Here is a 143,402-nt window from a genome sequence, read left to right as displayed (position 1 = left end):
GTATTTAGGGGCCTGGAAGTGCAAATAGATGCCTAAAATCCCACTGACAGCACAGGTAGTTAGGTGCTGAACTGGCTTAGATGCTTTTGGAACTTCCCATCCCACAGCAAATTTCTGCCGAGCTCCTCGCTGTATCTTCAGGGATGAAACAGCCTTGGGAGTTTGACCCGTGAGTGTGCACACCACGCATACGTGCTTTGCTGAATTAGAGCCTGGGGGTGTAAGCCTTTGAAATGCTTTCCCTCAATTTGAGAAGACAACGATTAATGACTGATTTTTGCCATATCCCAGTCCTTCTCACTATTATCCTGAAAGTATAATAGCAGTATGCATGATTTTGATGATGATGATGATTTATAATACCTATAAATGCTGCTACTATTGCAGCTAAACCCTGCACCACCACCCCCCATTGCAAGTGATGCTGTTATTATGGATATATAAAATGCACATGGCAAGCACGACTCGGTGATTCCAGGAGCCCAGACCCCCCACACTCCAGCGTGACGGCGCTGCCCATTGTGCCAGGTGGAGGAGGGACGAAGGATTGCCAATGGAGGCTTTATATCATCTTGGGGCTGCCCCCGTGCTGCAGCTGGCAGGGGACCAGTGCAGCTCCTGGCATCCTTTCTCACCGTTTCAGGGCGGCTCTGATTTATTCCTGGCTCTTGTGGTCCTCCAAGGGCTGTCCCAGCCAGGGCACCAGGCGCTTCCCGTATTTCCTGGCCATCTCCCATGATTTCCACCCCAAGCCTAGTTTTGGGCAGAGAAGCAAGTACTGCTGTGCTTATGCTTGGTATATCTTGAGATCCCAGCTATACAGGAGGCTATAATCTTTATGGCAGACAAATATTTGTTTGAAATGTGAATTAATCAATAAACCCACTTTTTGGTGGTGGAACTGAGCATGTATTTCCCTGGCACGTGAGAATGGGCATTCCCAGCCCCTGAAGCTTACAAAATAAAATACCACTGAAAATTTAATGCCGAACTGTGAAACGACAACCAGAAGAAAGGCTTTTGTTTTCCCTCGCCTTTTTTCTTGAACCGAACAGTACCTAACTGTTTAACTTGCGGCTAGGGATTATTTATATATGGCTCTTGTGTAGGTAAAGCACCATGTCCTTGGCCCTCTGCCCACGTAGCACAGCGCAGGATCTCTCGTTACAAATTGCAGCTGTATAACATAGCAGGAAACGTGGGGCTTTAAGTTATTCCACTGGAAAGATTAATTATTTGGAAAATAGTTATGCAGCAGCTTTGTGTATTTTTGGAGCAAAGGTGACCAGCACCATATTAAATTTAAAGAAAGAAAGTCTCTAGGAAAGAAGAAATAGAGGCACTTTAGAGAGTGGAAGTGTTGTGGGACAATTTTACTAATTTTTTTAAAATAATGTTTGAATCGTCTGCTGTCATGGAAGGAACAAAGCTGAGCTCCATGAAGGGCAGCCCTGGCAGGGTGAGGGTAGTGGAGGAACAGGAGTTGCTGGATTCAACTGGACCTTGACCCTTCCCATCCAAAATCCCATCCACCTGCTTGAGGGAAAGATGCAGGAGTCCTGCCAATGGGGGAGGCAGATGAGAAGCAAGATTGGAGGCACAGGCTCAACGCAACTGGTTGTGGTCTCCTCAAAGTATGCTGCGGACAGTCCACGGGAAGACACCAGATCCTGGGGAGCCTCTTCCCTTGAGTTAAACATTCTTGAAAAGGCAAATGCGGTGTTGGGAGGGGATCTTTTCCCATGGGGCAGAGGATGGGGTGGCAAGTGATACCTCCCATTCATGTCAGTCCATCCAGCCTTGTCCGCCTAGCTGTGAGTTTCTTTATACTGCCAAGTTCGTGGGATTTTAATTTGCTCCTCTGCATGCGAGCGATCACCCCAATTAAAGGAAACCACTAAAACAGCAAACTAGCTGCTGCAGTGTGTAGGCATGGGTGACGGCCAAGTTCGCCCATCGCCTCTGTGGATGCTTCCCAGTGACTTCAGAGAGGCCTGCAGCCAAAGCAAAATGTCTCACTGATTAGGATTCCTCTTAGCATCCAAATGTGCTTAAATACTGGAGCTCTCCGGAGGGATGTGGTTTGGATAAAGAAGTGGTAGTTATTTTTAGGCAGCACAATGCACCTCAGTAAAGTTTTTCCACTCAGACAGTTAAGCCGCGGCCATTTCACGAAGGCAGCTATCCCACACCTAACTTTACGCTAACCTGGTCTCCCAGGGCTTTCGCCCACTGCTGTGATAAGGACCTGGTGGTCCCTCTCTGTTTGCTCAGCTAGAGCTCCTGAAATGAAAGCCCCGAGGGAGAAACCCTCTTGCGTGAGCATCTCGGTGAGTTTTGGGAGGAACCTAGTGAAGACCATGACTTGTGGCCTGGCAGTCGTGCTGTTGGACTCCTCCCCTGCAGACAGGAGGAACAGGCAGGAGGTGCCCCAGGAGCAACAAGATGTGGATCCCAAACCATATCCAGCACCTCTCCTTCCATCAATGCCCAAGGGAAGCCTGTTTTCAAAGCAGCCCGGTTTTCCCTGTCTGTACTGGGAAAAGGATGATTAATAATAGATTAATAATAGCAATAGGCTACATTCAAGGTATAAACATCTAATAATTGATGCAGGATGGTCCACTATTTTTAATTTTTACATTCCAGGTCCTGGCAAAGAACAACATCAGATTAAGCAGGGGTGTAAAGAAAGTTTCTTATAAAATCAAGAATGCCTTCTATGTAAGTAGCGAACTGAACAGAGAGAGCAGTCTCTTAACTTTCCAAGTTTTTTATTTCTGCCTCATTTGCTGCTACCTCAGACTAACCAAAACTCCATGTTTGTCTAATATAAAAAAACTATTTTTGCAAAACTCTTCAAGCCACAGTAGTTTAGCTCTACCACAATAATTCACCACTCTACTATAGCAAATGTTAATACATGAAAAAACTTGCTGGGTATGAAAAAAAAAAAAAGAGGAGGAAATTATTTCATTTAATGCCTCTACATTTCAGTGCATTTGATAGAAGACAGAAGGCATATTTTTCATTAGCCAGAAAATAACATTAGCGGAAGGCTACTTTCTTCACTGCATTGCACCTCATGTGGCTGTTGGCTCTTTTATACCCATAGTGCGTCCCCAAAGCAGATATCCACAAAATCCTTCTGGTTTGGGACCCAAAGAATCCTACCCTGCCCCATAGCCCAGATCTTAGCCCAGATACCTGTGTGATGCCTGGCTGAGGTCTGGAAAAAGCATCTCTGGTATCATCATAACACAAGTGAATTACAAGTTAGCTAACTGCATATGACTAAGCTGTCTAAGATAGGACCATGGTCATTCAAGGCTCCACCTAGACTCAGTGGAAAGAGAGACCCTCTAGAAGACAATCCTGCCTAGCTATAATTACTGCTGGGAGAAATACCTCTTGTGTCTTCTGGGCCGTTGACTACAGGGGCAATCCAGGATGACAAACCTCCTTACTTAGGTTTTTCAGAGAACTGCTTGAAGTTGGGTGAGGAAAACAGAAGACAAAAGTGAGGTGTGTGCGGAAAAGGTCAGCAAATCTTGATGCAGTACATAAAATAAACCTTTTACAAGGAAAGAAGAGGCCACTGTAAATAGCAAAAGGGTTGTTAGGTCTGAGGCTAGCAAAAAGGTTCAGCTGAGAAACAAGGACGGCATAGATAAGCTGAGAAGCTTTCAAGAAACCAGGTCTTTCAGGCAAAGCAACACATCTTCTACATTCAAAAGTCACCTGAAGACAGAAGGTGCCTGGAAGAGCAAGATTTTATTGCCAGCCCACATACAACCTCATTGTACAACTAAAAGCGACACAGGAGAGGTTGGTAGGCATGATGGTCTTTTGAGTTTGCCAGAGGCAGATGTTCCTTGCCACGGGGAAATTATCTTCCACACCTTGGCATCTGGTTCCTGTAGCTGCCAGTAGAAGAATGGGACAGGCACATTGTGCGGAGGGGCAGGTGGCACATTGCAACGGCTTTTTCAAATAATTACCAAGAAGTATTACAACAATTTTTGGCTGAAGTGATATAGATAAACAGTGTGAACAAGCTCTGTGAATGTGGCTCCAGGAATCACTGGAATTAGCATTCATCTCTTGATATTTCAGAGTCCTGGGCTAGAGGATTTCAAGAATGAAGGATTATTTGGCAATAAAACCCTTTTCCTGGTGCTATGCCCATCAGCGAGCAAAACCTTAAGTGAGCGGCCAGGCAGGCAGGCTGTGAGTTGCTGTGTGCCCACTTGCACCAAATTGTACTCTAAGGGGTGAACACTAAGCCCTCGCTAACCTTCCTGCAGGGTTGGATATTTTGGAAACTAATCTGAGAGCAAGCAAAGGGCTTGAAAAATAAGACAGAAAAATAGCAATTCTCTTTATGCTCCATTCAAGGAATGAACAAAGTTCTTTAGAGGCTTTTGCAAATGTGGCATCTCAGTTATCTGCTGGGGGCAAACTATTGCCTTCATAAAGCTCTGTGAGGTCCGTCCCTTGAAGAGGGCATTTTCCCAGTGAGAAAAGCAGTATGAGCACAGGAACAACGGCTCCAAGAACAAATCCCCTGCTCATGGGAGAGGGTATCCCTTGCAGATCCCAACAGGGCAGAAGTTACACCAGCCTCAGTGCTCCCCATCCTGGGTTGGAGGGCCTCCAGCCAGTCCCTCCTACCTATCCCTGGCCGCCGCTCCACCACCATCCCACTTTGGTCCTTGCCAATCTCCATGAGGTTAAAAAAATGTAATGGGAAGGTCTTAAGAAGAGAAGTCTGGAAAAATCAGGAATGCTTCCTAAAACCCTGGCTTGTGTGACATCCATCTGCTCAGAGCACACATTAACTGGTTGTTTCTTCTAAATTAAAAGCTGTGATAAACTCAGCTGCTCTCAGCTCCATCACTATCTTTATCCTTTGGAGTGAATTTGCTGAGATGAAAGGGACTATTCCCACCTCCTAGATAACTACTGGCCCGAGTTGCCTGCATGCTGGGGCAGACCTCTGCATCCCACCATAACAGCCTGTGGGTCTTTTTGATTTTCCTGGAGCTGCCAGCGAAGCAGGGTAGGGGCATGAGTGGCACCGAACATCCTCGGAATGCAGCTTGGACCATGCGCAGTGGACCTGCTTGGCTCCTGAGTGCCGTCGCCGTAATCACGGTGGAGCCTGGCAGACGCCTGAGCCACCGACACTAGCAATTAAGTGTAATTATCTAAGGGGGGGGGGTGTTATATGGAAACACAGCCCTGCCGTGAGTGCTGATGTTCAGAGGTAAACACAAAGCTGAGTGGAGAAATAATAGTCAACTCTCTTGAATTTTTTTTTTGTTTTTACAGACCTGCTCACTGTTACAGAGCTGAGCCTTAGGTGTTTTTTTTTTACAGAGACCCTGTTCAAGTGGATGAGGGACACCCCACCCTCCCACAAATGCCATAGAGGGATGAGGATCTGACCACATCCTCTGTGCTGAATTACCCCAGCAAATCCTACCCACAGGGGGATCGGTGAGACATTGCCACGTGGGACCAAGTAATCTTGTGAGCTCTCGATGTGGTGGGAAATAGGATAGAGAAGGTGAGGTGGGCATCCAAAGGATGGGTGAAGATGGACCCCACAAACTGGGAGCTCCCGGTGTTATGGTTTATATGTGCCTTTGGGTTACCTTGAGCAGGGCTGAGCAGGAAAGGTAAAACAATGACCCAGATAACATTCCTGGGCAAAACAAAGGAGAAGATGTTTATTGAGGAGTAGGTCCTGGCCGGCTCCAGCTGGGCAGCGAAGAGTTTACTCTTCTCAAGGCTAAATCCGAGATCAAAAGGAAGACCTCAAACCTTAGAGGACCCCAGGGCCCAGCCAAGGCTTGGGGAGGAGGGGCATGGAGAGACTGTGGAGCTGTGCCCACTGATGGCAGCCGAGGAGAGCAGCCACATTTTTGAAATAAATAAAAATGGCTTTACTTGGATGGGGCTGGTTTGATGTTGATCAACCAGCTGGCTGGGCTCACGTACCTCCAGATCAAAGGCACTGCCAGGCATGAAATCCCAGACAGATGTGCCGTAGCCACCTGGGATGGCTGTCCCTCTGCCTTGGGGGACCACTGGACCACTTCACTTTCGCTTTCATGTGTTTGACTGCATACCACATCTCAAAAAGATGCTAACATCTCCCCCCTGCACTAAAAAAGGAGCTCCTGAAAAAAAAAAAAAAAAGATAAAGTATTGCAAGGAAAAAACAACTTTGCAAAATATCTTTCTTTGGGCTAAGGAACTTCGGGTAGTATCAGGCAAGATTTTCAAAAGTGGCTTATAATTATAAAACAAGAAGCCATGGATTTGTGCCAAAGTCTCCTGAAGCTATGGGGGAGTGTGTGTGTGTGTGTGTGTGATCTTGAATCTGGACAATGGGAATTGAAGAGGATAGTACCTTATATCCCCTCAACTTTAAATTACAAATGCCTCAGGGCAGCAGTGTTTTTACATATCAAGTGGAGTACTTGGTAAGAGGCTTTGAGGTAGGAATGGCAGCCCTTTATTTTTCTGAGCATCCCAGAAATGTATCAAGGCCGTAGGGAATGTTAATATATTTTATTGGACAAGCCGCTAGAGCTGGAAACAGCTTGTCAGCTGTTGGGCACACAAACATTTCCAGAAAAAAAGCAAAAAAAACTTAAAAGCTTTAAAAAAAGTGCCCAGAAAGACTTCACTCGTGCCAACAACACCTTAAACCATCAAAAGTAGCCAGACAAAAACTAGAAATATCCCCAGAAACCAAAGAAGTTCTATGAGTGTGGATCAGCTTTGTGCAAATTACAGCTGTTTTGCTTGAAAGGCAAAACTTTTCCCTACAAAATTTTCCTTGAGTGTGAACTCAATCCTCCTTTCTTTTCTATCAAAACTTGAAAAATTAATGAAAAGATTGATTGAAAACCAGCCAGGCTTGATACAGATGGAACGCTGGCCTAAGCAGGTTTTTTTTAATTTGAAATTCTAAATTTTTTGTAAAAATAGTGCTATAGGAAATCCCTGTTGATTGGCAGGGTATTCTTGTGGTTGGTGGGAGAGTCTGAGCAGCTCAGGCATCTTGAATGAACAAGACCTGATGGCAGAAGAAATATTAATGTTATGAATTAACCCAAACTGGAGAATTCCAGCTCTGGAGCCTCGTCCCGTTTTGTGTTCAATCCTATTCAGTGTCCAGGACCAGACAGCTCATGAGTCTGAAGGTCTCCCAGTCACTGGAGTAGTTCAAAATTTGGATTTCTAAGAAACTTGGTTGAAAAGACAAGACAAAAGTCAAGGCAAAATAGAGTATTTCGCGTTCTCTGTATTCTTTCATGCTTCTTGCTTTCTTACTTCTCTTGTTTTATGAGTTGTAAGGAAGATTAGACAATTTGCTGTGAACCTGTACAGCCAAAGAGTTATTTAATCACTTATTACCCAAGCACTTGCTACCTGCTTTGCCTATCTAGAAGGCATTAAAAAATAAAATAAAATGTTTTTGCTGAAGTAAGAGCCTGGATATTGCTTTGACATTACTTATTCATATTCAAAATTTGTCATGTTGGGTCAAGCTGTGGAGTTTATCCCTCCATTCCCTCTCACTCTGAGTACTTCTCCATCCGAAAAAAGGGAGAGTGTTACAAGCAAAGTCCACAGGGCATGTTTCTTCTATTGCTATGCAAAAGGAACTTCAAGCAAGGTTGATATCAAAGCGCTACCGTAAGCACCAAGCATAATAAGCGCCAAAGAAGGACTGCCACAATTCGTACATCAGGAGAGAAACAGAGACAGCAGAACAGTATTTCCCTCTCTTTGGGCTCCTTATTGTGGTGAGGTTCTTGTCAAAGGCACAAAAATCCCAGCCCCTTGCAATATCAGACATTTGTTTAAGTCATGGTGGCTGCCAGAAGATAATAGCCGTCAGTGTAAAATTACAAATCATTCTGCATAATGCTGTGCTGATTACCATGAAAGCAATGGCAGTATTTGAATTTTACTGCTTTTTTTTTTTTTTTTGCCTGTCTTTGTTGCCATGCTTAGCTGAAGAGCTCAACGTGGCAGCCTCACTAAGGCAGTGTTTTATACTCAGATCTGCATGGCTAGCCCGATGTCGCTTGTGCATTGCTCATTTGCTGCTCAACAAAAAGGTTCAGCAGGTACCTTAGGGCAGGTGGACGATCCCACTACACAGCATCCTTGTGGAAAGCCTTTGTGGGCTCCAGCTTGTGTCCCCTTCAGCAGCAGCATCGTATGGCTCTCCTGTGATGGGGGAAGTGATTTTCGCCTTCCTTTCAAGTCTGAGGAAGGGAAGCAGAAAAGCCTGAAGTCAGTTGCCTGTGTTCACAATGCAAGTGGCAAAAATGGGTTTTGCACGTGAATTTCTGGAGTCACGAGGAATGACATACCCAGCCACTTGCCCAGGCATCTTTCAAGTGCCTCTAGCAGCACCAATACCATAATGCTGCCATGAAACTGAGCTCAGCCAAGATATTCCCCACCACCACCTTGAGTATTTACCCTGAATATTTCTCTGTAGTCGTGGCTATGCTTCCTGCAAAACCCAAGCTAGATTGTTTAAGATGAGCTCAGGTTAAACCATGACCAGTCTTATGGTATGAGGGATGAGGGAATGAGGGATGCTTGGGAAGGTACTATTTTGTGATGAGCAATTATCTAAAAGGAATCCTCTGCTGAGAGAGGAGAATGTTTTGTAGCCATGACAAAAGCTGGCACATAATTCTACTTGATGTGAAGGAAAAAAAGATCATCATCAACATTTCTCTGTGCTACAGGATGAGGGACTGCTTGAGTAAGGGACGTTGCTGTGGTGAGTCAACTGGATTAAAAAAATAATTAAAGGAGATGCAGGAACAAAGTATGACAAGGGGGATAATTGTGAAACAAGGAGCAGAAGGGCTGAAATTTTCACCTTAGCAATCAGGAAAGCCAGTCAGGACTGCTATTTGATCACAAACAAAATGTATTTCAATACCTCTGCTTGTCTGTACAGCCGGGGCTCCTGCGATCAACCCCCCCTGCAAAGCACACTCACAGGGGCAAAAAGCAAGAGGGCAGCACATCTGGGGCACCGGTGTAATGTTTGGACAGCCAGATGTGTCTATCAGCTTCACGCTGTGCCCCATCTTGGTCAGAAAGGATTTGCCAAAATGTTGTGGAGCTGCAGGTGCTGTGCTTGCCCAAATTAATTATATATGTGCTTTGCTTAATAAACATATAGATGACTCCTTCCTTCTGTCCTGTAGCAATTTAGCTGGTAAAAGTGCAATTCATGTGGCCTGTCCTTGAATATCTGGCTCTGCTGGACCCAGTGCTGCTTGTGGGGGGCTGTGTCTGAAGGGGGAGTGTCTAGATGGGTCTAGGGTGATGCTCAGGTGCTTTCCTGATCCCCACTCCCATCGCTTCTTCTCAAAGGAGTCTGAAGGTTCTTTGTGAAGAGCCTGAAGATGGGATTTTGGACTGTGGGATGGGTTATGGGTCACAAAAGCATCTGGAAAACATGCCAGGCCCTCTAAAGCATGGGATCCTGCAAAAAAAGAAGACGTAATGCCTCAAAGGAGCTGACATGTCCCCTTGCCATGCAGGACCCTGCTCCACGTACAGCTGAATCCACCTTTAGTTCACAGTCAGGCTTTCCAAAGCCCAAGAATTCACTGTAAATGAGGCTTTCTGCCTTTTAACCCACCCCTCAAAATGGTGTTTCCCCTCTTCCTGGCACCTCAAAGTTGCCAGCAGTGCTATTTCAGAGAGCAGAACTGAGCCGTTCATCTTCTTCTTTAACACCTTCAGTTTTTGCTTAGGTCAAGACGTGCTCATCTACCATTTTCTGGTGATTCACAATCCAGAAAAAGATCCTGGCTGCTTCAGAGGAGGGATGCACGAAGCCCTCAGTCACCGTGAGTCACTTCTCTGCCAAATGCTAATTTTGCATCAGAAGCATGTTTTACTTGTATTTTAAGAGTGACTTTTTTTCTTTTTTTTTCCTTCTCAGCTCTGTCATTTGAGGACACACCCTGCCTGGGAGGTGGTGAGCACCCAAAAATCCTGTGAAACTTGTGGGTGCCAGAGCCTCTTATTTGGGATTTGGGACTAGAGCTTCCTGGGGTGTTAATTAGCATAGACCTCCTGAAGGAGCAACTTAATCAGGTTTGTAATCAGTGTGGTGGTCTAAGCAGGCTGTTAAAAGATATTCAGAAACGTGAAGCTTCATATAGGCTCCTGCAAGGAGGAGGATTTCTTAGGGGGTCATTGAAAGCACATCTTTTTTCTCCTTCCTTGGTCTATTTGCTGGCATTCTACTTAAAAAACTTTCTCCCCCAGTGGCAGCAATAAGGCAGTCTGGTAGGTTTTATGGCATTTTCAAGAGTTTTCCTCTCTGGCAATCTGTATACTTGATCTTGATCTTTAGTTATGTCCTTCTCCCTTTCTCTTCCTTAATTTTATCAAGCTAAACCATGTGATTATTAGCTGCCATAGTAAATACATGTCGATGATCCTGAGTTAAGAGGAAATAGAGCAGTTGGTACCGTCGCAAACTTCCCTTCTCCTTGTAGATAAAACTTGGTAGGTCTTGTTGGATCCACACATGCTGTCATGTTTAAATGATTAAACACTGGCTCTCAGTGACCAAAGCTTCAGTATTATACAACAAAGATGAAGCTTTCAGAGGACATCCCTTCTTAGTAATGAAGTCAGTGAGGATGCCAGAGATTTAAGTCCCTGTTCCCCAGCAGACATGGTACAAGCTGCACCACAAGCAACCACACGGAATTTTCTCATCTTTCTTCCTTTTCCATCTAATTGAAGGTTAGAGGTTTCAACCTAATTGAATGTTAAGAGTGGAGGCTACAGGCAGATGACAACCCACAGAGCTCTACTGTGAGATGTCCTTGTTTGGCAGGGTAACATGGAGTAGCTCCACTGGGATGCAGAAACTGGGGCCAAGGTGGGAAGGGAGGCAGACAAGAAAAAGAAGAAAAAGAGGAAGCCGAAGCCAGAAAAGTCCTCTTCAACTCCCCTCCCACCACATGCGTGATCACTGTACGGTCACATGAACACTAAGTGCTGGTGAAACAGCCTGAAACACCAAACAAAACACAGGCTGTAGCCCCAGGGGCAGTAGAAAGAATGAAGAGAGCCAAATGTTATGCCTCCTCCAGGAGATGTGGGACATAACCCGGCACAGGGAAACCTGCTTCGCTTCTTGCGTGAAATACGCCCAAGCAACATCTTCAGCGCTTGGTCCCTGAATGAGGGCTTCTAATTATTTATTTATATCTGCAATTATCCACCCGATGCTCCCATATCTGTGTGTGCTGTTGAAGCTGGCTAGTGAGGGATGGGAAAGCCCTATTAAATCATTAAGCCTCTCCCCTGAAGTGCGGGCCCCGTACTCTCAAACTGATAGAAACCGATACTGCAGTTTATCTCTGTCAGAAGTGCTGTGAACACTTAGCATCTGTCTTTTAATCTCATTGTTTTCTTAAACGTCTGTTTAAGACGTTTAAGATGTTTCTGCTGTTATTTCAGCAGAAAAAGGAAAACGCGAAGGGGAGATCGTGCTTAACCAACCTGATTGCCTTCTGCAATGACGTGACTGGGTGGATGCCGGGGGAGTGGTGGATGTTGTTTACCTCGACTTTAGTAAGGCTTTTGACACTGTGTCCCATACCATCTCATAGACCACATGACAAAGTATAGGTTAGATGAGCGGATGGTGGGTTGGGTTGAAAACTAGCTGAATGGCTAGGTCCAAAGGGTTGTGGCTAGTGGCACAAAGTCCATTTGGGGGCAAGTGGTGCACCCCAGGGGTTGACATTGGGGCCAATGCTGTTCCACATCTTCATTAAGGACCTCAACGATGGAACAGGGTGCATCCACAGTGAATTTGCAGACAACATAAAACTAGGAGGAGTGGCTGATACACCAGATGGCTGTGCTGCCATCCAGAGGGACCTCAACAGGCTGGAGAACTGAGCTGTCATGAAGTTCAAGAAGAGGAAATGCAAAGTGTTGCCCCTGGGGAGGAATAACCCCAGGCACCACTACACACTGGGGCCTGACTGGCTGGAAAGCACCTATACGGAGGACAACCTAGGGGGGTCCTGGTGGACATCAAGTTGCACATGAGCCAGCAATGCATCTTTGTGCCAAAGAAGGCCAACAGATTGGGCTGGAGGAGGTGATCCTGCATCAGGAGGGGTGTTGCCAGCAGGTGGAGGGAGGTGATTCTTCCCTTATCAGCACTGGTGAGATCATGCTTGGAGTGCTGGGTCTGGTTCTGGGCTTCTCAGTACGAGAGAGACATGGACATACTGGAGAGAGCAAGGGGCCAATAAGATGATGAAGGGACTGGAGCATCTTTCACATGAGGAAGGGCTGAGATAGTTGGGACTATGCAGCCTGGAGAAGAGAACACTCAGTGTATAAATACTTGCAGGGAGGGTGGAAAGAAGACTGAACCAGGCTCTTCTCAGTGGTGCGCTGTGACAGGACCAGAGGCAGTGAGCATAAACTGAAACACAGGAGGTTCCCGAAGCGCTTTTTCACTGTGAGAGTGACCGAGCACCAACACAGGTTGCCCAGGGAGGTTGTGGAATCTCCATCCTTGGGGATACTCAAAAGCTGTCTGGACATGCTCCTGGACAACTGGTTCTAGGTGGCCCTGCTTGAGCAGGGGGGTTGGACCAGATGACCTCCAGAGGTCCCTTCACACCTCAACCATTCTTTGACTCTCCGATTCCCTTTCTGACTTTTTTTTCCAACTAAGGAATCCTTCTCTGCCTCACATTGCCTATATTTTTCTAGGCATCATCAGCCAAGATATTTGACATCATCAGCCAAGATTTCCAGTATGGGGAAACCGAATCCTATTCCTGGGGCTTCAAAGACAGATATTCAGCAACAACTGCTACCTTTCATCAGGTATTTCACCACTCTTCTCCAAAGGGACAGTATCATAATCATAATCTTCAGTGGGTATCAGTAACTATGAGATTTTTTTAATCCAGTAAACCAGCACTGTGATATTAGCAGAGTCTTCCTCCATTACATCTTGCCTGTAAGTTATATTTCAATAGGGGAAGCCATTCGTACCCTGCCATCTCCTGAGTTGGCCAAACATGCACAAGCCTATTGCTAATCTGCTTTCTCTAATGAAAGCATCAATTCCTAGCAGCGATAGTTGTCATTAAATCGATAAGACATGTAACCCATTCTTCTGGTGCCTCATACGAACACTTGAGCAGCTTGTTAACAAGATTTGCTAGCGCTGAGGTCCCACAGCCCAGAAGTTTCCCACCGATGCTGCAAAACATAATGGTATTTGGCTTACAGAAGAACTTTCCCAGTTTGCTTTGTTCTCCTAAATATTTTAACCCTGTTTTCCCTCTGATTTTTCAGTGTTTGAAACCTGTGGAGCAACTGTGCTCGGGTGGAGGTGTTTCAGGCTTGAATGAAGCACTGACAGCAAATGCCAGGCATCGTTTTCTGCAGGTAGTCAAACACTGCCACAGAGACAGTCAGTTCTTGGTTTGGCCAGCAATATATTTTCCCCCCGAGAAACACTAAACTAACTCCTAGTCATCCCCAAGGGGTTTCCTTCTTTCCCTGGGATCTATTCCTGATAATTTTTTTTAATCACTTGGAAGTAAAACTGTGGCCCCTTATAGTCTCCCAACACTCTTCTGGCTGGTAAAAACCCTGTTACTGGAAATCTGGAGGCTAGCTAATGTTTTAAGGATGAGGAGATGACCCCAAGGTTGGCAGCTTTGCCTCCAGAATATTTCCTGATGTTAAAGTGCAGCTGATGTGGCTTTTCTCTTGAGCACCAAGAGCAGCCTGTGCTGACAAGGGAGTGCTTCTGTGGTGTGAGCCAGACTTTTTTACTGGTTTTACAGGGTTTTGGTGGCTGGGTCTGACCATGTGCCTGAAAGACCTTCATCCTTTCTCTATGCACATTTGTGCACGCATTTACATAGTGGGATCAAGGGCTGCAAAAGTATGGATCATACTGCTGACCTGCTGGCTTGTAGACCATAATTAGTTTATGTCCGAAAAGCATGGCAGCAGCAAAATGTTTGATGTGTGTCTGGTCAGAAAGACAAGCAGGGAGATAAGGAGGGTGACGATGCTTGAGAAAGAAGAGGAGAAATATAAAAGGAGCGAACAAGCTGGCAAAGAGAAGGCAGACAGAGGTGCTCAAGGACGGAAACACAAGAAGTCAAGCTGATTATGGAGAAGAGGCTGTGCTTCAAAACATAAAGGGAAGCAGCACAGAGAGATGCGAAAGAGCAGTAATGACAGGGAGATGGATCGGATGGGCAAGCTGTGGATTGAAGGCAAAGGCACAAAAGGGCAAGGACAGATACATACAGCTTTGCAATTAGTGGCTGTGATTTATGTTTGCTTCTTCATCTTATCATCCTTCTCTCGCAGATGTCCTGCAAGCAGTGGCAGTCAGGGGGCTATTTGGGGAGGGGAGAGAGGGGGTTTTAAATAGTTGGACTAACTGTGATGTATGGAAGGGACTTTCTAGTAGTCTGTACAACCTACCCAGGCAATTCTCATTAGAAATATATTCTAAATTATGTAGTAGCTGACCTTCTTAAAATAATTTTAAGAGATCCCTTCTCCCTCTACCCCAGCATTTGTGCTTGTCTCAGCAGGTTTCTGTTCCTTTGGACAGAGCCTGAGCACTCAAAGCTGATTTGGGTTTCAGATGCTAGCTGGAGAGGAGCTGGGAGGAGGGAAGCAGGAACGAAGGTGGCACAGAGGAAAAACTTTCTTTGATGGGACAAATCTGCTGCACTGCTCCCTGATCCTTTGTCCTCATCCTGACCCTCCCCTTTGCTCTGTACACACACACACACAAGTTTCTATCCCATCCATTGGCCAAAGCGTGAAGCAATGTGATTTTGTGGCCATCACTTGACTACCTGCGAGGATGTGAGCCTAACTAAGAAGCTCGAAACTGTGGAGGGGGCTTTGATATTTAACTTTGATTTATTTTCAATGAGTTTTTTACACCTCTGCTGACATGACAAGATGAACACCATAAGTAGGGAGCAATGGGCTAATCTTAACCCAGGGCTGGCCCAGAGGGAGCTCCATCACCTCTGGTCCCCACCACGGAGGCGGGGGCACCTGAAGAAATAACTGGGCGTGCGTGGGAGGAGAAGCAGGAGGTAAACAGGGTGAATTTGGGAAAGGAGGAGTGCACTCCCTTGGGAGCAGAGGTCGGAGAGGCTCGGCTGTTCAGAAGGGGCCAGCTGCAGCCACGGCAAAGGCAAATGGTGGGGCAGGAGGGATGTGCAGGTGACCGCAAGCTCCTCTGCTGGGTGTCCCTCGGGGAGTGAGTCAGGACTTGTGGGCTCACCCTTTCCTATAATAGTTGGGGCTGAGAGTGTTTACCCTGTCTGCTCAGGCAGCCCGAGCACAGGCACCCTTTGTAGTCCTCCCAGGACTCCAGGCTGGTGGGCTTCGTGTCCTGGACACCTCAGGACTCATGTGTCTCAGGGGAATCAAGAACTAAAGCTCCTGGGATTGCCTGTGTTAATAACGAGACTATAGACCCATATATAAATGCAACTACATGAATATATTAACTTTGCTTCGCTGTTCAATAGCTCCAGGAAAGCTTATGTTTGGAGTGAGCACACCTCAGTATATCACTCCCAAACACCTAATTCGTTGCCTCAGCAGGGCTCACATCATGACAGCCTGGAAATGAGACTGTAAGTGCATTTTTTTTCTCCCTTGTTCTTCTTGGAATTTCTTTTGCTGTTTTTCTCTTATCTACAAGTCCTTTGGGTGAGTATCTGGTACCTGCTTGCCTAGCTTGGCTGCTTTTTCTTGATATCCCGGCCTCTTGCTGGTCTTCCTGGGAGGCTGTAGCAGTTCCCCTGCCCTTAGAGGAGCTCGGGAGGAGCCTTGCTCAGGAAATGGGGATTTGCTGCCTCTTAGGCCGAACAAGAGCACACACTCGTGGTAGTAAAGCATTAAATCTCCTCTGGCATTACGTGTAAGAGGCGCAAACCCCTGGTTTTCTCTCTGGTCTGGGGAATGGGCATCCCTGGTTTTCCTTTAAGGGAATCTGTGAACAGCAATGAAGAAACACAAGTCAGGTAAAATACAGGGATCCCCATTTCCACTGGCAACTTTAAGGGAGTCTGTGTGCCCTAAAAAGGCTGGAAAGAGCTGCAGGGGACAGTGTCCCCAGCTTGCTCCTGGCCAGAGGTCGTCCCTGTGCTTGGAGGTGACTTCTCCCAGCTGTCTCCTACTTCCCCCTGGAGCCAAGAGCCTGCAGCAGGCTCTTGCAAAAGGTACCTTGTTAAAGGTGGTTCAGTAGAGCATGTGTGGATCCCAAATTAAGAAATAAAACAAAAAAGTGGAATCCTTAAAGAAATGAATCCATTTTTATCCTAGAAAGCAAAGGTTACTGGCCCAGCCTGGCTCGGTGGGGTGCTTTAGGCTCTCTGGAGGAGAACTGGGGGTTGCCCCTTCCTTGGTTGGAGCAGCTTTGACTAGTTTGGGAGGGAGGGAGCAGTGGGAAAGGATGGGAATGAATAAAATAAAGCCGGGGGGAGAGAACGTTGTTATATTAATATTCACTTCCCTGTTTTAGAAAGGGAAAAAAAATGCTTGGTCGTTTGTTGCACTTCCAAAAACACATAGAAGTGAGAGTGCATAAATTAATTAAAGAAACAACATGCATTAAATAGTATTTACCCCTCAAAACTGAAAGGGGGGTGGGGAGGAAGAAGACATTAATTGGAAGGAGAGTGGAAAGTATTTTGATTGAAAAATGTCAACAAGCTCTCCTAGAAGCAGCAACAAGCAGCAGTGATTGTGTTTGTACAAAAAAAGCCCTTCTTCCCTATTGTCGTGGTTTAACCCCAGCTAGCAACTAAGCACCACGCAGCCGCTCACTCACTCCCCCCCCACCCAGTGGGATGGGGGAGAAAATCAGGAAAAGAAGTAAAACTCCTGGGTTGAGATAAGAACGGTTTAATAGAACAGAAAAGAAGAAACTAATAATGATAATGATAACACTAACAAAATGACAGCAGTAGTAATAAAAGGATTGAAATGTACAAATGATGCGCAGGGCAATTGCTCACCACCCGCCGACCGACACCCAGCCAGTCCCCAAGCGGCGAATCCCCGCCCCCCCCTTCCCAGTTCCTAAACTAGATGGGACGTCCCATGGTATGGAATACAGCGTTGGCCAGTTTGGGTCAGGTGCCCTGGCTGGGCATGAGAAGCTGAAAAATCCTTGACTATAGTCTAAACACTACTGAGCAACAACTGAAAACATCAGTGTTATCAGCATTCTTCACATACTGAACTCAAAACATAGCACTGTACCAGCTACTAGGAAGACAGTTAATTCTATCCCAGCTGAAACCAGGACACCTATGTAGAAGACTGGTTTTATTTTTCCAGTTTCAGATCACCTACCTTTCCCACAAGAAAGCCACACAAATCCTCCCAGACATCCCCAGTCCCCCCACCAAACTCTCCAGAAAACTTTGGGTAACAGAGAGGAGAAAAGAAGAAAAAAACCTCAGAAACAAAATACAACAGCAAGGTCCAGATCCTCAAAGGCCTAAAAATAGCTCTGAGGACTGGGCTCTGTGTTGGTGATGATGTTTCAGTGGAGAATTCTTCCTGCGCACCCTGGCTTCTAGCTCAAATCTGGGCATGGAGAGGGATTTTCTAGGCGTTTGGGTTGTTGTGGGTTTAGTGGCTCGCCGATGACTTCTAGGTTTTTTTATTCCCTAATCCTATGTGAGCATTGTAGGCTGAGAGACATAATCCAGGCTCCTTGAATGAATCTCACAGAGTTTTGTTCTTAGACAGAAAATGAATTAGGTTAAGCAGGGATTAGAGGAGACACACCACATGCCTGCTTGGCCCCATGCAATCCCAACTGTTTATGTGTGAGCTGGAAAAAAAATTGGTTTGGGAAAAAATAGTTGTAAAAAAAGTGAAAAAAAGTAAGAATAAAAAGGAACCTCAGAGGATTGGGGAGACTTTCTCAAAACGGCAATCCCATGGCACTGAACAGCCCTGGCAGTCCGGGGTAAAATATATCTAGGATGGAGCCAGCATCTGTGGAAAGATGGAGGTTCAGTGGCTGTGGATGGGTCTGAGAATATCAAGACAAAGCTTTGCTGAGCAAAGAAGGGCTGATAGGGAGAAGATACCTTTAGAACACAAAAATCATGAAGATTTGGGTGGTGTTTTAAAAACTGCAGTCACAGCAAGTGGGTGGTGTTGGCCCACGGGTTGTCCTCCTTAGCCCTGGTGTTCCTCCAGCCTCAAGAGGCCAGATCCTGCCCTGCCTGCTGTGCTGGATCTGGGCTTGCCGAGCATGGAGTGCGATGCCCGCTTTCTGGATTTTCTATTTTAAGCAGCTTCCGTCAGAGGTGAGGAGTTGAAAGTTGCCATGCCGACAGGGAAATTTCAGGCCCTAAAATAGTAAAAACTTGCTCCTGCATCATGCAAGCGTGCGTATGCTTCCTGCGAGGGAGGCGAGGACCAAGCTAGGAGGGTGCAGGGAGGCTGTAAGTATCCTTCCTGTGCAGGGGGGAAACAACCCCTTGACAAAACATCTATAGGATGCTTTCAGACTCCTTCCTTATAGGTATCTGGGTAAATTAAGCAGCAGTAGGCAACAGACAGCAACAGCAATGAGGGGATCCTAATGATCACAACATTTAAAAAACCTAATTATTCCTGGTTTTACTATTACTGTCACTACTAGAGATCATAGCCTCCAGACCCTCATAAGGAATCCAGTCCTCAGTGTGAGACATGGAGAGCAGAGAACAAGAAACTGGGTGGTTTAGGAGGGAATATGCATTTCTCAAGGAAGTCTTGCACTATGCTTGTGGGGCAATAGTGGTGAATCACAATGTAAAAGATTTGCAGCTACGTGTTGGAGATACCTGAGGGCTGCACCAAGCACCCAGCCATGTCCTGCTGATCATGCACCTGAAGCCTCCTGTCCTGCAGGAATAAATGGGCTTGGTTTTGCATTTTCCCACACTGTTCAATCCAATTTGATCAAAGATGCCAAAATGTGGATTTGTTGGGGTTTTTTTTGTTTTTTTTTTAAAGTTCTTTAAAACTGGGGTAGCCCCTGCAGAGATGCCCAAACCAATCAAGCCAGTGACACAGATCTGCCAGTGGGTAGGGGACAGTTGTGCCCCTTGCACATGCTCGGGTGAGGTTATTCTCCAGCCTCACAAAAGCACGAATGCAAATGCTGTTTAGCCATCCCTGACCAAGGAAAAAAATCAATTCACTTTACATGCGCAGAGCCAGCCATGCTTCTGACCCCAACGGGTGCTGAAGCATCTCTGCAGCCACCGGAAATGAACTCTGGCAGAGCCTGGGAGGCTCCTCACCACAGTGAGGCTCAACACGCGTTTCAGAAAGGGAAAATCACAGCTGACTTTTCATTTCGCGCATTCTGCCTTTTTTTGGTCTCTCCCTTGCTCCAATTGTTTTTTCCCTGCTCGCCCCTCCAGCCAGTTGTCGCTCCACAGTCCACGCTTACAAATGTAATTTCTTCTGATGTATGAATATTTCACAAGCACTCCCTCCCCCAGGGATGGTGTCTGCCTAAGAGGAGGCAGCCTCTGCGGGGATGGAAATGGTAGCAAATTACAATCTTAATGAAAGATCTCTTCTCCAAGGGCAGCTCTGCAGAAGAATACACCATCCTGCAAGAACTCCCAGCTCATCAGAGTGTGCCCTGCTCTCCAGCTGCTTGAGTTGCCTTTGGCCATGGGTGGTAGAGGTATAAAGAATTACAACTTGGTCTTTTCCCAGGATACACCATTTCATAGGTTTGGAGATGTGTTGGGATGCTCTGGTCTAAGCTCCTCATAAGACTGATGGAAATATCTTCCCTTCTGTAGACATACAATGGCATAACCCAGAGAGTGACATGATGTTTCAGGTGAATTTTTTTCACCTGATGTCCGGACAGAGGAACTTCATTACATAATTCCCTCCATCCTGATACACATAAGTAGGTGATAATCAAATCAAAGCGCATATCAAATCCAAACAACAAAGTAAGCATCTTCTCCAAAGAAATGTGCATGAGCCCATGTTGCCCCATACCTCTGTATCTCCATACCCTCTCAATCACCTTGCCCATCTCTTCTATATCTACAGGCCACCAAGAGGGGCTGGCACCCAACAGACATGTTTTCCCGGGTATTTGTGACCCCCAGACCCTCCCAAAGTTTTTCCAGTGAGGCCTTCCCCTCGCGCTGGATCTCCCTTGCTGTGCAGGATCTTTCTTTTCACACCCCATCCAGACTCAGGTTTATTGTGGGCACAAATATTCGCATCTGCCTGACCCCAGCAGTATGTATATAGCTATGTGTATGTATCTCACTGTATGTATAGAGCTGCCTTATAGATATTCTAGATGTCTTAGATATCTGAATGATGCGTCTTAGATACCTAAGTGATACGGCTTAGATACATCTTAGTTATCCAAATAGCAAGCGCAGCCCATGCCTGAGCAGCAGCCACGTTGCTGTCTCTCTCTCCGACAGTGGGTGGCACTATGAAATCAAAATAGCTTTGCTTCCCCTTTATTCATTTTTCAGCCTGGTGGGGTTTGAGCTGTGCAGTTTCGGAGGGGCAGGGAGCATGGTTTTCACACCGACAGCATCTCGAGGTCGAGGTTCATCGGAGGGGAACTCGTACAGCAAACTGCGGGCTGCCTGGAGGATGCTTCCCTAGGAAAATCAGAAATGGTGAAGTTACTCTGAAGGCTGAGCCTGGTTTGAGTTGTGCTCTTCACCACTTCTTTTTTGAATTTAAGGAACAAGAAGTGTTTATTAGGAAAAATTGAGTATGGTGACTACTTTGTTGCCCTTTTTTTCTTGTAAAACACAGAGAATAATTGCTGGTCTGCTTTTTCAGGATGGTGTTAATCTATGACACTCTCTCCTATAAATAACTTTAAAATATTGGGGCTCAGTGTTGTGACTCGCTCTCAATAGCATGAGATGTGGAACTTGATTTGCACATCTCAATAATTTTTCTTTGCATTTCTGTTCTGTTAGAGATGCAAGGGAGATACTCAGGTTTGGCTTTCATCTGCCCTAAGACTTTCTCATCAGCAGGCTTTCCCTAATTAGCTCTCATTGCAAAACTTCTGCTGCCAAATTGAACTAACTGCAAGTGAACAACAGCAACATGGTGCAGTCCACGAGTCCATGAGCGATGGTACAGTTAGGTTCATCATTGGGGAAAGGACACAGAAACATTTGCCTGGATTGCTAGGCTTGGCAGAAGCACAGAGTGCTCCAGCCTGTATGAAAATTATGTTCTCAAAGAAACTAATAAAGTTTCTGTGATGTTAGCAAACCCTGAGCTGTAAGGCAAACTGTGTTTAAAAGCTGAATGGATATTTTTTACCTAAACCACACCCTTGGCAGGGAAATGGTGGGATGCTAAAGCAATAATGAGAAAACAACAATGTATTCACGATAAAAATGCAGAATCGCCTGACACCTCAAAGGAAGGCCCAGTTTCAAGGTGCCCCATGCAACAGGGTAAAATCCAGTGTGTTGTGTTGGCTATATCCCAAATCAGAGTTTCTCAGGCAATGGCTGGTGAATCATTTCCAAGTGATACATCATAGCAGGAGATGTCAGTGTCTCCTGCCTCTGCTCTGTGTGCTTGTGAGGGGTTTAAGGTAGGACCTGCTTAGTGTTTGCAGTTGGGACTCATGCTGGTGCTAGGATCCATTTGATGGAAAGTTGCCCCCATTTTAAGCAGAGGAATGGGACCAGGTTGCAACAGCAGCGTGGTCCATAGAGCGAAGCAGCAGTGTTTAAAGAGGTCAGTAGGGAAATTACGACTTCTGTTTGGCTCTTCAAATAGGACAGGAGTATTTCCACATTTGTACAAGTCCTGGTTTCACCCTAAATGAAAACGACCCCTAAATAGGATGCTAGCTGCAAAACACTGTGCTCACACTTTACTCAGGCAGCCCAAGTAATGTGGTAGCCTGCTGAAGTCAGGGTGATAGAGGGTTTGTAAAACAACAATACATCATCTCCCTGGAGGGTATTTTATCCAAGGGTCCTCCACTCTGTGTCACATCTTGGCCAGTTCAACTTCCCTGAGGCAGATGAACACCCAAGTGAGGAAACTGGAACACAAACATCTTCAGAGCCAAAAGTGTTGTGTGACCCTGAGAGGTGCTGGTTGTGCCCCACAGCACCTCAGGCTCAGCTTAGAGGACAGGCCGTGCCCAGCCTGGCACACTGACTGTGTAGACACATCCATCAGCAAGGTTGTAAGACATGCCTGGGAAATAAAATGCAAACAAAGCAAGTCTGTGAACTGGAAGTGCTCAATGTCACGCCATGGGATCTGCACTGGTGCTGGCAACCAGGAGGGCTAGGGTGACCCTGCTTATGGTGGTGACGTTGAACCAGGCTTCCCTCCACAAAGAGAGCATCCCCAGGACCTCAGAAAGTTACAGTTTACCTTGGAGTTGTGCAGGAGCTAATCCTTCATTCTCTTAGATGTTTGGAGGAAGGTTTTGGGAGAATAACTGTGCTTCTTTTGCAGGCCCAGACAAGAGAAAAGGAGACTTTTACTGCACTCAAAAACCTGGTCCCTACACACAGGGAGAGCAGCAATAGACATCAAATCCCCCTGAAGTGCAGTGAGAGGCTGGGCAAGCAGTGGTGGACATGGTGGACACTCATTGCAGATCCCAAAAGAGCTACACCAGCAAAGGACACAACCATGCTAGGGGGAGTACTGCTTTTTCCACTTCCAGAGGAGACCTCTTTGGCAATTACAAAGCACACTCCACTTTTTCAGGCCAGAGCAGGTGACCAGTGTCTCCAGGTACCACTATGCCCACCTCAAGGGATGATGGCTCCTATGATGCTGGTCCATGAGCAATCCCAACCACCTTGTGCTAGCAGTGTGTGTCTGTGTGTGTCTTCTTTCACAGCTGTGTCACAATCATACCCTGCTCTTCTTTATTTTCAAGCAAATGACTCTGTGGATTTTATGCCAGCACTTCAGATTCTCTAGTGTTTATACATCAGTCTAGCTTCAGACACCAGTGGGTTTACATTAGTTCATGCTAGCTAGGGGCTGGCTTAGCCTGTTTGCTGACGGCGATGGCATATGTTTTAGTGTAACTCCAGTAAGGATCGTCTTGCTGGGACCAGATGGGAATACAAGGGGCTGTTGTGCTAGGGGAGATGTCTGGGTGTGAGAAAACACCAGTTTCCCCAAGGCATGCTGCCTTTGTGCACCTTGGCATCCGAACCAGCAAAGACCTCAACACTACATCAGCCTCCCTGCTCCCTTTTGCAGAGGCTTTGGGGTTCAGGGGTACCAACCACATGGGCCAAACTTCCCCCTCTCCTTCATAGCATCTGCTCTGCTCGTATGGACAGTGTTCAGTAGCAGGGGAGCACCAAGTGACAACATCTGTCACTGTGGGAGTTGCTGTTGGTGTGGTGTGTTTTTTATATATGCTGGTGGAAAAAGCCAAACTCTGCCCTTGCAGTGAAATCTGTGAGTTTTTATGGAAAATGAGGCAAGGCAACTGTGGTCCTGTCACCTCTGCCAGAGCCTGGGGGGCCAGTTTCTCCTAAGATCAGCCCCACCAGTCCCCCATCTTTCTTCCTCCAATGGGAGCAGAAGGTCATCACCCAAGGGTTGTCCCTGCCATTCCCTTCCCATACAGCATATGCCCCAGTTCCTCAGCCTTTGAGTGGCAAAATTAAATTTTACCTACGTGGCTGGGAAATGTCAAGCTTTGCCCAGACTTGTGCCTATCCAGTGCCCACTCAGGCTGCAACGCTCAGAAAGCCCCAAGGCTGAAGCCCTTGGCTTAGACTCGTTTACCCAGCTTTGCTCTCCATCACTGCTCTTCATGCCAAGCATGGACATTATGATTAATGTGAAGGATTCACAGCCCTGGCCTGAAGGACTTACTATCAACAAGATGTCCTTTATGAAATTATTTCTGCCAGGGTTGTTTAATGAGAAGTATTTTGCCATGTTTTATCTCAGTTGGATGCCTCAGTGGGACTGGCGGAAGGTTTGCTCCAGTGGGGCCAGAGTCTTGCCCATGAGCCAAAGGTTCTCAGAAGTGGCTTTGGCTTTTCTCAAATTAGGCTGCTTGTGACTCACAAACTTGTGTCTTGCTTTCAGATGAGAGAGAGAGATAGAAGAAAGATGGGTAAATAGGCAGACTGGTGCAGGTTTCATACCAGCCTCTGCAAATCGTTTTAGCTAAATCAGAGATGTTGCTAGTGGGCTTTTGACACGCAATTCCTGCCTGCTTCTCAGTTAACCCTTCCCTGGGAGCAGAAGATGAAGGGATTTAATTTCCTCACCAAGACCAAAGCACAGTGCTAGGAAGGTGAAATGACCCCTCCTGCTTGTGTGCCGTGAGGGCCTGAGAAGCAGCATGACCATGCGATGTGTACAGGGCTCCATGTGGCTGGGTGACCTCTGGGTTTGTCCAGAAACCCTTCACCAAAATCTGTAGCATATCCCAGTGGCCTTCCCATATGCCTGAGCTCTGGAGGAGGAAACTCTGCGCACAGTAACCAGCCTCAAGGAGGGCTAAGGAAGGAGCCAGCAACAAGAAGTTGGGTAAAGCTGTCCTGTGTCCCATTCATGCTGGATACCTGCTTCACACATGGTGGGTGATAAGCTCCCAGGAAATGATTTCTGAATATGCACAAGGCTAAAGTGGAATTGCTGTATTCCTGCTGGCTGCAAGAGAGCTGAGAGTACAGTTACACACCTGGTTGCAACAGTTTAATTATTAGAAACCTGAATTTCACTGAATGTATCTAGAAACAAAAGTGGCATTTGCCAGTGAGGTTTCTGATACAATGACAAGAGAAGCTCCGAAGATATTTGTGGGGTTTTCACTTTTGAAATTGGTTTATCTGGTGTTAATGAAAATCTAGGCGTATATTTAGAAGTTCCCCCACTGCCAGTCAGAATTGCTTTCCATAGAGCCCAGGTCCTGGGGAAGGGCTTGAGGCCCTGAATACAATATTTCCCTGTTTCAGAGTTGGACCTATGTACCTTAAGTGCGTGCATGTACCCTCATATGAACTAACACATCCCTTCTTGTTTATCTGGTTCAGCCTCTTTTGAAATACTTCTACCAGATTCTGTGCATTTTCAGCCCAATTGCTCTGAATGTAATTACCCAATCTTGCTAAAACTGTTTAAATGTGATTAGCCAATGCAATTATGCAATAATAGAGTTGGTCCAAAGATTCAAAGCAACAGAAAGAAAAAGAGGGGAAGAAAAAAGCAAATAGAGGCATTTGCATCAGATTTTTTTTGATTACTTTTCTTATTTGACAGTATGGAGGGAACAACTCTCCAAAGCTAGAAAAAGATTGGTTTCAAAGTGGGAAAAAACCAACCTGGCCTTATCATCAGAATTCATTCCTTGAAAAGAGTTTTCGACCTGAAAATACTGACCCAGGGAAGATTTTTTGCCATCTTCCCTGTGGTCCTCTTTAGTTGTCTGGAGGCACGTGAGAGATGGCGTCACCTGGTTCCACATGAGAGGCATCAATGGTGGTCAACGTCCTGTGAAGAAAAATGCATCCAGAACCTGCTGGAGGTGGTTGGTGATGCTGTCCTGCGAAAGATGCTAAGCCCTGGTGATCTCCTTGTGTTCCTGGGGAGATAATTTGGGGATGAAGTGGGAACCTTGCTCCAGGGCTGCAGGCAAATGCTGTCATGCACAGCAGCATCTCAAAGGTTTGCATCCTTCTTCACCCAAAAGAGTCCTTCCAAGAAGATCCTATGGTCACTGCCTCGGTCTTCGCTGAGAGGCCCTGAGGTCGAGGGCTATTGAACAGCTCAGTCCCTTTCTTTGCTGACTCTCCACCATTTTCTGCACCATGTGAACAGGCACATTAAACCTTCAGACACCAAATCAACAAAAGTTTCCCTGCTCAGTAATGGAGGCTTATAAGCCAGCTGAACAAGTCAAGGCTTACTTCTATGCATTCACTTTTCATTCTTCATTTGACTAATTAAGCAAGAAACCTGGGTCGTAAATTAATATGATTAAAACAAATGAAGCGGTGTAGAGTACACCCTTAACTGTGCAGATCATAGGTCACTCCATCTGTACTTGTTTGCTTAGCCCACTCCGGACAAAGTCCTAGCAGATTTTGAGCATTTAATTGTCAACTCTTCATTTTTTATGGTTCACTGCTTGCAAACCCACAGATTGTGAGAACATTGAGAGGCAAAGGGCCAAATCATGCCCCATCCTGCCCCACTGGGAATGAACTGAATCAACAAGATGAGCGAGCCCACGGGTGGGACATGGCTGTGCCCGGCCACTCATGCTGCACTTTGGATTGAGCAGAAATAGGAGGCAGCGGTGTTTTACCATGGAGGAATTTCCTACCTTGCAAGACCCACTGTACTGACCTCCTGTCCCCATTAGCTTTGCCTTTTCAGCTCAGACTGGATCTCGCAATTTGCCCTGAACCCTCTCCCTGGCTGTTTCCAGCTGGGGGCAAGGGGCAGCCTGTCTCCAGTCACGGGGCTCATGGCTGTAGCTCATCCTTGTGCAAGTCCTGGGGTACCCTGGCTGCTCCTCTTTCTTCCTGCTCAGCACCAGATCATTAGGGGACCGAGTACCACCCAGCCACCACTTGCATAAATGTGCTGCAGGACTGGAGGTATCTGTGTTCATCCTGGCAGTACACAAGGTCCCCTGGAGGACAACTGATAAGAACCTAATAATTAAATTTTGGGGAGGGAAACCAGGGAGATCATAGTGACCTGCACTCCTGTCTCAGCCGCATGTCTCCTGGCCATGCTGGAGTGCAAATGCCGTGAGGTTTTTGCAGGCAGATCTCTGACCCCTTTGTTAGCCAGGCCCAGCTGAACTTCTCCTTTCCTGCCTCGTTAGGAGCTGTGGCCCCTGCACAGGTAAGTCAGGATTTGGGATGGATGCAGAGAAGGGCAAACCTCCAAACACCAGTATTCTTCTGTGCCCCAAGGGCGTAGGTGAGACAGTGCATCTGCTGGCCTGAAGTGGATATTACTGGAATTTGGGATGCCTTCTGGATTAAGCATCACGCAGCGCTCACAAGGCTCCATTTAGCCAACATGTCTGAGCTCTGCCTGAAAATCTGTTTCCCTGTCATTACTTCTAAAGCTATCTTTGCCTCTCCTCCTTTCTTTTTTCATTCTTTTCATCCTGGCCAGTTGTAACATGTACCTCCCTGTTATGTTCTTCAGAGGTACTGCTCTGTTTTTACTTGAACTAAATAATTCTCTGTGCTCTTTTCTCCCCCTTTCCCAGTATTGGCCTTTTCCACAAATTCCTGGCGCAGGCAGTTTGTTTTCTATGGTTTTGCTTCAGCTGAGCTTGGTTATTGAATGTCCTTTCTTCTTTCCAGAGAGACTCCTGGTCCAGCCCCTGGGCTCTTTTTCCAACACATTAAGTGTTTCCATGTCTTTCCTCTCCTCCACTCTGAGAAGATTTAGTTGTGTCCTTTAAAAAAGTAGCAGTAACCTTTTATATCTCTACTTCTGGCCTGTTTTCTAAGGACACAAGGTGTATTTAATGGTGCTATGCATGGATATGTATATGTCTAGCTGTTGATTCCCTCATAACTTGAACCCATTAGACCAATTTAACGAAGGTGGACAGAGAGTTAGGGAGCTCAGAGACTTCAGGTTCTGAAAAGTCTCATGAATATGTGTGAGTGAGCAGACAAGGAAGATGCTCTGTGTTCCTTAACCAAAGGGCAGAATAAACACTGTGGTTTTGGGGGAAAAAACTCAAAAATATGACTGAGGGCTCCAGATCCAAAAGCAAATGAAAAACATGCACTTATTTTTCTTTTAAACCCCATGCTTTTAAACCATAAAGTCTCATGATTTTGGAGGGACCAGAATCATGACTTTAAGACCCTTGGATATGAAAGCAGTGATGTTGGAGTCTCCTTATAGCCAAGAGTAGTCAATAGACCCACGCAAACCCACGAGGGTACTGCTTCACCTCCTCCTTCTTGCTGGTTTCCTGCCAAGCCGTTCCTAGAGGCAGGAAAGAAACACTCCCAGCCTGGAGCTATGCTATTGCGTCTGAATACATGGTACAGGTCCAGGGAGGGTCAGCATGGGACAAAGCAGATCAAAGAGCTGGATGTACTGGGTAACCTTGGACAAGTCGGTTTACCTCCCTGTGCCTCTGCTTGTCTACTCACCCTGCAGAAATCCTTGCTGGTAGGACTTTTCTCTGCTGTGTCTGTACAGCACCTACCACTACAGGGTTCCCACCTGATTGTGCCCTGCAGGGAGGGACTGCATTGCGTCCTAAAAAGTAATAATTATGGGCACAGCAATCTCATTCAAGAGCCACGGGATCAGCATCACCGTAGAAAGCAAAGGGGATACCCTGGCTTGTAGGAGGCATTTCTCAGGGGCTTTGTCCTTGTATGGGTGCCCCTTGGCTAGGGTTTGTCTCAGGCACTCTTCCCAAAAGCTCCAACGAGATAAAAAACTGAGGTGGAGAAAGGGAAAGAACTGGAAGAGCAGGCAGGAAAGGAAGACAGAAACTGGGAGACAGAAAGCAGGAGACAGCTCTCTTGTCTGTCAGAACAGGTAGCTGCTGATTCAGGACAAAATATTCCCATGGGAAGACCGAAAAGCTTCCCTAGTCCCAGCCTCCTGCATGCACAGACCCCACACAAGCGGCCAACATGGAGAAGGTCGGCATTGCTCCCTGTTGAGGAGCACAGCTGAAAACAGCCACATTTTCTTCCTTTAGAAGTTCAAGTCACTCCCTGTAAGGTCTGATAATTCAAGGAGAGCTTCTCCAGGGTGTGCATTTGCCTTCCTTCCTAACTGTATTTGGATGTGATATGGGTGCTTTACCTACATTTCCCACACCAAGAAAGCCCTTTAGCTGTAACCCAGCTTCTCCCTCCCTGCAGACAGCTATTTACAGGATTTCAATGGGTAGGTCTGAAATGACTCCATGTCCAGAACCGCCACTGCCAAAGGAAGGAGATGGGGGTCTTTGCAAAGGGCTTTAATAATCTTCCTGTTGCTCTGGCTGGCAGCTTTCGGCATGCGTCCCACATTCTTCAGTAGCCCTTTCCTTAGCAATGAATAGGCTTTTAGCACGCTCTCATAATGGTTTCTTTTCCTGTGGCACTCAGAAAAAGCTTTCAGCCAGCTCCAGCTGCCGCCTCTGCTGCCTCTCCTTATCCACCAGAAAGATGCAGTGGCTCTGCTCAGCATATCCTTTGCCGCTAATAGAGCCACTATTTCACCTCTGAAAAGTGGCGTGTGAGCAAGGGGTGGAGGATGGCTTTGCCTCTGTTTATTTTTCTTAAAGCTCCTTTGCAAGCTGGGGGTTACAAGGCTGAGTTAGGACCTCTTCACCCCCCCAAGAAGCCCACGTGCCCTGTGGATCAGCAGCCCCGATGCAGGATCAGGGGGCTTCAGCCTGGAGCTGCCATCCTGCACTGTGGCAGCAGCGTGCCAGAGACTGAACTTGCAGTCCCCAATGCAGGAGGTCTTGGCTCTGATTTAAGGCAGGTGGAAAGTGCATGCTCCTCCTGCCTTGTTTTCCTTGTCTTAATTCCCAGCAGGGCTGTTACTCTAAAACCTGCAGTGACAGGACTCTTACACAGCCACGGTAGTGTGTAATCTACTCTGCATGAGTATGTTGTTGCTTGTTTTTTTCCTCCTGGATTTGATAATGATGCTGCTTAATTAGGGAGCAAAAATTGCTTTAGTTCAGGCTAATAAAAGGGCCTTTGGAGCTCCCAGCAGTTATCTCAGATACCTACATTAGCAGGTACCCTAGACAGTTTTGAAATTGTACAATAGGTAACGTAAGCTCAGATTCTCAAAGGCTTTGAGATCAATGAGAATTACAACCCCCAGAAAAACATTAGATTCCAATGTACTTTTCTAGGTCTGGCTAAGAAGTGCGTCTGAAACTGTGGACTTCAGCAGTAAAAAGCTCATTTTCCGTGATGCAAACATGATGGGAGGAAAAGGAGAGAGTAGCAATGCAACATGCTGCTGTGACTTCTCAAGAATTTGAGGTTATTTTCATACTAACCTGCAGTGTCATTACATGAGTTTCTGTGTTTCCTCTTTCTTTAAGAGGAGTTTTTTTATTTCGCCGCCCAGGAAAGCACTGAGTATGTGTTTACTATTTTCCTTATGTATATGTGACTCCCCCACATTTCCACAGGAAAGTGAACTCCTAAAGGAAGAAAATGTGGCTGTTTTCAGCTGTGCTCCTCAACACATGTATCTTTTCAGGATTAAAGAGAAAACCTACATCACATCTTTCTCCGCTATTAGGACAACTACTTTGTGATTCACATGGAGATTTGGGACAACTGTAGACACAAGGTAAGTTTTAGCCTGGTTCCTAAAAAATTGTACACTGGCACATGCACTGGGAGATGTGTCTCTATGTGGCTCCATCCATGCCTCATTAATAGCTCTTGATTCCAGCATGTAATTTCACTGAAAGGTGGAGATCTCACAGGAAGTGTATTTCTTTGAGTTTCATAAAAGTAGGCAGGTTGGCTGAAGAGAAACCCCCACTGAGGAGATGTCTGAGATTACCTCTGAGCAGAAATCCGAGGATTCACAGACTTGGAGACCTACAGCCTCGGAGACCTACAGCCTCTTTAGATGGGTTGGCCTTTGTCATCTCCTGGGCCTGAATGCCAAATTCCCTTCATCACAAAGGAGGGAATAGAACTCGGTGGCTGAACGGCAGCCTCGGAGAACAGAGGCAAAGAAGCCGTAACACTTTCCTAAATCTGTATTTCACAGATATAGCAAATACTGCAAGTTTTTAGTGGTTTGATACTTTACACAAGGGGTTAATACACCCACTTGGTGAATCAACCAGGTCAGAACACATTGCTGGCCAGATGCCATCTTCTGCAGTAGGTTAGATGCAGTCCTGGTAGCTACCTGCCTCTCACTGCCCTAAAAGAGATTTATACAGTCCTGGGGTCTTGGCATAAATGACCAAGTACTTCTTTTCTTCAACAGTCTCCACTTCTTATACCAATCAGGTATAAACCTAATTTTTTAGGGAGGAGGGGAGAGCTCTACATTCATCACTGACATAAACATTATCTCAGATACCCCCGATGATGAAGTATAGCTGTTATAGTAACACCGCCTCTGACAATCTCAGGCAAAGTGGTGAGGTGCTAAAAAAGCAGTCTGAAAAACGGAAGTACCTGCTTTCTCCTTGGCACTTTTACTCCCGTTACAGCATTACAGCAACACACGTGCGCGCGCACACACACACACACACACACACACGGAGCAATTGCTCTTTGCTCCAGGCTGGTTACTTTTCTGCCTAATCCATGCACAGCCATCGGGGCCTTGCAACTACTGGCCGTGCTTGAATCTGCAGCCACGGACCTTGGCAGCAGTGCGTGTAGCAGTGTTACTGCTGTAGCACTGTGTCAAGTAGAGAAACAACTTCTCTGGTCGTAACAGGCTGCCTTCATTAGCTCCTGCCTGCTGACTCTGCTGCCTTAGCTGTAGCTGGCAAGGGAGAGAGGAGTTTCCACCTATCATCAGTCCTTGACATGTTCTTGTGCTCTGGTCTGAAGGGGTATAGAAGAACCAGGAAAGGTGCAGAAGGTGACAAAAGCATGCAATGAGCACTGTATGGGACTAACAACATCTCTGGAAAGGAGATGACGGGGTTCAAAAAACCAGCAGGCAAATTTGCAGGAGGAAAATGCATGGAAGGCTTTTAAATCCAAAGGACTGCACCTGGAAACATCTGAGCTGCAGACTGTTAGATACTTGGAAAGTATTCTCAGAAAATATCACATGTTCTTGCTTTGCTTATTCTTATGTTCTTCCCTTCCAGTATGACTGTTCTTACAATACTTTGCTGCTCTTTTTGCATAGCCCCAAGGATCTCTAAAGCTGCAGTTACTTCTCAGAGACCTGTTTCGTCCACACTTTTTCTCCCACAGCCCCTTGGTGTGGCCACTGTCACAGTCCTGCAGTAAGCTGGGGGCATGGGAAGACATCCTCACAGGCCAGTGGGCAAAGGGCAGCTGCACAGTCCCCTACATTCCCTGGCAGAAGCTTTACTACTCCTGTTCGCTGTCATCCCAATTTACTGTCACCCGTAATCAGGGATACAGTATTCATTGTCATACTGTAATCAGGGATAAAATGTGTAAGAATAGAGATTCCCCTTGCTGCTTCTAGCCACTGAATCACAACCAACGTTCAGAGATCGCTCATGCTTTTTTATCTCCCTAACGTAGCTTTTTATAGCATATTCCATACAGCTGATGTAAATCAAGGCATGCTCTGCTTGTGTATTAATCCTTGAATGCCAGGCAAATCCTCAGCTGTCTAACTTACCTGCCTCCTGCCACCAGCAAGGCACTTTATCAACCCACAACCATGGGAGAAATCAGCAGGCACTTCTACCTGGAGCACTTGCAAGTTCTTCATTCAAGCATGTTTCCCATAGTTGAAACCCTCATATCATTTCCCTTGCTTCTTCGGTAGCAAAGCTTCACTGTGAGAGGAGATCACACAGCTTGTTTTCAGATAAGCCCAGCTTGTTTTGAAAAGCCTGAGCCTGCATTTCCCCCGCCAGCTAGAGGCAATGTCCCCTGCTAGGACAGGATGCCACACATCCAAGATCTTGAACATCTGCGCTCATTCTTGCCCTTTTTTCCATCTTTTCCCCATTTTACCCTTGAAAAATCTCAGGAAGACCCTACAAAGGAGAAAATGCCATTATTCTTGGGAGGCAAGTTGGAGCCCTTCTTTACCAGCACATACCAATTTGTTTTTCTTCATGTTTGTACATTATTATGGTTTTGAAAAAGGACACAACACACCCAGTTTTAAATTTACTCCTGTCTCAATTCGACTTTGTTTCCAGAGCCATTCAAAGGAGCCTTAGAGTAAACAAGAGGGGGGGGGTATTATTCTATATTTTTCATCTTCTTGCTAGTAAAACTTCATATGCCTTTGGAGAATAAAGTTAAATATTTACCCTAGGTCAACCATCCCTGTCTGCAGAGTTTATATTTTGTTGGAGTTTGGGCAAGCAAGTGGTATTTGCAAAATTCCTTGCCTGCCTCTGCTATTAGAAAATGCACTCACAAAGGCCTTTTTTCTTGATCCTCAGAATATTTTCAATCAGGCATGAGAACTTACCTAGCGTGGAGAGACAGTGAATCCACATGTGACACTGTGGTGGGATTGTGTTTGGGACTGGGATTGACCCCCATTGAGGGCCAGGGGGGTTTCTTTCCGTGGTTTTGGATGTCTTGAAATCAGGCTCATTCCAATAAGTCCAGGTGGCTGCATGTGGGTGGCTGGTCCCGCATCCAGCTTGCAATGGGGTGAGCTGGTCGGTGGCACTGGGAAGAGCCGAGGAGCACACTTCATGTTCCCCCCAGAGTCAGGCAGAGAGCATTTCTGTGATGGGGCTGGAGTCTGTCCAAATTGCTTAGCATCCCAGGCCCAACAAAGTCTTCTTGCCAAGCTGAAGTCTGCATACCAAGGAAGTGCTCTAGGCCTTCCTGCCTCAGCCAGCGTGCTGTGGCTCTTCTGAGGAACTTCATTTTGCCTGGTGGAAAACAAGCTCTCTCCCACATGCTTTTCATGTGTTCTCCTCAGAAAAAGGCCACTCTGTAATACAGCCCCTTGGGACACTGCAGGCTGCCCAGAACATCTCAGCTGGGATGTTTGGGAGCACCTTTACTCAAGCTTGTCTTGAAAAACACAAATATAAAACCCAATCCCTTCCTGCCTTTTTCCTTTCATCCTGCTCTCTCCTCCCCCCACCATGACTTTTAGGCATCAGACTACTTCATATCAAAGCAGTCACCGGAGATGGGCTGATTGATGATGTCTTTCTAAGCCTACAAAGTTTTCTGTTAGGTCTCCCAGGAACAGAGGGTAAACAGCAACCAGACCCTGAAAGCTGCAGACGACCTTGCCAGTCTTACAAAGAGGGAGATAGGGGCAGGAAGACAGGGGGAAGAGGAGGTGGCATGATGAGTTCTCACTGCACCCCTGCTACACACAGCTGGTATGTGGTTTTGTAGGAAACATGGCCCCAGGGCTATTCTAACCTGTGCCAAGAGGGCATGTACCAGGTGTGAAACTCAAGGACCTGCAAACAGCTCTTTGAAAGTCTTGTCCTCCTCTAGCAAAGAAACTCGTCTGATTTCTTTCAGACTTTGTCTTGATCTTCCTCAGGTCTGGAAAACCTTCTCCTCTGTTTCTTACGGGGGGCTTTTCCACCCTCTGAAAGCCCTGTCATTGCAGCACTTCTGTGCCAGTAACTTAATATGTGTTGATGTGACCCTATGACCGATGGAGAAAACACCCACCAGACAGCTTTATTATCCTCATAGATTATCAAAAGCTAAGGGTGTAGCAACTGCTACTTTATTTCATGGGCTTTGACCTTTCAGAAGTATTTGTTACGTATAGTCTTTTATGCTTGTGCTCCGAGGTAGTGCATAATAACACCTAACATATGCAGTAAGACTGATAGATACTATGTAGTAATGCAGTGTATTCCACTTTTTTCATTCCCCAAAACCAAAAATCACAAGTCAGAAGCTGTCTTTAATACCTTCATTTCTGGCTGAGGTGAGCAGCACTGCGCAGTTAATGGTCAAATCTGACTTTCTCCAGAGATCACAGCTGTTGCTATCCAGAGGTTTGATTTTATTACAGTGGCCACCATGAAGTTCAGAGCTAGCTCCAGATATGAACATCCTCAGGGCCAGGGTACATTTATATTTTGGGGGTCAGGGCAGAAAAAAAATAGGACACAGTTCATATGCCAGGTTAAATCTCCTCTGAAGAACAAAAGATCATCTTGAGTTTGTAATGTTGAGTGAATATACAGAAGTCACAGAGGGAGGAAAATAATGATTTTCTATGATATTGTTGTACAGTCTGTTTTTGGTGAGACCTGCGTTGTAAGCCAAGGGTGTCCCATGACAGAAATTACCTGAAACCTAGGTATCCTAAACAAATTGTCTAGGTCTTCTCCATACTCGGTGGAGCACAGCAGATGCCCCCATGGGAATTTGATTTCATCTGCCTCAGACACATCTTTTAAAAGGCGGTGACCTTCCCTATATCTCTATTGACTACAGAAAAAGTAAGAATTAGTCATTAAATTTCTAGGTGGCAACAGCTAGATTATATAGAACCCATCCTGAGTGTCCATACCATGGGTCTGCAGCAAGAGTGTGGTAAGGGTTAACCGTGGGAATGGATGAACAGTAGGAAAAAGGAACTATAAGCCTTTCCTCAGAGAGGTCTCGATATTAACTTCCCTTGACAAAGCAGGACCTTTTCTGAGGGAAACAGCTCAAAATAAGTCCTGTACTCTGCTTGCTTGGTGCTGAAAAATAGAGAGGAAGGACCTGATTCTTTTACACCCATGGAGATTTTTTCATTCCCTTCACTGAGGCTGGAATTTCAAATACCCACACCAAAAAATTCTATCAAGCAGAATTTGACTGGAAATCAGCAGGACCTCTTCCTTCCTGGGCCAGTGGTGAAAACTATGCTGGCTATCTCCTCACTGAAAGCAAAAGGAATTTTTTTATTTTATTTAAAAGGAACTGATTTTTTTTTCTGGTTTTTTTTTTTGTGTGTGGTTTTTTTTGTTGTTTTGTTTATTTGTTGTTGCCTGTTTATGATCCCTCTGCTGATTTCTGGAGGAAGCACTCTAGCCCTGTGCAGGTGAAAGCCATCCAAGACAAAAAAGTTCTTCAAGTCACAACAGGGAAAGTTGAAAATTCTAATTTAGAAGCACCAGCAGGGTGGACATTGGAAACATGCAGACTGACTCACTGGAAAGCTCCCAAGATCTACAAGCGCTCAAATGAAAACATGACACAATGGATCAGTCAACAGTTACTACTGAATAAGTCAGCGGGCTTCAGAGTTAATCACTGCAGCCATCCATGAACTCTCACAGGGTATGGAAAAACATTTAGCTTTGCCTAGAATGTCTTTGGGATGATGTCCATTCATATGGTGGGAGATTCACATGCTCTATTCCCTTCTTCTTGGCAAAAACCTTGTCATCTGAAGATATGTTAAGAGAAGAAAGATAACTGTTTGAATCAGTGTTTAAATCAGAAAATCAAGAGGGGAAAAAAAGGGAGGGGAAATTAGGAATCCGAATTCTCATGGTGTCATTGACCAGGAAGCTTGATGCAAGGGTTGGCTATCACCAACCAGCCTTAGCATGGGTTAAAAACCATGCAGTGGGATCTACAATTTTGGAGGAGTGTGTTCCTGCAGGTCACCCGGCTGTTCTTGTGGTACTGCTCTGAGCAAAGTCAACCCTGCAAGGACATGGGGAGATTATCCAGGAGAGAAGGAGCCGACTATTGATTCATATGGTGGAAAAGGCTCTATTTTAACTCTTGCACTGGTCTCATACATGTGCTGCTACAGATAAGTTTTCCTATTTATTATGTTCTTCTTGTTCACACTTCCCTGAATTTCTCCCCTTGCTTTTAAGTTTGCATATGGGAACAGCATTTTGGCTCATTGTTTGCTTTTAGAATCTTTTCTCAACTGAAACAGAGAATAAAGACTTCTATATTTTTATATTTATTTTATAATTTTCTGTTGTCCTTTCTTTTCCCCTCTTGTCTTCTGCTTTTCACGGATTAATGGAAAAAAAAAGGGTGAGACCAGGAGACAATGGCAGGGAAAAAAAGCAAGGGAAAAACAAAGCATGATGTTTTCATGAGGAATACTCTCAAAATACTAATTAAAAATCCATTTTATAAATGCTTCTGATGCGGAAAGAAACAATTATTTTAGAGAGTTAATTGTTTATTATTCACAAACATATTCACAAAAAGAATTCAAAACCAATTTTAAAGGACCCACGTAGCTTTTTGTTCCTTTTGAGGTTGGTGGAATTGAATGTCTTTGAAAGTGTTTGCAGATACTTGCTTTCCTGTTTAGTTTAGTCTCTGTTTTCTCTCTCTGCTTATCCTAATTTAGTAGAACATTTATTCCCAGACTTCCACAAACCAAGTGTTCCTCAAAGGGAAAGTTATCAGGAAAAAAATATAAAATCACTAAGAATATGCCTGGTATCCTGAGTCAAATTTTTATGCAAGATCAAGCTGCAGGTCAAGACTTTGCATTGAGCTCTGAGGTGGGTGGTGGTGGACACAGTTAGTCGTTGGTGGAGTTGTTGCCTATTTAGATGGAGACAATTCCCAGGAGCTCCAGCAATGGTGTAGGGATCTTCGGGTCTATCCACGAGGCTGGAAAGCAGAAAAGAGTCTTATTAAATCAGGATTATTTCAGTCTCTTTAATTAGTCCGGTCTACTCGAAAAGCAAATGTGTGGCTGGTTGTTTTCACAGCGTGTTTTCTGCTAGGCTGTGCTTTGCTGATGTCAAGGGAATGAACTGAAATGAAGCCCCTTCTAAAATCCAAACATCGGCTGAAGCTCGTGCAGCTGGGTCCGTGAGCAAACGTGACAGTACTGTACATCCGCGGCCCTTGCGGATTTGAAAGCCCCAGGTGTCCTTTATCAGCCCCTCGTGCTGTCAGAGACATCGTCCGCTCCTCAGAGAACCCACTCACGTGGTCAGATGTGAGTTTCAGCCTGGTTCCTCAAGGAAGCATGCTCGGAGCCCGTGTGTCCGTGCCACCCTGCCACCAATGAGCCTGCGGACCTGCTGGATGGCTTTGACCGTGGGGACGGGGGCACAGCCACAACCTGTCCTGGCGCAGAGGATGGCTCCTGCCTCTCCGAGAGGTTCCTGGAGAGAGAAGGGGGACACTGAGGGGACGTGCGTGAACCAGGGGACGCTGAGGAGACACGTGTGAGTGAGCTGTGGGGACACTGAGGGGGACGCTGAGGAGATGTGTGTGAGCTGTGGGGACACTGATGGGGATGTGTGTAAACCATGGGGACGCTGTGGGGACATACGTGGGCCACGGGGACGCTGAGGGGATGTGTATGAACTATAGGGACACGGAGGGTACGTCTGTGAGCCATGGGGACGCTGAGGAGACACGTGTGAGCTGCGGGGACAGCGAGGGGATGTGTATGAACTATAGGGACACGGAGGGTACGTCTGTGAGCCATGGGGACGCTGAGGAGACACGTGTGAGCTGCGGGCACACCGGTGGGGACGTGTGTGAACCATGGGCACGCTGAGGGGGCGTGTGTGAACCACGGGGACACTGAGGGGGACGCTAGGGAGACGCGTGTAAGCCACAGGGACACTGAGGGGGACGCTAGGGAGACGCGTGTAAGCCACAGGGACACTGAGGGGGACGCTGGGGAGACCGCCGAGGGGACACGTGTGAGCTCTGGGGCACGGAGGGGGACACCGAGGGGACGGACGCGTGTGAACCACGAGGACACGCGTGCGACCCGCGGGTACGCCGAGGGCCCGTGGGTAGCGCGCGGGCGGCTCCGCGGGGGCGCGGACAGGACGTGTGGGACCCGCGGGCGGCGGCGGCGCCGAGCAGACCCTCGCCGCCCACGGGCTCCGCGCGGCCGGGCCCGGCGCCGGCGGGGCGGGGCGGGGCGGGGCGGGGCGGGGCGGCGGGCCGGGGCCGCCTCCCCGCAGGCGTGGCCGGGCCGGGCTGGCGCCGGTCCCCGCGCGCGCACGTCGGGGGCGGGGCCTGCCGGCGGGGCCGGTCAGTCAGTGGGTCGCGCGGCGGGCGGCAGCGGGACGCGAGGTGCGCGCAGGCAGCCGGCGAGCCGGGAGGGCGCTGCTGCCGCTGCCGCCGCTGCCGCGCCGGGCAGCATGGAGGCGGCGGATGAGGAGAAGGCGGGCAACGGCCTCGCCGAGGGGCCGGCGGCGGCGGAGCAGCGGGGCGGCGGGGGTCGGCTGCGGGGCTGCTGGGGCTTCCTGCGGCGCAACGCGCTGGTGGTGCTGACGGTGTCGGGGGTGGTGGCCGGCGTGGCGCTGGGCGCCGCCGTGCGCGGTGCGGCGCTGAGCCCGGCGCGGGTGGCCTACCTGGCCTTCCCGGGGGAGCTGCTGCTGCGGATGCTGCGGATGGTGATCCTGCCGCTGGTGGTCTGCAGCCTGGTGTCGGGAGCCGCCAGCCTGGACACCCGCTCGCTCGGCCGCCTGGGAGGCATCGCCCTCGGCTATTTCCTAGGCACCACGCTGCTGGCCTCCGGCCTCGCCGTCGCCCTCGGCTTCATCGTCCGCCCCGGCGCCGGCGCCTCCGCCCTCAACGCTCCCGGCCTGGGGCTGCCGGGCGGCGTGCCCACCAGCAAGGAGACGGTGGACTCCTTCCTCGACCTCGTCAGGTGAGGCCGCCCCGCTGCCCCCCCACCTCCTCCCTCCTTCCCGCCCTCCCCGCCGCCGCCGGAGGATGATGACAGACCCGGCGGTGTTGCACGCTGCAGCCGGCGGCCGCCGAACCTTCCCCCCTCCTCCTTCTCCTCCTCCTTCTCCTCCTCCTCCTCCTTCTCCTCATCCTGGCTTCTCCAGAGGCACCACTTTCTGCCCAGGTACCTGCAGCCTGGTCAGGTGCAGGGCTGTATGGTGCTCTACCTCTCCCTCCTTTATTTTTAATTTTGGCTGGGTGGCTGCGAGGATGAGTCAAGGCTTGCTCGGAGCTCTGGGTGCCTGGACCCGTTTTGGTCCCACCTGGACGGAGAGCAGCTCCTGGATGCTTGCTGCAGGGCAGGCATAGCCTTGCCTGGCACCTTCCCCTGCCCCACTGCTTGTCATTGCCCATCTCCCACAGGCAGGGCAGGGCAGGGCAGCTCTCCCTATCCCTCACATGCACCTTTTTCTTTTATTCCCCCACCCTTTATTCAGTTTCCTCACACGAAGGCCAGCCTGCCTCTTGGAGGTGCAGGCATGGAAATGTAACCCCATGTTTCCATCGAGGATGTACCCTAAACATAGTCCAGCATGAGCAAGGACACCCTGTATGTTCATGAGCTTCCCATCCCACCTCTGCATCTTGCAAAGACAAGACTCACATTCCCCAAAACTACCTGGAAGCAAGGCTTCCACTTCTAACCAGATCAGTCTTTCTGTTTTATCCTTACTCCTCCTTGCAAAGTTGCAGACTTCACCTTTTTTTTCCCCCCCCAGAGCCCATGTTTTCTTGAGATCTGTCCAGCTCTTTAAATAAGACAGAAACAATTACACAAATGAGGCAAATATCTGGGCAGCTTTTTGAGTATCAGACTTCCCACTGCGGTCTCTTGTCCTTTGATGAATCTTGGTGCAGAACCCCAGATGAGAACAGACGGTGTGTTTTGTTACCCTGGGTCTGGCTCTGCCACACCTGAGTGGTGTTGGGCAGTCACAAGAAGGTATTACAGGTGCCAGAGTAAAGTGGAATAAAGGAAGACAGAGGAGTGTGGAGGTTTGCTGAAACATTGGAAGATAAATGGCTTTGGAGGTGGTAGATGTTGTTACCAAGACGCAAACAGAAGAGTTAAGGGAGGTGACCTGCATACCAGTGAAGTGGCTGGAGAGTTGTGCTTAGTGGATATCTTTGTAATTACGAAGTTGAATGGGGGATTTTTATTTAGATCGTTTGCTTTGCTTTTATGAGTTCAGTTTTTCATATGAGAGACTTTTTAGCTGTGTCTGGGTAAACAGATGTGGCAAAGAAGATAAAAAGAGTTTTTAAAAAAAACAAACCCAAAACAATCCCAGAACTGTCATTACAAATCCATGTTAATGTCATTTTCTCCCCCAGAGAGACGTATGTTCTGTTTGGACAGAAAGTACGTCTGGTTTGTCCCATTGGCAACCACGTACTTTGTGTCCTCAGCCCACCTCTCTGAAAGATCAACAATTAAGGACCTCTCTTAAGGATCAGCAATTCCTGACAGAGCATATTAAGAAGTAATAACAGGACAGTGCGAGTAGGTGGACTGGCTGTGAAGGTGATATGGAGTTGAATGGAAGTGTAGGCAGGTGAAGGAAAATTACAAAAAAAGGAGTTGGCCCAACCAGGAGAATTGGGAAGTGTAGCGGTGACAGCCCCGGGTGCATCCTGATGTGGTTGCTGTAGCTGGTGTTTCATTCTTGTGTCGCCACGCAGCACAGAGTAGGATACAGCTGAGAAACAGAGCAGGAATGCTCCAGCAAGCTTCAGGCTCTGGGTAACATCTGTGAAGTTGGGAGCAGAAAGCTGCTTCTTGCTCTGGTCTGTAAATGCAGGTGGAGAGTTATCTTTGAAGGGGTTGTAATGGTGGTGGGATTGAGTCCTTAACTCTAAAATAATGCTCATAACAATGAGACTTGGGTAAAGCATGTGGGTTGCAGAGGGTTTTCCTTCTGGGAAATGAGGGGCCAGGGGCTTTCCTCCAATGCATATACAGTGGGCTGTGAATTCAGCTTTTTCTGGGAAGGACTGTTGTAGCCACATTGTTGGGCAGTCCAGTTGTCACAGCAGCGACAGCAGAATCCAGTCCAGTAAAGATGTATTTGGACACGGCCGTCACTAAAACTCCCAGTCTTAGCACAAATCCCTGACAGACCCAGGGATGGAGTGAGTTATGTGATTTTCTGGAAATAATATCTCTCTCACTCTGCCTTTTTTTTTTTTTAACTGTTCTTGAAAATGTGGGTGTTCTGGTTTGAGCATTGATCTTAGTCCCTGCTGTGGTGGAAGGTACCACAGTAACCTCATCTTCAGTTAATAAGACCTTGAGTGTATAGGGCCTGGAGGGCTGAAACTGTTACCTTTAGTTTGGGTGGGTCTTGCAGCATCCTGCTCTTTGCTTTTCCTTTTCTCTCTCTTGGTCATGAAACTTTCTATTAGACACAAGAAAACTTTGTTTTCAATTGTGTCACAAGACTGGCTGTGTCCATCAAGGCTTCACTGCTCAGTTTCAGATAAAAGGTAAAAATGAGGCATGAATGGGTAAACTGAGTCCCCCTACAGCACTGAAAGCAGATGTAAAAGGTGGGCCAAGGTAAAAACAGCGAAGCAGAGATCACAGCTGTGAGTCAGTATTTGCCATGGCTTCTGCAGGGATGACATAGATTGTCCTTTCCCAGGATGCAGATCCTTTCTGCTTTTGGGAAGTGTATTAGTTAATGATCAAAGATGTTGCTTTCCATTGTTGCAGTGATGTCTGGAGGCCAGCTTAATTCTTGGTTGCGGTTTTCTGTCTCCAAGTCTAAAGCTTCCACACAAACATGCAACTGTGCATGTAGGCATGACCTCTGGAAAAGAGATTTTTCTTGGGCTTTGGTAGCAAATAAATGATGACTTGCTGGTGAACCAAAAGCCTGTCTCTGTTTCGTTTTGTCCATTGACCATAACCTCCAGGTCTAATTTGTCTGCCTTCCTTTGACTGGAGGTGCTGGAGCACCCTCTTGGTTTCCCTTCTGGCAAGTGCAGGAGGCAAGCCTTGAGCATGCCTGGCCAGGGCTTGGGCATGCTGTCCTCTGCCCCAGGATGCAGGTTGGGAACAGCAGAGCTGTCCTGAAGGTGCCTTTGTGCCCCACAGCAGGGATGCTGATGGCTCGGCTCATCTCATCTCATTTCATCTCATCTCAGGTCTGTCATGTGGGCAGCTTTTGGAGCTCCCTAAAAGATGAGCATTGCCAAAGGTAGGGAGAAACTGCAGCTCAGCTATCACAGCTGGGATCCAGCAAGAGTTAAGAGGTGCTTCTGCAAGGCTGATGGCTTAAAAAAAACAAAACAGAACAACAAACCACCCCAAAAGTGGGGTGTGCTCTGAACTCGAGAGGGGACCTTGGATTTTCTTAACTCTGTCCTATGGCAATGAAGAAAGACAGGCTTCTCCAGAGCATCTGGCATGTAGAGCAGCTCAGTTGTTCCAAATAGGTGAGTGCTGAGTGCCAGCAGAAGATGAGGAGAGTGAAGGAAAATTTTAGAATTTCTGGTTTCATCCCTTACTCATTTGTTTGGTGGAGAAGGCAAAATGGAGAACGAAGAGCTCTTGTCAGCTTGGCTATGAAGTGGGTAGCAGGTAGAGGAAGAGGCTAGCTGTGATACGGTGGGCTCTGGGGCTGAGTACCCACCTCAGTAGGAGACATGGCGGAGAGCCAGCTTGGCTTGGATCGTGCCAGGTGTCTAACCAGGGAGAAACAGGTGAGGAGGAGAGAGGTGGTGACAAGGAAGTGACTCCAGCCACCAGCTAACACAGCCAACCTATAGCTTGTTGGAAAGCAGTTGAAACAGCAGGATCAAGTGTTTTGCAAGAATCTATTGATTTAACACTTTTGACTGGCAATTGTCAAGACTGCAAGTTTCGATAAGGTCAGAGTTTTGTTTTAGCTCTGATTTATATTTGCTGATTCCACAAAATTAAACAGTTTCACAGGAACCTATTGATCCTGACAAAATTTCCAACAGTGGGTGATCCTGCCACTTCATTTCAGTGAGGTCAATGTTTTGCTGTAATTTTATACAAAAGACTTAAGTAGAAAATCTCACTCATCAAGAAGGAACATTTCAACAAAATGTTTTACAATATATTTTTAGTGGGGAAAAAAGGTCTGGAACAGGCTTTCTTTGCCCAATTTTGGGATGAAAACATGTTTTGAAACTGGAATTGGCTCTGGAAAGGGAATTCTGGTCTTAATCCAGCTCTAGCTGTAACAGTCTGGGGAGGGAAGGAGGTAGTAGCATCATCTGCTTTTTATAGGAGGGGTATGCAGAGGTCCATGTGTCTGCCCCGAGCGGTAAGGTCAGGGTTTCTCAGGCTGCCAGGCAAGTCTGCAAAAGCAGTTTAAATTTTTTTGTTCCTTACTGCCCTTTCTGTCTCTCTGCCAGAGGTTACCAGCTCTGCTGCCAAAGGGAGTACCCACGGTGCCGTCAGCAAGCCCACGCGTTGGCTCCAAGCACCGTTGGAGCCAGAGAGAACACAGACATGAGCTTGAGTGCAGGGAGAAGCATGGGTTATGTTTTGCTGGCTGGGCTGCAGAGCAGATGGCCAGGGTGGACCATGGGGTCCAGAGCACTCATGCAGTGACCCTTGCTCAGGCACCAGTTGCTCCGGTAGCATTTGTTTCTTATAGTCTTGCTCCTCCCAGTGAATCACCCAAAAGCAGCAACCATGAAGGTTGTCTCTGAAATCCCAGTGTGGAAAGAGAGCAAAACTTGACTGTTAGGAGAGGAGGGGGAGATGCCACCTTTGTAGTAATAAATAGAATAGGAAGTGGCCAGGGAACAGCTGCAGTTACAGCAACGTCAGGTCCCCAAGATAGGCTAGCCACTGGGTTTCATAGCTGGATGGCTAACTCTTAACTCTGGGGTACCCTCAGAAAAAAGGGAACTAGTAAATGTTACTGTCCACCTTTGCTTGTATTGTTTTCTGAGCCCAGACCCTCTCTTGAAGTATAGGGATTGCTGACTGATTTTTGTAGGAAGAACTCAACATTTTCATTCATGTGCCTGCACTGTCTGGTGGGGTTTTTTTAGGAAGCCTCTCAACATTTCTGCTCCTTTCTTTTGTTCTTTATATTCATTACCTTTTACTACTGACTCTCACCACTTATGTTTTATTTTCTAAGCAACGAAGATGCAGACTGGACCATTAAGGCAAAAAGTACCAAATACCTGCTATAAGTAAACACATTTTCAAGTTTCTCTCTGTTAAATGCACGCACTCATAAATATCTATATGTCCAGGGCATGTATTGTGCATCCACGTAAATGCAGATGAGAAAAATTGTTGTGTGATATTGAATGAAAATCTTGGGACAGAAATTAAAATAAAGGTATTGGAGCGATCCAAACTGGGCGCTGGCAGGTTGCCACAGATGGCAATAAAGTTGCTGTCTGTGGATTCCTACCATTGAAAACACTTCATTGAAAAAAAACAGCAGATAACGCAACACAGAATATTTTTTTTTCTAGGTTTCCTCACAAAAATATGTTTTCCAACAGCAAAGTTCTTGGCCTTGGAAGTGGAACTTTTTTGTAAGAAGCAATGCAAGGTGAATGTGTAGTATTTTAGGGTTTTGTTCTGCTTGCTGGGATTTCCCTTCATGCTTTTGCTGCCACAGCAAAGCTGTTTGCAGAGCTCTAGCAAAAGAATCATTTAGAAACAGTTAATAATAATCCCGTACAAATGCAATGAAGGCATTCCTGTGCCATCCTTATCCTGCTGGTGGAAAGATACAGGGTAAGGAAGAGACAAATTCACCTGCAATATCAAACTTGAGAAGGATGGAAGCTACAGCCCCTTTTTGCTCCCTTTACAGCTCCAGGTTTCCTTAGTTGTCTAGGATTTCCAGTAGCAGATGCTGCAGCTGAACTAAGATTTCTGTTACAGCAAAAATACAGTGAGACCTTCTTGCTAAATTCAGTTAGGGGAGTAATGGTCCCTTCTTGTCTGGTGGGAGTAGCTTTTCACTTGAGAAAAGGAAAAAGCTGCATTTAGCTGGCTCTGCATGAGGAGATGGTGGGATGAGTACAGGATTCAAACACAACGTATTCAGACCCTGAAACTCCTGCCCTGGTGCTGCTGCTTTCTGGTTCCTATTTTAAGAGGATCTGAGATGGGTGCTTTCTCACACTGTGTGTTGTGCAGGTATGTGGAGGTTTTCTGGCTCAGCCCAGCTGCCACTCCAGCCCCAGGACACAGCTGTCACCCTTGACAGCTGTCTGATGGATTTCTGATTTGGCGGGGGGGGGAGGCTGTCTGCACGACTTGCAACGGGCAGAGAGAGACTTTCCTGCCTGGTGCTTGGCAAGGGGAGTAAAGTCTCTCTGTACAACCTACTTTGCCTTTACACCACAAAGGCAGTTGGGTCCATGCATGGGTAATCCATCCCTCTCCATGGAGCAAGGTCCCGGCAGCAGTGGAGCATCAGGGGTGCGTGCAGCACATCTGTCCCCCTGCCATAATGTCATGCATTGCTGGCTCATCTCATTCTTGCCACATAAAGCAAGTTTCGTCTCTCTGAATCACAGGGCCAAGGGTGCCTGATCCCAGACCCCTGTGCTGGGCTCCTTATCACCTAGACTCAGGGTTTCCTCAGTGGCGTGCTCTTGTGATAGCCCACGCCTGCTTCAAAACGGTGATTGCATTCTCTGGCACAGGGCATGGCAGCAGCAGGGATGGGGCCATGAGAAACAGCACCAACAGTCAACAATCCAGCGATATAACCATGGTGATATCCTTAAACTCCATGTTCACATCTGGTACGGCCTTTCAAAGCAAAAAACCCTTCTCAATATTTCGTCTGCATGGAAAACCCACCTGGCAGATGCCCACATTTAATTCACATGCTCAATTACCCAGCTCATCAGCTTTCCTGTTTGCCGGTTCACCCGGACAGGAGGGGTGTTCATGCTTTCCCCTGTGACTCCTCCACTTGGGCTTGGGGACATGGCGACCGCTGGCTTGCAGGGACAGAGCTAGGTCTGGGTTTCTGTGGTGGGTGAACTTTGCCTTGCTGTGCACCATGAGTAAAGCCTGCAGGCTCAAGCACATGATGAGCCCAGGCAGGTCACCAGCCAGCTTTTGGCTCTCCCTGGAGCATGCAGCATCCTGACCTGTTTTTTTTAGGTGCTGCTGTGGTGTTCTTGCACAAATCCATCTTAAGGTAAAAAACTGCGGTCTGACCCACCCATAATTAAAGCTTAATTTAATTCGCATGCTGACTGATCTTAGGTGAGCAATGAGTGTAGTCTGTGCAGAACTCGTGCCTCTAAGGTAAGCCGTTTATTTGTTGGTTGCTTTTTATGACCCAACAGATTTTTTCTTAAACTTCAGGATCTGAAACAAAGAGGAGCAAAACATTATTTTACATGTTGTTGGGACTTTGCAGCCAGGTGTACTTAGAAGTTGGATTGAACAAAACACAGCTTCTTCTGAGCTGCTGAATTAAGATGCAAAATTTTTACTTGGTGGATTGTCAGAAATGCTGTTTGCTGTCCTCAGAGTCGAGTCCTGTGACCACTGCTCCAGGAATAAAGAAGAGAGACTGCTATATGCTCGTATTTGAATAGCTTTAGTGCTATTCACACTTGAAGCAAGAACCTGCCCCTTGCTTTGCTGTAGCAGGCATCACTCAAGTATGTGCTTTAAGTATATGCTTGGAGTTAAGTTAGTGTTTAATTACTGAGGCCCATGCCTGACATACTGTGTAAATTACGGAGAGTTTGGTTTCTTGGCCACATTTAAACATTGGAGAACTGTATTATTTAGGCTTTAGGATTGCTTCCCTTGGCTTTGTTTTGTCATGATGGAAAAGCTGATTTAAAAAAAAAAAAAAGAAGGTAATTTGATTTCTGGTTGGTTTTCAGTCTTTTTTCATCTCTCTGATTCTTCAAAATCTAGTCAGTTCTTTTTTTAAAAAAGTAATCATCTTGCTATGAAAAGTTGAAAAGAAATATCCTTATTTTCCCAACAGCATGTTTTCTTTTTTTTTTTCGTTAAAACTGTGCACTGAGCTGAGCCCATTTGTATATGTGATGTTTTACTCCTGATAAAATTAAATTTGCTTTTACTTTATATGAGGTTTTTATCTACTGGAGAGTTCCATCCGTGCAAGAATTGGTGGACGTTAGCTGTTCCATTGATTTTATTTGACTAATTCTTAAGCATCTTTGCAGAATTAGAGCTCGCTTTCCTACTTTCAGACAGACAGCTGTATTGTCAAATTTTAAGGAGAAAAAGTTGCTGTTTCTTTCATGCTCAGTGGAATGTAGACTCCAGAAGCCAAGTTATTCTTACATCAATTTGGCTTTTGCAACTGCCTCCTAATACACTTGCAATGCCACAGAGAGGCAGACTGAGGTAGCTCACAGCAGCCACTTGTTTGATGAAGGTCTGTGTACTTTACATTACTATCAAGGCTGTGGGAAAACCCTCACTGTGTGGCAGGATAATGGAGCTATGCAATGGAAAAGACCAGTATCCTTATCTGTGCCATTTTTTAATCTCCCTCTTGCTTTCAATGATTTGACTCTGCTCCTCCATTTCTTGCTGTGGTTCGGATTTGCACTTTCCATGACATTCATGGAATGATCACAACTGAAAGCCTGGTTTAAAATTATGTTTGCCAGGGTAACTATGGCAAGAACTGGGGGGAGGTTAGCAGGGCACAGCCTGGAGGTAGCTGCAGGTTCCTTGGAGCAGTGCAAGGAGCAAGGATGGGGAGCAGCTACCGAAGTGTGTTTTGGCGCAGTTAACTGGCTCTAGGTATGGTCTTTTGTTTCCTTACTGTAAGAGTTGCCATGCCTCCTTGATGCATTCAGCTGGCAGTGTTTTCAGTTAGTACCTAGACCCTTCCTGCCCTCACCAGCTAGGGTCCTGTCGTGACCCTAAAGATGAGCTTTTATTCCTATTTTGCTTTCTGACACAGCAAAAAAAGCTGCCATTTGGCTAGGGGAACACATGCTCTTTTCCCACCATAAGGGGGGAAAGAAGTGTAGCATTAAAAACAACTATAAAATACAAGAAGCAACTTTTTCCTTACGTGGTCCAGTTAACCATTTTTCCTGTCCTTGTCGCTTCATAGATGCATATATATACTGGATGCCCAGTAGAAGTGTATGTCACTTTGCATGCTATCCTCTCTGCTCAAACCTGGTGCTCTATTTGCATTTCTGTACGAAAGCACTACCAAATTCAGATGTTGCAACTTTCCATATGACTTGCCTCTGCTTTCATCTGTGCTGTTTAACTATTTAAGCCCTTGCAGACAACTCTGGCCTGTGACATTGTTCTGCTTTACCTTGGTGTTCAGGGAAGCTGACCTTGTTGTGTTGAAGGGTTAAGCTGTTCTCTTAAGTGGATTTTGCTAATTGGATTGTCCTTCATGTTGATGCTGTGAGCAAAGTGTAATCACATGAGTAATGTTAAAAATCTGCCTGACCCTGGAGGCCATAAGCTGTTGCTGCAGCTGGTGTGGCTAAGCCAGTTTCTGTAGCCACTGGCTGATGGGTGTATATAACTAACATCGTGTCTGATCGCCTCTGGAGTCACTGCCGAAATGGTTAGGTGTAGCAGACAAGCAGGGACCTTTTTATGTGAGCAAAAGAAGATGGTATTCACACCTTTGGAGACGTAGCAAGACATCTGCTCTGTGCTGCCATGGTGTCTTCTGTAGTATGTACCTCACTAATGCAAATACGCTTGCCTTTGCAAAACTAATTCGGTTTCTGAGAGTAAAACACCTTGGTGCCTTCATTTTAGAAGTTTTACAAAAACCATTTCATTTTCTTGTTTGTATTTTACAGAAACCTGTTTCCTGCAAATCTTGTTGCTGCAGCTTTCCGAACGGTAAGATGTGTGGACTTTGGATGTGAACTACAGCGCACAGACAAAGTGACTGCTCTTTTTGGAAAAAGGACTAGAAAGATGGTGTAGAAAATACCAAAAGTTAATTTACTTATAGCAGGTGGGATTTCTAAAAGCACCTGACATAATCAGATGTACAACTTCCATGGCAAATGGTTTGATTTTGAAAAATACTCCTCAAACAAAAGTATGTTCATAGCCTATGTTTTGTACCTCCACCAAAAATGTTCTTTAAACTTTTGTACTTTGGGTGCCACGTTGGGCAGCAATAGCAACTCTTAGTGCCAGGCTGCTTATCACTTTGCAGGGGCTAGTGAGGAAACCCTTGAGTACCTAGTTTGGAGCTGGGCTCAGAATAGACAAGGCTGAAGACTTTTAGGCTCCTCTGTGTAAGCATTACCTGTTGACTGATGCTTTTATTCAGTATTTTCTATTGTATCCCTTGCTGGATTAATTGCTCAGCCTGGCTTCTCTTCCAACAGAGGACCAAGTGTGGTAGGATGATAACTGGCACCACAACATAGTGTGGTTTAAACTGATGGACAGGAGCTGTGGGGCTCCAAGAAGATTTTGATTTAGTTCTTATTGCTAACTTTAGATGTCAGGATAGACACTGTTGAGAATATTGCTATGGGGCAGAGTGATTCTTTGTGATACAGGAGCAGAATAATAGTTTTTGCCTTTATGGTATTCTGTTGTTTGCTTTTGTATCAAAACCAAGGTCAAACTCTTAAAATCAAGTTCCTTTTTGAGTGTACATATAATACAGTACAAGTCAATATGCCATAAATAAAAAGAGGAGCAGTACAAAAATATCATGAAGAAAAAGATATTCTGTGATACCTCAAGTGTCAGGGTTCTGCATGTTCAGGGATGAAATAAAGAAGTCCTCCTTTCCTCTGTGCTGCTATTTTCACAGGTAATTGGCAAGTACATAAGCTTTTCTGTCCCCTATTTTATATCTAAAGAAAACAAGCCAAAGAAGTGCCCTGCTTTTGTGAGGCGTCTAGCTTATTTATCAAAGTAAACTGTTGCCCCAGATTTTAGATATTTTACTGACAATTTTAATGGCTGCCTCACCATTTCTAACAATGAAACAGCGCAAGTGCCACTTGCCTTCTGCAGGAGACAGTGCGACAGTGTGGTGCGTGAGCAACAGCAAGGTGGAGGAAAGGGGAATTCCTTGGCTGCTGCCCAAACCTGGGAGCTCAGGGGGTCACAGAGCACTTCTCAGCTGCCACGTGGGGAAGGAGCTGCGTATACTGTCAGTCCCTTTTCCTGCATAGGACAGGCTTATTAGTCTCCACAGCATGGTCTCCAGAAAAAGTCTTCCTAACAGTAATCTCCTTGTGAAATGCTAGATGATATGGTCATATTGATGATCTGATCGGCAAACATAGTGGTTTTGTTTGGGTTTTTTTCTTACCTGCAGTATGCGACAGAATACAAGATGCTGCTCAGAAACACTACCTCTGGAAATGTCACGTGGGAGAAGGTAAGGTCACTTATTATGTTATTATACAAACCTTTGTCAATTGTAATATTTGACTACTTTGCAGACTTTAATCCTTTCTAGCAGTCATTGGAAAGAAACAAATACTTGTCTTTGCCTGGAACTGACACACACAAGCCAGACGAGTTACCCACAGCCACATAAGAAAGCTATGATGGATAGGAAAGTTGGGCTTAATAGATCTGACCCTTGAGACCTTACTTTTAGGCCATGCTTTCTTAGACCTGGTCTCGCTTGATCTAAATTTTGATTAGTCACTCTGCCTAATGTTTCCAAATAACTTTCTGTAGACTAGAATTAAATAGCAATCAGGTTGGCTGAATATGTCCCTCAAACCTTACTCTTCATTAACAATTTGGAGACAATGAGGTTTTTTTCCACTACCCAAGGCTCCTAAAAAAATTTAAAAAAGAGGTTAGTTGAGAATTTTTTCTTGTTGCCATGCTGCTGAAATTTTGTTTGAAGCAGTAACAAGTGGTCTGAAGGAGTAAAAATTTTAGACAGAACATTACAAATAGGCTGCTATTGCAATGGTGTCAAAAAATAAACTAATTTGCAGGTGTAGCTGAGGTACAGAGTGTTCTCTTCCATATGGAGCTTGTAGAACTTCCAGAAATGTTCTATATCCTGTTGAGTGGCATCTCTCTTGCAGCATGGGACTATCAAACATCTTTATAATTGGCCAGAACCAACATGTTGCAAGTCCAGCAATAATTACTGTTGTCTTACAGGCAGCATCCTATGAAACAAACCCAGTATCCCAGCCTGCAATGTGTCACCTCACTCCAAATGAAGTATCTCATGTGCTTTCATGGGATTTTGGGGAGATGGGTCTGACACTGGAGATTACTTTCAGGGTTATTTTCTTTTTCTCGGGCTCATTCTGACTATCCGAGATCAGTATCGGATGTTGGGTTACTGTATCTTTAATATGATTTGAATGCCCCTAGGGCAAGAGACTTGTAATGTTTGTATTTGTCGTGGAAGGGCTCAGCTGAGGCTTGCCCACCAGTTTGTAAAACCATCGGGGGAAAAAGCAGTTTATGCATATCCAGAGGGACTCTGAAGTGTATCCCTGAGTGCAGGAAGTACTGGCCTCATTACTTTTTCCTCACCATGCATGGTGCGTGAGCAGGTGATGCAGAACAGTGTGTTTCTGAACTCTGCTTTCAGCTGATGGGCTGAACTTTCACCAGCCCTGGGGGCAGGGTGATAGGTGACTTGGATGGCACAAGAACTGAGCAGGGGAAAAGTCAGCCCTTGCCTAGAAGCCTGGCAAACCACAGTGAGTGGTTTCACTGGGGAAGAAGGCAGCTCCATCTGCCCAGGCCTACGAGATTTCATTAGCCCATATCTGCACTCACCCCATCTGACACGGATGCACAGCAGTAACTGCAGAAGGACCACGTGATCCTGAAAGAGCACTTTCTCTTCTCATGCCATTATATCCTTGAGCAGTACATGCCTGTGCAGCCTCGTGCTACTAAAACCCAAGTCCAATATGAAAGGCTGTAACAACATGCACTTAGACATGTGTGTTTGCTTACAGAGGGTAACATTATTCTTCATTTAAGCAGGGCTAAATAAAAGGTGAATAAGACTCTTCTTATTCAGCTTCAGTGTCAAGTTTGATAGGGGCTTCTTGGCAACCAAGCACGGATCAGGGCCAACCATACCCACTGGACATAGGCTTGGCTGTTGAATACTTCTTTAATGCTTGTTCAAATCCATTACTCTTCCTCAAGAGATAAGAATGCATCTTTTGACAATTTAAAATGTAAGATTCTTTTTCAGTTTTCTTCCTTCCTTTTCCCACTTATCAGACTCCTGTTTTATGCAATATCAGAAAAAATATTATGAATTTGTCACCAATGCCTGTTTTTGCCAGTGGTTATGATGTAATTTCTGGTATTACTTTTCCAAAACCTTTCTTCAGTTGTTGGGGTGGAACCAGAGCTGAACTTCTTTAATTCTAGAAGACGCCCTACTGCCTCTAGAGAAGAGCAGACCAAATAAAAAGAAAGCATCGTCTCAGTTTTGTTAGCTCAGTTTCAGTACTGATCTGGCCATATTATGTATTGATAGATGAGGACTAAGTTTGGAAAGGAAGAATATGATTTTTGGGTAATACGTAGTATAAATATCATAACGATAGAAGTTGGGTTCCAGGGAAACAAGATGATATCCCTATCAGATGTTTTCTTTCATCAGCAGAATATTTGATTGAAGAGGAGAAATGTTTTCCTTCTACTTTCCATATGAATAGTGTAGAGCGAACTTTTCCATTGATTTTATTTCCCCTCCCCCCACTGGTAAATAGGCTCTGTCTTCTCTTGATGATATGAATAGTGGGGCACGTAGATGTCTGCTCAGCCATGTCCTTTTTGTTGTTTCACATGCTCCCCTTATGTTTACCTAGCTTTTATGGCTATGTCCTTTCTGTCTCTTTGGCAGCGAGGCTTCCTGGGGCATGGACTATCTCAGTTCTCCATCTGCAGCACAGGGAGGCTGTGGGGGCTCTTGAGTTCCTCTTGTGGCAGCAGTAAAAATACACAAACGGGTGATTGCTCTTCTTCCTCACATCACGTGGCTACATTTTTTTTTCAGCCATCTACTACTGGGACAGCTCGATATCAGCAGTTGTTTCCTTGATAAGCATTTTGTTTCAAGAGCTTAAAAAACAACAGGATCTTCAGAGAGATTCAAGGACCAGAAGAGCTCCATGAATCTTCCTACCAGAACACGTAATTTCAAGCAAACAGTAACGCATCCCATAGTTTATCCAGGAACAAAGCTCTCATTAAAGCTGTTTTTGTTTGGTGTCCACAATGCTGCTTGGTTTGGCAGCTCCTTTGGGGTGATGCACTCTTCTGTTAGAGTACAAAAAGACTGTTCAGCATCTGCCAGTTTTAGAGGCTGGGATTGAGAGGATCTTCCGCTGAGGATTTACTGCTGGACTCTTTCCATATTGTGCTGCAAGGAGGTGAAATTCCCTGAACACTGCAGATTGTCCTCTTTATTTGCAGGGAGCAATTTCTTGCAGTAAGTTACTACTCTATGCAAATGATGGACCTTCTGCCTACATCTGTGGTGATGGGAGGCAATGGTCAATGTTGTGTATTGTAAAGCAATTGGCTCAAGAGGGAGAAAGAGAGAGCAAGATCTGAAAAGGGTGGCAGGATGACAGTGAATAGAGGGAAACAGCTAAGAAGTTTTTGGTGGCTGTGCACAGAGTCCTCCCTCCGGTCACCAAGAATTCAAGGGTCCCCAGATCACAAGACCTAAGCTTGAAGGACTAGTAAGTGTGAGCACTTGGAGAACAGCAGCAGCAGCAATCGCAGTGCCAGGAGCAACGTGGAGAGAGACATCTCTGAGGGTGAAGGAAGACTTAACTCCATGTATTATCATTCTGGAGAGTTATAGGGGAGTTCGAGGAGAACTGGCCAATTTATGCACAGTAGGCCACTGTGTAGGTTAAGATGAAAAGTGAGAAGCCACCTGTGTCCTGGCTGTAGCTAACTGGAGCTGCTGCTATCTCTTGCCCTCCTCTAGCTTCCCAAGAACAAAATTTGGCAAGCCTTTGGCACCCATGGCTCTGAAGAAGGTGGAGTGGCTGATGCTTGTGGGGATTGAATGACCTAGAAGAGCTCTGGACTTCTCTAGTCAGGGAAGTGACCTTCCAAATTAAGCTCTAGGCGCTCTGGCCCTTGTTTTCCTGAGTGCCTCCCAAGCTCTGCCCTGCTCTATGACCCTGTGTGCCCTATGCAGCTGGTGGAAGCTGAGCAATCCTCTTGCACGTTCAGTACACTTCTGCCTCGTTCCTGAGACTAGATCTCTGAGAAGCCCAAACGGTAGCAGGTTGCTGTGCTTTAGGTTCATACCACTGCATTTAACAAGTTGAGAAGCAAATCTCTGGTAGGAGGAGTTTAATGGGTGGAGATGCTTTGCAAAACATCAGTATAACGTAGTATAATGGAATTTCCTCCCAGTAACATACAGGTCAGGAGGCTGGGAACTTTCAGCAGCTTGAAACACTGAATTTCTGTTCCAAAGGAAAGATTGATACTATTTTTTTCTGAATGACAAGGAAAAAAAAAGAGCATTTAATGTTTTTAGGATTTTTGGTGTGTGTGGAAAAAGTTTAGGGTCATTATGATGAAATTTTGTTCCAAGCTGAACTTTTCATATTAGCCTTGTATCAAATTAACCCAGTATAAGATGGTATATTATAAAATAACAAGTTGAAAAAAACACAACAAGGTGAAAAGTCGTGTCAAAATGAAAAAGTGTTGCATTCACTCCATGTGAATGAAGAAGCGTTTCTTTTCTGGTGTAAAAATGTTCATGTTTGCCCAAGTTGACATTTCCCAGAGAAAGCTTTGGTTTTGATGGAATGGCATGGCAGCATTATTTTACTACAGATTTACTTTCTTCCTGCTAATAAATTAGTCATAAAATTTGAGACTTGTACATCAATTTGTACATTGTTACTGATAAATTGTCACTGAAATTTTGTTAGATTTTCTTCAGCCTTATGGTAACCCTTATCTCCTACCCTAGAGTTATGTTTTACCAACAGAAGTGAAAAATAGAAAAATGTGCACAGACAGTTTATTCAATTAATAGGAGGGTGTCTTTTTTTCTGTCTAACTTTTCTAACCACAGGAATGTTCAGGGCTTTCAGGCACACAAACAGAATACAGACAAAACTGTCCAGACAGAAAGGTGTTACTGTGTGTGGAGAAAACAGCACATTTCTTGAGACATCTCTGGAGATACAGTGCACCCCTTTCATAATATCATGTCCATGTTTTCAATTCTTTCAATCAGAAATCAAACAAATACTGACAACTTAGCCCTGAGCAAGCAGCTACCATAAAAAAATTGCAGATCCTATGTCTAATTATTTTGTAGCTAGCAAATATAAAAAGCCAGAACCTTCATTGTTTGTAAACACTTTTGTGTAGTTTAGCCTTCATGCTTTGTGTGTAATTTATGTTTTATCCCCTTCCCTGCAGTACTATGTTTCCACCTGCCACTAAGAGACAGTCCAGTTCAGCAGTATACTTCCAGGAAAAATATCATCTCAAGCAGGCTCGTTTTGTCAGATTTAGCAGATCAGTATCCCGAGTTCTTAGTCAATATTAATTTTAAGCTTTTAGCTCAGAATATATTTTTCTTTCCTAGTGTTGAGCTGGTGTCTACTTAAACTAGCCAGAAGGCCAAAACTTGTACACAAACCTAATCTGTTTTAGAAGCCCTTCCAAATAAAACAACAATTCTACATGTTGAGCTTGTACTGCCAAGTTGCAGAGGGGAAAAAAACCAGTTTGTCAAAACAATTATATTTTTACGTAGCCACAAGAACACTCATTCAATTCATATGATTGCCAAACTACATTGCCAAACAAGCTTAGCTCTCTTTGAGAAACAAACCATGAAGGACCAGCAGAGCAGACTTGTAAGTAGACTAGTTTTTGTCAATAGGTGGATCCTGTTTTTATCCTCTTGCTTTTACCATGCAGCCACATGATTTCTGAGAAGGGTAACAGGTATTTCTTCTGTTTTGTCTGTATCTCCCACAGCTGATGTGGACAGATGAATGAGTAGGTTTCCACAGTTTGCTACCCTTCTCTGCCCCTCTCCACTCTTTCTGATTCATAACATTGGTTGTTTTCTCATGGTTTTCACCTTGGTATAAATATCGCACTAAAGCAGTGGAGCTGGCATTTTCTGAGAGCAGATTCCTATCAGGGGTGTCAGGAAATAAGAACATGTTTGGGGCCAGACCGCTGCAAGCCTTTTGCAGGTATGATTTGTTTAGGTGGTAGAATATCATAGTGCCAACAGTGAATGATAATCAGAGCTAGGAAGTCAATATTGCCAGTATCTGCCATTTATGCCTGCGGTCTCTCCCACGCCCATCTTCCCTTACAGGGAAACAGGGAGAAAAGTTTCAGTCTTTTAACCGCACACGTGTGATTGGTGCCCATGCTGTTTCGCATCTGTAGTGGAGCTTGTCTTGAGTAAAGTGGGGAGGTTTCTTGTTCAGGTCACGGAGGGCTTGAGGGGAAGTAGTAGCAGGCCCTTTCCTTCTCCAGTGAATCCATGCCAGCTCCTAACTAGGGAGGTTTGTATCTGCACTGCATCCGGATCTTGTTTGGTTCCCTTCAACAAAATAGGTTCTTCCTTCCCAAAATAGGTTCTGTGTGTTGATTTCAGATCAGTCAGGCAGCAACAAAATGAGGTGACCCTTTTCTTGGGTTTTGTGCCAGTCTTGCATCTAACAAGCCTTCTTTTTTTGCCTCTACAGATCCCTGTTGGTACTGAGATTGAAGGGATGAATATCCTGGGACTGGTGCTGTTCGCTCTGGTTTTAGGAGTGGCGTTGAAAAAGCTTGGTCAGGAAGGGGAAGATCTGATTCGCTTCTTTAATTCATTCAATGAGGCAACCATGGTCTTGGTTTCCTGGATTATGTGGTAAGTGTGTGACTGCAGATAAATCTGCAGTACAATACTATGCTCAGTTCAGGAATCTCACCATTTATCCATCTCTCCAGCTTCTTCCTACCTGATCCCTCATCACAGCAAAAGTGAATGTCATGGTGTCACATAATGGGGTCTTTTCTTCTTGCTTGTGCCCTGTAATTACACAGTCATGCATAGCTTAAGGTATCAGTCTGGAACACTTCAGAGGGTTGCTTAAAAATCCTCTCCAGGACTCCTTTTTGATTAATTAGTGGAAAGAAGGCTCTCTATTTCAAAGCAGCATAAGCCCGTGGCTAGCTGCCATCATGTGCCTAAAGGCACTGGCCTTGAATGAATAAAGGAGATGTGAGCAAGTAAGGAATATGGTTGAGTGAAGGCCAGAGATGTTTGTGCTTGGAGTGCAATTGCAAATGCAGTGCATAACTAAAATCATACTTGTAGCTTCATGCCTTGATTTTTCTGTTGGTCAAAAGGTTACTTGTACTGATCTGAAAGATATCTGAGGAGATGAGAAGGTAGCCCACTCACTGGTATTGGTTTGGGAGAAACCCTGTGGAGTGCATGCATACAGAGCCCCATCTGTCTATTGCATCATAGGCTGATGGAGAACCTATGGCCCTTTGTATAGAAGGGAGGAACAGTCCCAGGGCTATGCTCTCCATCCTATTGAAACAGTAGTGCTAGCTACTGAGTGTTTTGTCGTTGTTATCAGCAGAGCCTGAGTTATACAGTGGATCTTTAAATCTCTGTTCCACTTCTAAGATCTCTTTCATTTTCTTGGGTGAAGCAGGAACTAATGTTACTAGACGAGCGATCAACTGTTTCTTTCTTGTTTGTACTTGCTTCTCCAGAGATGCTTCTCTTTTCTATTTCACATCGCTGAGAGTAAGTATTTCCTAAAGTTGATTGTTTATTTTGCCTCCTGCCTATTAATGAGCAAATCCATTATTTCACTTACCTCCCTGGAGTCCAGACATGTTTATGGGGTGGATGTTGCTCTGACTGATCTCACAAAGCTTTTGGCACAAAAAAAGGTCTATATGTTAGGAACTGGAGCGCACTGAACTTTCTCCAAGAAACCAGCATTGGAGGAGGCAGGCACCTCTAGAGAGCAGTTCAGGCCGCCTAAGCTGGGGTAGGACCAGCTTCCTGACTGGGTTTTCTGTCAGGTAGGCTGAATCTGGGTCTCAGAGCAGTATCATGGCTGTTCTTGTGCAGCTGGATGGGTGTAGGCTGCTCCTCTGAAACCAACAGTACTAATACCTCACATGCAAAAATAAAAACATTCATAAGGACAACTAGCTAGCAAATTAACAGTGGGACATTTCTTGCTCCCTTTCCAAAGCTGTTGGAAAAGCTATAAGCTTACCTTAGCAGAGGTATTTTTTCTCCTTTCATTCTGCATTTTTCATTCCTGCTATTTTTCTCCCTCTAAGAAGTAGAAACTTTTTAACGAAACACCTGATTTTACACAGGCAGATCTCTGTGTTAGTTGCTGTCATAAGGGATTGAAAAATTCACAGTCTCAAAGCAGCTTAAGTCTTTTACTCTTGAGTGTAATTCCTTGGACACTGAGTACTGATAAGAGGCAGTTCTTGTATTCAGCTGATTACAGTGCTAACACTTCAAGCCAATCAGTTGGTATATAATCGGATTATCGGGACCACAGCTGACTCTTAACACTGCAGTGCACCGTAGCCCTTACTTGTTCTCTTTCCTTCCTTCAGGCTCTTGTATTGTCCTGGTATTTATTCAAAATCTGTCAAGCTACACGTACTTCCCAAAGGATACTTTGGAATGGGCAAAATCATACTACAAGAGAAAAGGCAGCTTGAGCTCATATCTAGTCCCATTCAACAGCCACTCTCGTGTTTAGCAGCACTTTGGTCTCAACTTTCAGTTCCTTCCTCTCCAGCCTCCCTCTTCGAGGGAGGGATCCAGTCTCAGCTCTGAATCTAGTGTTCATGTTTGCAGAGCTTGTGCAGGACTGGGGCTCAGCTACATATAGCTAATCGGGGTGCTCAGAAAGGTAGTTCAACGACAGTACGTTGCAGAATTGGCAGAGGCTAAGCGGCGAAGGTTCAGCAGGACCCCTAGAGATTTGGCCAAGGGAGGGCAGAGAGAGGATGCTCACATTGATCTGGGACATAAGGAGGTGCTCTGTGGACAGAACAGAGGAGCTGCAGAAGCACTGAGGGTGAGGCAGGCTAGGAAGAAGTGAGTGATCTGGGCAACCTTAAGGCTTGCCCACCTTTCCAAACCTTTGCATGCTTAACCAAACCTTCTGAAGTTTGTCCTGACTCCACAGATCAGCTTCTCTGAACATGGGCATTGGATTGGAGGGGACAGTGGGAGAAAAAACTTTCTTTATTTCTGAGAAGTACAGGCAGATCTTTTGTAATCACGTGTGTGCCTGGGGCAGGGTATTGGAGAGCTGGGTGATCTTTTAGTATTTCTTAATCTTAGAAGCAGAAATTGATGGAGCATGGACAGCATCAGCAGAGGTACTCAGACACAGACATCCCAAGTAGAGCTTTGGAGGAACTGACCCTGGGCCTGAAGTGATTCCTGTAGTTCATTTAAGTAGCTGTTCTGCTGTAGGTGCAAGGGCAATTCTGTCTTTTCACAGCTGTTCCCACCTGCACAACTGGCACAAGAGGTGTGGTTGTGGCCCAAGGTGGCTCTTCCCCCTTCCAAGTGTTCCTGACAAAGGAAACCTCAAACAAATGCTGACGTCGTAAGACATGGCAAGTTGCTAGATAGGAGTCGTGGGAACGTACGTGTACATGGCTGTTGGCTTGAGGGAAGCTCTGGAATCCTGAACATTTAACTTAGTGTTTTGTAGGCAAATAGCAGTTAATTGCTATCTTTCACACATACATCAGCAGCCTTTAGCTGAGCTCTCTGGTAAGGGCATAGCTTTTTCTTTCCTACACTGAATATGTTGGCACCCAAGTATGACTACCATTTTAATGACCTAACTTCATACTTCTGCTGATAGTTACCACATGTGTAAGATTCTACTCTTCCACCCCTTTCTCTGCTCCAGTGACGTGGTACTGGTCCTTTTTTTCCTGCTGTCTGCCATCCCTTCAGCAGTGACTTTAGCTTTAGGTCTTTGCCTGCCTTCCTCCCCGATGGACTAAAAATCCACGCCAGTCTCTTGTCCTGATAGCTTCTGCCAGCATTTCTGCTTCCTGCTTGACTTCCCTTGGGCACTCTCCTAGCTGCCTCTTTGAGGGCCTAGGTTAACAGAGCTTTTTCAGTTTGACTGCTTGCCTTCCACCAAGCAAGAGTGTTAGAGAGGCGTTCCAAATTTGCTTAACCTGAGTGTATGGTGAATAAGGCACTACTCTTCAGTAGGAGCAGCATATTCTTTAGAAGAATGTTATCTCCAGGACAAAAAATATCATGTTTTTCAAGGCTTTTTGTTTGTACTTAATGACAGGCAATATTTCTTTACACAGGTATGTACCTATTGGCATTATGTTCCTTGTTGGGAGCAAGATTGTGGAAATGGAAGATATTGTTCTTCTGGTGACCAGTCTGGGAAAATACATCTTCGCCTCTATCCTGGGCCACGTCATCCATGGAGGAATCATTCTGCCACTTATTTATTTTGCATCCACACGCCAAAATCCATATCGTTTTCTCTTAGGACTTATCACACCACTTGCCACTGCTTTTGCCACTTGCTCCAGGTGGGTTTCTGTGCTTCTTTTGGGATTATAGCCTGGTTATATTTGTCAGTGTAAATTGGTTATATCCCAACACCAAATTGTGTTGAGTTTTAGGTATGAATATTGTTCCTGAGATTGCAAAAGTAGACTTCTAAGCATGGAGAGTCTCACTGCTGTCAGCAGCCTGCCACACAACACATATTGATAATGAGCTGTTGAAAACAATTCCTCAAAATATTGGGACTGTAGCATGATACTGAATTGGAAATTTTTTGGGGGAAAAGTGAAAGTATTTGCCTGCCAGCTGTTCTTTCAATTTTAAGTAAAGTAAGGGTTAGTAGTGAGGGACTTTGTCCTGGAAAGTTTAGTTCTCTAAGTTCAGAAGGATGTGGAACAAGTTTAGACTAATTTTGCAGGAGCAAAGGAGACTTATTAGCTAGTGTAAAGGGACATAACATTATTGATTTCAAAGATCTGGCCTGATCAGCTTTTATTTGTCATAACCCAACTATCAAGCATGTCATCTACACTTTTCTCAAGGTGCAAACACCTGATCAAATATTATAACTATATAAAATCATTTCAGATCACCTCCAAAAGTAGATGCATGTCTGTCACAGGAGCTGAAGTACATGAAGTACAAGAGGGTTTATGAATAAAACCATGTAACTTATAATGCAAGAAATAAATCCAACAGTGGTTTTTTTTTTATTAGTCTGTTCATTTGAGAAGGTACTAGTACAACATTAACAGAGATTCCTCTGTTGTGTTTATATTGGCATCTATTGGTGTATTTTTGTGGTTTGAGACTTGATCATTCCACAGCCCTGTTAGGCTACATACTGTGTTAAGTCATGAGTTCTTGCTTCTGGGAGATTAGAGTCCTTATCAGCTATTTCTGCATGGAAGCAGATTATTAAATACCGCTGCTTAAGACCAACAAGGACCCTCATTGCTGTCATTACAGAGAAGGACTATAAAATGGCATCATTGTCTTGACAGTCCTGTCCACAGCATGTTAGAAACATGAAAGCGATGACACAGTGACTTTCCATTCAGTGCACCCTGATGCTTTGTGTTTATTTTTCCTTATTCTCTGTTTCTAGCTCAGCCACTCTCCCGTCGATGATCAAGTGTATTGAGGAGAACAATGGAGTCGACAAGAGGATCAGCAGATTTATCCTTCCTATCGGGGCGACTGTAAACATGGATGGAGCTGCTATTTTTCAGTGCATGGCAGCTGTGTTTATCGCTCAACTGAACAATGTTGACCTCAACCCTGGGCAAATCTTCACAATTCTGTAAGTTGCTTGCTATCGCAACCACATCCTTCTGGGCCCCAAACACATTCAAGCCTGTGGTCTCTCTGTTAATAGCTAGCAGTTTGCATTCCACATCTCTGACCTAAAGCTTGCAAACTGCTATGAAACATAATTATAGGGTGATTAAAGGATGGAGTCTTTCAAGCTTTATAAGATTTGCCAGAATCTTGATTTAATAAAAGGTGGAACCTGGGAGGGGTAATTGAATTCTGAAACAGACTTTGAGCTGTTTAAAGCTGTTTCTCACATGAAATTCCTCTCCTTCCTTAAGCATCTCACTCCCCCACCCTCCACTCACCATTAAGCTGGGTAATTGAGGCATGCTGCTCTATGCAGAAAGCTATGCCTGATTCACTCCCTGGATGTCTTAGAAAATCCTCCTGCCAGCTCCTCAGTTCTTTATGTATCTATTTCATACTAAAGACTCTGCTCCTGCTTACCTCTGCCCTTCCTACCATCGCATCGCTGTCTTCCCAGGTCAGACCCATTATCATCCCCCTCCTGACTGCTTTGCTCCATTATTCCCTCCACCACCTCAGTCCTGCCTCCTTCTCTAGGACTCTCTCCCCTCCATGCCTGCAATATTCTCCCACTTCCCATATCCTATGAAGTGTCATTCTCTTCACTTGCCTCCTCAAAAGTCCTGAAGTGAGGATCCTACAAGGAGTTCTAGTCCCTCACTGTGCCAAGAAGCCATAGCTGTATCCACCAGATGCCTCCTTGGGCCAGTTCCTGGCATTTTTTTTACCCTCCCTGACAAGGTTTTATTTCCTTCCTTATTGCATTTCCCAGTATATTGTTTGTCTATTTAAGGCAGGGCTGGGGCATTATTTTCTTTGATGGTGACCAAATTAGCCTTTCAGGTACTCAGTGAATCAGGTGTTAACACAGGCCTGAGGATTATGTAGTGATAGCCCAAGGAAAACTCAGTTGTAGACTGCACACGAAAAGGTGTGTGGTCCATGTCTATAGCACATGCACCACAGGTTTCCAGCTCCTGATTTAGGGTCTGTGTTTGAATGCAAACAAGACACAGAGAAGGGACAGTACCCTGCATGGCAAGGTTTACCTTTATACGTTTGGGGCCAGGAGATGTAATGTACTTAGCATATTTGAACTGATACATGACTCGGAAATGGATATATTAGTAAGGCAGCGGGATATAGTTGTGTTGGGTTTTTTTCTGAAAAGGCAAACATGGTATTAAACACAGAGCCATTGCCTTGGTAGCTGCTACGGATGCCTGCTGAGCAACTGTGCTCTGTACCCTTTACTTTGTATCAGCAGGCAGGAAGGGGTTTGCCTGGGAAGCAAATGATCTGTGTCCCATGCTGTAGAGTTTGTTTACAGTTCCCATAGTGGGGAAATGTCTGACGTAAGTGTAGAAGAGGAGTGCTGCAGAGCTCATGCTAACCGGGTACGCAAATTGATTTGCAGTGTGACAGCTACCGCATCCAGTGTGGGTGCAGCTGGGGTCCCAGCCGGAGGAGTCCTCACCATCGCTATCATCTTGGAGGCCATTGGACTTCCAACCAACGATCTGTCCTTGATATTAGCAGTGGACTGGATTGTGTAAGTACTTTAGGCCACACATAGCTGTTATTGCATGACATGTAGCGTGTTCAGCTGAAACACGGGGCACAGTGGTCAAAGTGGCGCAGTATAAAATAAAACCCTACAAGCTATGGCTGCCTGCAGGACAGGTAACTCTTGAGAGATAATGGAAAAGGTGTTCCCTTCTCAATTAAAGCAGGCAGTATGCTAAAATCCCTCATCAACTTTTTTACTCAGCCTTTATTGAAATGTATTTCTTTCTGGTTTCAGTTCCCTTTAGAAGGATTGTTAAAAGTTTGTTCAAGAGGGTGTTGATACTGCTGGAAATTAGTTGAATGGTAGGAGGGAAGGGGGGAAAAAGGAAATTGAGTCTGAATAGTGGTGGAAAGCTTTCTTGGTCACATATGTGAAGCAGTTTCCATCAGAAGCTGTTGACAGCTATTGTTTGAACTATTTTCGTAGTTCAAGACTGGTCAAAGCACCAACGCAAGTGTCACAGAGAGGTGCTGTCCATTGGCAGGGCAGGGACACAGAGGGTTTGTGGCACTCATCACAACTGTGGCCAGCGTCATGGCTGGAAGATGCTGCTGGGAGTCACAAGTTTAGTACAGAGTATTACCACCTTTCCTTTCCATCTCGTGGGAAAGAGCTAAAAGGTCAGGCCTTTGCTCAGCTCCTTCTCTTCTTTTCCCCTCCTTGAAAATGAGAGATTATCTCCTTGCCCAGCTCTGTTTGGAAGAGCTTATCTCACCACTTAGCATAGTTATGTCCTTGTTAAGGCCTAAATTTACGTTCTGTAGTACCTAAATTAGATTAAGGAAAGCCTAGAAATTTTTTTTTGCTCTAAGTATTGGGGACCCAGCCACAAGTGCATGATAAGTATAAATGCCACATGCAGGTCATCTCTTGTAGCTTTGATGAGCCTTGTGGAAAAGGGTGTCTCTGCTTTTCCTCGAACAAGCATCTAAGCACTCATGGACTACAGTGTGCTTAGAGTTTAAATGCTAGTGAAGTAAGCATGATCTGATAATTTAAAAGTATAATCTGCTTTCAAGCCATCTGGTTGAAGCTGGGTAGTGGGCTGAAATCACTGGTCAGTATGGGTCAAGCGATCTGAATCCCATTGGGTTTCTTTTCCAGTTGACAGGTTTCTGGGCATTTCCTGGTTTAGACTGTACATAATCCCTCTGCATTGCTTTTTGGAAACACCAGCCTCTCTGTATAGATGGTGTATTTCCACAGCAGATGTGGAAATTAGGATGCCCAAAGACAGTCTTGAATTCTGGAGGCTGGGGAAGAAGGCAGCTGTATTATTTCCTTCCCTTCCCACACCACATGTGTCTGTGGAGCATAATCTTATTCCTGTGGCTTCATTAGGGCCATTGAACTCTTTCTTGCTGTCACCCCTTGGGGATCATCCCCCTTCAAAGGACAGGAGAGACAGGCAAAGCAGTGGCTAGCCCTTTGTATCCCATCTTCCTAAGGTATTACAGTAGTAGCTGTGTGTTCCACAAGCTGTACTTGCAAGTGCTTGGAAGCAAGTGTGAAAAGCTTGCCCTTCCTTTCACTCCGGGCTGCCCTTAGCCTGTGTCGTACTGGCTGTCTTCATTTCAAAATATGTAGCATCCCTCTGTGGTCAACACTGTTGTTCTAATCAAGGAACTCAGCCTTGTGGTAACAAAAGGGGGAAGGAAGGAGGGAAGAGTCCCGTGTCTTGTTTTAATGTCAGCCGTTTAATTACCAGAGAGAACCACAGTGGCAAGTTGAGCACATGTTGAAGTTAGGCTGCAGAATGACTAACAGAAGTCTTAAAAGGCATGTGAAGAAGTTCTTCTTTATGACCTATAAATCTCCATTAGACCCTGGGACACAGTAGTTTTGTGCTGTAGGACCAAAGATTAGGACAGGTGCTACTAGCAAAAAAATCCAGAGAGCACAGTCACTCTGCCTGCTTTTGGAAGGACCCCTTAAGTAGGTGTTTGGGTTAAGGTATGAGTCTCTATAGTTAAAAAGAGCTCTGAACTCGAATTTGAAAAATGCTAGCCTGGGGAAGGGGAAGAGGATGGAGGTGGGCTGGGAAAAGAAGGGTGCCTGAGAAAGAGTAGTACCATTGCTGCAGCCCACTGAGAGACCAGAACCAGTCAATAGTAATGGTTGGGCTGACCTTAAACCAACTGCAGTGCACATTTTTAGTTCTGAAATGGTGATGATACTTCTGTGGAAAATATCTATGGTAATAACACCTCCCTTGTCTAGCTCCACTGATGTTAGTGGATCAGCAGGGGTGAATCAGCTCCCCTTATTGTGTTGTAACTCTCTTAAGCTAAAAGCCTGCTGCTTTGGTTTTTGTTTCTTATCTTAACCAGGGACCGAACCACCACAGTTGTGAATGTGGAAGGGGATGCCCTAGGAGCGGGCATCCTTAATTACCTGAATGAAAAAGAAAAGAAAGACAAAGAGCAGGAGCTGAAGGAAGTCAAAGTAGAAGCAATTGCTAACAGCAAGTCTGAAGGGGAAACATCGCCTTTGGTAACCCACAAAACCCAAGTCTCCAACACAACCAGTACAGCAGACCCTGAATCCAAGGAATCAGTACTGTGAACTAGAGGCCATTCATCAACACACATCCTAGAGGTGGACCAGGGACTTGTTAACGCAAACCTAGACGTTTGCAGTGCTAACAAGGGCTGGATGGCTCTTGAAAGTTTTCCGTTCCAGTCTGTTTTGAAATACGCTGGCCTGGGGCAGGGGAGGGAGGTGGGGTGGGCAGAGAAGGGGTGTTGAGAAAGAACACTCACTTTATAGTAGCATTTTAATAATTCATATATATACATGCTTATGTGTTGCACATGCACACACATATACATGTATGTGAAAACAATGCCATTGAGACTTCTGGTTTAACAGGACTTCTGTTAGTAAAGGGTCATATGGGTTGGAGATGGGGAAGTAGACAAACCCAGTATGTGCGTATTGTAGGGAAAAGTTAGTAAGCTTATTGTGCTGCTGTTCAAACGGACATGCAGTCTAGAAACTCCAGAGTGGGTGAAAATGTTGCTTAAATTTAGTTTCTGTCCTGGAAACACTTACCGACAATTACAGACACGATATATGAAGCAACATTTTTCTCCCACTCCCCTTCCTCTCCTGTTCTCTGATCCCTTACAAATGTTAAATATATCCTGAAAACTAGCTTTTTCTTTTCTTTTTTTTTTTTAATTTTTTTTGTTTCATATCTGAATTAATAGATTATAGGGGTCCACCCCTTGTTCCATTCCCCCACTACACTGCAGCTCATAGCAGCTTTCCTACCTTTTGGTGAGTAACTCCCAAACTTTGGGACCAAACATAGAAGATCTTTGTGCAGATCAAAGACTGGTTTTCTTCTTTCCTCTAACCAAGCTGTTAAGGAAAAAATCCAGAGGAAACACAAATTTTGTTAAAGTAATCCCTTTGGGGCTGAAAAAAATGTAGAGTCTGTTCCAGCATAAATACATCTGAAAGAGGCTTGCCTGTGACAACATCAAGAAATCAAGAAGTCAGTTCCCTTCATGAAAACACGCATGCTCCTTTGCTAGCACGCCATGTCCTGCTCATGTTTGTTTAATGGGTCAGTCCAAACAAGTTAAGTCATATCCCTCTTCCAGCAAAATTGAACAGGGGAAGAAAAAAAATCTGAACACACATCATGTGGGAACTGACGGCAGGCAAGTCTGAGTGTTGGTTTGAAAGGGGAAGAGAAGAGTTGAGTTTATAATCCCGTGTAGTTCAGTGATCTCTGGGTGTTGGGACAGCTGCATACCTGTTCCTGCTACGAGTTTGGTCCTACTATAAACGTCCTTCTGGCAGCAGCTTACATTTAGTAATTCTGGGTGGTGCTGGGCCTGGGTAATGCTTACTGACAGATGGTAACCTTTGCTTGAGGCTGAGCCAAATGCTTCTGGATTCTGATTCTACCTTTCTTCCTTTACAACATACTTCCTGAATTTGCACCCCAAACCTGAACAAAGTCCGGCAAACTCATTGCAAAGATCCTGTTGACTTATCTTGGCTTTTTGGACAGCAAATAATTACAAAATTATGGCTGTGCATATGCCAAGATTTGCCTGGACTTGTGACGCTTTCCCTTGGCTACTTTAGCAAGATGATTGCATATGGTCAGTCTCCACACTTTTAATTCAGCAATATATATTTACACTTAGCTTTGATATAAAGTAATGCTAAGTCTCCCTTTTTCTTTCTCCTCTCTTGCTTCAGAGGAAGCTATCTTGGAAAGATATCCAGTTGCTGATGTGTATGTTCACGACACTAGGAAGTGGCAGCTCCAATTTCATAGCAGCAGCAGCCTTCATTTGCAAAGCATCCTTCCTGGTGAAGGGACACAATGAGTTTTGCAAAAAGACGCTCAGAATGAGATGTGGCTACCTCTGAGGGAAAACACAGTGAGTGCGTCATTACTGGCTGTTTAACCGTGTGCAGCAGAGCTATGCAAATAATCAAAGTAGGAAAGCATTAGTCAGCCCACTGAGAAACTGCAGGTGGAGTTTCTTTTTAACCAGTTTATTTATAACCATGTCCACAAAATTTGGTCATTCCTTGGCTTGTCTTCAAAATGGAAGGAGACAAACACAATTCTCTAGGGACATCCTTTGCCCTGTATTTATTATTTCATTTTTAGCAGATCAAGACCCACTGAAACTTTGCGTTTCCTCCCATTAGAATCATCCCAACTCCTTTCAACTCAGGAAGCCAAAAGCACACTTTGTAGCTGACAATGAAAGTCAACAAATAAGAGGTGTTTTGAAAAATGTTAGAGGTTTGAAAAAATGGTTCTCAACAAAACCTTTTTTCTTTTTTTAAACAAGTGTAAGTATTTCTTTGGAAAATCTGAATGCACCAGAACCCCAAATACTTTGATTTTGAAGCAGTTATATGGATGTCTCAAGGAAGCTGAAAATCATGACTGTTCCCTGTGAGCTGGGTTCTGTAGTTGCATTTTATCCTCCATCAGATGTTTGGCCCCCCTGGTGCTCTTCTTCACCATGACACATGCAGCTGGGATCAGGACATGAGAGCAGGCAGCATTCAAATGACAATTCCTGTGAACCATCACAGCAACCACAGGTAAAAGTACTCACCTGGGCAAGTCCAAAGGCTGGGCTTCCTTGCAGGCAGCACCTTGCCATTGCTGTATTGATCTTTCTTCCCTGTGGTGCTGCAGCTTGAATGCACCTTGTCCTTGTAGCAGCATGCCATAGGCTGTGGCACATTCTTTCTGACAGTAGATCCGATGAAATCATAGAATCATAGAATGGTTTGGGTTGGAAGGGACCTTAAAGATCATCTAGTTCCAACCCCCCTGCCATGGGCAGGGACACCTTCCACTAGACCAGGTTGCTCAAAGCCCTATCCAACGTGGCCTTGAACACTTCCAGGGATGGGGCATCCACAACCTCTCTGGGCAACCTGTTCCAGTGTCTCACCACCCTCACAGTAAAGAATACCTTCCTAATACCTAATCTAAATCTACCCTCTTTCAGTTTAAAACTGTTATCCCTTGTCCCATCACTGCACTCCCTGTTAAGGAGTCCCCCCAAACTTTCCTGTAGGCCCCCTTTAGGTACTGGGAGACTGCTATAAAGTCTCCCCGGAGCCTTCTCTTCTTCAGGCTGAACAGCCCCAACTCTCTCAGCCTGTCTTCATAGGAGAGGTGCTCCAGCCCCCTGATCATCTTCATGGCCCCCCTCTGGACCCGCTTGAGCAGGTCCATGTCTTTCTTATGTTGGGGGCCCCAGAGCTGAACACAGTACCCAAGGTGGGGTCTCATGAGAGTGGAGTAGAGGGGCAGAAACGCCTCCCTTGACCTGCTGGTCACATTTCTTTTGATGCAGCCCAGAACGCGACTGGCTTTCTGGGCTGTGAGTGCCCATTGCTGGCTCATGTTCAGTTTTTCATCCACTAATTCCCCCAAGTCCTTCTCCTCAGGCCTGCTCTCAATCCACTCATCGCCCAGCCTGTATTTGTGCTTAGGATTGCCCTGACCTACATGCAGGACCTTGCACTTGGCCTTCTTGAACTTCATGAAGTTCGCATGGGCCCACCTCTCAAGCCTGTCAAGGTCCCTGTGGATGGCATCCCTTCCCTCCAGGAAATGGTAAATTAAAGCCAATACCTCAGACTCTTCTTACTATTTTCCAATAGCAATGCAGAAGCTCAAAGTCTTTGCTAAAGAACTCCTCTCCCAGTCCCCACTAGTGGATTGCCACATTTTGCATCAATGTGAATGTCTAGTCCCATATAAAGCTTGTTAGAGCAGTAAAATTTAAGGTGGTCAAATCATTTTCATAGCAGGAATTTAACCAAGGAAATCTAACACTCCCTCTCCTGGAAACAGGTGCCATAGGGTTTATATGAACCATGAGTATTCAGGTCTTAACCTGCCAGAAATCTGTAATCTTACAGAAACCCTACTTTAGACTTACAAAGGTGCCAGTTCTTTTGTTGTTCATGCACAGCAAGAGGGATCCCAGAGTTTTCCATGGAGGGAGGAATGCTGGGTAACTACTGCTTGTCAGAACATCTTCTTCATCTTTTCTCTATCATCTGTGTCAGAAATGACATTTCTTGTTTTTCTGTGATGTTCCCATTCCTCACAATGGCCATGCTGCATCTTCTAGGGCTTTCCACCTGGATTCAGATTTTTTTCTTAAGGTACAAATGTAAAAGATCCAATATTACACTCTCTCAGACTGTAAAAAATTTGGCACATTCCAACAACTGCCCTTTTAACAATGTGAATCCTGATCGAAAGCCTGATGAGATAGAAGACTTGCCATTTGCGTCAAGTGGTCAAGGTCTTCAAGTAAGGCTACTGGGAGAAAAATGAAAGGGCTGTTGGAGGATGTGCATTTTAGATGCTGTCCTTGACCTTCAGTGCAATGTGTTACACTGGGAGTTTCCTATTTCAAGTCCCTGTGCAGCCTCACTCCAAGAGGCTGTGAGCTGAGAAGGTGCTCAGCAGCAGTGCAGGTGCAGCTGGTAGTACCTGCTCTGCTCTCACCCAGGCACTCCATGAATCTGCTGCTGGTGCAGTACTTAACTCCAGTGTTTCTTGAGTGGACATATGTTTCTGTTCTCCCAACATGACTGTAAACTGGAAACCTTTAGTCAGTTGCGTTTTTCTTTCAACAGGAAATAAATTCTAACTAGAAAACACTGTTTTTCTTTTTGGTTTTAGCCTTTTTTTGAAGGTACAAATTCTCTTCTTAAGAAGCCAGGCTACAAATAGCTCATGTCCTACCCTCTAGTACCGCGATTGCTTTTGGGGAGAAAGATACGGGAATATGGAAGAGAAGAGTCTGCAAGCCTTTGGCATATGCAACCGTGTTTTGTCTCTGATGCCATTTATTCTTCCACTTTTACCTTTTCTTTTTTCAGTGAAGTTTCTCTGACTGTTTTGGACCATCTTTTATTTCTTCTTCTCCAGGATTGGCTTTCCACTCCATGCTTTATCCGTCACTGCCTGATCTCACCCCATTTCCTGGAATGCCCTGTGCTGTTTTTATGTATCAGTGGCTCAGGTATAAATGGGAGAGTGGACAAAGTTTTGAGGGCTCCAGCTGGTCACTGGGAAAGTAGCTTGTATTCTGCCTTGCTCATGTCCTTAACTCACCAGAGGTTTGTGAGACAGTAATTTAAAGAGTTGCTCTGAGCGTGCAGAGCATTATCTGTCTGTCATCCTGAGAAAGGTGCTTATTCCATGCTGTGAGATGTGGCTATGGATGCCTGAAAAGCTGTAGTGAGCGATGAAGGATGCCAGCACTTGGCTGCTATTAGGATATTTTCAGTAAAGGCCCATTATTCCCAGTAACTGAGCTTTATCTCGGCTGGTGTGTTGGTAATTGCACTACAAGATTCAGTAATTGCAAAGGACTTTAAACCCTTCTGGGGATGTTTCTTGCAGTCAGGATGGTTTTTGTGTTGAGAACAGACTAGGGCCAAACCCAGGTCTTCCCTTGCAGGGATGTGACAAACAGGACTGTGTGCTTCGGATATAACAGAAATGTTGGAGTCAACCAAAGTACCAAATGAGTTGGTGAAACAACTTCTGCTTTGTCTTTTCTGGGCAGCCCTGTTACTGCCTGTAGAGGCAATGCCCTGAGCTGGAGGTGGTGAGAGGTTGAGGGGACAGTATGAGGGCAGTAAGTGCTTCCTCTGTTCCTATAGTCTTCCCTGAGCATTTGCTGTGGCCAGTGCCAGAGATGCACATGACATAGTGTCACCATTCTTAGACTTATTCTCCTGTGCTTCCTCCATATTTTACAGCAGGAATAATAAAAACTGAGGCATTTAGGCAGTTCCTCTTTCAGTCAAGTCAAGTGGCAGCTCATAATCACTCACTGTGATGGACTCACAGACCTGCCTGTAATGACTGATCCTGTGACTGATGAACAGCATCAAATTAGGCGGGTCACATAAATTCTCTGCCTGTGCTTCCTTTTCTGTAAATTAAGTTTACAGATGCTTACCACAGGCAATAGTGTGGAGGATAGTAAGTCACAGTGTTTGGAAAGCACTCTTAAGACATAGAGCATTAAATCTTAAGTAATAATGAACTTTGAAAAATCTGAAAGGAATCAAATAGTTAAAGTATGCATCATGAAGTCAGAGTTGCATCGTTGTAGAGTATGAATGACTGTGTGATGGAAATGAGATCCAGTGTATGCATTTGCTGGACTAACTCAGGGGAAGCGGAGGAGCTAGTGCCAGTGTGAGTTGCATTTCAAAAAGTGGATGTGATTTAGTCAAGGGGGACACAGTGCACTGTTACATCTGCCTCCTTCCGTGTCCACCTGGCATGCCATGAAAGCTTAGGTTCAGGTAAATGAACGGACTTCACCATGGATTCAACGTCTAAATTAGGAGTCTTGACAGCTTAGTTTCTGTCTCATTGCAATGGAAGAAAGAGCTTTTCAGCTAAAAGAACAACTTGTCTTGTTGGCAGTATGGGTGAAAAAGGTGGAGAAAAAGAAGGAAGAGCTGGAGGGTTGCAGAGGGAGCATCACAGAAGACAAGGTAAGCAAGTGGATAAAGAAGCTAAGACCTGAAGGAAGTATCTTTTCCTTGGTGTTTTGATACAGATAGCATCAAAAGACTGCAGGCATTTGTCCAGCATGTAGCAGAGACCGATGCAAATCCCTGCCCGCTGACTGGCCAGGATTTGCAGGGAGAGGCAGACGCCAAGTGCTGATGTTTCTGAAGCCCATCGTCACTGAGCAACAATGAAGCATGCAGTGTGCCAGCATGGAGCTCTGATAAGCTGCTCCTGGCTGCTAGCCATGACCACAGAGAAATAACAGTACAGTTCTGGATTAGGGATTGACCCACATTCCTCCTTGCAGGATAGCTAAGACAAATGCTCCTCAGATAAATGCATGGTAGCCATTATTCTCTGAGGACAAAGAAGACCTTGTTATCTATGCGAGCATATTGATGAAAGCCATGTTCACTTGCTGCTTCAGTTTCAGGGAGGAGGGAAAAGGGTATGACAAATAATCTGAAACTTTTTCCAGACATTGGGCAACACGTTGAGACAGTTGCCACTGAATATTTTAAGTCTGACAAGAAGTGATCAAGAGCCTTATTTGGCTTCTGTAGCTCTCTGTCTTGACATCTGAGCACCGGCTTGGGGAGTTAATGTTAACACAGTATTCATTCTCCGCATGGGGTCTTTGCAGACATTTGTGACCAGCAGGCACCATTTCACAGCTGCAGAAGTGAATGCATGCAGAAAAAGGTGAAAGAATGCTTTCTCGAGTCACGCAAAGAGTTGCCAAGCAGGCTAGGAGCAGATCTCGAATCCTGAAGCTAAGTTCATTGTTAGCTAACAACTATCACTTCCCTAAAAAAATTATCATCTGGGGGTTTATAAATATATTTGAGTATTGATACCATAGTAGTAATAGTATGTTACTGCAGGATGATCACTTCTCTTTTTGGAGGAATGGAAGGGGAGAAGTGTAGATGTAGGAAAGTTATCTTCCCTCTAGGATGGATTTTCTTAATAGAAAAGGAAAAAGGAAATCTCTTTCCTTCAAGAGTTCATGGTGTGGTTACTAACTAAATTCTATCTCAGTGTCAGCAGATATATCCTCAAGAGCTATGAAATCTCATTTGGATTTAACCATCTCACTGCCAGCAGGAGGTGAGGACTGTGGTCATTCGAGCAGGCCAACTGCTCTTACTTGGAAGTCCTGCTCAAGAAACATTTATACTTGTCTTTCTCAAGGCTACAGATGCTGTTTGCAAGGCAAGCAGGCCTACCGACAGGGACCAGTGTGAGGAAATTAATTTTGAGTCAACCCTGTTGTAATGTGAAGTTAATGGTGTGGTTTTAAGCCACAGAGACCAAGAAATTTGGTATTCAGATGTTCCTTAGGATAGCTTTCGCTTGCTCCTTCTGGTAACGACACTGAGAAAGTAATACCCTTGCTTTGCAAGCATGTATTTAAGTAACCAAAGCTAAACTGCATATGGCATGTCAGTGCAACTTAAGTTAATTGCAGTTACATGTTGCAGAAAGAAATTACCAAGGGAAATCTTCTCTGAAGGAAACTGTTTACACATGCCTGAATTCCCCTGGATTACATTCCCACAGAAAGAATTGTACTTAACCATAAAAAATACTCCAGATATTAACTGGTTTGGATTGTAGCTTTTTTAAGAACCAGAAAGAATGCCACAAAATGGACAGGCTAGGGCCTTCAGTGGTGTGTATTAATGTAATTTCCTGAGCTTTCAGTGGCCTGTGGACTTCTGATGGAGATGATACCTCCTTAGCAGCATAGGGGTTTGGTCTGGTCCTCTTAAGACAATCGTGTTCATTAAAGCAGCAGTAATGGAAGATTTTTTAAACTTGTTGGCTATAACTAGAGGCATTTTACGTGCTTGCAGTATTCTTATGACATGGTGCCTCCCACAAGAAAAAATGTGTTTTCTAGATGGTCAGTGTTGATGGAGAAGCTTCCTAGTTTTTTGATCAGTTTTCCTTCTCTGTATCTCTCTTGCAGAGTGTGCTGTGGTCCTTGGAGTCTCCCCAGACCCCATCAGGACCAGGCTCCTATGGTACATAGGTTAAACTTAAAGATATTCTAGTCCCATGTGAGGACACAGACTGTCTCACATTCTGTTATGAGGGGATGAAGATGTAGCTTCAACTTTGGAGGAGGGGCTGGGCTGAAGAAAACCCTTCTTCATTAAGGCAATACCTTAATGACATTTTACACTTAAGTCAAATAATTGTGACCAAGCTAGCCCAGCCCTGGCTGCCTCCCTGCTCTGCCCCACAATAGATGCTCTGTTGACATCACTTCCCTGTAATGTCTAGTGTGGAGGTAATGTGTTTGCCATCCCTGAATATTCCAATCTTTTACAAATATAGTCTTATTTAGACTTTTTCTGTTACTACCCTGACTACACTTTTGTAAGGTCATCCACAAACCACGTGCTCTATGGGATGGAGACCATGCGCAGCACTACTAATAGCTGAGCATACCTCTGCTAATGGGAGATGAGCCTTTTTTCCTGAATTGCTTCTTGGTTATAGCAAACTGAGACTGACTCACTCATGCTTTGTGAGGGTGAAGATATTGATTAGATTTTGATTAATCCCTTTAGATTCAGGGACAGCAGGACCACCCCTAAGACACAAGGAATCTCCTTCTGCAGCAGAAGTATGCAATCTGCCTTATTATCCTTGAAGGTGCCTTGTCCTGCTTTCCTTCAGGACAAATTCCAAGTTGCTGTTTGGCTTTTGAATATAACTATGCACCAAAGGTGAGAGACTCCATTATCTCTGGAGACAGGAGGGAGAACATGATGTCCTGGTGTGGGACAAGGAAAGTGAGTTTCTTTTCTTTTTCCTCTAAGGTCTCTGTCAGCAATCCTGCCTCTGATGTGTGTATGCGTGTGTGTGCTTTTACTTCTACATGAGCACAAATTGCTCTAATTAGGAGGGATGATTCTTGTATTTTTATATGCTAAGCCATTTGATTAATTACTTTAATAAAATGACAGACAGATGAACTCTGAAATTCACTGCCATCTGCTCCAGTACAATCCAGTATCACTGATACAAAGGTATCTGCCTTCAGATAAAACGTAGTGCTTAGAGTAACCACTCTGTTAAGTAAGTGCTTGTGCCATGTGCTTGTGTTGATCCTTGTGAACATCTGTAACTGTTCCTCTTTTAAAGCTATGGGTTTGATCCATGTGACTCTGTATCAGCCTTTTTGTTATCTACTAAGAACAGATGTACATGCACATATGCAAAAAAAAGACCATATTGCTGTGTCTGGCGGTGTGTGACCCTGGGGTAGCTATTACAGATGTTTGTTGTGTTGTGTACCCTTTGGCGTAAAAACTCTCCCTGCCTGCCTGGGGAGAAAACAGTCCTGTGGCTCAGGTTGAGATGGTTTGTTGTATTAGGAGGGTGACACAATAGGATTCTCTCTCTCTTTTTCCCTTCTCTCATGGAAATGTATATTTGTTCTCTCTTTGTGTAGCTTCTCAATCTGAAATAAAAATCACCCCAAATAGAATTCACGTTTCCATCTTTGTTTTGAGAATACCTAGCCTTTTAACTGGATCAACCTTGCATAAGCAACTGGGCATCTTGCGGGACCAGGCTCTGGGGCCCTGTCTCCCAAGCAAACTCTCTGTGACTCCTTTGGAAATGCCCCTGAATGAGAACTGTGTAACTTGGTATTCAGGTCCACTTTCCCAGACCATGCCCTTTGCCGGTCACTTCGTCACTGATTATCAGCATATCACTCCATTTAACCCCTTCTCCTGGAGCCCAGGGCAAGCCTACGCAGGGTAGAATTTCTCCAAGCCCTCTGCGCAGGTAGTCAGCTCTAAAAGGGCTTTGGGAGGGCCCAGATTAGTAGGTGTTTTTTATTGATGTGTGAGATTATGGAGTAGAAGGGCTGACAGACAGACCTGCTGCCTAGTCTGCCAAGCAAACAGACTTTATTCCCTGGAGGAGGATTGAGGAGTGGGAGAAATCATCTAGCAAATCCTTTGCAGTAGGCAACCAGACTGGTAAATTCAGAGTAATTTTGCATTTGACACATGCGTTCAGTCTCAGCAGTGTGCTAGTTCCAGAATTGAGGGCCTGGGTTTGCTATCAATCAAACTTTTCCATTAAATGCTCCTACACCTCTGTAGGGTAGATTTTATCCTGAGATGCACAATGCAGAACATAACAAATCCTGAAAAAAAATCTACTGTGTAAGTGTAGTTTGGTCAGTTTCAAGCATTAAATTCTAGTCCCAGAACTAATAAACATGGGTGCAAAATTTGCAAGAATTGCAAGCACCAGAAGAAAGAAATATAATTTGAAGGACCTGCCTGTTTATGACTTACAAATTGTGACTGGTATTGTGTCTTGGTATGTAAATTTTATTAAACCATCAATGTGATTGTTTCCAAAAAGCCTATCTGACCCCATGGTTGTGTCTTTGTCTTCTCGCTTCCTAGCTGAAACCCCGAGGAGATACCTGGAGGAATGCTAGACCAGTGAGCTAACAGAGACATCCTCTTGAACCTTATCCTCTAGCCATTCAAATGTCAGCTTTGGATACAATGATGGCTGCTGCCTAAAACAAGCAGGTTTTCTGAAACCTTCTGAGGTAAGTGGTGGTTGTCAGAGCTGTAGTGCCTTGCCATTTGAAACACATGAAGCTTTATGAGACCCATGGAAAAATGTGGAATGATTTATTGTCTTTAATGAGAACTGAGTCAAGCCTTAGACTGAGTCCCAGCTGACTCAAGCCAGACATTAGAGCTTGCTAGGGATTATTATAGATAAATAGATAAAGTTTCTTATGATATTTCAACAGAGAGATAAAAGTTGGAAGAAGTTCTAATTAAAGTTCAATTACTTTATTCTGTTTTTCTACCACCACCTACCAATCTGGCCACATGCTTTCCAATTTCTTAATTTCATCTTTTTTTAAGAGGAAGAGAGTTTTTGGGAAAATATTCCTCATTTCTGCCTTCTAAAAAGCTCAACAGGCAGGTGCCACACATTTGTCTAGTTCACATGAAGAAAAGCATTTAAAAATAAATTTATAACAAAAGCCGCTGCTGTTGTTGTAACTTAATATTTGCAGAGGAAATCCGATTACAGCCAAGGAGCAGATCAGTCCTTTTTTTTTTTTTTTTAATCCCCAGTTTGTCTGATTAAGATAGATATAATTACAGGGAAGTGCTTTGCAAGTTAGTTAAACGAAAGTCAACACCATTTTGTTCTGCTGTGAAATGAATCGTTTGAGTCGAACAGGTTGTGTGGTACAGCTGTGCTAACAGGTCATGTTTAAAATATGTAGATTGATGTTAGCTTGTTGAAAATCAAATCTGCTATCTCCCCATTTGAGCATTCAAGCAAACATACAAGTACCTTGTACCTCTCGGGGGGTCTTGTGAGATGTGATGTGCATGAAAATAGCTTGGCAAGTTTACAGCTAACTTGCTGTTCTTGCAAGTTCTTGCATCTTGGATGTTAAGAGTCAAGCCATCATGCTACGGAAGATACCGGTGGTTTTAAACTGGGCAGGAAGGGTAGCAGCTGGAATTTATTTCCACGTTTTGAAAGTTATCCTTATAATCATAAGGGTTGGGTTTGTCAAAATATATGCCAAGGACCAGACAAATTACAAACTCGCTCTGAAACCTAGGACCAGACATGCAATACAAAGCCACTCCACAGGCTTGGGTAACAAGACTTTGCCATCTCCACAGGATAGTGATCAGCAGTGCGATGTAAATTACTGTAATTATTGTGTCACCAAAACATGTACACAATCAGGCAGATCGGGATTCTCTTCATCATGTTGTGCTGGAGTATAATTAGATGGCGATGCCTACAGCTACTAGAGTTTGAGGGAGGCCTACAAACATTTGCAGCTCAAATCTCTCAAACCAAGTAGGTTCCAACCAACAGCAACCAAATCATCAAGATTAAGCTTCTTTGGTTCTGCGTTGATAATTGGCTCGAGTAATTTGACTCACTGACCATCCTGAAGGCACTGGGCTTTGTCCTTTTAGCAGTACCATTCTTGCTGAGGTAGGAAATGAGTGTGGCCAAACTCAGTATGAGATCTTACAGAAGCGGAATATGGTATTTATTTACATTTTAAGCTGATTTTACCTGCCCACACTCGTTCTCTTACAGATTTCATTCACTGATGCTCACAAGCAATGAGACATGGCTGTTCAAGTGGTCTGGCCCTGATCACTTGCATGCAACATACACAACAAGGGATGATGGCTGTCAAATCTTCATTAACTGTCCCAGTTTTGGGACAGTTCTTTAATAATCTTTAAGAATTGATAGTTGTTTTGTGGTGATCCTTTGCTGCAGTCTCTCTTCTTGCTAGGCTGCCAGGAGAAGGAATGGGAGATGTGATATGCTGCCATCCTCCTGTTATGATAGTTCTTCATGAATGAGTTGTGTGTGCAATGTGCTATGGTCTTATCGGTGTGCAGACCTGGGCTTGACAAAAACAACATAGTCTCAAATTTTTTTCTGGGAATGGTGTAATTTGTTATGAATACAAGCTGTTCTTAACTCCCCTGCTCTGCTATTTCTTCTGACGCTTACATAAACAGATTTTCATTCAGACCAATCCCAATATTTCTTTTACAAATCTGCACTGATGACTGGTTCCTGCAGATCCCAGCTCTGGTTTTGAAGAGCCTCTTGGTTCTGCTCAGGACAACGCACAAATGACAAAGGCCCAAGACATCCCAGCAATGAAAAGGAAATCCCCCATATTCCCTACTGAAAGCAGCAGTAAAATCTCACATTTAAAAGTAAAATTAATCCCAATTATTCATTGTCCATTCTAATTCACATGTATCAAAAGCTGCCACCACCTCCTGACCATCCGGCTCCTATTTATTTCACAGCAACGTGTCACCTTCATCCAACAAAAGGAAAGGCAAAGTGTCTGGACCACACCGACTCCATCTCATTCATCCCCCTCTGCACCGCGGCACCTAGCCCTGTTCAGCTGTTTGGGTGTTTCAGAACGCCTGGATAGAGGTAAGGAGATGTTTTGGGGGAATATGGAAACTTGAAACACCTGCCTTCATGGCTGGGTCTCCTGTTGCTGGCTGTCTGGCCAGGCCTTTCGTGGTGTGATGGGTACATCGTGTGGCAGAGAGCAGAAGTGCAATTTTTGTTTGACCTTTTTCTTGGGCTAAATTCTGCCACTCTGGCCAGCTGAGCAACCGAATGGTAAAGAACTGAAATTGCCCAGCTGCTAGCACTGCTCTGCACTTCTATGTTGACACTAAAATAGATGTCACTCTGGTTTTTCCTCTGTTCTTCATTAATCCTGCCTTACATGTTTCATGTGTCTGCTGCCTTGAGTGTGCTTAAGTCATATTTTCAGGTGCTTCTCCAAAATCAGGAAGAAAAAGAAGCAGCTACCTTTTGGGGGAGATATTTAGTAATAGTGCAGTAGCAGCTATGATGATCTTGAAGAGTGAGGCAAAATTTGCAGGCTGTTGATGAGTCTTCTCATGACTTTATAAAGAAGCTAAAGCAACATGGCTGAGTTTGAACCTGCTTCTTTAGACATTACTAGAGTGACTGTCCAGCTGAACAACTGGATTCCTCTGGGGCCTACTGTAGGTCCAGAACCATAAGTAGTTGATTAGTGATAAAAATGTTGGAACAGAGAAAATCTGCATGTCCCACCTGGAGGAGAAGGTCTGGGAACATGGAAAAGCACATGGCTGAAATTCATAGCAACATTGGAAAAATCGAGAGAGGCTCTGGTAAACAGAGGCTGCAAAGAGTTAATCTAGATGAGAGTAATTAACTGCACTAATACTGGTAGGAAATGGTAGATTAAGGATCAGGAACAGGAAGTTACAGGCAGTCAGAAGCATGAGTCAATGCCCTGCGCTGTGAATAAGGCAGATACTGTACCAGGGTGTGTAAACAGGAACGCAGCCTGGACTACCATACCAGTTCTGCCTAATCATAGCCAAGCCCGTGCTGGAGTTTTGGACCAGGTTTAGGTGTTGACCTTCAAAGAAACATGGCCCAAAGAGTAAGAATCCACAGGAGAACAAAGGGAACGGTCCAAGATGTGGAAATCCTGACCTCTGGGGAAAAGAAAAGGGTTGTTATCCTGAGAGAGAAGGACCTCTCCCTGCAAATACCTTTCAAAAAGAGGTTAGGCAGAGCAAGTGCACAGTGAGCAGAGTGCTGAGCAGTTTGTACGAAGACAGCTCCTGCCCAGAACCACGGGTAGGAGAGTTTGCCAGCCAGCCTGTCCTTGAGGAGCGAGGAATGCGGTGCTGTCAGGTTGCAACATAGGTATTTTTATAAATCAGTGCCTGAGCAATTTTAACACAGAAGAGGAATAATGTCAATCACTTTGATGTAGCCAACAGAAGCAAAGAAATCTTGTGGCAGCTCCTTCCCACCTCGATGATAAGTTAACACTGGAAGATGGCACGTGTATTATATGTAATATTAACTCTCTGGCTGTCTGAGGCACAGAATCAGAAATGGAATAATTTTCCAAATGCAGGCAAATCCTCCCCACAGATAATGCCATACTGGTGGCCAAAGGATGGCAAAGTGATTACAACCAGTTTTTCTTTTCACTCTAGAGCGGTACTCTATTAATATTGCTAGCAATGCTCTGGGAACAAATAGGTCAGGTCCAACCCCTGCATTTGCTGACATCTCATCCATCCCAAACATTTGCATTGTGAGACTGAAATTTGATGCCCAAGATAGTGCAGATGCTATGCAAGAGCATATGGGGCACATCCAGGCTTCAGGTTTCATCGCAGAGTGTTAACTGGCTTATAGTGTGAGACCATTCAATGTAGAAAGAAATTACAAATTGATGTGCCAAAAACTCTGGATTCCAGCACATCATTGTTTATGGGCATATTAAAACTCAGGACACATACAGCTGGTGCTCCTGATGGATCTAGTTCTGTACAAAAATATGGATACTCCCACCAAGAAGGTAGAAGTTTTTGAAGAAAATGGAGCCTTCATATCCCAGCTTCTCATATACTAGAAATGCACCACTTTCAAATCTGATCACTGTAAGTAAGCTCTACTTCATGTCATAGGTACGGGGATTACTGCTGAATTATTGCATACACAGATGTGGTGAAACTATTTGTCTTTGCTGCAGAACCTTCTTGCTGAAAAACACAAGTCTGAAAGAATCCCGAGGTCTCAAATCAGCAAGAAAATATCCATGTGAGTATTTCCCAGCCTTGAGTGACTTTGGGTCAGAGTTTGGCTGGGTTTGACCCTGTATTGTAGATTGAATAAGCCAGTTTCTCTTCAGCAAAGTTCTTAACAAAGAGGGCCAGATGTCAGTGGAAGAAATCGGTATCGTTTCCCTGAATTTCTTAAATAATCTCTCCTTTAGATCACCAGTTTATCCCCCACCCTTGTTTATTGACACCTTCTCAGCATGAGCCCAAGGAGATGGGAAAGATTTTGCAGCGCTGCGGCTGTTCTTGTAGACATCCTGGCACTCGTTTGATCGGAGGTGAAACAGGATGCGAACCTTTCCTGCTGGGGCTGAGACCACAGCCGAGTGCTATTCAGCTCCGAGAACAATGTCTGGCAGCTTGCAAGTAATTTAAACCAGCTAAAAACAGCCAAGCTTGGGTATGAATCATGACCCATCCGTGTTTGCTTCAGTCTTTTGACTTGCCTGAAATCATCATGGCCTCTACTGGCAGGCAACCGGCTCCCTGGAGAATAAGCAATAAACATTTTTAAAGCACTTTTCTTTCACAAGGGCTTTGCCTACATGAATTCTAACAAAAAGCTGACTCTGAGAAGCGTGCATCTGAGGCAGGGGGATGTGCTGCCCTCTGGAAGACCAGCTGTAACATTCATCAAAGAAGCCCCAAATATAGAAATATTATGCAGGAACAGAGGTGATGTGGGCTTTTTCTTGGCTGCGAGTTCTTCTGAGATCAGTGTACCATGCTATACCATGGCATTACAGCTCCACTTTTTGAAGCAGCCCTGGAAAAGATACTCGCACTCTGTTTCTCTAGAGAGAAAAAGCAAGATCCTCCAGGATGGTAAATGGGGCCGGTTCCACCGAGGTCAGTAGAATAAACCCAGGTCACAGCAGCTGGCAATCTGGACCATAACACACGGGGTGGCAGAGCTGGAACTCGCCGCAGGGCTGAAGAATGTGGCCAGTGGACCGAAGCACTAGCCAGGGACTTGGGATACCTGTGTTGTTCCCCTCACCCTGCCGCCCAACTGCTGAGCAAACCCGAAACGTCTCTTTGGTCCTTCACGGTCAAAAGCTGGCAGCAACATTGTTCATAAAGTGCTTTATCAAATAACTGACCTCCAGGAAATCTCAGCATTATCTAAGAAATAAAACTCCAGGAGCAGATGATGCAGACAAAAACCAGAATCAGCCTATGGACAGAAACAAGGGGAAAGGTTTGTATTTTCTACAGGACATGGGCACATGCTGGGACACAGCCGCTCCAGCCACCAAAGAAGGAAGGGTCTGGCCGGCTACAAACGCCGGAGCAGCCTGCTTCAAAGCCTGAAAGGCATGAGGATCGACCCAGAAAGTTGCCCGAAGGGCAGGGCACGACCAGCATCCGCCGGCCAGGCTCTGCACTCGCTGGCAGCCTGGTCTTGAACCAGGCCCCGCTCTGCTACATCGGAGGAAGGTCCTGCACCGGCACCTCCTCCGGTGGCCGAAGGGGCTTTGCGTCGTGCTCGTAGGATGCTAAAACCCATTTGCCATTACACGTGCAGTCATTGCTCATGCACTACCATTTTGAGATGGTTTTCCACCCCAGAAACAGCGCGGTAACGCCCGGGGAGGTGCGGGGGCTGCCAGCGCACAGCTCAGCCCCGGGAAGGTCAATCTATGGGATAAAAGGAAACGCCCTCAAGTCGCAACAAGCTCCTCAAGGGCACTGGAGGTGACGCTGCTCCAGCAACGGCAGCGCCCGACGGTCCCGGGCGGTAGGCGGCGAATTCGCCTTCCCCACCCCTGCTCGGCCAGGGGCCGGGGCGGGCCCGGAGCGGGGTCGCCGCTCCCCGCACAGCGGCGGGGGCGACGGGGGTGGAGTCACGGCCGCGCCGCGGGGCCCAGCGCCACGCTCCGCTCCCATTGGCTGCCGCGACGCAAGGGCGCCCCTGGTGACGCAGCGTCCGCCGCTCCCATTGGCTGGGACGCGGGACGGGGGGCGTGGCGGCGGGGGCGGCGGTGGTCGCCGCTGGGTAGGTGCGGGCCGGGGCGAGGCGGTGGCGGTCCCCGGGGGCGGGTGGGAGAACGGAACGGCGCGGAACGGAGGAGCAGCAGCTCCGGGTGCTGCCCGGGAGTCCCGGGGGGCGGGCGGGGAGGAAGCGGGCGGCTTTCCCTTTGGAAGCCCGTCCCCGTTACCCGTGGCGCGTTGCATCCGTGTCTGCAGCAGTTCAGCGCGGGCATCCCCAGGGTGCGGTGCCTCCTCGGCGTTATTGCCTTTCTTTCTTTTTTTTTTTTTTTTTTTGTTAATGTACCATTTTTTCAGCTGCGGAAAGGCTTTTCGGGTGGAAGCATGCAAGAAAAGGAAAAAAAACCCCAAAACTCACATTCCACAGGCCTGAAAGGCAAGAGCAGTGTGTTTTTTCCCCAAAACAACAACAAAAAGCTCCTCCCCAGCAAAACCAGGGCTGGTGGGAGACGGAAACTCCATCAGCGTCCGCTGCTCTTGTTGAAGTCCGCCAGCCAAGTGATAACTCTCGTTGGGACAGCTCTTCTTGTCTGCTGGGGTTTATGCAACTCTTTGGCAGGCAGCTTTGTTTTGACGACGTGAAAAAGTTCAGGGATTGCTTTAACTGAGAGGTCCCCGTGGACCTTCCCCCGTTGAAATGAATGAAACAGCCACTGCCTTCATCTGTTATCTAAAAAAACCAGTCACGGGTACTGCTTCTGAGCCGCCCCGTTGCTGGTGAGACAATTGAGGGCTCGGGTCTAGCTGGAATTTCTGGCAGTTTTCATGTTGTTTTAATGCCAGTGGAAAGTCTCCATCGTGCCTAAAGCTGTGGTCGTACGTCCCTCTGCAGAGCTGTGTCAGTCCTGCCTGAGGATTTGGGCTTGCTTCTCGTCGTGAGGGTTAATCTTGATGCGTCTCTACCGCTGGCAACCTGAGCTCTGAATTTTTGTGGTTTTGTTGGAAAATGGTGAGAAACCTTGTTTTTTAGCTGCTCTTGTAGTTGAGAGTTGCACTTTGTGGCATTAGCATTTTCATTCTGTTTTTAAATATGACTTCTTGCCTGACCATTCTGTGTACTGGATGTGTGTGACTTTCCCATCTAATTTGCATCCAAGTGTGGCTGGGTGTCCAGCTCTCCCTGAAATTAATTGAAATTAGCTGCCTGAATTAGAGGCTTTTGAAAAGGCAGTGAAATCTCTGGTGTCCATTTAAATATCCTTACAAATTCTGAAATAAGCAGATTTACTCTTACTCATGTGTATTGGCAGGTTTCCCAGTCTCTCTTTAGCTTCCAATTAGCTTCTGGAGATTTAATGAACCTGCGAACCAGCACTTGCTCTTTTTTTAAAGACTGATGGTGTTATAGAAATATATATCACTCCATGCTGTGTCCATAAGATCAACAAATAGTCTTGAAAGTTCAGAATAGTTCAGCCTTTGCGCTCCTGTGTAGTTACAAAAATAACAGATGGGTTGTGACCTATAATTTTTTTTTAAATGTTGCTTAACACATCCTTTTCAGATTTAAGGCCAAGCTTATATATGTTTTTTATAGTTGTTTTTGCTGGGCTGACTGACACACGACTCAAGCCGCTAAATCTGATGGAGAGAAAGATGTTCAACATCACTTTGAATTTAATGTGGCATCTTCTTAAAAATAAAGAGGTACCGAGGTCGATCGTTTATTACTGCACATTCAATTTAAAACTTTAAAGTCTGCAGTGGTGCCTTGTTAAACTTTTCTTTCTTCTACATATTTTTTAAAATCACTGCCCAACAACAGAACTGATTGTTGAGGCATTTATGTCCAAAGCTGTGGTGTCCAGCACTCCCCTCTCTGTTAAGACTTAAATCTACTGGATCATTTTTGGATGTACAGTGCTGCCAGTATGTGCAAGGAGGGATTAGAGCTGGTGAGATGCCTGTTCATGTCGTGATAATTAGTTATGTTCTCTGCTGAATCACCTGCTTCCTGTCATGGAGGAAAGCGCCCCAAATGGTGAATTTGAAGCAGGCTTTTAGGCTCTGAAACAGATCCTGGAATTTAATACGTGGTACCTTATGATTTGTCAGCCCGGCAGCTTTTTTCTCATGAGATTTTGGTTGGAAGAGGAGCAATCCAGCCAGCGAGCGAGCATCGTTTCTCCTTGTGGCCAAGGCCCTGGCTTTCAAAGCTGGTAAACAAATACATCTCAGGGGATTTTCTGGGCATTTAAATTACCTGTATGTTGGATTTGGCATTCGATTTGCTAATACTTGCTTGCCTGACTGTCTAAGCAAAACTAACTCAGGGGGACTGAATGGGAGTTGGTGAAGGCTGGCAGGTGACATGGAGCTGCCTCCTGGGGCTCAGGAGACCTCTGGCCCTAAAAACCTGTGATGGATACGTGAAGAAATCCCACACGTGCTATGTGGGAAACACACGTGGGTTCGTGAGTGGTTTGAGATATTCTTCTTGTTAGCATCAGAAATCTACCTTCTGTTAAACAAGATATATATGCTTACATATATTTTAATGATATATTGTTGTATAATATAGGGAATTTAGCAGGGGTACTTTTATCAATTACGTTTATTGCAATTACTATGCCATTTTGTTTGGATATACAACCTTTTTAGGGGGAAAAAGAGCGCAATACGGTCAATTTTAGGATGACGTGATGTGCGTAGGGTTGTATTCAGTAGTGACTTAAGCGATCAAGTGGGTAAGTCCAGGTGTCAGCAGAGGGACACGGCTTGCTTGGAGGGCTGGGACATCCCAGGCTTTACTTGCCCTCTATGCAGCTGCTGCTGTGCTGAATATAGCTGCCCGGCAGTTGTACAGGCTGCCAGCTCTCAGGGAGGGGGAAGGCAGCTGCAGTGCCTGCTGCGGGTTGTGCTGGGGATTTGGTCTCCCCTGGAGACCCAGCGCATCGCCCCGTTGCTCTTTGTTCACATGCATGGGCTCTGCCCGTGGGAAAACCCCTGTTGCCAGAGGGGTGGATCATAAAACGAGATCACGACAAAAAAGCTGACGGAGGGTATGAGTATCAACTTGCTTCCCACTTCTAAGTATTGTTTGGGAATACTTTCTTTCCTCCTTTTTTTTTTTTTTTTCTTTTTAACTTGAGTTTACTGTTGATGCTCCCTTGGCTAGACTCTCCATCGCTAGCCCGGCACTAGCTGGGTGAATACTGGCAAAACCATTCTACCAGTGTTTTCCTAATGCTGGCAACCTGCTTTGGGCTGGAGCTGCTGGAAGAGGCTTCAGTGTTGCTGGGGCTTTGAGGATGCCCACCTGTGACTGAGTGTCACAGAGCCTACATGTGGGGATTTTGGCAGTGCCTGTTTCGATGCTCTGTGGGGAGCCCGCAAAGTGTCATTTATGTTGAGAGTATTTTTGAGTCCTGCTAGCTTGGTGAACACAAGAGGTGCTTGGCTCTGACTGGTGTTCGCAAAACAAGATCTCCCGTGTGCTGTATTGGGTCTCCTTGATGTGGCTTATCAGTTGTCCTGCTGCAGCAGCGAGAGGGTGATGGTGGAGCACCTCCCTGTGTGGAGTACCCAGGGCTCAGGCTTCAAGAATAATACCTCATGTTAGAAGGATTTGCAGCAAGATGCGATGGGCTTGGCTCTACAGCACGCCTGAAAACGTATCATTGGCTGAGCAAGTATTTCCATTAATTAATTTCACAAAGAGTTAATTTCATGAATTGAGGTAGAAGCTGCAGAGCTAAGCACCAAGTTTGGGTTTTACAGCCTCCTACCTCTCCCTCTAATTTTTTATATATACTTCTCACTTCTGGGTGGCTTCCATTTCAAGGTTTTGAGTTTGTCTCTTAAAAACCCCTCAACTTTCCACCCCAACAGCCTTCAAGACTCAGTCGCACTAATAGGTGCTTTACATCCTAGTTAATGATGTCTCTTTTGGGCCCTGTAACCTCATGGTGCACAAACTGTTTGTGAAATTGGCCATTAATTCAGGAGACACTTGCACCATGCTGGCAAGGTATAAAGCACAGGTTTATTCTCAGTGTGGCCAGAGCTTTAATTAGATTTTCCCAGTGTGTCATGTCCTCGAAACCAGAAAACACTGCTGAGACATGAAGGTTTGCTCTTTCCTTTGTCCCACTTGACACATCAAGATGCGACTTCATGATTTTTGGGGTCTGACCCAGAACATGCTTAAGATCTTCATTATTAGACGTACTCAGTTTCTTTACTTGGCATGGAGACAAGGGGAGACGGTGAGTTGCCACTACTGTGTGTTGTGTATTTCAGAGCGTCCAAGGCTTGGCATCATCTTGCAGAAGTTCTGTCCCCATGGCCGTGGATGTGGGAAAATCACCTTCTGAAGCCTCATTGAGTGGGAAGGCTGAAGGCGATGGTAGGTGGGACTGCACAGAGGTGGAGACAGACTACCCGGAGCTAATGGACAGCCTGCACCAGCTTTTAGGGGCAGAGGAAGCCACACCCTGCTCACAGGGGATGGAGAGCATGGCAATGAGGGGACGCAGTCGCTTGGCCACCAGCGTTACCCAGGGAGGTTCGAGCTGTCGCCAAGAAGTGTCTTCAGCATCCACATCCAGATTTCCCAGAGAAAGAGCAAGCCTCTCAGAGACAGAGATGTTAATTTATAGAGCTGTCGACGGCGATGTGCCTCATCATGTTAGCCACCGGTTTCTTTCCCCAGAAGAGCAGCAGGTGAGAGTGTTGTATGTACAGGTGTTGCTGCATCACTGGGAGGTCCCAGGTGAGGTGGGGACTTGTTTGTCTGGGCTGTCGTAGCAGGGCTTTCTATCTCCTCCAGCCAGAGTGTGCCAACCCCAGCCCCGGGCTGAGCCGTACGGTGGGGAAGGGCTTGGGCTCTGACACCTGAGCCATTGCCTCCATTCCTGTATTGCCACCACGGAGCTGGAAAGTCGCTTGTGACGGGGCTCCCTAAATAAGTGCCTCTTGGGCTCCTTAAATAAGTGCTTCTTGCTGCCAAATGACTCGTGCAGCTTCTCAAGCCCTTGGGATGCCTTTACTTAAAAACAAGCCCCACTCTGGGCTTCGGGCAGCTGTGTGCTGTCCCGCAGACAGAACAGAGTTCCCCTTCCAGCCTCTCAGAGCAAGTCCAGGGCTGGGCTTTTATCTCCATGTCCCAGCACAGAGGAGCCTTTTGTCTGGATGCTGTGCTTCATTTTATGCATCCCTCTCTCCCGTTCCTTTGCGTCCCTCTCTCCCATTCCTTTTTCCCCCTGTCCTCAAGCAGGTGAAGGCATCAGGCTGTTGGGAGCCGGCATCCAGCCCTCCCAGCCAGCGCGGCTCTGCAGAGGAGAGCATCCTTGCTGGCAGCTGCCACGATGCCCATGCCGGCCAGTGGAACCGAAGGTTGGCAGCTCAATCACCATTATCCTCCACCCTAGAGGTTCTGCGGCCCCCGACCTCACCCAGCCCCGAGAGTGCCCTGCGGAGCCACTCTGCATCAAGCTTCTCCACTCTGTCTTCAGAAGAAAATGGCCTCTCTGAAGAGCCGGCCCAAAGCATGCCGGCCAGCGCAGATGTGTCTTCTCCTGCAGGCACTGCCACCCGGGACCTGTGCTGTTGGTGGGCTGCAGCAGAAGGCAGGGCACCGCGGGCACGCAAGCTTTTTAGTCCTCTGCTTGATGACCGCACCACCGTGGAGCGCATCAGGGAGATGTCATCATACCAAGCCAATTACTGGGCATGTGCCATACCAGATTCATTACCCCCATCTCCAGACCGTCGTTCACCCCACTGGAATCCCAATAAAGAGTACGAGGACTTGCTGGATTATGCCTATCCGCTGAAGCCAAGATACAAGCTGGGAAAGATGCCGGAGCCTTTCCTTCACGATTCAGGAATAGGTTTGGACAGCTTTTCTGTTTCCCCTGAGGGCACGTCAAGGTCCACCAGCATCTACGGCCGAGGTGGGCAGGCTCGGGGAAGTGGAGAAAATGGACGTTGGGGGTTCGTGGCCTCTGCAGACAGGTTCTCTGCCCCAGGGCCTGGAAAAAGAGGCCGCTCAGGAGCTGGCTCATACTATGAACCTTTACCTATTGCAAAAGCATCCTTTGCAAAGAGTGCTTCCTCTCGTCCTTCTAGAGATTCTGCTAAGGATGTAATGACAGAGTCAGCTAAGCCAGGTTCATCTGGCCGCCCTGCTGCAGATGGGAGAAGCTGGTGCACCAGAGGGAGCCCCTTTCCAAACTACAAAGGGCAGGCAAAAAGCACTAGTAGTTTTTTACCTACAACAGGAGTGCTCCCCCTGAGGAAAGAGTGGGAGGGTGATGAAGAATTTCTCTCCCTGCCTCCGAGACTGCAGGAGCTGGAAAGGCTGGCTCAGTTTTTGTCCAATCTTTCCTTAACTGTAAGAACGCCTGGGCACAACCACCGAAACCTTCCACATCACAGTGACGGCAGGCAGCCCCTTTCATCTGAGTTGGCTCCTTTTGGAGAAGTGGGTGGCAGGGACAAAAGAGGTAATATTGAGGATTATGCTGGGCTGTGGCACCCCTGCAGCTCTCGAAAGCCCAGCTGGGAAGACACTGAATCATGTGGCCGGATCTATAGGGATCCTCTGCAGGGGCTTCATGTACCAACCAGTCTCAGGGGCACATTGGATGGGACGTACCTAAATGAACCACGGGTCAAGGGGTATCTGAAGAAGAGCCAGGAGGGCGAGTCCCTTGCCCAGTGTGTTAAGGTACGCTGAGACAAGAAATAAAGTTTATTATGGGAAGATCTCACATAAAATGTTGCCTGTGTTTATGGCACAGTTAATTAAGGCTCCCCCTTCTGCATGATGTTTGCTGCCTGGCAGCTGGTAGTAATTTATGCAGGGGGGCTCACTGGAGCAGATAATTTCTTCTGAAGGAGCAAGAGCCCATCTCAGTTTTCCTGGGGCTCAGCATCACAGGGCTAGGTTCAGTGGAAATGGGGCACTTGGATTCCCCCAGCCCGCCCGTCCTGCAGCACCACTGCACTGGGAAGATGCGAGAGCCATGGTTGGGGCTAGACCGGCGTGAAGTCCTGTGTTCGCTGCCTGCCCCATCACTTCAGCTATTTAATGTGGTGTGGCTGGCCTTGCCCTTCATCCCAGGTTCTCTTGTCTTCCCCAAACTGGGTCCTACTTAAGGGTATAACAAGGCCAGGCAGAACTGGCAGGGTTTCTCTGAAGAGTTTCTGAATTATTTTGTGAATTTTTATTTTTTTGGGCAAGTGATGCCTCATGGCCATCCTGCCACCAGTGCTGTGCTCCCTGGCCAGTGGGGATTATTCCCCACTTTCCCCTCCATCTTCTTCCCCACTCCAGCCCCAGGCTGAATTTGGAAGCGATGCTGAGCTGTTTGCAAGAGAGTAATTATTATCGTGCACATAGCTACAAACACCAGTGCATTTCATCCCCTCCTCTTGCATGGGAATAAAAGGGTCTTTTCTACTGTCAGCATTAGGGTTTATCTGTCGCCCGAAATCACGGTGCCAGGGAGAAGCAGTTCAGCTTTATAGCAAAACCCCGAGGAGCAGGAGCAGGGCTGGACTCTGGTTTCAGTGAGAGCAGAGACCCCTGGGTTTTGTGCAGCATCTTACAAAAATAATCCCTTACTGAGACGCTTTAAAAATAAATGAAAGCACTTAATTGAACAAGATGAACCCTTGGGGAAGAGCAACTGCAAATTAACTGCATGGCTCTGGTGAGGAGGAGGGTGTCTCTCTGGCTGGGAGATGGTGGAGGCAAACCTCTTCCTTCAGCCTGGGTGCCGTTGGCTTCTGACACCTCCATAGCAGCAATTTCATGGTGACCCTCAATTCTTGCCACACAGTGGGTTTGGGGTGTGTTTAGGGGTTTTTGCCTTTTTTCTTTTTCTGTTGATCCTTGGTTTCCCAAGCTTAGGGATGTTTGTGTGCGGGGGGTGGGCAGGAGAGGAGCAAGGAGCAGGTGCTTTCTGAAACACCACTGGCTTACCTATTCCTGTCTCTGCTGTGTCTTTGTTGCCAAAATAGATCAGTAACCCCTTTTGTTATGCTTCGTTAAGTAGATGTTTTGCTGCCAGCTGGAAGAGCTAATTCGTTGGCTGTACAACGTCGCAGACATCACCGACAGCTGGGTCCCAGCCTCGCTGGATGCCGAGAGCATGAAGGCATCGCTGCACCGCTACTTGGTAGGTATTTCTCCGCACTCTTCGGTGCTGCGGGCAGCAAGTAGTGGGAAGCAAGGCACTGCTGGCATGGTCCAGGCAGGCGATGCAGGGTGCATCGAGTGTGCAAAGCCGAATCGGAGTACTGGGAACCTGCTTGGGGGAAACTGCTCCCTGGGTGACCTGCTGCAGGTGTCTCTCTTCCAAAAACGCTTCTAAGCAGCACTCCTCTTTCCCTTTCTTTCCCAGGAGTTCAGGAAAGATGTGGCCAACCACCGGAGCCTGACGGAGAGCGTGCTGGAGAGGGGAGAAGCTCTCCTTGACTGCATGGCATCGAATTCGCCAGGTGAGGAGGAGCGCTTCAGCAGGGCTGGTCGTGGACACAGCCAGTGATGCTGGCCGTAGCGTCTGCCCCCTGAAAGCCCTGGCCCCACATGAGTGTGGGTGTGGAAGTGGTGAGCAGAGTTTGCCATTTGGCAGCTGTATGGGAGTGAAAAGGGTTTTACACCTCCATTGCTGTCTGGAGACTTGGAGGTGAGGTGACTTGGAGGTTTGAAGCGATTACTTCTGAGCACTTTCAGCTGCACCACGCCTTGACCCTTGCCTTGCGCCGTGCCATCCATCATGGGTGATGAATAGGTTTCTGCCTCTTACAGGTCCCTTCTTAGGTTTTTATCTTAACTGCAGCATGGCCAGATCCCACTGGGCTGTGGGATGCTGTCAGCCTGCAGCTGGGAGGAGATGCTTTTGTCCAGCACAGGAGAAGGCAATTTTCACACCCTGCTTGCACTTGGTGCATCCCAGGATGGGTGTTGGCAGCCAGTTTGGGGAGACAGTCCAGCCTGGCTGGTGGCACAGCACACATCAGGCAGTCGCTCTGGTTATTTGGTGCATCCTGCACAAGGGATTTCTAAAGGACGGGCTGGGTCTGCAGTCACCAAAGGGGCTTTAGTGGTCAAGTGCTGCGTTATAGATGGGCTTTCTTACACAGTCCCAAAGGTTTCCTTTGGGAGCCCCTATTTCTGTATCTTCAGTTTTAACCTGCAGCCTCGTTGGTCACTTTCCACCCCCTCCAAGCTCTGCATCACAACTTGGGTGGGATGAAGATCAGTTTATTGATTTCTAACACTTGATTTCCTTCAAAAGTCTATCATCTGGGTGAGTGGAACTCTCTCTTACTGCTCTTACAGACATGAATTGTCACGTTACTACCACCTCCATCATATGTTTTGTTTTCCAGCTCTGAAAGACACGCTGGGTTTGATTGCAAAACAGTCAGAAGAGCTAGAAAGCCACGCGGAGCACTTGTACGAATCCGTTCTAGCTGCTGTGGGTCCCATGCAGGGTGAGAACGGGATGGAGGACAAGGGAGTGCAGCAGACAGCTGCTCAGTGGGTAAGCAGGGGGGCAAACCAGCCTTTCTGTGGTGGGAGGAGAGGGAGGGAAGTGTAGGAAGATAAAACACTTAAATTAGCTAACACTATACATCAGGCTTTATTACTTTTTCTTTTAATGTGACGTTTGGAAAGCCTAAAAGGAGAAGAAAGCAAGGGCGATCTCAAAATGGATGCCCCATCGTCTTTAAATGTGTGTCAGGGGAAGAGCAGTGTGATGAAACCCAAGATCAGGATGAGAGCGATGGCAGCTCCTCGGAGGGACCCAGGGAGCCGGCAGGCAGGTCGCTGTCAGTCAGGGTGGAGGGATCATCAGCAGTCTGCCCAGCACACACAGCTGCTCTACTGAAATCACTTGGACAGCAGAGGGAAGATGGGAAAGGGGTATTTTTTTGTTTGGTTGGTTGTTGTGTTTTTTGGTTTTTTTTTTCTCTCAGAGAAAAATGCTGCTTGCCCTGTCATAGAGGGAAAAAGATGCAAGTTAATTTGGGTGTAAAATACGGGCTAGAAAACTTGTTTGCTGATTTCTTGAACATCTTCCTTCAAATAAAACTGCAGAGACAAAAGTGTTTCAGGAGGGCATGGCTGGAGCATTAGCTTAAAGGGGCAGAGGGGTGCGTGGTGTTTGAGGGCAGAGGCACAGCAGTATCAATGGGGTCAGCTGCATGCTACCACAGCCCTCAGCCACTCACACTGTGATTGGGAAATCACTATAAAATCGTGTCTGTACAAAACAATCATCATGGGTGTTAGCAAGGTGCTGGGTCCAGAGACCAGGAAGGCTGTTAACGGCTTCTAAGCACCAAGCTGTAGGAATTTAGGATCTGCAGGATAACCTTGCCACCCCCACCCCACCCCCCCGCATTAGCTCAGAGCATTGATTTCCCCATGGCCGACTCCACGGCATGCCTTAAAATTTGGAGTTGCAAAGGCAAAAAAATATTTCCTGTACTTTAAAGGAGAGTAACAATAGCTTAAGTAGTTTGTGTTTTGTTTTCTTTTAAAAATTGCTAAATATACATTGACTATAACCTCTACACTACTGAGCATATGTGGAGTTGATTTAAGTATAGCATGGGGGTTTGGTTTGTTTGTTGGTTTGCAGCCAAAGCACAGTAGCAAACTTAATCCCTTTTATTTCAGGTGCTGCCTCTATCAGACCTGGGCTTTGTTAGCCAGTCTCGGGATGGCTGAGAAGAAATGCAGCAACCACCAAACCACCTCTTTCACCTCTTGCAGAGATGCCAAATACCTATGATCACTGTGTTTGGAGTCAGCCAGGCTGGGCTGATTTCAGTTTGTGGGGTTTTTTTTACTGTGGCTTGAGAAAGGCGAGCTGTACAGCAGTTATTTGGCTACTGGGATGTCTAGTTAATAGTGCTGACTACACTGGGAAGTTTTGTGAGGAATGTACAGCTGGCCTTTTTTTGGTTTGTTTTTTAACGTAGCTTTCCTTTTTTATTTAAGAAGTGGCTTGTTCCATGTGTTGGCAAAATGTCAGGAACGCGCTGTTTTTTTTAACCGAGTAATCCATAGTGTGCTGTGCAACTCACTTCTAAGTAAAGCCGTGTGATTTTAATAGCTGTGTTCTCATGTTTTGTTTATGCTCTTCAAAAATAGGTGCTAGAAGCCAAGAAGTAGCAACTCCTGGTTCTTGGGAGCAAACTGAACTCTCGGTTATAGTTACCACTCCCTGATGAAGCAGAGCCTATTTAACTTTCAGTTTCCTTATGCATGAACATGAAGAGCCAATATGCTGTATGAATCTTGATAAAATAGTAAGCAGGTGAGTACACTCAGGGAAGAACCAAGTTATCTATGAACTGCTGTCACCTGTTATTTGCAGTAGCTGTGTTAGTGCTGTGCTGGTTTCCCTGGGTGAAGAGTTGTGCCTCTCCCCTCTTACAGCTAGTGCAGTTCATCAGTGCTCAAAAAACATTCATAAAGGGTTTCCAAACACTTTCTGCAACAGAAAAGGGTATCTCTGAAGCAGCATAACAAGGTAAGTGGCCAAAAAGTTGCAGCCAACTACAGAATGTTAGTACTTGGCTTTAATTAACCTTTAAACTAAATAGCAATCATCATGTTCTTGTGCATCATTTCCTCCCATTCTTGTGAACGGAACAAAGTGAAGTTTCTGTACTGCACAAGTAGAAGGTGAAAGCATAGTTAAAACTGAAACAGTTATGAATGATAAATAATTCATTGGGTTTTGTGAGGTTTTTGATACTCTCCCATCTTCCAGCACCTCAGCTTAAAGGGCAATTTTTTTTATCGCCAAATTGCAGGTGACAATTCATAGATCAGCATAAGTTCAACAAAAAGGTTCAAGCAGCTACAGTGAGACTGGTCTTGCTGACTTTACCAACACCAGGTCCCTGTACCCATGGGCATTCAGGGAGATGCTTAAACAAAGCCTATATAAAGCAGGGCAGGGTAGGAGTTACATGCAAGGAAAGGCTACTGGTGCCTATGTGCTACCACTTGCAAATCTTAAGCCCAACCCATTATATCAAAGGTATTTAGTATTTTAGCTTACACGTGAGAGACTACAGTGCCCTTGCCCAGGATTTTTAGGCCTGCTCTACCCTCTTCCACACAACTCCTGCCTGACAAACACAGGCTCTAGCATTTAACAGCAGCAGCACAGTAACGACTTGGGGGGGGGGGGGAAATAACCACCAAACAACTGGTGTAGCCCAAGTTGGTTTTGCAATGCTTTTATTACTGTATATATTAACATTGTTTTGGATAGTATGTAGCAGGCATCTTGACATTTAAGTTCATTTGTGCACTTCTCTGAAGGGAAGATGTTATACCCTCAATACACCTCCTTCTGGTTCACTTCCTGATCTTAGCAGCACTCACTACTCCTACTGCTCCTGCTCTCAAGGAGGAGCAAGTCACATTATATAATGAATTATACCAACAAGCACATCTCTAATAGAAAGCACATCACTTTATTGTGAAGGTCTCAAGTGGAAGAGTTCAACTTAACCATGACAATACTTTATGTATTACAATTGCCTGTTGATTTATGCAACTATGTTGAAGAAAGCTGTTAGCCAAAGTCACCCCCCCCCCCAAAAAATCAGAGGATATTTGCACCAATTTTAGTTTATACCTCACAACATACCTAGGCTATATTTTTACTATCACAGGGTGTATTTACTACTAGGGGAATGTTACATGGTCTTTCAAACATGAGACTATTTACAGAATAGGCTGAACATTTGAGTTTAGATAAAGCTGAACAATTTTACATGTATAGGAAGTGTTATAGGCTAGCTTTCCTGTGGCTTTTAGCTAGACATCAGGCACTAATGATTTGATTAGCTCTGTACAAAGAATCACACTGTCCAAAACCTCTTGGCTGCTGGTTAATTCCAAATTGTTCAAGATAGCGCCTACTTTGAGCAACAGTCTGTTGTGGGGCCTTACTGTCCCTGTTTCATCCTTCCCATGCCTCTATGCCTAACAGAATAGAAGCTAAGCTGTTCCACTAAGTCAGAAGAGTATTGATTTAAAAGAGGATGGAACTAACAGTATATAGAAAGGACATAATATAGTGGTAGAAAGTTATACCACCTGAAGGTTACATTGAAGTCATTCATGTTAGGGAAATACTGTTGTTTCCCCTACTATGCACAGCAGACAGGAATTCCCTAAATAAGAGTCCTTGAGAAATAAATTAAGTTCCAAGACTAAGTTAGGGAACTGTTGTACATTCAGAGTGCATTATACCTCCATGAACATTGGCTGGGTGTTTCTGGTACAGCATATGTGCCTTAAGCACCATGACAACTCAGTCTTTTGGGCCATAGTCACTAGCTTTAGTTGCAGGGAAGGTCTCTGGTCTCCTAGAAGGTCTGAGAGCCATGGCTGCACACAGATATGTTTTGTGCACAATGCAAGCCTGATTTTCCCCTTAGCCATACAAATTAAGACAATATTTATCACCATACAGTTTGATATTACTTCCAATAAGTACAATATTTATTAAACATTTCTTCAGTTTTGTTACATATTGTGCAACAAATTACAATATTCTGCAGCCACAAATTATATGCAGAGTATGAAGAAACTATTAATCAGATAGTGTGATCTTTCCATTTATAATTCTACAAGAAGGAACTAGCAAATCAGATCTTACATATATCTTACTAAATTTTATGCATGGAAAGTGACAGACACTGTTGTGCTGTTTGATACAAAATGGCTAAACTTCATCTTCAGAAGACTAAACCTGACATCTAAACATGCCAATAGAAACATCAAAACAAAAATACATCCTAACCAACCACAGGAAACAGTCTGGTATCAGGAAAAGCAACAAGGATTACACATTTATAAACCAGCACACAAAGGTTTAAAACAATTCTGAAAATGAAGTTAGCTGTCTTGAGTCAAGGGAATAAAAAAAGTCAGTATTGACCATTTACAATCTCTGACCTTTGTGGAGACGGTAAGAATCTGTTGTAGTGCAGCTACATACAGTACAATTCAGGCAATTTTTTTTTCACTTGGGTTCAGATTGCAAATTCATTGTTGTGAGACAAAAGGGGGAGGCAAGTTTTAGCAGCAACCTCCACTAGACTGCTTGACTGGAGTGCTCTGAATTTTAACATTGGACTTCTCTGCACCACCAGCTGTCGCTCCCGGACCCATTCGTTTTTTAATCTCAGCAGCCATGGTCATGAAAGACTGTTCTACATTTGTGGCATTCTTTGCACTGGTTTCCAAAAATGGAATTCCAAGAGAATCTGCAAATTCCTGCAAATCAAGAAACAGCAAACAGTAAGCTCATACACTGGTTCATACCTCACCTTGTTTCCTGGTGCACCACTGGATAAACCCCAAGTTCATAGACCACCACCCCACTCCCAAACTCCAGTCTGATAATGACTTGCACCACAAGGCATCATTGACATGGCACCTTGACATCTGTGTACCAAGACATTTCCCTGCACTAGAACTCACTCAAGTGCATTGCAATCCAGACTAGGTGCTCAACCAAGCAAATACACATCAGTATCAACATACCTTTGCTGTTGTATAGTCTACTACTTTCTTTGTGGTCAGATCACATTTGTTCCCCACCAACAACTTGTTGACATTTTCACTGGCATAACGGTCTATCTCCTGCAGCCACTGTTTTACATTATTGAAAGACTCCTAGGAGATAAAAGAATTGTAAGCAAGACCCTTAACCAAGAGGAAAGCTCAGCACTATTCAGTGATGACTCGGAAAGGATATGAAGCACTATACTTAACCTATCAGTGTGATTCACAGCCACAAGAGAGAAAACTCTCTAATGCTACAGTACTCCCTTGATTGCCTCAGTATAGGTGAGTCAACACAGGGTCTATACAGCTCCTTAGTGCATGCTTCAAGCCCTACACAATCAGCCCTTCCTCCTTTGCTGCACTCTCCCATTATTTTTCCCTGCTCTGTATCTTGAATTGAATAGTCAACAACTTCTACCATCTGGAACTCTTCCTCCTCCTCCTGTAGCAGAGAAGACATGGCATACAGCTGAAACCAGAAGAATCCCAAGCATTTACAAAGCACCAGGTATTACATGCAAACCACACTGTTGTAGGTATGCTGGAACACCCTTTGACTCCAGAAATGCAGAACTGCTGTGCTGAACTGATATTCAAGTTAGTGATTGAACCCCATTGTTCTTTTTCTATTAATTTGGGAAACACTACACTTCATAAGAGCCCTTCAAACAGGACAACTGCACCAGTAATCTTCAGAGATTCTTTCACAGAAAACACTGGCTCAGCTGTATCCTGTACACATGCTGACAATTTTGTTTCAAATGCCAGTTTTTGTTGTAGACCAAAGTTTAAGTACATTCAGAAATCTTTCAACAACTTGCATCAGTAAGTCAGACCTCCTGCTACCAAAGGCAGGGTGAGAAGTATTCACATAGAACAATCAGCTACCTGCCCAGCAAGTTTTAGGTTAAGCTTAAGATACAATTGCTTTAGACCCACAGATCCCACTGCTCCTTTTATTTCTGTGTTTAGCTCCAAACCAAAGACTAACACATACATTAGCCTGATAAACCTTAACACAGCCTGAAGAACATGGTCACTGTCTCCTTAAGAAGCACCAAGTCATTAAATTCCCAGTTTTATTTACTTATCAGCCTAGTGTATTCCACCTGGAGAAACTCTCCAGGCACAGGTTTAACACTTACCTGATCTGTAACATCATACACAACTATGATGCCATGAGCACCTCTATAGTAACTGGAAGTGATAGTTCGAAACCTCTCCTGTCCTGCCGTGTCCCACTACAAGGCAAATAACAGGATCAGTTACTGCAATGTAGCTGTACCAGTGACACATTAGCTTCCAGAAATACAGCTCAGCTCATCAGCCATCCGACTACAAACAGATCCAAGTCACACCTACAAAAGTGACTGTGAAACTGTATGCATCAAACAGGATTTGATAAGATCAAGATATTTTAACTGAGAAGAATTACACTTCAGTAGGTGCTTTTCTAGAACTGCTCATTTGTGTAGTTTCAGACAAGTTGTAGTCCAGAGATCTCACTGAGGAAAACATTAAGCAGTTTTGACCCATGAAGAAGCCATGGTTCAGTGGCAGAAGAACAAACATAAGCCAGGGCTTGAAAACCTGTTAGAAATAAGGCCAGAGAGATGTGGGTCTTTAACATAACCACTCTGCTTCAACTTCCTTAGTACAAGAGCTGCAGCAAAGGTATTTAAAGGCAACATCCTCTTCAGAGGATGAATTGCAACAACTCAAACCAAACCTGGTTCCATTCTCCTGGTGGGAAAGTTAAGGAGGGACATTAGGTGCTTGACCTCTCCCCACACCAGGACAGGAACAGCACTCACCCAAACATTCCTCTCCCTGGAGCCATGTCAAGAATAGGGCTAGCTGCACATTAAAAATAGTGAGACTCGCAGACAGATTTCAGCAGCAACAGCATTCTTAGTGGGCTGCTCTGGACTCAGGACAGCTACATTAGAGTCCAGAGGCTCAGGCTTAGGCTTCTGGCCGTAAACTGGATGCCTGCTCCACAACACAACCTGGAATCCCTGAGTCACTGCCTTCAAGTCCCAAGAGCCTCTGCTTGAGCTGGAAGCAGTGGCTGACAAGGATTGCATGACCTTGCATAGATATTAGATTTCATTACACCAGTCACCCTTTCAGAGTGCTTCAAGATTAGAGGAAAGAACTGCCAAGTCTCTTCCCCTGCTTATTCCAAGTGAAAGGCCAAAAGCATAACCAGAAAACACTACCCAGTGCTAAGGCAGACAGGCCAGTTACAAGCAGTCGTGTCAGTTTTCCCATTCAGGTCAACAAAAGCAGAGTTCCCAGCACTAGACAGTGCAGTCTGCTATTAACAGCTGCTACAGAATTCAGGCATCTTTGACAACTGTGTGACATTCCTGCACTTACACAAATCCTTGCTACATACTGCAGAACTACACCAGTTTTGATACAGGAGCACTCCAGCACAGCATTCTACCCTTCTTCAGCTCACAGCCCATAGTGCCTTTTAAATACTTAAGCTTTCTTTTCTTCCCAGGAAAGTAAATTTATAACAGGTTATTTCCTCTTTCAGGCAAACAGCCTTGATAAGCATCCTTTGAGGACAGGTCATGGGAAGTCTTGTAATCCTGTAAAAACTGCCTAGCCTTCCTTCTAACAGGGAAGATACCACTTATATTTTAATGATTAAAGTACAAAGGTAACTAGCAATCCTTATGAATATAATTCTGTGCTTCAACAGATTAAAGTACCCAGGAGTTGAGAAATACTACTTACTATCTGAAGCTTGATTGTTTTCCCATCTAGTTCTATAGTTCTGATTTTGAAGTCCACACCAATCGTGCTGATGTAACTTTCTGTGTACGTGTCATCCTAGGAGAAAGAGTGAACATAAGTCAAGCCAGCTGCACCTCTTCTGCAGTCACCTACTTTATTATGCAACAGGTAGGCACCAGGCAAAGGTACTTACTTCCCTAGCAAAAACAGTCTGATTTTTCATGGCAAAGTCCAATAGGTAGCTAGGTATTTTCACTGAGTATTTACTTCTCCAAAATTCTGCAGTTTTTTTAAAAGCACCTCAAACAACAAGATTTATGTTCCAAAAACTAGTCAAAAAGCCTCTTTTCTGGAAATCCTGTAATGTTAAGTCCTTTTGAACTGTAGTTTAAAAAAACCAGTCTTTGCTCATGTTGGCAGACTGCAGAGCTACTTAGAAAAACCATTATAGTTATTAAAATGCCTCAGATTTTTATCTTCCTTTGATGGTTTTTCATCTGTTTTACACAGCAGCTACCTACAAGTCAGAGTCTTTGCCTCAGTCACACTCCATCTGAATTTCAGATCCTCTGCTGCCACAGCTGGTTGCCAAGGCAGTTTAGAGTTACAGCTTGGGTACTTGTGTTAAGTCCTCTGCTCTGCAGTCTGTGTAAATACAGGAAGGAAAACACAGCACTGGTTTAGCAGCTTGCATAGAGCTGACTGCAGAGTCTCCAGCAGGCCTTAAGATACACAGGAAGTGCTTGCATCAGTCTTTGCTACCTTCTAGTGATTGTTAGCTTGCCAGCATGAAGGAACTTTCTATTCCTAAAGTACCAGTAGGATAGAACTTCATGTAAAATATACCACAAAAGGCTTTATGCAACCAACAGCTATCAAAAAAGCAAGGGGTTTCTTTGAGTTGTGAATGGAAGGCACCTTAGGTAATACATCTGCCTGAGGGAACAGATGCAAGTAAGAATAAAGCATTAAGGCTTTTAGAATTACATGACATTTATTTCCTTCACATTTCAATACTCAGAAGGGTATGTTTGAAAAGCCTTATGCCTTTCAACCTATAGCAGGAAGAACACAGGTAAGTGAATGCTGTGGTAATTCCTTATGTCAGGGTAAAATAGCTTACTTAGTAGCTTTTTCCTTTAGAAACTTGACTTTCTTAGTTGAAGAAACACCAGATAACCAAGCACAAACTTAAGCTGGCTATCAAAAAAGAAAAGTTGGGATTATTCACATGAAGCCAAAATTTAATTCAGAAGTATCTGCAAGAGAAGCAGGCTAGACTGATCTGGGAGTACTGCTCCAGCCTTGGTGTCACTTCCAATCCACTGCCTCCACCAGTTCTGTGAGCAGAGCACGTTACATCTTCCTAGGGCCCATACTGTCTCCCTGTGCTAATACTGCACAAACAACAGTTTTAACAGCTTTAACTTAGGTGATGCTATTTGTACACACCAGAGCACCATTTCATATTAATAACATTAAACACAACAGGCTCTTTCCAGAGGTGCCCAGAGCAATTGTTTAGGCTGTGAAACTGCTGCCCTCATCTTGCAGTAGTATCAGACTCTAGTTTCTGAACTAATGCCCCACATTCTCCCTCCCTTCCTATCCTCCCATGGCAACATAAAGCTGCACTTTGGCATAGATATAGGTAAGGAGTTCACCGGATTCCAGCTTTTTCTACTCAGAGCTGTCAAAACCATTTTACCTTTTCCTGTTGACAAGAAAACTAGAGTTTCAGCCACAGAAGCTCACCAGCAATTTTAACACTTATTATACACTCATTCACTAAAGGAAGCATAAGGCCTTATTATTCCTAGAATATTATTTAAATTACTTCCCCCTCTGGCTAAGCAATTGGTAGGCCTTTTCAATGAAGATATCAAACTTCATTTGGCTGAAAATATTCAGATCAAGTAGTAACTGATCAAGGTCTTGCCCTGACACATTTGTACTCTTCATAATTGAAGGCACACCCCCCAGAATTCAAGTATGTTCTTCCATCTTCAGTGTTCTAACACTAGTGTCATGATGGACATTAAGATATCTTGTTCTCCAGTAACAGGAAAATGAGAATTAAACTTCACTGGACATATTCTTGATATTACTTCTTTCCATATTACTCAAATACACCAGCTAGAAACAAATGCAGAAGACAGGAGGGTTTTGCCATACTTTAATTATTCCTTGGTATACCAGACTTGACAGACATCAGTCCTTTCAAGTAGCTGTTGTAGCAGAGAAGTTCTTGCTAAGTACCTGGTAGCTTTTTTACATAAAGTTTTCAAGCACGATCACTTACTGCAAACCTAAGTAGAAGGCAAGATTTCCCAACACCGGAGTCTCCAATCAGAAGCAGCTTGAATAAATAGTCACTGCAGAAGAAAAAAAAAATTGTCACTTAATGAAAAACACTATCAAGAATCAAGTTCCTTATAGCTAGTATATTACCATGTTTGAGAAGGGTCAATTAACTCACTACTAGGGAAGTCACCTACAACTCCAAGCTTCTCTATCCAGTTTAGACACTCTCACAATTTACTTAATTTACTTGGTAAGGGAATTGTGATGTAGATGCTCTGAACACAGCATTTTTGTGCAGAACTGCTCTTTCCTAGGAAGTTACTCTGGGGTATTAAGTGTGACTATCACCTAGACTAACAGTCCTACTTCAGCCCTTTGTGGTCTAGCTAAGATGAAAATCATGCTTCACAATTAACTGCAAGCCTCATGGTTTGGTTGAGTGACTCAAGTAACGCGCAGATGGTAGTTAATAGCCTGCTGTCCACCAGAGCCATCATCCCCTATCATCTTTAAAGTCAAAGGTTTGATTCCACTGTCCAGCTTCACAAACACCATGTAGTTGGCCAAAAGCAACCAATTCTTTCCTCAATTTAAGTTACCCAAATTTAAGTTCCAGCAGAATCCAACAGCATAACATTCAATTTAAATATACAAACTATGAACTCTAAGTTTAGTTAGAGCTGTTAAAGCAGAATGAACATCCACCTTCCATGATAAGACTATTAAAAGCTGAGAGTGACCACATACTTCACTTGCCTTTCAGGAATTAAAACAAAGCTAAAGCCATTGCCAAATGAGGATACATTTGTTCTCTAGAAGATGTCAGGTGTGACACTAGGAATGCTCAAGTCACATTGGAAGAGGTAACAATTTTTTTTGCTTAATGTCAAGTCCTCCCAACATTGAGGGAACAAGCACAGTATCATCAGTGACCGAACTAGTCTTTTATTTCAAAGAGTAGCAAAGATTTCACTGTTGGCAAAGCATTAGATTTTGTGTTAGTCATAAGACCAATTGGGCAGTTTAATACTAGAGATCAAGTAGCAGAGAAAAAGCAACAAACCACCACTTACACAAGTTATTTTGCTTTGTAAGTACTAGACTACCCATTCTAGGTTTACAACTCTTCAGCCCTGTAGTGTCCAGGATTAAGTCCTGTTCTCATTTAACCACTAGAGTTTACAACAGACATATTTCTATGCCCACTTAGCCAAACTGAGAAGATAAAAATTATGCAAATGCCTGCAGTCAACTGTCCCCACCTATTATTCCCTACTAACACCGCCACTGACTCTGGCTGGCAGGAATCCAGACAGGAAACTGCATCCATCCCCAGCTAGTAACAGCCAAGCAGATGGTCAACTGCTCAGCTTTTCACCACTCCTCTGCTCAAGTGCCCAAATGACTGTCATCTTGGCTGGTCCCAGGCTTCAAGAACACACTCAACTGAAACGTTCATCAGTTTCCACAGGACTTCTCTCAAGGCTAGAGAGAAGTCAGAAGTGGTAAGTGTAGCAACTAATAAGCTGACACTTAAAAATGCAACCTTCCCCCACAGTGTAATCCTAAAAGCACTCAAGGTATTTAAAAAAAAAAATCAAAGTCAAAGGATATCTAGCAGTTTACAGTCACAGAACTGACTACTCCACCTGTCAAGTCATGTACTAATACAATGCAAGATGGTTTTAGTAGAATGACAGTTAACCCAAACTGTTTAGGGGACATAAGTTATATTGCATCACAACCCACATATCTTAACAGCTTCAAGACAGCTGAAGCATCATTACTGCTCATACTCTTACACTGGTGATAACAGACAAAATACATGTTTCTTGAAGTTCGGGCCTGCCCATAAGGCAACACCGAAACCCCCCCTCACCACCTGCAGTCCCAAGCACTGCCTCCCTGGGTGCTTCAAAAAGAACAGTTTTGTGTTTCCGGTGGCTCCACTTGCAGAAACTCCACCACAGCCACACTGACGAGCTAGTCGCTGAGGATGTACACTTGTGCTTTACCACAAAAAAATGTGGTTTAAGCCTAAGGATCACTGAAGTGGGACTGCATTGACCAGTGGTACAGTTACCCTCAGCTACCTGGCTCTGCTGCCTCTCAACCACCAACATCACCTAGGAACAGAGGCAAGGGGCTACCCTGTAGCAACTGTAGCAAGAGACATTTAAAACTTCTTACCCCCACTAATAATTTCATCCTCCAAGAGCAGAGAAACTCTATGTAACCTGGAGACCAAACTAAGGTACAATAGCTCTGAGACCCAGTCCACTGTTAAACCTATGCCTTCTTCCCCACGATTATGCATAAACTGAAGCCACAATTGCCTCAGCCTTCAAAAAGCTTCTTCCTACATCAGCAGGAAACTTTGGTCATTCAGTTCCCTGCAAAACCAGAATTTTCAGCAATCCTGAAGTTAAATTATTACTTACAGTAAGCACTGATACACTTGAAATTATTAGAGCTTGTAGCATGTTATAATCCCCTTAGGAATGGTAATACAGCAATATTACCACTACATTGTCTTCACTAAAATTAGTGGAAAAAAATAATTCCTTCCTGGTGTATGTAAGGCTTCAGCTATGAGTCTGAAAGATTCACTTCAGAGCCTCCCCTTGCTTCCAAGGGGAACTGAGGTCTCCCCAGCCCCCAAACATCAAGTAACTTGTCTTCCTCTGTTACTCTTAGTGCTAAGAGCAGCTCCCAACCAGATCTACCCTGCTATTAAATCTTTTCCTGTTCAGAAGCAAACAAGAACTATAATGGTTTATGCACAGCACTACTGCTAAGTTAACACAACAAGGACCCAGAAGGCTTAAATATTGGGTTTGACATCTTTGTTATTAAGACCTTCTGACACTTTGGGCTTTCCAGAAGCAAGTGACAAACACAGGCTCATACGGTGACTTAGGCCACCTGCCTCACCCCCACCAAAACCAGGGCCAGTCCTTTACTGAATTAGCTCTGTCTCTGACCTTAGAAATAGGTGCTGTCACAAAAACCTAGTTTTGCCAGGTAAGAAAGACTGATGCTTAGACCTGCATCAATTCAGAGATAATTTAAGTAGAATCTTGCTATTTAGGTTTTAAAAAATTAAAATAATTCCATATTTCAATTATATGGTGCCTTCCTTTCCATGTACAGTTGCGTTAGGACCTTTTAAAATACAGCAGGTGCCTATATAGGGGCCCTAGAACCAAATGAGCAGTCCCTTACACATGGTATGATGCTAGAGACAGCTCTCAAGAGTACAGCAACAGTTTAAATTGAAAATGAAAACAAGCCACAAAAATTTGCAGAGATCTATTTCTAGACTGAACTACACCGATAGAATATTTGTGCTAATGGGTTCAACTGTAGCAATGTGTCCAACAAGCCATGCAGGTTAATTGTGGTACTTGCTCCTGAAGAGCCACACAAGCATTTCTGAAGCCACTGAATTTTTGCTCTTCAAACCTGAAGGCCTAACTCATCAGCTCTCCCAGTTTAGGGAGCCTTCATAAAGCAGGCTAAGCTACGCAGCATAGCCTTCTCCACACTACTTGGAGAAAATGTGAATTCAGATTTATCATTCAACTATTTCTCACCATTTATATAAGCAAGTCATACTTAGCACCCCTAAGAGAGTGCACTGGAAGAATGTGCACAGCAAGGCAGGCAGGTACTGTCAGTAAGAGTGAGGCTTTCAAATGCTCCCCAGCAGGAAGAGGATATGGTAACTTCCTCTTGCCAAAGAGATAAAGGATATATATGTTAAGCTTAATTGCCTCTTGCCAAAAAAAAAAGGCACCTCCAAAATAGCCCTGTCAAATTTTTGAGCAGTGAAGCAGCATCCTCCTGTACAAGCATTTTCCACACAATAGTCAGCAAGTTCAGCAGAAGACCAGGAAGTCAAGTTTAGGACAGACCTGGCCAAAGCTGTGTGGAAGGGACCTGTGGGCCTCCAAGACACTGTTGTTTATACAGGTAGACATATGGGGATTTTTTTTTTTTTTTTTTTAAAATGCTGGGAAGCTTTTATGCCAAAACAGACAGGACTAGGTAGTCCTCCATCTCCAACAAGGAACTGCTGGAATCGGCTTTAATCCCTGATGTCAGCTGCAAGTTTACTGTAAACAGGTACTCACAGCAGCCTCAAATCCCTAGTCTTTGTTCTACCACCCAAGAAATTTTGAAGAGGAGCATGACTGTCACTCTGATTACACACTGCTTGTGTAAGTAAATAGAACCCAGAAGACATAATGCCAGTTTGCATCGCAGATTGCTGTTTGGGAAGGTTAGAACACAAACAATTTCAGATGATTCCAGCAACCCAGCAGCTGTCACTCGATTGTCATCTACTGAACACCATCACACAAGTCTGAAAACCCCTGCACAAGTACTCTCTAACACTTCTGAAGAACACAAAAACCCCCAAGATTTACTCAGAACAAGCACTTCATTTCCCCATCTCCCCCTGAAGAAGGTATCTAGAACAAGATCCAGACACTATAGAGTATTGATCAAAATTAACTCCTGATACCACTTGGCTGTTAGATAGTTTACCCACCAGTGTGTTTATGCTAGTCAGCCTACTACACACAAGTTGCAGAAGGGGTAGGAAATGCCGAACCTGACATGATCTAGTCTTAACAGTCAATATTGACACTTTGCTCATTTAAACACCATAAAGGGGGAGGAACACATAAGGAATACATCCCAGTGCTGGGTGGGCAGATGTTTTCAGTATTTAGCTTCCAAACACTAGCACTAATATCTCATCCATCCCTCTTCAGCTCCTTCACTCAAACAAAAAAAGCACACTAACTAGTCCAGTAGGCTTTCCCACAGCCCTGAAATTTCAAGGAAGCTCTCAGAAGCACACACATCTCCTTCAAACCTTTGCACCAGCAGCTTCTAGTCCTATAAGTTTAACAGGAAAATTGAAGGAGGCAAGTCTTTTTATTAAGAAATTTTAACTAGCTATCCCACTGACCTCTGATAGAGAGTTCTGGCATGCCCAGGAGAGAGGATCTGGGGCTACAGCCCTATCTGAAGCTGTGATAAGGAAGTGAGAATGTGTTACATTATAGGCAAGGCACTTCTAAAAGGACAAACAGACATCTGTACCTGTATCTGTTACAGGTAACTAGAAGGAATAATGTCATAATCCCATAAGTCTTATTCCTGGTTTAACATTGATCCAAGTATACATATTGCAGTGACAGGTATTTTCTGTCCATCTCAGCACACCCTTCCTATCTCCTGTCCTCATCCTGCAGACACAACCCCATCAGGAAGTAGCAATACTACAAATTAATCTTAAACTACAGCTTTTTGTCTTTGTTTTGCTTTCAAGAACTTGGCTGTCCAAACCACCAGGAATGAGCACACTTCACTGAGAATGAGTCTCCCTCAAAACATTTTCCCCATCTTCACAGCTTCATTCAGTATCTCCTTGCAGGGAACTACTCTCTGCATCAAGAGCCTAGAAAGCGTAGAGGCTTCAGGAAAGGCAAAAAAAAAAAATCTATGGAAGAAGCCCCCTTCAACCTGTTTCTGCACACAGTGTTAGTGGCCTAACTCCTTGCAGGCAGTTTTCCACTACAGAACCCACCAGGCTGCAAGGTAAATTTGAGTCTAACTCAGAGTCATTACAACCAGAGAGGCACCAACAATTTGTTGGTCTCTCACCCACTGACTACCTCCAGCTACCATTTTGGTGTTTTCCAAAGCCACATGAGCAAGCTTGTTACATAATCTTGCCAAGACATAACTTGAGTTCCTGGCTGTACCTCTTAGTTTTCATCAACTCCCTCACACTAGCTGATGACTACTTTGCCTTCTACTCCTATTTGCTCTTCAGGTGATTTTAACAGGCCCCAGAGTGCTTGCAGCCATGCTACCATAAGCAGAGAGCACAAAAGCCATGACCATGCAAGTCAGTAGCCTCAACTGCATGTAAAAGCATGCTCTGAGGACAAAATTTGTTCAAGTGTCATCCATGAACAGAGACAATGAGTATCCAGAGCAGTAATGTCATACCACACATGCATTTCAATACCATAACCACTTCAGTTACATTGGAGTGCACAGCAGCTTCATCATCCCAAACTGGAGTGCCAGCAAAGCCAGCATCAGTGAAAGAATCCTAAAAATACTCTCCAACACTGAAGTGTTGAGTGCATCAGCTGGTTTTTAAAGTGCTTTTTAAACTAATCCTAAGTCTCTCCTCTTCTTCACACAAAATAACCATAAGCAAAACGATGTTTATTGTCCCCAACATCCCGGTGAGCAAGCCACTGCTCTTACAGTTGCCAGGATACAGACAACTATTGACCAGAGAGCTCAGACATCCTTACTCCCGAGCAGGCCAATCAGAGAAAGAGGCTATATTCACACAACGAGGTACAATGACCCTCCAAAAAAAAAAAAAAACAACCAAAAAAACCCACCCAAAACACAAAACTGTGCCATCACCAGGTCTTCTAGGCAAGTGCTATTTCAGCTCAAGACAGCCCCAAGAGCATTTCATTATCAAGTCACAGCGTTGCAAAATCTACATAGGCAAGAAGTGTTTTGCAAGAGCCATGTGACACACACATGACTTGCAGCTAAAGTGAAGGGTGGACCTCTGACTACTAAGCCGCCAGCAGCAACCGGCCAGGAAGACCGGCTTTCACAAAGAGCTGGTTTTCCCCCCGTCACTTGTTGGAGCCCGAGCTCCGAGGCCTATTTTCCAGGTCCGGAATAAATCGCCGTCAAGTGCGCCCATACTTACTTCGCCACCGACAGCGCTCCCGGGGCGGGAGGTGGGATGCCGAAGCCACCCGGATCACCGGGCCCATCGCGCCGGTTTATAGCGGGGACATCATTAACTTTTCATGGCCCGCCGTGCGGCTGCCCGCCACCCCCCCCCCCTTCTCCGACCCCGGTGCCCGTAACCCAACCCCAACCCCCCCGCTCCGGGGACGGCACCAGTATGCCCAAGGCCTGCCCTCCGCCGCCGCCGGGGCACGGCTCCCTCGGTCACCGGGGGTAGGCGACGGGCCGCCGGAGGCCCGAAGGCTCGGCCCCCACCCCCCCACTCAGCGCCAGGCCTGGCGGCGGCCTCCCCCCCGCCCCGCCGCGGCCTGCCGATCGCGGCCCTCCTGGCGAGGGGCAGCGGGGCCCGCGGCCGCGGCGAGGCCCTCCCCCGGCCCACACTCACTATTCGGGATTCATGCTGGACATGTCCGTGGGGCCCGCGGCCCGAGGGACGGCGAGCGCGCTCTGGGGGGTGGTGGGAGGCGGTCGCGGCCTGGCACCTCCCGCCGCCGAGGCGGGCGCTCCGCGGATGCAGGCGTCCAACGGCTCCCGCCTTCGCCCGGCGCTCGGCTCGGCCTGCCCCTCCGCCGGCGCCCTGCCCGCTCCGCGGCCTCCGCGCTCGCTCCTCAGCCCAAAATGGCTGCCAGAGCCCAACCAGGAAACGGGGCGGCCTCTCGCCGAGCAGCGCTTACATGGCCGGGGGCCGGTGGCAGGGCATGCCGGGAAAGCGAGTCCGCGTAGCAGCCGCCGACCTCCGCCGCCGGGCGGCCGCGCCCGCCGCAGGGGGACTCGCTTTCCCGGCGGCCCCTGCGGCGGCGCCTGCGCATGCGCGCCGGCCGGCCTTTCTTCCTTCGGCCCCGTCTGCTCGGCGCGGCGGCCGGCGCGGCGGATTGGCCGGGGAGGAGCCAGCTCGGGGTGACGTCGGCGGGAAGACGTGGCAGCTCGGACGAGTCACCGCGCGGGCAGGAGAGGGGCGTGGCCTCGGCGGGCGGGGCGGGGCAGGGCAGGGCGCCCTCCCGCGGTCGGCGGGGGCCACCGGGCGCCCCGGCCTGGAAACGGCGGGCTGGGGTGGGCGGCGGGGCCGGGCGGACCCCGCGGGCTGCGGGGAAGGGCCTTCCCCGGCCGTGAGGTGCCGCGCCCAGCCCTCCCTCCCGGCTGGGATCGAAACCCCCCGCCCCGCACAGCCCGGCCGGAGTTTGATTTTCCCCGTTGGTTACGTTTCCTCCGCTCTAAACACGGGCGACAGGAAGAGGGAGATCCCGAGCCCCGTCCGGCGTCCGCTGGCGTCCGGCGTCCGCGTACCCCTCGGGTTTTGAAACATTCCCCAAAGGCCTTTGGCCAGGTGGGTTCGCCGGGAGGGACGAGCGAGGCAGGCCCCAACGGGAGAGGGCCGTCCCCGTTTCCCCTCGGGGAGGCCCGGGCGGCCACCGCCGGGAGGAGGACGAGGACGAGGGCAGCCCGCTCTGCTGCCCCTTCCACCGCTTACCTTCCGGCCGGGTGGGGGGCACAAATGGAGGCAACCGTAACAAAAATAGGAACAAGAGGGGCGGCGGGCAGCGCAACGACGGCTGTAGCAGAACACGGTGCCTGTAGGAGCCGAGACCTCTTTTCTCCACGTGCATTAATAAGTGACAATGCCTTTTCGCACCGCCGTCGCATCTTTTATCAAAAGCATTCTACATGCATTAATTAGTCACATTTCATAACATTCCTTGGGCACAGTAAATATTACTGCGCTCATTCTACCGCTGGGAAACGGGCAGGGAAAGATTGTCACACACCAGGGATCTCGGAGCAAACAACCTGTTAAAGCTGGAAGAATACAGAATACAGGAGCCTAGTTTTCTGGTCAACCACTTGAAACAAATTCTTACAGAATATCAAGTTGTATCGCTGGCATTTTTAGTTGTTTATGCTTTCAGATTTATTCCTAACAAACTCCTAGCCTTTTCAACACCATCAGAAAGAGCGCATTGCTGCAACACTACACATTGTTCTAGACTCATACGCAGAGCGCTGCTAAACCTTGGAAGTCTTAACAGCTCCTCGTAATCAGCTCAGGAATTTAAATGCCCACTAAATACATATTATCTGACATTATTTCATTACAAAGGGCACACTATAATACATTGACCAAAGTTTATCTTCCAACTGGCTCAAAGGACAGGAGGAACAATCCGCAAATGGATTGCGAGATCACTGAAACATCCCCCACAGGTAAGTGGGTGTAGGACTTCATACAGCAAGCTGGGAAGCGCTGCTGCAGCCATCTAGATGTGAATCTCTTCACACGCTGACTTCCACCAAGCTGCAAGTCGCCAGCCACGTCGGTACACCAAGGGACTACCAGAATAGCCAACGTGAACAGGAGCCTTTCCACTGGATGGCAACAGAAGGGAGCTGAATCCCCAGAGGACTGAAATTGCACCGTATTGTCCTTTTTTCCCCCCACAATAAGATCATGAAAAGTCACTCATGCTTCACGCATCCTCATGGTTTTAATATAGTCATGTTCAATTCCTTAAAAAAAGTCAATAAACTGTGCCGACTATAATTGGAAATATCGAGCATTGCTTAAAAAAGGCTTGGGGTTTCCTTTGCTTTCTTGCATTGCTTGTTAGGTAACATAATCTGCAGATAAATCTACCACATAAATTACTGTAGGTACTGCTTCTGTGGTGGCCATCATTGGAGATTCTACTTCCGTGTTCCTATATACTTTGTGTATTTGTGAAACAATACCCATTTTGTTTGATGTTTGCCATCGGAAATCCAGCCAATCCTTTGAAAGTCTCTCTTCTCCCTCATACACCACGACTCTTGAGACGCTCTGTGGAAGGTGACCAGATGTGCAGAAATGTCCCAGATGAGTAACTTCGTTTAGCAGACAGCACGTCATTCTCTGCTGAATACAAAAATTGTTTTTGCAGGGACATTTTTAACTTTTGTACTTTTACTTTTCTCTTCCCCAGTGAAACAAAAAGCTCCAAGCACCCCAATTTCTTATTCTGTTGTGAGGAATAACGCTTACAGGCCACAGTAAATAGGGCTCTGCCACATCTGGCACTGCATAAATGTATCCAGCAAAGTCAGAGCAGACGCAGGGACGAACCAACACCAGCACTAGCTAACTATGAAAGCCACAAATTAGATTTACTTCTGAAGTAGGGCACAGGTTAATAAGAGTGTGGGATGCTGTTTCATCTCAGAGAAATAATAGCTTCCGTGTCTGAGAAGGGCATATTTAATCTGTATGACTGAACCAGCAGTGTGGCAGGCGTAGCAACCCATGGCTCCAGGCTGGGTGCAAGGGCAGTGTGAAAAGTGGGTCTGCTTCAGCTCTGCAGGGAGGTGCAGGGAGGGCTTTCTGCTGCCCATGTTGCAGGCTGAGGTCATCTACTGCTTTGATGTCATCTGCAGCTGAGTGTCTGCACGTGTACCCGTTTAACTGGATGAACAGGCTCAGGACCCCTGCCTGGTTTCTAGCTGGGATCAGAGTGATGATTTATAACCTGTGTATCACATTCTGTCCCATTCCTCCTTCCTTCAGTGCGTGTTCATAGTTGGTCTTGAACCCCATGAACCACTGGATGGTCAGAGAGGCCTCGCGTGTCTCTCACTAATAGGAGCGTAATGCAAGGAGCAGTATCAGGTGCCAGTTAGGGAAACATTATTCATATAACTTCAGGGCTGAATTCTGCCTGTGCCAATAGACGCTGATTTTATCCTGTTAGTGAAATCAGCTGCAGAATTTCCTTTGGCTTGGGCTATCGCGCTCTACCAGAGCAGCCTAGGAAAAGCCATGAGCACAGATTACCTTGAACTGTAGTCACCTTCCCCAGTCCTGTCCACCCCGGGGCAGTATCCTGACCCACCAATTCATGTTTTTGAGGTTGAATTCTGCTGGTTCCTGGTTCCACTCAGGTGACCTGCCATCCTCTCCTCCCATCTCTCTCCTCTCTAGGCCACAAAAGGCATGTGCCAGAGGAGGCCCTGGGAAATGAAGGGATAGGAGGACAGGGGATGGGAGGGAGAGAGAAAGCAAGCTGCAGTGGCTGCAGGCAGGTGTAAGAGGGGAGAGGAAGGAGGGAAAACAGCACAAATTATGGAGGAGGAACATTACAGCTGCATGAGCTCAGGTTTTGCATTGCAGTACAGAGCCCACATGCCTGATCTGCCACAGGGCTGTCAGTGGGACTGCAAGGGAATTGTCCGTGTGGACTGCAGCCTGCAGAAAGCAGCAACATGCATAGGATTCATTCCACCTTCCTCTTCTGCCCTTATTTCATATGAAATGGTCAATATTTTTTAGCTCTATAACTATGCCACACAGTAACAGGGCAAAGGAAGGTTTCAGGTCTGCTCTCTACCACTCTACCACGGTTTTTACCCTGAAAATGTCTTTCTTTGCCCTGTGTAACAATTCTTGAACCAAAGGTAGGGGGAATCACGCTTCTGACCCAGCACTGCCTCCCCATAAAGCTGTCAAGTTAGCACAGCAGTGTTCAGATATCATTCGGGTCCTGCCAGTGTCCTTTTCCCTAGACTACGTACAAAATCAGAAAAAAACAATTTAGGTATTTATTTCCCCTCCTGCCTTCCGCCGCTCTTCACTTCCCCTCCCCCTTCTCAGTCAGTGATCCATGTAGTGGGAAGCTCGCAGGCTAACAGATGCACAACAGCCACACGGACAAGGTCAGGTACCAGGAATGCACAACAGTGAGCTGAGACATTGCAACTGGCTCTTTTGATACTGGGAGTGCTGGGAAACAAACACTGATTTTAGCTTATCAATAGCAGCATGTCTCTTGTATTGCTCACTCACAGTCCTCCCATGTATTTAATCTCTCTGCAGGACTTGTCAGCTACCAATGTTTTTCTGACAATATAAGCAGTCCATTCCTGATGTGCTGGCAGCATACCTAAAATGGTGTTATCAAATTCTTCTCCTTCTTAATTCTTGATTTAGGAAGTAAGGGGCAAAGGAGAAGTTGCTGATGGACCTATAATACCAGTATGATGAACCCATATTCGGGTGTAGCCTGACATCAGAAAAACAGAAGTGGAGAGGAAAAGGGTATTCTGGAACTGTTTAAAAGAGCTGGTCCACTATCACACCTTGCTTCTTACAGGAGGGAGGTAACCAGATGGTGTAATGGATCTTACCAGTCTGTAAATCACCAGGAAACAGCTAATGTCCAGCTCTACTTCTCGTTTTTGCCTCGTACAGCCTGTGCATTTGCATCCTACAGTGAGGGAAATGGAGCCAGAGATTCCACGTTGATTCCAATCACAGGCAGAAGCCAAGTAGATACAAGCAAGGTGAAGTGTCAAGAGCACTTGGTGGATGTGAAGGGACAGCAGGATGCTTGGAGAGCAGATGTCCAACTCTGGTGAGCTAAATCTCTTTTGGGAAACTCCTAGAAGGAGATCTAGCACCTTGTTCTGGCTCCTTTCTTCAGAATCCAGGCCCAGTTTGCTTCAGTACTGTTCTGAGCACTTGAGAGTTTTTGTGGCAACTGTCACCCAAATTTGAAGCAGAAAATTATTTTGAGCGGGACATGAAACACTGTAATAAGCTGGCTAGCTATTAACTTTGATATCTTTCTTTACTTCTTACTTTACACTGTCACCATGGTTCAGATCTTGATTTCCCAACCTTCTGCAAAACTGACACCACCACATTTTGTATTACATGAGTAGCCACGGAGGAAGCAGAGGGGTCTGGTAGTTGGGGCTTTTGTTACACAAGCCTAGTGGAAGCAGTGTAACACTGCAAGCTTAGGACAGTAACTGAATGCATTTGCTAAAATCATAGAAAAAAATTAGGTTGGAAGAGACACTAAGAGATGGTCTAGTCAGTTCCTCGGCTTTGGTTGCATCCATTTCAATCCCAATAGTGATGTTCTTGAAAACGTCCAGGAATGACAATTCCACTGTTCCCACGGGCCATTTATGACAGCACCCGCAAGAAAGGTAAATAAAGCTCAGTGGTAAAATGATTCCAAGAATAAATTAAGCAGCTTAGGCTTTTACTTAAGGTTGCTGGTGAATTCAGTACACTTTACTTCATCTGTTACGTCCTGGGCACCTTTTTAACCATAATCTTCAGTGCCACAAGAGATGAAGACGACAGAGCTCAAGCTCTGTGCTGAGCTTCTGTGGCTCTATGCCAGCTGAGGATCTGGTCTGTTTGTTGTTTTTATAATGGCAGCTCAGACTCTGGACCACAACTGTGCAACAGGAGGTCAGACTCTGAGGTTGCCGTCTCCTGAGCACCTGATGTCCTGCTTGCAGCACTCATTTCCTTCTAGTAAATGAACCCTTTCTTACTGATGCAGTCCTTGGTTGACTGCCACATAGACACTGGGGGAGAGTACTGCTAGAAAGCACCTTGAAAAGAGCCCAGAAACATCAGGAAGCAAGAACGCATGGGTTTGCTTAAGTGGGGATCATAGTACTCTCCACAGATACTGCCAAGGGCTATCTTCTACCTCTGACTCATGCATTTTGCAACCCAGCGGAGATAGCAGGGTAGTGCACCATGGAATTTGGTCACCCTGCTCTTTACCTAGGTATCTATTTGCTTAAGAGTTTGATTCATCATACCAGTTATCATCTAAATGCTCTGGCATGTATTCATCCAGCTGGGCTGGCATCTCCCCGCCTGGCACAGGATGTTATTTAACACTGACATCGATTTAATACCAAAGGTTGTTTTATTGGGTTTTGCAGGTGGGTTTTAGTGCCAGGGTTCTGGAAGGGACCTCTACCCTGTTAAGCTGAAAAGCTTATATTTTCTTATATATGTGTATGGCATCCAGAAGTGGCAAAAGGATACATTTCTAATGAAAAACAGCACATCAAATCAGTGGCTGTACTTTCTTTCATCTTTCCTTCTACTGTCTCGCCCCTTTTCTTCAATACCAGCTTTTGTGTCATTATTTTTTCTTCTGACCTATTCCTTTTTCAAAAACTTTCTTCTTGATTTTTCTTTGTTCACTATCCTCCTCTGTTTGCTCATCCTTTTTACACACCTGCCTTGCACAACATTTTCCATACTTTGTGTATTGTACACTGATGGGGGCCTGCAACATGTGATTCAACAACAGAATGCCCTCCTTTCATGGCGTGGCATAGTTGATACCAGTTTACACTTTCTATGTTCTACACTTTGAATTTCTTTCTCACTGTTTGTGCTTTTTGTCTTTCTTGCTCCTTGGTGTTTTGTTCTCTCCCTACTCATCCCTTGTAAGTTCCATCTAACTTGGTTTGGGGCATTCATTAGTAGGCTTGTGAAACTGCTTGCACATGCATGTACAATTTAGCTGTGTGTCAGGAGAGACAGTCTCGGACCTCTACAGTGACATTTGGGTCTGCAATTGCATATTAGACTGTCTTCTGGAATTATCTGTTTTCATGGAGCCTACAAATGCGGAGAGAAAGGAGGAGCCACCTCCTACACTAGCCAGGAACAAATGCATATCTTCATGAGAAAAGGACAAGCAACTTTTGCCAAGCCCCACTGGCGCTTTCCTCTCCCTACACAGGATTAACCTGGAGTCCTGCCAAGGCAATGGTTGGACGCACAGTTTGAGAAATACTGTTACAGCTCAAAGATGCAGCACTAACTAGACGCCCAAAACACAGCACATACTGATCTTTTCAGTGCTTGGGCCTCCACAGCCTTCTAAGCACAAAAGTCTTTCTGACAACTCTCAAAAGTGTTTCTTATGACTCTGTTTTTTCTTGTCCATATTTTCTTTTCAGTTTCCTGCTATATTTCATGCCTAAAAATGACAACAGGCAAAGAATCAGTCAACAAGGCCACTTAGTCTACCCAAAGCTCTAAATGAAACCTCTCTTTGATGCTGTATCTTTCTGTAAACACATGCATTTCAACTGAAGAGTTTTACTTTGTTAAGTATTATGGGATTTGAAGAGATCTGAAAATAAGCTTACATAATTGGTTTATCCTATCAGTAATGTTGATAACTGCATACCTTCCTTGTCTGGCAGACAAAACTTTGAGTAGTCATCCACTAAATTAAACTAACAATCAACACCAGATGGGATTAATCTTTTATTATTGTTATTCAGCATGAATCGTTAAATGTAACAAAAGCTCAAGGATAAAAGCTCAGGCTTTTAGAGCCTCTCTCTTGTTAAGAGAGTCAAATGCCTTCATCTTCATCCCACCACAGGACAGACAGAACTGAGGCTAGCTTACAGACCTGTCATTGATAACCTTTATTTAAAATCCTTCAGCTGTCAGTTCAGGATTAGGTATCATCCCTATTATTTCAGACAGAAGCTTATAATTTGTATCATATGAAGGTACACCACTACAGTCCTGTGAGGAGGATGGTACAGATCAGTTTAATAAAGTCTCTGAAGAAGCAAAGAACCGTCTTTGAGTGGTGAAATACTGTGATTTTTGGCAACAGGTTTTGAAAAAAAAATTATAAAGGTTTCATTCTGCTTAAAACATTAATCAGTGAATTCGAGTGGTAAAACTCTGCATAGTAGTAAAGCCAATATGGGGAGCAAGCATTCAGTAGGTTCTTTAGTCCACAAATGGTAAGTAATCTAGCTTCTGCTTTATTGAAATAGGTACACCTATAGGCTTCAACAAATAGGCAATACATCCTATTTTACACAATTTATCACCTGCAAATTTTGAAGACCCATCTGTGAGTGAAAATGAGTACAGACATGAACCCTTTGTTTGGATCATACAAAGGCAAAATTAGGAAATTACACTCAGGATTCATCTAAGTGTGGAATATTTTCCATTCTATTCAAAGTTTTAATGATTGGGTGAATTTGTTCTCCTTCTCTCACTTTCTTGCTCTCTTCTTCCTCCCTCCCTCTCTCTTTTCTTTTTGCTTTTTTTAATATTTTTTTTTTTCAAGATTGCATTGTGTCTGCACTGACCTGGTACACCTATCCATACTATTTAGACACACAACCTAAATAAAGCAAGAACCTCTTAAATTCCATAGAGGTGTTTCATTTTCAAGCTAAAAGGCAACAACATTTAATTACTAGCAGGCTAATCCCGCATTCATTATTCACTGGAACTACTCAACACAACGAAAGGGTGCTAAGTTGATTCTAAATGACATTGCGTAATGACTGACAAACTTTAAAAACAAACTAACATGAAAGCAAAGGTATTAAGATACAGGACATTGCTGAAATGTGGTAGAAAAGCATGATTCAAGACTAAAATATCCACAGTGGAAATTAATTTTTCTTTTTTGTTTTTGTTCACAAGGCACAGCATGTTAAATTCCAAATTCTGTATTTAGATGCTTAATTTAATTTTAATCTCGACTGATTTTCAGGTATACCAAAATGTTTCTCCCACATCTCAAAAGTCTGCTTACCACTGTGGGTGAGGGATGACCAATCTCGCCTATTAGTCACCTACAACTTTTCTTGTAAGATGTATTCTTCCATGGCTGGGAGGGTTGTTGCACTAATTCATCAATGCAATCCTTTTCCTGAGACCAACCACAGCATGAAAATGGCAATGATGAAGTAGCTCTGATTTCTCCCTAAAAGCAAACAAAAAGAGAGAGAACAGATATATAATTTCAGGAGCTATAAATTTACCACTAAGAAATTAAAAAAACCTATTTACATTCCACTGGCTATTGTGGTGAAAAATAATTACAAAGAATGTTACTGAAGATAGGGTACTGAAATCATTTGCTCCTTTTACCTTAAGAAAAAAAAGCTATTTAAAGATCAAGTAATTCATAGTTAAATGCAATCACTCCCTACACACTGCATGCATTGCCTATGTTCATTAAGTAATGAGATTCTTTTGTACTGTGCAAAAACGGTCACATTTTAAATACATGAGATTATTCAAATTTGTCTGTTATCTAACACAGTATTGCCCCATGTAATATTCATTCCATAGCTGGAGTTTTACATCCAAATACAAAATCTGCTAAAATACATGGTTCAAAAGACATGGTAATATCATATCTAAATCAAGAGCATCAGAAAGTAGAGTGAGGCAGAAAGCCACAAAGGCTTATTATGTGAGATAGCACTTGAAGAAAAAAAAAAAAGAATCAGGATAACTACATTTGCTTTCCTATTTGGTGTCCACAAGAGATCCCCATGGAAGAGATATAGCACACATGGGAACAAGGGTGACAGCTTCTGCTGTGATGATTTTTCGTTGCTTTTTGTTCTAGTACTATAGTTCAGAAAGGGCAATGGACTACTGTGCTTTCTATCAACACGTAACTAACAATGTCAGAGACCCCAGGCTCACTCATTAATTCAAAACAGTCCACCTGATCTCTTCTAGAGTATGCCTATGTACTAAGTTAACATTTCGCAAATTGAATGATACCCCATTCAGAGCAGCTATTTTGGGAGGCACCCAGTCCTACAAAACTATGAGGCCATACTCTTCCCCCAACGCCTAGTTTGAGTAGTCATTCAAAATTGTGCAAAATAATCATCCACCCTATTCTAGTGGTTGCATTTTAAGCTCTGTGTCATAAACCTGAAAGATTACTGAGGAAGATACAGCCTATCTAAAATTAAGACGACAAGGGGAAACTGTGCAGTGGCAACATGTAATGTTGGGATGTACATTGCAACCATGGGAGCAGAGAAAGATAACAACCTCTGTAACCACTTTCTATTCATGGATATGGCAAAACCTGTTACAGATCTTTCTTACAAAAGCTGAAGCGATGCATCTTCATTTTCTTATGGTGGGCAGTCACTGTACATCATAAAAAGCTACATAAAATGAACAGTGGATACGGCATTTAGTCCAGCTATAGCTTTTTCAGTCCCAATAAACCCATTAAACTGAGCCAGAAATTACTCATTCTTCTCAGTAACATTGCTCCAAAACAATTGACAGCAGAGAATCAAGATACTGGCCTACGACAGCAAGAAAGAAGAGAGTGTTCCAAGTAAGTTCCAACCATACCTTTATGTTCATTGCAATTATGCCAAGTTAAAACACATTTCTACTCCTACTCGCTGGACTATATCCTAAAGGACAGCCTGTTATGCATCCAGTGAGACAGGCCCTGAAACAAATGTAATGGGACACATGTAGTTTGTCTAATAAGAAATGTCTATTAAATGTTTAAGGCAAGGTTGATCTTAATATCCACAAATTGCTTAATAACTGAGATTGATAAAAGGGAATGACAGGATAAAAATGCTGCACTTTGCCCTTCATTGTATCTAGACATGTATGAAAGTCACCCAGTACTTTAGACTCCTTCCCACAGTCAAGCCAAAAGCTAAGTGTTCAAGGCACAGCTGAACTGTAGGGAATGATCCTCCATTTTTATAACAAGATTCCTATTGGCCTTGCCATCCATTTCAGTCAGGCTCCAGACATATATAGCCCATTTGGCAACAGTGTTCTTAACAAGCCATTTACATTTTTAATTAGTTTATTGTAAAGCTTAATTATTGTAGTTAACTTTTTTAAAAAAGCTATTGATACAAAAATAGAGACTGAGCCAATATCATGACCAGTAAATTTCATGTTCACTAAAAGAGTAATAATGGCTGACGCAATCTGCTTGTGCCTACTGACATAATCACAACCAGCTCAGATAAAGATGTTCCCTTTCATTGTAGCAGCACTTGTATGGACACTGTAACACTTACAGAAATGTTAGTTTAGCAGCAGTTTGCCACCTAAAGCAAGAAGTAGTTGTTGTATGTAAAAACTAGGAACTATAATGACTTGGTTTCACTTTTGTTTCATAGTTATAACACAAGCAACTATGAAGCTGCAAGCTGAAAAGGCTCCATCTTGCTTCTCTATGGAAGTCTCTGTAGACAAGCTTGCAAAATAGGTCTCCCAGGAATATATTCTGATTAAGAAGGGAAGAAAAATGATATATAGATGGGCTATTCATTTAACCAGATTGGCACAAATGTGCCACCTGAGAGGAATCTACTCATTTTAACCAGCAATTTAAATACGAGAGATTTAAAAAATGTGGCTGTTCAACTCTGGAAAAAAAAATCTTTACATTATATCATAGGAAAAGTGACCAAACAAAAGGAGACATTTGAAGTTGGACTTTTGAATGTGTGTAAATGAGATGTATGAAGGGGATTAAGGACAGGTAGGGAACCTCTACATTTTGTAGGGTGTTCAGGATCTTTTGGGGGACTGCAGTCTGCTTCTCTGGTAAGCTAAGTCCTGAAAAGAGTTGTCTGAACAGTCCATATTCCTTCCACAGGCTAGAAAAGCAGAGAGCAAGTTTTACTCTTTTCAAAAGGTATTGAAGCAACTGCTTTAGTGTGTGCAGAAAGAGAGTGACTTACAGTTTCCTGGTGGGCTGCAATCACATGCCACCCCTCCAATATTACAGAAGTGGATCGCATGCTGAATAAACCTTAACTTGTCTAGTTCAAGTTTGAGATAAATGGCTTTCTGCATGTAAAAAGCCACTCTTGTATCAGTCCATACCAACAGCTGGGGGAGAAAGGAAACTTTCAGTGGTTTGATTTGATCTAATGCATGTAAAAAAAAGCCCTTTGTTTTCTACAGAATGCTGTTCTACAACCAGATAGCAATGGATTGTAAATGACTGGATGTAAAGAGAAAATTTTGATATATATTATACTGGCAATTTATGCTGCTTGCATGAAATAACAAAAAATCCATCCTTTACTGATTTTTATACAGAATATTACCATATTCTGGCAGAACAAAGTACATCAGCTGAGAAACTGTCTCACAGTGTGTGATGTCTAGTAGCTCTGCCAATATTAGCTTTATGGACCAAGTAATAATATTATGTTAATAACTGCTGATTGCTATTTGTGTACCAGACTGTTCCAATACCATGGTGATGAGCATGTTGTTCGTGTCTGGAACAGATGGATAGAACACAAGAGATACTTGCCTTGATTTTATGACAAATAGGATTACCTGTTTCATTAATAACGCCACACAAAAGCACAGACAAAACCACATGATTCTATCTCCATCTCCAGTAACTGACAGGAAGAAAAAGATGGTGCACATTTATAAAGACACACATTGGATGCAACAAACAATTTACCCTAACTTTCAGGGAAAGCAAATCTTTGAATCACTTGTAAAGCCAATGCAGCTGCTTTATGCTGTTAAGAGTGGAAACAGAATTCACCACCTTGCTGTCTGCAACATAGCTCCTTTGCAGTTCTCTGCAAAGATAATACTTCAGACTGGAGATGAGGCAATTGCCTGCGTCCTGCCCAACACCACTGATTCCCTACCTGCTGATTTAAACACCCCTTACAAAGAAGAAGTCGCAACAGCTTTCCATCATTTCTGGAGAAGAGAACTGAAAGAACAATGAATGCCACTTCACCTCATCTTTTTGCTATGACAAAGAAATAGGGAGAAAAGTACACTTCAATTCCACTATGTTGTTTCTTAAGCCCTACCACCAGATAGCCACTTTAGACTGCATTCTCTTATTCTTTCACAGAGAGGAAGAATGACCAAGAGGCAAAAGAAGAGGGAAATATTTTCACTGTAGGTTGTGCAGTTCTGTTTAGAATTAAGCCCATGATATTGGGAAAAAACTGTCTCAGGGCAATCTCATACACAATACAAGATATGATGCCGTATACTATTGACAAACTGTTTTTGAATGACTGAAAAAGCCGTTATGTGAGGAAGAGAGCTCTGACACAGAGCACTGGGACCATAACAATAACAACTCCTTTCCTATCTTAGTGAAAAGCTAAAAGAGGAAACTGGAATCTACTGCTCTCATATAAGAGCTGCCAATTTCCCAGATGAAGCCAGTCATGTTTGGAAAGGAAATGACCTATTGCTGCATAGCAAAGCTAGCAGGTGCAGATGGCATGTGAACAACTTTCCCAGTTACTGATCTGCCAAGGTCGCAAAACAGAAAGTACAAATGGTTTTAAGGACAATCGTGCAGTTCCTGCCAGGTCATCCACAGATTCTGAAAGCACTTTATTCAATTTGGCATCCAAAACGGTTTGAAATAAGGCCACCAACATAGATGAGGTGTCAGATCACTGCAGTGATATATTCCCCTCTCCCAACATACATGAACAAAATTCTTTAAATTACATATGTCAGCAAACACTAGCATAGATTGAAGCACCACAATCATTCAAACACACACAGTGGCAATGCCTTTTCTTTAAATTTAATCATCTGTTAATGCAGCCAGAAATTATGTTCAAAAGTGTCTGCTTCTCCTGCAGCACTGTCTGGCCTGCAGACGACTTCACAACGCCAGACTGCAGCAGAGCTGTGTGAAAGGAGCTGCTAAGCACTGCTGCCAACGCTACAAAAGCGAGCACGGACCGTCTCACTGTGTGGCCATGTAAAGCATGTCTCAGGATGAAAGGAGCAACAATCATGCAAAGTGCTGAAAGTCTTAGGAAGTGAGATTTAGCATGCAGCCTCTGCTGAACATGTCAAGCAAGGTGAGCATTGGGGAAGGCTGTTAACCATGATGTGTTGGCGCTAAGCATCAAATCCTCAGAACTAAAATGAGAAAACTTTATGCCATGCTTTTGCTTTCCATTCCCTTTTTACTGGCAAATAATACCCATCTACATCTGTCCAAAGGATCATGTCATACCACTACAAACATGAAGAGATTTTGAGTAGGTCCTCGTTCACATCTGAAATACACAGCTTGCGAAAATAACAGGAAATAGCAGAGCAGACAGTTTCCAAGAACCACAGAGCCAAATCAGCACTTCGTTCTTAGTGGGTAAATTAAAAAAATCTTCTCTGCTGCTCTGTGGAGCAGGGTGAAATATAGCAGAATGACTTATATTTCTGCAGAACTTTGCATTTGCAAATACTGACTGCATCTTCATTTGTTTCCAGTAACAAAACCAGGTTGGATAGGCTAGAGTGGAATTAATTTGAAAGCTGAGCAATGATAGCTGCACATACAAGACAGCATCCCTTCCTCCTTGTGAGGGACGAGTTCCTCTATCCTGAAATGGGTATCAAAGATTGAGGGAACAAATCATTTTCTGAATTGCCTGTTTCTCTTTCTTGGCTATTGACCATTTGCTGAGAGAAGCTGGCTGGAATTTAGGGTGTGATTCATTTTACTTTGTCAATTACTGCTGAGCTCTCTTCAATAAGAAAAGCAAAGCTGTGTCCAATACCATCGTGGGACTCCATCTTTATTGTCTCAATAATTCAGTCTATTCGTTTCCATTGGGAAAAAACCAGACTTTCCGTGCTTTGGCACTAAATTTTTAGCCTGGGTTCTAGAAGTTAAACTACATGCTTTTTCTTAACTTTAATATCCCATATCTAGCAGAGGTACTGCTAAATGACTGCCACAGATTGGTCTGGAATGATGAGGTCATATTTCAGGGCATGAGACCAGCGAGAAAAAATCCTTACATGCAAGGCTTTGCCAGCTTCAAGGAGAAAAAAAATTGGGGAGGAGGAAAGAAAAAGAAATTAAATGAAAGACTGTCCTGTTCATGAGCTGTAGCTTTCAGTTTTTCTTAGATATTCACCAATGAAATCAGTGAAATACTCTTGAGCAACAGTTAAGTTTTAAGCTGACAATATTCAAAATACTACCCAAGGAACACTGAAAGTGGAACTGGAAAATGTGATCTGAGATGCTGTGACTTACACTGAGCATGTTAAGAGGAAGACCCTGGCTGCTAGGGGTATCATCTGTGCTCTTGGGCACTAGGGTCACACTCTACATAGCCTTTGTGGTTAAATGTTGTTTTCCATGACACAAATACTTCCAATACGTAGCGCCAAAGGAAGACTATTCAGGCTAGGGTAAACATTTAGTGATACTTCTCATAAGTACTCTCCCAGTCTCCAGCTTCCATAACTATTTGTCCCTCCTGCAGCCATGAACACATACCCACGTCTGCTTGCCAAGGTCACACAAAAAGATCTCTTCCACTTGCAGAATCACAAGAACCATTTTGTTCGCATACTGCTCCAAGTACAAAGAGCACCCCAAACTACTCATTTAGATTCACGTAGTACATAAGGTGTTGATACAAACAGAAAGAGGGCACTTAACCTTCCCGTATCTAAAGGAGGCCTCAAACTGGAAGACAACTCTTGTTTACCATATGTACCCAGCAAACTCATAGATGATATCCAAGGCTCAGTTCTAACCTGCTGGCAAATACTATGTTCAATGCAGGAAAATGATCTAAGAAGCCTGAAAACCCACCACTGCTACCTTTCTTGGCCCTGGAGTTGATTCAGATGTTGGCTAAGCTTGTGCAAGCACAGATCTGAACAGTCAAGACACCTGTGCTAGTGTACAACAACCCCCACACTGCTCAGGCAGGAGTCATTTGAACACACCAGTCATGCCACCTGTATCACAGTGTTGTGAAGGAGTCATTTGGCAGGTTTGACACCACCCTGAATTCCTTAAAGAGGGGAATCCTAATCTACCTACCTCAGTATTGTTCAATATTATAAACTGCAACTATTGAAAGCAGGGCTCATGCCCTGCAAGCTGACTGCTTATTAGAATTGAAAAAGTAAGGCTTGGAAGGCAGGAACTGAATACAGAAGTCAGTAGAGTAATATATGAAATGATATAAAAGCGGAAAATAGAAATTAACTTCCTCAGATTTAAAAGGAACTTATGCCTGAATAAGCACTGTGTTTTTAGACAACATATCCTAGGGTCTAGTCTACATATAGTTCTTGTAGAAGCATTACTACTTTCTAGAAGCGTAAGTTATAGTATGTTTAACTGAAATATTATTCTGTTACAAGCCCTAGTGGCTGGTATATTCTTCCTAAGAATTTCATTGAGGCAAAGAAGTCTTTTTATCACACCTATCTACACAGATTCTTCCCTCCTAGTTATCTCAACAGATATTTTTATTTGGTGGAAAAACTTTTGCACTTGGATAAGCACCTAGATAAAGCATTTTGTTTTGTGCAGTCAAGACATGTATTTATTTTTACATGCAATGACACACATGAAGCCTATTTTTTTTCTTACTGAGTCTGATACTAGGTATACATTACACTGTATAGAGTAAGTTTTAGCTGGTGTTAGCAAACATGAGGTAGCTTATTCAAACCCATGCCTGCAGCTAAATTAAGTTTTCAGAGACGGAGGGGAAGAACATACAGCTGTTTATTCTGAAAAGTTCTTCTGATAGTTTCCTCTTTCATTTTCCATTTAAATTTTTTTTTCCCTAGGACAACAGCATAGCCTGCCACTACCACATATTTCAGCTACAGGTTCCCAAATAGTCAAAGGAGGGTTATTTTTCAAGTCAACCAAGCATTAGCAAAACAATGGACTTCTGACCTACTGGGATGAAGATTTGATAAAAATCTTGATAACAACTACAGAAAATTGTTCACAAAATGTGCCTATTAAAATTGTTCTAGATACATGTCCAGGTAGATCGTTTTACGCCCCTGTTACTGGATTTTGTTTTCTCATTCATACCCACTGCAGCTCCCACCTAGAAAAAAAAATATATATTACTTTGGAATGACTAACAGTTTAAGCAAAATTAATCACATCAGTAACACCTGCCTAACAAATAGTTTAAAAAATGTAATCTACATATAGATTTAGACCAACACCTGGAATTCTAACTACATATTTTCACCTAATAAATAACCAAGTTCCAAATAAATGCCAACAAACCCTCCACAAGAGTACAGTGTTACAAACCTGTACCCCAGCTCTCTACAAAACAGCTTCAAGGGCCGCAATGTGAAAGGAGGTTTTAGTGCTGCTCCCATTTACCCTTTCTATGCCCCAATTTGAGATGACCTTGCCAGTGCTGGAAATCACCAAATTTGGAGGAAGTGCCTTCTCCAACTGTTCGGATTTCCTAAGGAAAAAAGGCCTTTGTCATCATATTTTGTGTATGAGTGCCTATTCCACTGTCTTCATTTCCTCCTTGAGTAACTTTTGAATGCAGTGTCTGCTTTTCAACTAAATGTGAAAATGAACCACAGATTTCAAGATAGAAAGTTGTCACAAGTTTAATGGAAGTAGGCAGCCAGCTAGGAAGGAGATCCAAATGGTGCCTCCAGCCATGGAAAAGGATACTGCAAAAGCCCCATTCTTATCAGACATCAGATGATTGATCTAGGACAGACAAAAAGACCATCCAGACCAGGGGAAAAATTTGCATGAGACATAGATCCATTGGAAACCAAGCTTCACTGATTCCATTGCTCATGGACCTACTTGCTCATTTCTCTTAAGACTTTCCTATCATACAGAGAGCTAGGGTTCCCTAAACATCTGTTCATGCCATTCGCAGTCCAAGTTACAGTTCAACTACATTTTTTTCTTAAAAAATCCAATGAGGACTTTTTTCCACACTCAGAATAGATGTCCTTAGTGCCCCAAACCACTGAACAGCTCTTCAAATACCCTGTTTCCACCTATCTACAATTTTTCTTAGTATAGGAAACCATTTTCACATGTGGCCTTATTTAAAATGTGATTCTGCTCACTGGTATTAGTTTGTAAAAATATAGGAATCAGCCTTTTTCTTTCTGTTAGCTTAGATATTCAAGTCTCCAAGTGGTATTCATTTATCTTTTTGTGTAGGCAGAAGTCTTGCTCGTGATGCCATATGCTTGTGCATTATCAACAGGGCTTCAGGTTACATCTAGCAATGCCAGCGGATAGGATTAACAACCACAGAAGTTCTTCACCACTCTTCAGATGTGCTAACAGAAGAGTTTATGGGAGTACTGCTAACTCAGGTGAGGCAAAGCCAGCTGCTGTATCTCAGACCAGGATTTTAAACTGCTTTAAATAATCTACCTAATTATGCTTAATGTGAATTAAAGAGAACTCACAAAACCTGCTCTGTGACAGGTCAGTATGTAGCAGCTAGAAGGACTCATATGGCTGTGGATGGAAAATCTCTTTTCTCTGCACATCTGGATCTGGAACAAAATATCTGTCCATGTTCTAAACTAGTCAAGGCTGCAGCTACTGTTGTGCTAAGAAAACCAAGAAACAGAAATAGAGTCTTTAAGACTCCAAAAACACCTACTTAAGAAAAGGAAACCATATTTCTCCAGCAACACAGACATTATAGGGCCCAAGTTTATTGCACTTTTTCATAGAGCAAAATACCTTTTGGCACATTCTCCAATCCCATAAACATGACTGTGAAGGAGTGAAAATTAAACTCATACACAGAACAACTGTTAAGACTCAGCCTTCAACCTGAAAGTACTGATCACTACTGATCAGCTGTATGAAGCAAGTTTTGCACAGTCTTTCACAGTTTCAGTGGTCTTATTTAAAAAACAAACACACACAAAAAGACAGGTGCTCATCTTGACGGCAAATAAATCTAAAATTGCATCATTTTGATATTTGGAACCTAGCATATATCTTCTAAATGAAAAAAAATCTTATTCTCTCACAGACACTCAAAAATTGTGTGCGTTTCATACCTCTTCAGCATCAAGTACAGTACATTCCACCTTTAGAAGGATACAGGAATGTTTAAAGACAGAGTTATCTGAAACAGCACCATGACAGCCATACCCAAGTACCCCATCTACACATAAGAGACACAGCCTCATATTCACTACAAAGGATAGGCATGTGTTCACATTGTGATAGCTATCATGTCACTGTAGAACTTCCATAAACCAAAAGTACTAACAGTGCCTGTGCCTTCTCTTCACTAGTGTCCACTGAAGTGAAAGCTATCACCATGTGAATAAATTCTCAGCAATGCAACTAGTGAAGACTAGCATCTCAGACATTTGTGCCTCAAAGGAGAGCCTGAATGAATTTTCAGTTGTCTAATGAGTTCACACTGCAAGCTTTCCCTTGCTAGGAGGTAGTAGTAGGACCTCTTTCCTCCTCCCAGCCATCCATTTTCATAAAATTGCTACGAAGCTGGAAGATTAGAGTCCTCTGTCTCTCCTCCATGTGAAGTGAAATGGCCAACGGGGTTCCATGTTATTAGTGCTGAATGTTGGAATAGACAGAGTATGATCACATAAGCCTTATTTCTTTAGGGAATCAGGCTCAAAGAATCATCCCCCACCCCCTTTTTGCACTAAAAAGACAGCTATTAACTTACTGATCTATCTCCGACAGATGAAGGAGGTGAAGAAACAAAGCAAGTAAGCGATGATGTTAACTGAGGAATAAATTACTCTTTGGTAGTCAGATGGAAGAAAAGCCTCTGAGGAAATTTAATCACCACACCCTGCTATTTATTACAGGACTGTGTGGAAGCCATGGCTGGGCGACTGCTTATGCAAACTTAGGAAAATGTTTGTTTAATAAAAAGATTAAACAAAAGGCTTCATGACAATGTCTGCTGTGTCTAACAGGACTGGACTGTTACAGAAAGCCTGATCTTGCATTCAGATACATCCAGGTAGACTATTGTGTCTGTGTGGAGCAGACAGATTTGTGCATGCGCAGGCTAACTGAAGGATTCAAGCCACGGGCGGGGGGGGGGGGGGGGGGGGGCGGGGAAGACTGTATTTTTTGTCTACAGGCTGTGACAAAAAACAAGCTTAGGAAATTAGTTCTGTTATGGATCAAGGTTTACATGCATGTATACTTTCTAGGTAGAGCAGAGTTGTAACTTACTCTGAAGGATTTGTTGCTTTGAAAACTTTTAAAGGAACACTTTTCATGTGCATCTGAATGAAAAAACTGTAAATTGAGATTTGGTCAAAAATACGTATTTTTAAAATGCAGGGCTGTAGGAAAACCAATCAATAGATATACAAAATTCACAATAAAATTTACAAGTAAAATTCCTACTATGAATACCCAGCAGAAAAAAGCAACGCTGCAGAACTCTCTTGGTTACTCAGTGAATGGTACTGTTCACATTCTTCAAAAAGATTAGAAGTGGGATGTCGCATGTAACTACTGTGATTCATTTAATCTTTTTTTGTCTCTTTCCAACCAAGCATTTTCACAGGGGAAAACCAATGATGTCATCAAGTTCCCCTCTCTGCTGAGACCGGGTAATTGCAAGGTTTTGTGCTCATTTGTTGATTAGAAAATTTCAATCAGCGATATCATTAATAAAAGTAGGTTGTCTTGCCATTACTTTGTGGTAGTTCATGAGGGAGATAGAAGTACCTCATGACCTACTTTTAGACCACAGTCAGGGGGTGAAGGATCACCCAACCTTCCAGGATACTTAAAAGGAGGACCAGGACTGAACACACCTCTTACTTGATTAAAACAATACAGTATTTTATTGGGAATTATTCTTGTTTGCAACATGATTTTCCTAGTTAGAAGAAACAAACCCAGATGAAAATGAGAAAGATTAAATTCTGCCTCTCCACTGTGCTGCAGTCTTTCCCTCTACAACTATTGATCCAAATATTAAAAAAATCTAGGAAAGCACATACAACCTCACATTAAAATTATTAAATTACTTAGCTGCATTTTTAATTATCAGGCACAAAGGACAAAGGTACTTGTTGCCATCTGCAGTATCTAAGCTGCTTGTCATTGCGATGTTTAAGAAAAAGGGCTCAGATCCTGAGTTACTTGTGCCCAGCTCTGCCTCTAGTTCGGATCTGAGCTTAACTAAGCAGAGACAGCAGTGAGTTGCTACTCAAGACTGCCACCTCCTGTCTTAAATCCCTAGTCACTCACTGGCTGATTAGTAAGTAACCTGATCAAGGTGCTTCTTCTAATACTCCCTTTGCTTGTAAAGCTAATTCTATGTAGAAAGGCTGTTTCTTCAAAAATAACCAGACACAAATATTTACATAAGTTACAGGAAGTAGAGCAACTATGCAATATGTTGTATCTGTCTTATGAACAGTTACATTTCCATGGATATCCAAAGCTATTAGACCTAATGAAAAACCAAAAAAGAGATTATTTGCTTCTCAAGCAGCACTATGCTGTGTCTCACTGTTCTATGTTTCAACAGACAGGCCTATCCATTTTAGTATGCACATTAATCAATTGCCAGATAAAAATACATTACTGACATCTGAAATGTGCTACTGCATTTATAAACTGTTGATTAAAGGGAGAAAGATTAAAGGGAGAAAGGTTACATTTTTTCCCCATAATTAATACTAACTTTAAGTACAAGTGGGATCAAAACTGCCAAAATTGAGAAATTAGAGGACAGTCTTATGCTTTGCACACTTCAGATGTCTGACAGTTCTTTGCTTCTAATCAATTAGGGGACAGCCTCGCAGTCTTTTATTCACATCTGAGACTTCCTCTTCATGAGTCTGGCTACTGGTATCCAGAGTAAATGCACATTCCTGTGTTATTATCTAGATTGAGACCTCAATATCCTCCCTGTAAGGAAGCATAAAAATTCTCATACAAAAGTTTTGACTACACCCAACCTTTACCTGTAATTTAGAAAAAAACCCCAACCTTTATTTCCTTTCCTTTCCTTTTCTTTTCTTTCTGTTTTGCCTTATTTCATTTGAAATACAGGGCAAATGATCTCTGTAAAATTGATAATTGAAAGCTTCAGATATTTTTCAAAGAGGTTTTACTTATTTTAAGCTAGTGGTGCATCCACTTATTTGAGCTATTTCCCCATTTTCATTCTCAATCTTAGTAAGTTTTTGGCCTCCATTTAACCAGGGTAGCTTCCAGAGGCTTGTAGTTAGGAATTTCAAGGGCAGTACTCACTAGTTCTCACTTTAACACTGAATGTATTATTTCTCTTGTGCCATGGCAGTAGGAAGAAAAAAAAAAAGCAAAAAAAGAAAGCACATCGGTTTTGAAGCAGTTCTTGGGTTGCTTTCATATGATAAAGTTCTTACCACTGAATGGAGTATGGTAAAAAAGTAATTGTGCTGAGCATCTGCACTGCTGCACTGGACATAAATCAATGGACTTTGCAAATGTCCAGCATTTCTGAGAAATCCATTTGGGCTTTGTTAAAAACAAAAGGCTTTAAAAACCCCAAGTCTTTGGGGGAAAAAAAAAAAAAAAAGAGAGGTGCAATTCAAACCAATATATGATATAGCAATATCATATATTGACAATTCTTATGCCTTCTGGAAAAGCTACTTAGTGAAAGACATTGCACTTCATTCTGAAATGTCTCCCATTTAGTCAAACCTCCCTGGTCTTCAAAGTATTACATAGAACTCTCCAAGTGTTGCAGGACCAGTACTGGCAGCGGGAGAGCTTGAAAAACCCTGCAGCACAGCAGCATAGTAGGCTTTCCTGCATCCCATAGACCAGAAAACCAAGGTGCAGATGTTTCCATCTCCTAACCTCTTGCATACTGCATGTTTGCAGCATTGACTCAATCAGGACTGAAACTCTCTGATATCTTTGCACATGGTCTATTTACTAAGCCCATATGTCCTACTTCCACGGCACACTCTGCTCTGAAATTTCTGGTCATCTTGCTTCAGTCACTGCAACTCGTAAAATCATAGAATCATAGAATGGTTTCACTTGGAAGGGACCTTCAAAGATCATCTAGTCCAACCCCCTGCCACGGGCAGGGACATCTTTCACTAGATCGGTTTGCTCAAAGCCCCATCCAACCTGGCCCTGAACACTTCTAGGGATGGGGCATCCACAACCTCTCTGGGCAACCTGTTCCAGTGTCTCATCACCCTCATCATAAAAAATGTCTTCCTTATGTCCAATATAAACCTACCCTCTTCCAGTTTAAAACCATTGCCCCTTGTCCTGTCACTACAGGCCTCGGTAAAAAGTCTTTCTCCACCTTTCTTATAAGCCCCCTTTATATATAGAAAGGTTGCAGTAAGGTGTCCCTGGAGCCTTCTCTTTTCCAGGCTGAGTAACTCCAACTCTCTCAGCCTTTCTTTATAGGGAAATGGAAAAACTCACAGCTTTCTAGTTTCTAGTATGTACAGAACATTTTTTTTTTTCCTCAAATGAATTAAAATAACAGATCCTTATAACACACTTCAATGCTACCTTTCATTTACTCTCCCCATAACTCATCCTCACATGGAGCTAGGCTCCATATAGTCCTGCATACATACTAAAATATACACTGAATCACTTACATCTGTGAAACATTGCAGGATATAATCTCTGTGAAAACTATACATGAGCTGTTAAGTACATAATAATCATTACAGATCAATCTATCACAATGGGGTGCTGACAACAATTTTCAATCACAAATTCAATATCCTTATGGTCACATATACATGTACACAAATGCAAGCTAACTTGATTACCAGTGACTGCATTTTGTTCAGGTCATACTTTATCATAAAGTCATTACTGCAGGTAAATACAGACTGGTTAAATAATACACATAAATTACTGTTACCTAAGGTGTCATGTTCTCTGCAAATTTTTTTCTTTTCTAAGTATTCCTACTAACAAGAATATAATAAGGGCTATTCTTAAAATCCAATAGCATGTAACAATATTTTCTTTCTCAACAACAGCATTCCATCATCGCGTTTTTACAGCAACCAAGCATATACTCATGTAAAAGTGTTCTGTAAAAACTGAATTTAAAAATGCAGAAAACATATAAAGAATGGTAAAAAAAAAGCCATTAATCAATTTGTTAAAAGTAACATTCACTTGTATGGGGCTTAACTTCACAGCAGCGACGAACTGATTGGAAACCACATTCTTTGAAAATTTGAAGTGCAAATAGACTTCAGCTATCAGGATTCTACCATCAGCAAATTACGTCAAAACATTGTTTTGCATATGCTGTGGATGAGTTTTGAAAACTGCATTTATTTTTTAACAAGTCAGTATTCAAGCTCACAGTATTAAAAAATCAGTGTTGTGATTAATGCACAGGACTGGGTATCAGATGATTTAGATTCTAATCTTGGCTCTGTCTCAGACTTCCCCTGTGAGATAATCACAATTATCTTTTCAGAGGTGGCATCTAATTTTGGATAACCCAGTTTTGCCTGCCAGACTTTAATATCTGGAACCCAATTTTCAGAAAATGGTTTCATTGATTTCAGCTGGTATAAAAAGAACTCCAAGTCTCTAGAAAGCAGATTCATGAAACTCTGAATTTCCATTGGTTACCATTTATATCTCTGCAAAGTGTCCACAAAACATTACCAGTGACATAAGTGGAGAATTCAGGTTTGTTAATACTTTGCATCCGCTGCACATGCCTAAACAACTACAAAACATTTAGTGCAATGGAGAGCAGGTTCCAGAGCATCCAGAGGCTTGCCATGAGTGAGGTGTTCAGTGTCCAACACACCTCATCTGCACATTGCAGTGCTTCAGCTTAGGTGATCAGAAATTAAAGTGTTTCAAGTAAGAAGCAATAGCTGAAAAGGCAGATTTTCTTTACCGTAAAACTGTTTGTGGCCCCTAACTTTCAGTAAAATCAGCGTAAGTATATGCCCTGCAGCAATCTGGACCTTTGTGACAAAGCATCATCACATATACAGTGATCAAAATTCATTATGATTTGCAGTGTTGGAACTCTGTAAGATAACTTTGTTTGAAGTTGTGTTTTAAAAATGTTGAATGGCAGATGCGATACACGCTAGAGATGCTACATGGAACCGAACTGGAGTTGAATTTAAAAAAAAAAAGTGACCTTTACAATCCGTTCCTATGTTTATCTGGAAACAAGTCAACAAAAATAAACATTCATACTCTGTAACCCTGTGACACTAAAGAGGAAAAACATTTTCTCCACTTTGTGAAGAAATGTTATTGAAAAATCCCCAAGAGTAAAAACCTTTCCTTGTCATATTTTAATTACACAGCCAAATAGCTCACTTAAGAATCCAGTCCTGGTGTAACCTACACTGGATCATACCATCTGTGTGAAGATGTTTTGCAATTATGCCAGTACTTCCAGCTCAGATGACTCAGAGTGGGTGGTGCTTATAGGGAGGAGAATCCAGACCCTTTTGTCCTTCACAGAAATCCAGGCCTGCTGAGCATTCTTGTCTGACGCAGTTCGACACCAGAGTTGTCTTTTCTTAGCAGGAAAATTATCCTGTATAGGCGCCCATGACAACACTGCTTCTGGCACCTGAGCGAGGCCGGTTTTGATAACCAAGAAAGTTAGATATTCAAGATTTGGTAAAGGTCTGAGTCCCTTAATGCTAATGAGGTAGTCATACAATGTTGGGGGTGTGTCTGTGGAGGGCTTATCTGCCCTTGAAACCATGATCTATTTAGAAGTATTCAGACTTCCTGAATGTTTTTGACTTACTATATCCACTGTTTCATAAATCCAGCAAATGATACCCAGTGTTTAGTCAATTCTAAGGGACGCTTTCTGTGAATATTTCTAATCTTCTATTTTTGGTAAAGTAATGAAATAATTCTGAGACAAAGGTAAAATGCCTCAATAAGAAACAAAACAGATTAATAAAAAGGTAATACTAATACTTACGTAGAATGCCTTTCTCCTGCTCTGCCAAAACAACATTGGAACCGGCCTCATCAACATAGGAACTGGCCTCAGTTTCTGCAGCCAGCACAGAGTTGGCATGTGCAAATCCTATACACCTACACTGAAAGAGTGGGTTCCGTAGGAAGTGCAAGTGGGGCTAAGAAACACACTGTTTGCGGTGCTGTGTGTGAGATGTCATCTGTTCCTCCTAGACCCTCCTTCCTCTGCTATACTGAGCAGAGCTGTGGGACAGTTGTCCCAGTAACTCATTGTCCCTTCCTGTTCTGAGTATTTCCTGCCTCTGTTTGTATGGTTTCTCTATGTCTGCATATTAGGATAAGCATGGAGCACTTAATCAGCAAGTTCACAAAAGTCTGTTAAACTCAGTATAAGATCATCTGTTAAGCTTCAGCACTCTGCTTAGACATCATGGTTTTATTATCTTCTACGACGAAAACTTGTTCTCTCACAAAAGTCACAGCAAGTCACCACACTTCTACTAGGAAACTGTGGGTAGTTCTCTCCGTGGCTTTATAAGCAGCAGCAAGTGGACACTAGCTTTTTGGAAGAGAAATCTTCTATTTACACAATGTTATGCAAAGGTTACTTTTCAACTTACTGCAAAAAAACTAAATTATGAAGTATATATACAAAATTATTCTGAAAATAGAAAAAAAGTATTATTTTCTTCTGTTTGCTTATTTCTTTACAGCCTTCTAAGCAAGTTGCACTAACTAGAACGTACACAGAATGGAATATGTGCAATATATACACAAAGAAGATAATTCAAATGTACATGGTACCCTGTATTTTCACCCATCAATTCACTGATTTTTAAGCTTTTCCACTTCAAGATCTCTTTGCATCATATGACTGACCTACAAAAGAAATACTGATTCCTGTGTATATTGGGTGTAGTTAAATTAAATCTCTGCAGCTATGATTTACTTATAATTACACTGTACTATTAGCACAGTTCAAGTATTTCACAAATACCGACACTCCGCAGGATCTCTGGGGTGTTACAGTGTTCCTCAACGCCACTCATGCGGACGACAGATCTCCTTCTCCACTGACACACAAGTGGATGCACTGGCATGGAGGAGACATCCTCTGTTACCCTGCTCACAGCAAATGACACTGAAAAGTAAAGACCACAACAAAACTTCCCTCTTGGGTTGCTTCCCTCATGGTTGCTGCCATGCTCTGCAACTTTCTTCTTACAGACGCTGTTTTTTTTTTTTCTTTAGAACAAGAAGTAATATCTCAGTTCAACTAAACTAGTAAAATAAGTTTTAAAATAGATTTCCGTTCAAACCACATTATATTTCCTCTCCCGCATCGTACATGACCTTTAATAAAACACCAAAATCTTTTAAGGCTACCCAACAACTGACAGCAATAGCTGGTAGCAAGAACAGTGATGGATTTACTGACTATACTGTGCAATACCTAAGTTCCTCCTTAATAGGCCTACTTCCGGTACAGAACTTGCATCCCTTTGATGTGTAATGTTATATGCTATGCCAGAAGCAGCAAATTAACCATTTCTTTTGCAGTGATTGGCAGACTTCAGTATCACTATTTCTTGAGTGACTTTAATTACACTGTAATTTCTGACTGCAGTTCTCAAACTAACCCTTTGTCATACAGCATTTTCTTTAACCAACAGTCTAAATCCCTGGTAGGAAGAGGCTTATGTGATAAAGTTCCAGGGGATGTATATTAATGCAATAAAATTAAAATCTTAAACGTATATAAGGATCTAGCAAATATCTAATCTCAGAAAAGTTAGTGAAGGCAGTTTGCTCTTTAGTTTGCTCTTTTTTTCTTCAGGTCTACCAAATTAAAACATAGTTTGCCTCAGAGCAGAGTAACTTTTGCCATCATTGTACATGAGGAGGCATAGGTGAAGCATTCTGTCTGACAAACCAACAGATGATTTGAATGCAAAATAAAACATTTCTCATCCAGATATTGCAGATGCATTATTCATGCACATCAGTATGATACGGCATGGTCCCATATCCAGTTTATTGAAACTAAGACATAGGCAGGTTAAGTAATGTGTCCAGAATTACCCAGCAAGTCTAACAGCAGAGCAGTAAGCAGGGTGTAGTTCCCCTGTCCAAGCCCTCTATGCTGGGTTCAACAAGCTGAGTGATTTCAGATACACAGATTAACTAATTTTTCTGGGCAAAGAGCAGGCTTTTAAGGCAATTTCTTTACACATCTGGCTTCAACCAGCAATGTAAAACCTTTACTTGTATAAGTAACAAAATGTCATGCCCTGAAAAATAGATTAAAATATGAATGTTAAACATATCTATATTAGAAAGCAATTCATACCCAGGTAAAGCTGCTACTGCTCCACAGTGACCAGGACGTCCTTCCATCATAGCTGCATGGCACTGGATTAGTACATGTTTGTTTGCATAGCCTCTTCATCCTACTAGGTAATGCCCTGTCTTCTCCTCATTCTCAACATCTGGATGTGATCAAAGTGAAAAAAAAAAGTCAAATATTATGGCCTATATTCTGGTGTTTTTAAAATTTCTGATTGTTCCCACTAGTCTGTAAAATTCAAGGCAGAAAAAACCGATTACAACCACCATTATTTGTACATAACTCATGTAACTATACAAAAACCCTTGCACTTATTTCTGCTACACCTGATTGTAACAGGCCATTATTCATAGTGGACTGACACAGCTCATGGCACAGAAGTAAGAAGGGTAGGTTTGTTCCCGGCTTCCCGAGTCTCGTGGAAGTCAGTGGAATTTCGGGCAACGCAAGTAAGAGATACTGGGCTGTCAGAGACAAGCCAGAAGATCATACTATTCTTTATTTTGAGTCCACCAGACAAATCCAAACTGTTTGCCAAGCAGACCTGGGCAAAACCTCTTGGGGAGAGTAAAAGCTCTTCTGGGACGTCGAGCTGTGAAGTAACACGGTATTAATGACAAATACTCAACAGCTGCCTCATTTTGCTCTGTGCAAGGGGAGCTGGCAGACAAACCCGCTGCGGCGCAGGCTGCCGGGGAGGGGAAGGTGTGAGAGGAGCGGGCGAGCAGCGCCTCGCCCCAGAGGGAGACGGGCGGGCAGCCCCCGGGCCTGCGGCCTGCTCTCCTCGGGAGGCGGGGGACCCTGCTCCTGCCCGGCTCCCTGCCGCGGCTGCCCGAGCACCTCCTGCATGCGCTCCTGCGGCGGTAGAGGAAGTCTCTGTCTGTCTGTCTGCACAAGCAGCCGAGGAGAGCTCGGTGGCACCCCCCCCGAGGCACCGTCTCGGCATCGGCGAAACACGAGAAGAAAAAACAAACAAAAAAATCCGGTCATTTGGCTCGGTTTCCGGGCCGCTCTCCTGTCCGGGAGCGCCCCGGCGGCGGGCCCGGGGAGCGGGGCGGCCTGTGGGGGCCGGGGGAAGGCGGCGGGGGAGCGGGGCCGCCGCCGCCGCCATGGCAACGGGGGCGGGCGGGGCGGGGCGGTGGAAGAGGGTGTCGCCGCGCTGATTGGGCGGTGGCCGGCGCTGACGGCTTCCGGCGTGCGCGCGCGGCGGGCGGCAGGGCGGGCGCGCGGGCGGGGGGGCCCGGCGGCGGCGGTTGGGGCGGCGGCGGCGGCCGGGTTTGTGTCTGTGTCGGTGCGGGGACAGCGGCGCGCAGGGATGGACACGCTGGGCAGGAAGGTGGTGGTGTGCGACAACGGCACCGGGGTAAGTCGCTCCGAATCCCGGGACCCGCCCTGCCGCCGGGCCGGGCCGGGGGGGGGGGGGGAAGGGGAAGCAGAGCGACTCCCCGCCCGCCGCGGCCCGGCTTCCTGCCGGCACACCCGCGGGCCGCGCCCGGCCTTGCCGCCGCCGCCACCGGGCCCGGCCGCCCCCAACCTCGCCTCGCTCCTAGGCGCTGCCCGGGGCCGGCGAGGGCCGCGCCGCTCTCCGCCAGCCCCGGCCCGCGGGCAGCCGCCGCAGCGCTGGAGGTCGGTGCGGGCCCGTGGAATGAATGGGCGGGGGGGAGCGCGGCGCGGAAAAACGGCCGTCCCGGCGGTTTGCCGGTTGTGCGCTTGTTTCTAAACCGGCTGAGCAAAATCTACCGGCCGGGGGGGCGTGGGGGGGTGGTGTCTTCGGTGCTGTGTATGGTGGGCGGGTATTGTGTTATGCCCCCCCCCGCCCCCGCCGGCATTTTGCCGTTTTACCGTGAATATCTTATTTCTCTACGAAACCTGAGCAAGTCTCTCTGTAGCAACGAGCGTTTAACACAAAATACCGATTTAAAAAAAAAATTCTGAATGAGCGCATTATACGTTGACCAACCAGGGATGTGTCCTCTGCATGCAGGATTATTAGTTCTAGGGAAATGTTCGGTGGGTTTGTTTTGGTTTTGTTTTTTTTTCTTTTCTTTTGCGGCTGCTGGCCAAAATGGAGCATCATCCTTTCGTTAATACTTTCCTGATCTGCAACATACTCAAAATTGGCATTTTTTTTAATCAAGAGAGTCCCAAAGGTTTTCTCCGCTTCCTTTCACCTTCTCCGCCCCCCCCCGTGAGTGGGCAGGGACCCGCTAGAAATCCGTCCTTTTGTCAGTGGTACGCAGGCTTTGAGGCGCTTTGACAGGAAGTGAAAAAGATACCATTTTAAAGCAAAAAGATAAGATGCTGTAGGTGGATATTCCCCCTCATGATTTTGTTCAGCAGTCTAGGGTTTCCCCCAGTAAAGAAGTATTATGTGGGGAGTTAACAGAGCTGACAGCATGTGAAGATATCTTGAATGGAAAAAAAAAAAAAAGGAAGTGTGGATTTTCTTATAAACACTTGAAATAAAGAAGATTTTTTTTTTTAAAAGCCAAGGAGGGCATAGTTGAGACAAAGGATGTCGCTGTTAGAGATTCAGCATCCTGAATTAGAAGGATTTCCAATTAGCATCTGAAATGATTAGAGTGGTTCAGGAAGAACAACATCATATTTGACAGTTCTGGGGTTTGACAGTTCTAATCTCGTTTCTCCTCCTCTAGCAAAAATTGTCTTTAATAGGGCTGGGGTCCGGAGCCTTTGGGCACTTTTTACGCTATCATTTAGAAAAAAGAAAGAAAAAAAGAAGGCATTTATCATTTTCTTCTTGCAAAAGGATGTAGAAGCTTTTTTGTAGTTTGTGTTGGGTTTTTTTGGTTGTTTGGGGTTTTTTTTTTTTCATTGTTTAATACTCTTATTGTCAGGCCCATATCCAAAAAAATTTTTCGAGCTTCATCCATTAGTGTGGTCCTTCACATAGCAATAAATCATTGAGTTGTAAAATGTTTAGTATATTGGTAGTGATGGCAGTGTTGTGCTTTGGCTGGTGTCAGTAAGGTGTGAGGCATGGGGTAGAAGCCATTATTTTTACCCAATTTCCCATGCTATGTTTGCAGCACAGATTTTGTGCAGTGTAACATATCTGTGTGTGCTTTTAAATTGAGAGACATTTTGGAATGATATGGGGTTTTTTTCCTCTGTGAGTTGTACCAGCAGGATATAAATAACTATAATTGTGGAAGGTGCCTTTATAGTGCCACTGCGGTGCCGAGAGGAGGGGCCTGTGTTACTTTAGCTTGTGTTGCTTTGGGTTGTGTTCAGCCTCTAAGCAGAACAACATACATATGGAAGTACCTTGGCCACAGAGTTTACTGTGTGGGAGAGCAGAGTATCAAGAAATAATTGTTAAATTAGTAAACTCAAAATATTTACATTGAATTGGGATAATGAAAGTTGAAGAAAACTCCATTCAGTAAATCTTTCAAGCCTCAACTGCGTATTGAGATTATCAAGTAGTCCTATATTGTCAAACCAGTATTTTTATAATAATATTTTTTTCTCTATGACAAAGAGATGCTTTATGTCAGAGTGATTTCTGATACACTGTGATATGTCATACTTAAAACCACAATTGAAAGTAAGTCTCTTGCCAGTGCCAGAAATATTACATAAAAATGGAGAATATCTTTAGAAAAATCAGATGCGATTTTAACTTTAGGCTTGTCTTTGAAATTTACTGTTCTTGTTATGCTGCAATAGGACTTATAATGTATCTGGCTGCAACCACTCTTTGAGGAAGAGGTGAGTAGAAGGAAGTTCTTGCAACATGTAATGTAGGAGAGAGGCAGGCAAGGTCTAAAGCATTAGCAATGGATGTTCTTATTGGTATAGGACAAATGGTAAATTACTTAGCGGCCTGTAAAATTTCTCTAACTGTGTTTAGGGTTTTTGTTTGAGAGTTGCATCAATGGAAAGAATCAAGCACAGAGACCTGATAAGAATATTAGTATTCATTTTAAAACTTGTCACGTGACCTGTTTGTGAGCTTCCTCATTCTTTTTGTTTGAAAGAATACTTATACATAC

The 143,402-nt window shown here is 44.7% G+C and overlaps 4 protein-coding genes across 7 annotated transcripts in view; 3 read left to right on the top strand and 1 right to left on the bottom strand.

Moving 5' to 3' along the window:
- Window positions 1-38,905: 38,905 nt before the first annotated feature.
- Window positions 38,906-82,552, top strand: SLC1A4 (solute carrier family 1 member 4). 3 transcript variants are annotated; one of them, XR_012651643.1, is made up of 12 exons: window positions 38,906-39,417; window positions 49,311-49,353; window positions 50,804-50,866; window positions 57,198-57,364; window positions 60,841-61,074; window positions 62,160-62,354; window positions 63,813-63,947; window positions 66,296-68,371; window positions 77,469-77,620; window positions 79,902-80,037; window positions 82,166-82,233; window positions 82,409-82,552. XR_012651643.1 is itself a non-coding variant. In XM_075035554.1 (8 exons), the coding sequence occupies exons 1-8, from the start codon at window positions 38,906-38,908 to the stop codon at window positions 66,528-66,530; spliced, it is 1,584 nt and encodes a 527-aa protein (XP_074891655.1). In that variant the 3' UTR covers window positions 66,531-76,516. The 3 variants fall into 3 exon arrangements, 1 of the variants encoding a protein (XP_074891655.1); XR_012651644.1 differs by lacking the exons at window positions 38,906-39,417; window positions 49,311-49,353; window positions 50,804-50,866 and adding an exon at window positions 53,786-53,926; XM_075035554.1 differs by lacking the exons at window positions 77,469-77,620; window positions 79,902-80,037; window positions 82,166-82,233; window positions 82,409-82,552 and having other exon boundaries at window positions 66,296-76,516.
- Window positions 82,553-84,228: 1,676 nt separating this feature from the next.
- Window positions 84,229-95,317, top strand: CEP68 (centrosomal protein 68). 2 transcript variants are annotated; one of them, XM_075035553.1, is made up of 7 exons: window positions 84,229-84,252; window positions 88,488-88,910; window positions 89,464-90,918; window positions 92,252-92,374; window positions 92,600-92,696; window positions 93,591-93,745; window positions 94,888-95,317. In XM_075035553.1, exons 2-7 carry the CDS (start codon window positions 88,530-88,532, stop codon window positions 94,936-94,938), a joined length of 2,262 nt encoding a protein of 753 aa, XP_074891654.1. In that variant the 5' UTR covers window positions 84,229-84,252; window positions 88,488-88,529; the 3' UTR covers window positions 94,939-95,317. The 2 variants fall into 2 exon arrangements, with proteins under 2 accessions (XP_074891654.1, XP_074891653.1); XM_075035552.1 differs by lacking the exon at window positions 84,229-84,252 and adding an exon at window positions 84,290-85,194.
- Window positions 95,318-96,683: 1,366 nt separating this feature from the next.
- Window positions 96,684-111,488, bottom strand: RAB1A (RAB1A, member RAS oncogene family). The gene is given in 9 exon segments (XM_075035551.1): window positions 96,684-98,517; window positions 98,788-98,919; window positions 99,957-100,052; window positions 101,563-101,658; window positions 103,865-103,937; window positions 111,065-111,204; window positions 111,207-111,284; window positions 111,286-111,432; window positions 111,435-111,488. Coding segments are annotated over 9 exon segments (1,014 nt in total). The 3' UTR covers window positions 96,684-98,319.
- Window positions 111,489-140,588: 29,100 nt separating this feature from the next.
- Window positions 140,589-143,402, top strand: part of ACTR2 (actin related protein 2) — a 25,581-nt gene continuing 22,767 nt past the window's right edge. Inside the window, exon 1 of the mRNA XM_075035549.1 lies at window positions 140,589-140,746. Coding sequence (XP_074891650.1) covers window positions 140,699-140,746 — 48 coding nt within the window. The 5' untranslated portion in view covers window positions 140,589-140,698. The remainder of the gene's footprint in view (window positions 140,747-143,402) is intronic.

This window comes from Buteo buteo, chromosome 9, assembly GCF_964188355.1.
Source record: "Buteo buteo chromosome 9, bButBut1.hap1.1, whole genome shotgun sequence".
NCBI lineage: Eukaryota > Metazoa > Chordata > Aves > Accipitriformes > Accipitridae > Buteo > Buteo buteo.
Note: the sequence above shows the minus strand (reverse complement) of the source record. Positions and strands in the feature narration are given on the sequence as shown.

Bases quoted from the DNA above. Each gene is read 5' to 3' on its own strand.
- SLC1A4 (XM_075035554.1), top strand. From the start codon at position 38,906: ATGGAGGCGGCGGATGAGGAGAAGGCGGGCAACGGCCTCGCCGAGGGG. The intron at 50,867-57,197 runs GTAAGGTCACTT...TTGCCTCTACAG, and splicing joins GAAATGTCACGTGGGAGAAG to ATCCCTGTTGGTACTGAGAT. The intron at 63,948-66,295 runs GTAAGTACTTTA...TATCTTAACCAG, and splicing joins TTAGCAGTGGACTGGATTGT to GGACCGAACCACCACAGTTG.
- CEP68 (XM_075035552.1), top strand. The intron at 90,919-92,251 runs GTACGCTGAGAC...TTCGTTAAGTAG, and splicing joins CCCTTGCCCAGTGTGTTAAG to ATGTTTTGCTGCCAGCTGGA. The intron at 92,375-92,599 runs GTAGGTATTTCT...TTTCTTTCCCAG, and splicing joins CATCGCTGCACCGCTACTTG to GAGTTCAGGAAAGATGTGGC.